Source organism: Drosophila kikkawai, chromosome 3R, assembly GCF_030179895.1.
Source record: "Drosophila kikkawai strain 14028-0561.14 chromosome 3R, DkikHiC1v2, whole genome shotgun sequence".
Taxonomy (NCBI): Eukaryota; Metazoa; Arthropoda; class Insecta; order Diptera; family Drosophilidae; genus Drosophila; species Drosophila kikkawai.
This window is the reverse complement of record NC_091731.1, coordinates 22,283,008-22,404,903: the sequence shown is the minus strand read 5'-3', so window position 1 is coordinate 22,404,903 and position 121,896 is coordinate 22,283,008. Positions and strand designations below refer to the sequence as shown.

The following is a 121,896-nucleotide window of genomic DNA, read 5'->3' as shown; positions in this document are numbered from 1 at the left end:
AAAACAAAAGTGGGAGAAAACACAGAAGCACACAGGCATACTCATAGATAGGATAGGAGAGGGAGAAAAATACTTTATTCGCCAATCATTGATATTGATTATATCCCGGTCTCTCCCACATTCATGCTCAAGGATCCACAGATCGTTATTTTCTACTAGACTTGATTAATAAAAGTATAAATTTGAAGTAATTTACTAACTACTGCTTGGTTGGTTGCTTCATTCCTTTTCGTTTTCTTTTTTTATATAAATATAAATTACAGGTTTAATTACAGTGCTTTACATTGGAAATTTAGTTAGAGTTGCTAGATAATATCGTGCCAGCATTAGCATTACAATATATGGCTATGTTATGGAATCGAAATGGAGGCTCGAGACACTGTGATTGCATTTAATGCAAACTGGTACCCAAAAAATACACGGGGAAAGGAGGAAAACGGGGGACATGGTGGATTAGGGACACACACGGAAATATACAAATACACTTTTGGGACTTAGATATACGTAGATGCAAATAACAGGCTGCATAACAGGCGCACACACTAGGCACTGTTATCGGCTGATTACTTTTAAAGCTTTTTGGCGCCCAACTTCATAGGGCCAGTCGCCCGCTGGGCCCGGCGCGCCTCTAGTTCCCGCTGTCGCTGCAGCTTTTTCTCCTCGCGCTTACGCCGCGCCTCATCCAGTTTGGCATTTCCTACAAATATATGATATTATCCATTAGTATTGATCATGAATTAAATAGGGACTAAACTCACCCAATCCCGACTCCTCCAGCGGCTCAAATTCACCATCGGCCCACGAATCGCTATTCCAATTGGCATTATGCGTCGAATTATTTAAATGCGACGAAGGCGGGCTTATGTTATTGCAATTGGCAGTGGCCGTGGACGTGGGCGAGGTGTTGCTACTGGAGAGATTGGGCAACTCCTTTGGCCTAAGCATGGCATGCGAGTTGAGCTTGGCCAGGGGCTCGATCAGGTCGTTCAGTTCATGCTGCTGCAGCAGCTGCTGATGCGGATGCTGTTGCGGCAGCGGCGGACGCTGGTGATGGTGACTGGATGACGTGGTGGATGATATCGATTGTCTAGCCAGTTGCTGCTGCTGCTGCTCCTGCTCCGCCTGCTCCTCCTCCTCGCACTATATTTAAGAACTCTTTTGATTCGAATAATTCATCATTTTAAGTAGTCTATTTCGTACCGGATCCTCTTCAAGACTGCCCCACTCCTCGTTGTCCCAACCATCCCGCACTTCATTCAAGGCATTGGCCGCCATCGAGGTGCCATTGTTAGAGCTAGCTGCCAGTGGACTGCTGGGATCTTGAGAGGTCTGAAATGATATAAATTAAATCTTTGAAATATTTAGGTAAACTCATCAAAACTTACATCCATTTCGCCCCAGTTTTCGTTGTCCCAATCGTTATTGCCGTAATCCGAGGCCGAAGCGGAGGTGTCATTGCTTTCATGCTCCAGCGACGTCATAGAGGTAACACTGCTCGTGGTGGTCGATAAGCTGCTGCTCGATGGTTGCTCTGAACAAGGGAAACATTAAAAATCCAATTATTCGCATAGAAAATCGCATTAGCCAGAGGCAGACTCACCAAGCGATGCCGGCTTGGACAGATTGCGGCCAGTTAAAGGCGGTCTGGGTCGAGACGAATCACTTTGGCTGCGATAGAACTTGGCTGTAACGGCCGTCACCGCCCAGCCCGCCCAGGTGGCAGCCGCATTGCCAATTGATGGCGTGGCCGTGTGGACATCGGCCTCTGTAAATGAAATGTTGTTCGATTAATAATTATTATTATTATTAATTATCCTTGTTAAGGTTTTTCCTCACTCACCCATGGTCTCACGCAAACTAGGATCTTCCGACACCTTCTCCAGCTTGCCTAGAAAACCGCGTATAGTTTTGAACGCCGGATCCCGCACCGTCTTCTCTGGATCCACGCTCAAGGAACACAGCGAAGGAAGCACCCGATTGGCCACTTCGCTGAGTAAAAAGTACTGCTGGGTGGCGGCCAGCGCCAGGACGCCAGCCACTCGGGCTGGCGGAAAGGGATCACGCATGGCGCGAACAAAGGCAGAGACCAGCACTCGCTGACGAACCTGCGGATGCAGATGCGGCGCTATCTTGCCCAGGCACACGGTCGTATTGGTGCGGATGCCACCTTGATCGTCACGCGCCTGCAGCCGCGCAAAGTGACGCAGCACCTCCACATTGAGATTGTTGTAGTTGAGCTTGGGCGCCAGATGGATAATAGATTTGACCGTCTGCTCGCGTATGGTGGCATTGGTATCCAGGAAACCGTGCGCCACTTGGGGGAATATCTGATCGTTGACCACCTGTGGCTGCAAGTGCGCAATAAACAGGTCCAGCTGCTGCAGCAGGCGCGATCTAGTCACACGATCCGTGGAAGCGAACAGCTTGACAACACAGGGCACAATGCGTTTCTGGTACTCCACTTCGTCGAGCAGTTTGCCCAGCTGCAAGAGAGTGCAAGTTCTCCGCGTTAAATACATGCCAGATAAGGGGTATAAAATCTAATTACAACCTTAAACATGGGTGCCAGCACGGCTGAGCCCGCATCTCCGTACTCATACGCTGTTATCAGCTGTGGAAGTATCTTGTGCTTGCACACATTGTCCGGGAAGTTGTCCAGATGTGTGGTCAGTCCGCTGAAGAAGCGATTTTTCTCCGCCTTGTCCTTAATTTGAATTTCCTCGAGAAAGAGCAGTGTGTCCACCAGATCGTTTTTGAAAAAGCCTCCCGGCTTGCGGCAACGTGTGATTATATCGGCTGGATTCGGTCGGTTCGAAGGCGAGGCTCCCACCAGTTCGCAATACAGGGATTGCAGAGACTTGGGTATGTGCTCGATGTCCTTGAGGTTGGATCGTTGCTTGAGCACTCCATTAAAGGCCTCCCACACTAGGCAACCCAGGCCCCACATGTCAACGGAACTGCAAGAGAAATTTGGATTGTTTTTAATGAATCAAAAAGGTTATAGAAAGATTAAAGATCTACCATTTGGTGGCCGCCTTGAGCTTGCTCTGGTCATTTTTCTCCGGCGAGTCATAGACCTCCAGGGTCACAGGTATTTTCACCGGAGGCATGGGATTGCCATCCGCCGCCGAGACATACTCCAAGCTGCCCAGCTTCCATTCACCGGAGGCATTGACGAACACTGACCAGGCCGAGACATTGTTGTGCCGCAGATTGCCATCGTTGTTGAGGAAGGACAAGGCGCGCTGTAAGGGAAGGGGGATTAATTTAAATTAATCCAGGATACATTCCTCAGCGGAGTACATACTGTGATCTGGAAGATGCCCCAGGCAAGGTAAAGGCCCTTTTGTACATTATCCGTGGCCAGTTTGGTAAAGTAACTACCCAAGGGATCCACTGCCTCCGTGGCCACGTACAGCATCTTGTCCGTCTCCAAAGAGTCCAAGTACTGCAGGATGCTGGGGTGACGCAACGTCTTCAGACGCTTCAGCGACGCCTTAGCCAAGTCACATTTGGTATCAGAGCCGCTGCGAATGTCGTAGACAAAGACGGACACCTCCTCCAGCGTGGTCTTGCGCTTGGCCTTGTGCAGTGTCCATATGGAGTAGGCATCGAAGCCGCCCACCGGTTCGCCGATGTCGTAGGGGAAGTCTTTCGAGGAGTCGCGCGAGAAGAACGACCACATCATGTGTCTTAGATATTGCTTGGCCAGTTGTTACTGTTGTGTCACGACTCAGCTGCAGCAACAACAAACGAACACAACAAACACAATCGCTCTGCGCAGGCACACACACACTGTTGCTGTCGAGGATTGCGGATGCGGATGCGGAGCGGATGAAAGGCACTGACTGCTGTTCTTGTGTGTTGATTTCTTCTCACTTTTGCCGTTTGCACTGTCCGTCTATCTTTATCCTTATCTCCGTCATGCCCCCCTTCTGCAGTGCACTCTCACACACACACGCACACGTCTATATCTCTCCAATTCGCGCAGCAACAATTTTCCAGCTATCGCACACAAACATACACACACACGTGCGTCGTCCGCTCGTCCGTGGCCTAGAGTTATCCGCTGAGCGATTTCATCGCCGTCTCCACCGGGAATAAGGATGTGATCTGATAGCCGTGGTCCGGGTGTCGTTGTGTGTGGAGCGGAGCGGCGGGGGTGAGCGCTCGAACAAATAAATTATAAATAAATATTGTTCGTATCTTTTTCGCGAGTCGAGTACGTCAGCTTTTTTATCGTGAGTTTCAGCGATGGTCAACCTATCGGCTGGCGTGAGCAGCTGACCGCCGCAGTGCAACCGATAGTTTAATTAACTAATTAATTTTAATTATTACAAACTATTAAAACAAACAGGTATTTTTGGAATAATCTTTAAATATTATATTGTTATTTAGATAAAGAAATATTTCAAAAGTCTGGCTTCTTCCTACGTTAATGCGAAAAAGATGCCACCCCTCGCGAATGTTTTTGTTGCAACGTGAACCAGGTGGCAACTCCGCCCTGTGTTATAACACTCGTTGTGGCGCAGCCAACTTAACGCAGGTGATTTTTCTCCGACCATTTTGCCGAGTTGAAATTTTTGCTAATTTTCGAGGCAGCGATTCTTCGACAGCTCACAGGATGATGATGCAACGCACCCAGCTCTTGCTGCCCCTGGCCGTGGAGGCCACCGTGCTGGCCCAGCAGCAGCGTGGCATGGCCACCCTGAAGGCTATTTCCATCCGCCTGAAGTCCGTGAAGAACATTCAGAAAATTACGCAATCGATGAAGATGGTGTCCGCTGCCAAATACGCTCGTGCCGAGCGCGACTTGAAGGCGGCGCGTCCTTACGGCATCGGGGCCCAGCAGTTCTTCGAGAAGACGGAGATCCAGCCCGACGAGAAGGCCGAGCCCAAGAAGCTGCTCATCGCGGTGACTTCCGATCGTGGTCTGTGCGGCGCTGTGCACACTGGTGTGGCTCGCCAGATCCGCGGCGAGCTGGCCCAGGATGAGGAGAACACCAAGGTGTTCTGCGTTGGCGACAAGTCGCGCTCGATCCTTGCTCGTCTGTACGGCAAGAACATCCTGATGGTGGCCAATGAGGTCGGCCGTCTGCCACCCACTTTCCTCGACGCCTCTAAGATCGCGCACGAGGTGCTCCAGACCGGGTACGACTACACCGAGGGCAAGATCTACTACAATCGCTTCAAGTCCGTGGTGTCCTACCAGTGCACTTCACTGCCAATCTACAGCGGCTCCACCGTTGAGAAGTCCGAGAAGCTGGCCGTGTACGACTCGCTCGATAGCGATGTTGTCAAGAGCTACCTGGAGTTCTCGCTGGCCTCGCTCATCTTCTACTGCATGAAGGAGGGCGCCTGCTCCGAGCAGTCCTCCCGCATGACGGCCATGGACAACGCCTCGAAGAACGCCGGTGAGATGATTGACAAGCTGACCCTCACCTTCAACCGCACCCGACAGGCTGTCATCACTCGCGAGCTGATTGAAATCATCTCTGGTGCCGCCGCCCTCACATAAGCGGTGTGTGCTCCCCGAGATAGCAGTTCGAACGGCTCCAACGATACATGAATGCATATATAAGGTGCCAGGCACCGGAGCGACGCCTGGAACCCTATTAAAGTTACACTTTCAGAATAACTCCAAGAATAAATAGCGTGGAACGAACGAAAATAAACCTTAGCTGTTGGACTTTTCAATTTGTGGAGGAATTTTGCTCGAAAATAACCCAGAGTGCGCGGTGTTTCTCCCAAAATTGTGTAAACTTGCTCTAATCGCGGGGCTAAATGAGGCCCATCAAGGGACTATCCCATTAATAACTCGAAAATATAACCTCTTAAGCTTAAAAAACCAAACAAAAATAACAGGAAATCACGAATCTTATTGGAATATTTACGTATATTTTGACCCACAATCAAATTTCAGAAAGTTTATGTCTACACTTTGTGCTTATCTATGGAATTAAGGCTTGGGTTTGGGATTTCATTGGGTGGCGTCTTCGCTGGCCCAAAAACCTAGCACATATTCTGCAGGACATTCAGTATATAGGCTCCGATATCCTCGTCCTGGTTGGTCCAGGATATGAAAATGGTCTTCTGTTTGGGATCCTTCTCGTCTTCCTCTATTTTCACCTCCACAGACTCTATGGCAATGGAGCCGTTTTCCTGCATCGTAACCGTCCAGCCGGCCAACTTCTCCTCGAGGAGAGTCCTTAGCCGCTCGCTGGTACGGACCATAGGCCCAGGATCGTCCATCTTGACCTTGGACGTGAATCGCATTACATGTCTATTGATGCCGATCTCCTTGAGGGCATCGGTCAGGTTCTGCAGCATTATTCGATTGTCCTTCATCACTAGGACGCCATGGATAAGCCGCCGTCGCTTGGGATCCGGCGGCTGGGCGTTGTAGCTGCGGGCCTCGGCTTTCAGCAGGGAGACAGAGGCATCTACGGGTATTTTAACGGGCGTGGATATTACACAGGTCTCGCCATTGGCCGGCATATATGTTTCCAAATTGAACTCGTCCTTGATCTTGGAGCGCAGGAATTTCATTTTCTCAGCTTCGCCGTGGACTAGCATTACGTTTTTGGGCTCACAGTTCTGGATTAGCTGCATTATGCCTGAAAAGCAGTAGGAGATATTTCGTTATTTTAGGGAAAGCAAAGGATTGGATAATGCTACCTTTGGCATCGGCATGCGCCGAGAAGCTCATGTACTCCACAGCCATTTTGACTTCCACCACTTGGCGGTTTTCGAACTCCACCTTTTTGGCGCCGCCCAGGATCTTGTTGCCGACGGTGCCTTGGACACAATAGCCGGGCATAATCACCATGTTGTTCTCGTTCGGCGCCCATTTCTTGAAGATCTGCAGGGACAGGCCGGCGTGCAGCATGCCGGGAGTGGCGAATACCACCATGGCACCAGGATTGTCGATGTAGGCCTTGTCAAAGGGTTTGATGTGCTTGAAATCGAACATGTTGCGGTGGACAAAGGTTTTGCGGATCTTCTGGTTTGTCCAGGTGATGAACATTTTGTAATAGGTGTTGGCCTTCTCCGTGAGACCCAGAGCAAAGTAGATGGGATACTTAAGGTTCATGCGCTCCCAGTAGGTCTCTAGTAGGATGCACAGCTCTTGGGCGCGGCCTAAGGCGAAGACGGGAATCAACACCTTGCCGCCCTTCGCCACGCACTCGTGAACCTTCTTGAGAAAGTCACGTTCCCGACAACGCTTCGAATCCCTAATGGTCGTAGCGTAGGTGCTCTCAGAGATCAGCAGGTCCGGTCGACATTTGTCGATCCAGGCGGCCCCAAGATGCCTGTCCGGCGTCATGTTGTAGTCGCCCGTATAGACGACGCTTTGCGAGCCAACCTTTATCCAGAACATGGCGGCACCGAGAACGTGGCCCGCATAGTATGCCTTGATCTCTAGATCCGTGTCGACCATCATGCTCTGGTGGAGCGTCACCGGTATCACCTTCTTCATGCAGTCCTTGATCATCTGTGTGGTGAAAAAGTTCGACTCGCCCTTTCGCTCCACGGCCACTTTTCGCATGTCTTCCAGCAGGATCGGAGCTATGGCCTTGGTCGGGTGCGTCATGTAGATGGGCCCTGTGTAGCCCACAATCTCCGACATGTAGGGCAAGGCGCCGCAATGATCTGAATGCAGGCAATTGATAAAGAAGCGATTAGACCCCGTCGCCGGTTCACCAGATAAGGAGCACCGCCCCAAGAGACCAAAGACTTACCCAGGTGGAAGTGGGAGATGATCACACAGTCGATATGGCTGGTTATTGGACCCTCTGGCACAATGTACGAGAAGTCTGGAAATCGGCGCTCGTCATTGTAGCCCATATGCATGCCGCAGTCGAGCATTATGTTCTTGCCGCCCATCGAGAGCAGCAGGCAGCTGCGGCCCACATCCTGGCCGGCGCCCAGCGGCGTTATCTTGATGTCCGGCATGACGAGAGCGGCTCCAGTTTCCTAGTTGCAGGTTCAACTTGTTGCGCTGAAAGATGAAATTGCCGAAAAAATCGCAACAGTGATTTTTGTAAACAGCAAGGGCGAAGGAGTGGCGTTGCCACACTGCTTGTGCCCGGTAGATTGTAGCAGTGTGGCAGCATTGCCACTGGGGAGTTCTGAAAATCTCATTAAATATTATTAATTATTACTATTAATTGTTTTTATACTGTCGTAAAGAGGGACTGTAAATCAAATGTAGAATATTTATAAAATATATATTTTAAGATATATAAAAATATATTTTTTTTTAATACTTTGATTTTAATTGTTTAAATTATTTTTAAATGAAAATATCGCTCATTTAATTTATACAATATTGAAGTGAATTTAAAAATGTTTGTCCCCTAAATTAAAAAAAAAAATATAAATTATAACATTTTCTCTTTGAAATCGCCCGAAAATCGCTTAAACCGAGTCTTTTCCAGAACGTCTTTTGCATTACGGTGCCGCGCAGTAACGGTCATACTGAACAGAAAGAAAAACAACATTACAGCGTATCCTTATCAAATCGCGGTTTTGGCACTGTGTTTGCTCTCCTTGGGGAATAATTGCAACTGCTGGCAGGATGCCCGACTCCCTGGAGGACACCTCCACCATCTCGCTGCGCATCTGCCTGGAGGGACATGCGAATGCCTTGGCGCTGAACAAGGATAATACACAGATAGCGGTGGCCGGAAGGAGCTGTAAGAATGGAGAATTCAAACTGATCATAAGTAATCCCATATCTCCTTCCAAACAGTACTCAAGGTCTACTCCATCAGCAATCATGGCTTCACAGAATCGTGCAATATGCGCGGCGGCAAGAACCAGAATCTTAGCTACTCGTCCAACGACGTGGCCTGGTCCACTCTGGATAGCAATCTACTGGCCACAGCTGCCACGAATGGCGTGGTTTCCGTGTGGGATCTGTCCAAGTTTGGCAGGCAGAAGCAGCTGCTCGTCTACAACGAACACGAACGCACCGCGCACACCGTGACCTTTCACAGTAGCGAGCCCAACATCCTAATCTCCGGCTCGCAGGACGGCACCATTAAGTGCTTTGATATTCGGTCGGACAAGTCCGTGAATACCTACTTCAGCAATTCGGAATCCGTGCGCGACGTCAAGTTCAGCCCGCACACGCAGAACATATTTTCCGCCGTCTCTGAGAACGGAACCGTCCAACTGTGGGACATGCGCAAGTGGGACAAGTGCATGGTGCAGTTTACGGCGCACTACGGGCCCGTTTACACCTGCGATTGGCATCCCACGAGAAACTGGCTGGCCACTGGCAGTCGGGACAAACAGATCAAGGTGTGGAACATGGACGGGCGACCGGGACTGGAACACACCATCCACACGATTGCAGTGGTGGGACGGGTGAAGTGGCGACCAGAGAGAACGTATGTTTACTACCGTACATCCATATTTCGCACTGCAGTAAAGCTGGAATCCTGTTCTCAATCCTCTGTAGCTATCACATTGCCAGCTGCGCCTTAGTGGTGGATTATAGCGTCCACGTGTGGGACATCCGAAGACCCTACATACCCTTTGCTTCCTTCAACGAGCACACCAACGTGACCACTGGCATTGCGTGGCAGGGTAGCGACTCGCACTGCCTGCTCTCAACCAGCAAGGATTCCACCATCTACAAGCATGCCTTCAAGGATGCCACGAGGCCAGCTTTAAAGGCGAATGCCCAGGGAGCCAGTCAGGGGAGATTCGGAGACATCTCCTTTGCCAACAAGATCAAGGAGTATGCTCCCAAGGCCAGTGGCGCCTCCAATACCAAAACCACTAGCTTTATGTAAGTTCTGACAAATATTTTATATTATATTTTACTTAATATTTTATTATAAATTAGAAGTCGTCGGAAAGCAAATGTGGCAGGAAGTATTCAGTTCCATTTGGACCATTCCAAGATGTACAAATTCATGCTCAACGATACGGTGGGATTTTTACTGTTAGATTCTGCTAAAACTCTTTGTAAATTAACTCTCTATTTCCCTCAGATTTCTGGCTATCCCCTGAGTGAGTCCGAATCGCGACCCACGCAGGAACACGAGAGCTTCATAGGCTGCGCCAGGGAACTGATTATCAGCGGCAGGAACCTGTCCGAGCTCTGCGAGCACAATGCCGAGGTAGCCAAGAAATATGGCAAGCATAATGTGAGTTCTTTAAACTATTAGAAAAATCTTTAGAATGCTAACTCAAAGTTACCCCACAGGCCACCACATTGTGGAACTTTATCAAGCTCTTCTACGGCAGCAATCACTTTGAGCCGCCCTTCGAGCACCGCTCCTCCTTCTCGAACCAAAAGAATCCCATGAACTCCCGGCGCGCCACTCAAGTGGCTAGCGATAGGCCGCAGCAGCGCAATGATCTTGGCCAGGATCTCAATGGAAACACGCCGGAGACGGCACACGAAACTGCTGTGGCAAATGTGGACGATGATGCGCTGGGCGACAGCGGTGTGGAGCATCCACCAACTAGTTCTGTGATTCTCTCCGAGACGCAAATCATCAGCGAGATAACGTTCGACAACTTTGAGCTGTTGCGCAATGGTTTCATCTATGTGGGACCCACGGAAAGTGCCAAGGCATTGGCATTTCCAGCCCTCCATCACGATGTCCAGGCAGCGCGACCCCAACTGGATCTCAAGGCCTCTGATCATGAGAAGTCTCCTGTAAGTTTTGACTACATTTTGTTTAGTAATTAATAATAATTGATGATTTTTTGATGATTTTTAGCCACCCCATGTTCCCACTGTGCTGAAGGTCAGCCATGTCCCACCTATTCCCATGTGGGAGCCACACAAGTTTGTGACCGATGCCCTGATGCTGATGAACGATGTGGGCGATGTTCAAACGGCTTTGACAGTGCTCATATCCTTGGGAGAAGCTCGCAAACTCCTGCCCATTGAGGATACATTGGTGGTGAGTAAATAAAATTGAAAAGAAATCAGTCTCATTAATAACTTTGATTTCTTTCCTTAAGGAACACTGGTTCCACACCTATGTGGACCAGCTGCATCGTTATGAGTTGTGGAACGAGGCCTGCGAGGTGATCAATCGCTCCTGGCTGCGCTCCGTGCAGCAGCTCAACCAGCACTCCACGGCAATGCACACCAACTGCGGCGAATGCGGACGCCCCATGGGCGGCAAGGTGGGTTGGTATTGCGACAAGTGCAAGTCCATGCAGTCGGCCAAGTGCTGTGTGTGCGGTCTGATTGTCCGTGGGGTGTACGCCTGGTGCCAGGGCTGCTCCCATGGCGGTCACATCGAGCATCTGCAAAAGTACTTTGCCAAGCACTCGAAGTGCCCCAAGTGCGGACACCTGTGCGCGTACTCATGAGACGCGGAGGAGGCTGAGTTTCCTCAGCTCCTGCATCCCAATTGAGTTACCTGTACATAGCTCTATGAGTACCTAAACAGAAATCCTAAAGAACTATAAATTTTTCGATGCAAATACTGATCACCGGAATGCAACCCGGAAATGCAACGTCAGTTATACACTATGTTTATACGCTTACTATTTTTGAAATACAGTACTTTACAGATATTTAGATTTATAAAAATTCTAGTTTTTTCACTAACACACTCTAGTTATTTAAATGTTTTAGTATTTACAAAATCAATAGATTTTCATAACTTAATTTTTGTAAAAATAATAATGTTTAATAAAAGTTGTCTGTTGAAAAAAGGAGCTTAACAAATTTTAAATTTCTTCCCAGATAAAAATCTTCATCCGTTTATTTATTTATTTATGTGTTATTTATTTATCAAAGTTAAGGCTACTTGATGAAGGTGCTTTTGAAAGGTAAAATTACAACTACCTTTGAGTTGAGAGTTTTGAGGCCGCACAATCAATCAGTAGCAGAAAGGGGAGAAAAAGTTATAAAATTGAGTGTTCTGTAAGGATTATAAAAAAAACAGAGAAAGAGCAACATGGGTTGCGGTTGCCTTTTAACTAAATAACTAATTGTATGTCCTTGCAGGCGTATTGGAGTTGCCCTGCAAGGACACCACCGCCGGCCAGCGCTATCCAAAAAATCCATTTTTGCCCTCAGCGCAATGGTATTTTGGCTATGCAAAGTAGTTTTCATTATTTTTGTTATCCAATTTTCTCGTGTCCTGCATTGCGCTTCGCGCATTTGTAACTTTGAGTTGGGCTTGGGACCCACTCAAAGCTTGGACTTTGGAGCAGCGTTGGCGGCTAATTGTCAAGAGGCAAAATCGAGGCTCACAGTTTGGCAGGAGTCGCCCACTGTTCCACTGTTGCTGGTGCCAGCTGAGGTGGCATTGCGCTTAAGGGTTGGTCCCTCATCGTAGCGAATCGTCATGGAGTTGGAGTTGCCCGGGATGAGCACATAGCCCAGCGATTCGTAGAACTTGATCAGCTTGTCCTTGCAGTCTAGGGACATCTTGTAGCAGCCCAGTTCCTCGGCCAGCAGTGAAACGGTGACCACGATCCTGGTTAATATTATGAATTAAGATTTTTTCTCGGATATTTAAAAATATATAGAGCTTACAGCTTGCCCAGTTGCTTGCCGCGATAGGTGTCATTGACCACCACATCCTCCAGGCGTCCACGCTAGGGAATTTATGCTCTCTTAGTTATACATATTTTGGGAAATATATTTATATCTTAACTTACCACCGAACAATTGTGTATGAACTTGCGCTCGATCACCAAGGATGCAGCTCCAATAATCTCGTTCTTGCGCGTATCCTCGATGACGGTGACAAAGTAGTCCCCGCTGGCTTTCATCTGAGAGAAGCGGGCTGGAAAAACATAATGATTAAAATAAAGTGCTTAGATGTAAGCAGGATTATGAAATTACTTAAAAACTGTGTGCGATTGACATTGCCCACATGCGTGAGTTGGGAGAGCAGCTGCAGGAATCCACGGTCATAGTCCGTATCCTTTAAGGGGCGCACCTTCATCCATGGTTCGCCTGGATTAGCAGCCGATATGAAGGGCTTGAACTTGGCGGGGCTTCGATGAAAGTCAAGCTTTATCAGCAGACTGGGATCGTACAGATACGTTTCCTCCTGTAAGAGATAATGGGATTAGTGAGATTAGAGCAAGTTAAAAGGGGAAATATTAAATATTATAAAAGATTACAGACTAAAGCATGGGAAAAAATCTTGAATACTTTATGGATTTATAAATAACTAAAGAAGTTTTTAGCTAGCTTTCTTATGAGTATCTATAAGATACTAGTATAATTATATTATTTTATTATTATTATAAGAATTCTATGGCATGTTTCTCTTATAGAGAAACCAAGATAATCTAAAATTGATCTATATTTAAAATCCAACAATTAGGAAATCTTTGCAAATTGAATATATTATTTTATGCTGTGCCAATTCCGATTTGGGCTAGTTTTAGGCCTTGCTCCATCATACCGTATATTGCACCATTTTCGCAGTGGACTAAACACGTCAGCAATGGAGGTAAAACTGAAGCGCAACTCAATCAACAGGCAAAAAGGTGGAGCCGGAGTTGTCGCGGTATCAGGAATGGTACTAGAACTGGTTTCTTGCAACCGAACACTTTCGATTCGATGGCCACCGCCGCCGACCGACTGGTTTTGTTTCTTTTAAATTATCTTATTTTTGTTTTATGTTTTTCAAGCATAAATTAAGCGGACCCAGCAAACCGGTAAGGTGCGTAAATAATTATAGTAGACGTAGACCAGGTATTGATTTTAGTTTGTTGTGGTTTATAGCCAGGATTTAAAACGGGCGAAAACGTGAGCCCCAAGGTCGGTTGACTGAACTGCCACATGGTCACGTTACGTTGCTTTCTTGATTCTTTTCATGTATTTACGCCGGTTGTGTCTTGTTGGCAGTGTTTATTTTGGTTTTCATAACTTGGAAACACACTCACCATGATTTTATCTAATGCCTGATAATGGTAATGAAGCACCTAACAGCTAGCTCTGTATCTTTCTCCCGCGACGGAAGTTTTTCCGGCGTCTTTTATCGGTCGAAGTTGCGGAGCAGACTGAGAGCTGAAGGCGCACAAGCCGAGTTCCACAGAAAGCCGAGTGCTAATTGGCAGACGTGGAGAGGCGAAAATACCTCTGGAAAAGGTATAAAATGTGCAATTTCAACGCAAAAGTGACCCTGAAGGCTTGTCCGAAGTGAATGTAAACATTTTAACAGCTGATTTTCAAGAGAAAGGCTCGCTAAGACAGAGAGAGGGATAGTGGGAGGAGAGAGAGAGAGAGCTAACTAAAAAAGAGAGAACTAAGCCAACCAGCTGTTAAATACAGTGAGCAATGGCTATGGGAAACTTGGCCAACTCTATATATTTTAAAGTTAAACTATATAAAAAGAGTTATGGAACGAATAATTATATTACTTTCACTGCTAATTAAAAGTGTTACTTAGGCATTCTTTTTAAAGGCATTCCTTAAAATGGATTTCATAAGAAAATAAGAAACTTTGTACCCCTTATTAAGGATTTTAACATTTACCAAAAGTTCCACTGTAAAATTGCATCAAAAAGAAAAAATGTCTTTGTAAAACCAATCTTTACTGTTATTCTCACATTCTCTAACAATTAAATAACACTGCCGCCGCAACGTAAGGCACTACGTAACGCTACGTAGCCACAATGTACTTGGGCGTCTGGTACATCTCATAGGCGAACTCCTCGCGATGACTAGGATCGTACTGCAGTCCCACATAGTCTATTTCCAAGCCAAATGGTCCATCCATGCCCTTTTTGGCAGCCACCGAGAAACCAAAGTGTGTCACCCTATTCAAAGGAATAGCGCTCTGGCGATCCTGGACGCGTCCTTTGGAGGACATAAAGAACTTGGAGAAGGGTATTTTCGCTATCTGCCAATGGGGACCCCCACGCGTGTACAACACATAGTGGTAAATGTCGTTCCACATCAGGTCGAAGTAGCCCTCGGTGTGCAGGTTAATCAGGTAGCTGCGTCCATCGCCTCGCACCTTCATTATCAGCATGTTGTACTGCGTCCAGTCGTAGGTAGATTCTCGCTTAAAGGATTTCTACAAAACAGATACAAGTTCATAAAGGGAAACACTCTAATCTCAAGTCAACGCACCCGCACTCTCTTTGTACGAATATTTGCATAGCCCGTCCTCTTGATGATGCCATCCTTGGTGTGATCCGAGTTCACTTCGCCGTGGAAGAGACCCGCTCCCGCTGAACTTAACTCGAGCGATGCAGTGCTCTTGCCCTCGCCGTGATCCGCATCCGTAGTTACCGTCCAGTTGTCCAGAACATTGGGCGCCTTGAAGTCAAAGACAACATCCGTTTCACCCGGCCGAAACACCAATATCGGGTCACTTTCAAACTGCTCCTTGACCTCCTTGCGCCACAGCTTGATCTCCTCCTTGAGATCCTTCAATCCGTCCATAATGAGCTGCTTCTTTGAGGGCTCCGGCAGCTTGGTCTTGTAGCCGGATTTCTTTTCACGCTCCCAGAAGGTCCGTTGCACGGCAGTGGTGTGGATTTGTTGCTGGGCAGCAGCCGGTAGCCAGCAGGCCAGGCGTTGTCCTTGCCTCAGGAGGTTGTTCATCTCGGCATTTGTTTAGTTTTCTTTCGAGGGTTTTTAATTAAACACTAAACTTGGCCGCAAATAACGTAACAATCAACAGCTGATTGAGATTGTCATTCACAGAGAAGCGGCCACACAGCTGTGCAGTACAGTATATACTGGATAAGGAGAAGGAAATATGGAGATACAGGTATAATAATAGTAATTATTTTTATGTTTTACCGGTTTTTTGATTTATGGATATTATTATGTTCTTTATAACATATCCTAAGATTTATTATTAAAGTGTATGCAATTATAATTGTTATCTAAAAGTTTATGTTCATTAGTTCCAAAGATCACTGTACTTTATTCCGTGTGAATGTCACTTCCGATTTGTTTTTCCTTCACTAATCATTTTGTATTCGCGGAAAGAGTTCAAAGTTCCTGCTCGCTTCGTGAAAATGAAAGTTCAAGAGCTGGAAAAATGTGCTCCCAGCAGCGACTGGAATGTTCTCTACTGGGTGCTGGGCACCATCCTGATGCCGGTGGTCCTGCCGCTGGCCCTTTTCAATATCTGGCAGCGATTCCGCGCCCACAAATATCGCAATCAATTGCCAGGAAAGGTAACTTCAGATTGAACTTTAATCAGTGATGGAAACCAATTAATTATGTAAACCCATTTACAGGTGGTGGTCATCACCGGCGCCAGTTCAGGATTGGGTGAATCTCTAGCTCATGTCTTCTACCGTGCTGGCTGTAAGGTAATATTGGCGGCACGCCGCACTCAGGAATTGGAGCGGGTTAAGAAGGATCTGTTGGCACTGGATGTGGTAAAGCATATACTAAATTAATTTTGAATTCAATTTCAAAACCATCTCCTCTCTTAGGACCCTGCTTATCCACCCACTGTGCTGGCTCTTGACCTGGCTGAGCTGAATTCCATTCCAGAGTTTGTCACCCGGGTGCTGGCCGTGTACAATCAGGTGGACATACTCATAAACAATGGCGGTATTAGTGTGCGAGCGGATGTGGCTTCCACAGCTGTGGATGTGGACCTCAAGGTGATGGTGGTCAACTATTTTGGCAGTGTGGCTTTGACTAAGGGTAAGCAATAGCTTTTATTTTGAGTTATATTTAATTCTTTGTACTCCCCAGCTCTCCTTCCTTCCATGGTGAAACGTGGCAGTGGCCACATCTGCTTCATAAGCTCCGTTCAGGGAAAGTTTGCCATTCCCCAGAGAGCCGCTTACTCGGCCTCGAAGCATGCCATGCAGGCCTTTGCCGATTCCCTGCGTGCCGAGGTGGCCAGCCAGAATATCAACGTGTCCTGCGTGAGTCCTGGCTACATACGCACGCAGCTCTCGCTGAATGCCTTGACGGGATCGGGCAGCAGTTATGGAAGTGCGTAAATATAAAAGAAATACTCTGAGAGCCTTTTTAATTAACCATTCAAATTTCCCTTAAAGAAATGGATGAAACCACTGCCAAGGGCATGTCTCCCGATAAACTGGCAGAGCGCATTCTTCAGTGTATTCTCCGCAAGGAACCGGATATTATAGTGAGCGATGTTCAGGCCAAGATTGCCTATTACCTGCGGCATCTCTGTCCTAGTCTGTACTTTTGGATCATGGCCAAGAGAGCCCTGAAGCTGGAGAAGGCTGAACGGAAAGCCAATTAGGTTTATAAGTAACTTATAACAAAAGTCAAAACGTCCTTAAGTATTAGTTTCGTTTTTATTGTTAATTGAATTTTGCTTAAAATGAGGAAATTATAAAGTATCGCATGTGTGTGTGTTCTGGTTAAAAATTAGATACATTCGTGTTAATGCCTAACGATAAGATTAATAAATAAAATATTGTAGTAATCGTAACAGAAAGTACAACTGAAGTGTCACACATGTGCTTGTCTTGTTCGCTAATCATAATACATACGTTAATTAATTAATTATTGTTTTGAATTATCGTTTAATAATAATATGAATCGTAAAATGCTAATATTCACTTCTTTGCTCTTCGGTTTTTGTTTTTGTTCGTTTCATTTCGTTTTCGTTTAAAGACATTTACGCTTTCTTAATTGACAAAATTACACATGTTGTATTTTATGTGGGGGGGGGGCTCTCGGCTGGGTGAGGGACATTTAAAACTGGCCATTAACTAGGGATCGTGTTCATATATAATTCATTTAGCTAAATTATAAAAATAGCGTTAATCCATCTTGTGAAAAGTACGTAAAAAAAATAATTACAATTGAGGTACACAATACACATACAGATTTAAAAATCGTTTGCAGTTTTACAATTACATTTATAATTATGTATATATATTTAGATTAAAATCAATCGGTTTCTTTTATGTACACATTACACAAAAATTGTTCATTTCGCGCTAAATAGTCTTTTTGTCACGCTCAAAATACTCGCATCCATCTGCTTAGACAATAATCATTTGCATTTAATTATATACAGTACACAAACATTGGCATTTATTATATCCTTTGTCATTTTATCATTTTTATTTTTATTATATTTTTTTGTTTTGTTTTTGGTAAGTTTCAACTCACTTTCCTGCCTGTCTCTCTGCCCTTACCAAAGACCTTATAATAAGAAGATGCATAAGGCTCATACACTTGCGTTACTCATCTTGTTATTATAAGGCATTTGCCATTTTCCTTTGACTCTCTGCCTTGTATAATTTCATAATTAAATAACTAGAAACTAAACTTTAATTTCTTCGGGTTTATCATTATTTCTTTTAAGCATTTCAAAGCGATTGTCGCGTACTCGTAACTATTCCGTTTCTGTTTCTTTACTGGCCTACGCGTTAACTGTCTTTTCTGTCTCGTTTTCGATCTTTAGGGTTCGTTCGTCGGTTTCTTGAGCTGAGCTTACTATACATATATGTTATGGATCTCTTATCAATATGTATATTCCACAAAAATATACCCAAATGCTCGTATGTATATATAATTATGATACGCCTTTGATTTCCTACACATTCATATAGCTACAAATATCAATTGTTTGTTAACTTATCCTACGGATCGTTATTGCTGCTGCTGGGGGTGTTGTGGATTAGTGTGTGTGTTACTCGAAAGCCGCTTGCTCTGTGATTCGATACGGAATGTGACTCTATATATGTATATCCTAGGCGCGTTATCAATATCGTAGGTTTGTTCTCATTGCTCTATATCTCGGTATTGCATATAAAAACTATGTCCTGTCGATATCATATTTACACTACAGCTACGGAATTGCATTGGCCAGCAGGGATGCCCCTGCTCGCTCTATGGGACCTATGGGAGGCGTGGTCAACAGGTGGGGTGATTGGGAGTTCTATGTGGCATTCTCTAAAACCTACTTTCGATGCATGACGCTTTTGATTTATTGACAGTTATCGTTGGTTATCTCTGAATCTATTCCGTACACTTATTTGCAACTTCCCCGGCTCCACATCTTATCTATAGGCTACTCCAACCTCATTCTTCCTATATGCGTTCCTAATCTTAGTTTTGATCTTGAGAAAATATGCAAAGGATTTTTCGAAATGTTCTCGGCTAATATTTTACGTTTTAGTTCGTTACTAAAAATAGCACCTTGTATTGATCTGTGTGTCGTCTAAGTTCAGATGAATCGTAGTGATCGTTGTTTGAAACTTGTAGGTAAAGAGCAGGCCAAACTAATGTATAAATTGATCGATGATAGTAGTAGGTACATAACATTTTCAGTAATACTGTTCTAAAATTAATTGAAATTAGGATGCCAAGTGTGAATAGGGTTATCCATTTCAATAGAGTGTTTATAAAAATGAGAAAGGTTTATATTGATGGCGTAAAGTAAAGCTCATTCATTGCTCAGAAAAACACACATCGAAATGGTTTAACTTAATATATATGGATGCATGTTACCAACTGCAAATTTTAAATAAAATAAAATAAGACATACTAATTTATCAATCTTGCTTCAATATGTCTTTTTAACTCTAATACATTGACTTTTGGTGTCAGAGAAAAGGAAATATTAGAAAGATTCCACTAAATTCGAAGAATTCAAGAACTCTAAATCGAATTGTAACTAAAATTTGCTTTCCAAACTAAATACAACTTGCGAAAACTCACGAAATTTGCAGCTGGTAACAAGATACTTTTAGCCAAAAGGAAATTTACACAATACTCAGTACAACAGTAAACAGTTTGAAAGGTACAAAGTGCGGTGAGTGCGGCTGGCGGTTGGGATTGCGGTGGCGTTCAGTGGGCGGGTTGGGCGCTTGGGTGAATTGGTTCCGTGGGCGCTGCTGTGCTGCAGCCTTGGTCGGGGGATTTATATGGGCGTGGCAATATGCGTGGAATGCGGTTCAGTTTCGTGTCTGTGTGTCCGAGTGTCGGGTGAGTGGGCGTGGTATTCACATATTCAGCAGAAACGGCAAGTTTAAGGCAGTGTAAAGTACACATATATATAATGCAATGTCTGTACAAATATATATATATGTATGCAAGTAAACCTATGCGACAATTTGTATAACTAACATTAAGACTTATCACTTTCACTTGGTTGGCTTGGGGAACTGGTATCGGAATCGGAATGGGAACCGGACCCGGACCGGCTGCCCTTAGCTAACCAGATTCTCCACATCGGAGACGACCACCTCTAGATCGGAGGGCAGCTCGTTGTTCTCCGTTGATGTGGCAGCAGTTGCTCCAGCTGCTGTACCTGGCTTCCCAGCAACTTGCGGCGGCGGCGGACCAGTTGCAGTGGAACGCGACCGAAAGTTGTGGAGGCTTCTCCTCGTGGGCTGCGTGGGTGGCTGGCGCTGCATGGCGCTTGTGGAGGCGGATTGTTGCAAGGCTGCTCCGGGTGGAGCAATAGAAGAGCTGCTGGTTGCTGTGCTGCTGGAAGATTGGCGAGAGAAACTGGGCGGAGGCCCTGAAGTGGCATTGGAGTTACCATTACCACCTCCTCCTAGGCTTGCCCTGGGAATGTTGCTGAAGCTGTTCCGGGAGTTTCTGGTCGGGGGAATAGGCACAGCTTTTGAAGAGGAGACACTGCTATCCCGGCGTAGATTCGCATTGGAGGAGGAACGCCTCTGGGGCGAGGCAACTGCCATTGTTGGCGGATCTTTAGGACCCCTAGCTGCTCCACTGTTTCCTCCACTGCTGGCCTTGAGGTTCAGGCTGCTGCGCTTTTTGGTTTTGGCCAGATTCTGACTGAGATTTATCAGATTCTGTGTGCTGCCAAAGTTACGAGTCAGATTAACTGATCCGCTGGCCTTGCTGCTGCTACGACGAGGAGCTGCCGCAAAGGGATTGTGGTTGGACAGCGAGTTGGATCTGCGATAGGAGCTCCTTTGAACAGGCGCAGGCGCCGGCTGTGGAGCTCCGTCCAGGAGGCTCGCTCTATTCTGCGAGCTAGGAGCCACTTTGCTGCTGCTGCTGGGCTTCGAAGATGAGGCCTCGACCTGCATATCCACGTTCTCGTAGCAGTGCTCCATTGAACGGGGTGGCGTTGGCGGCTTTAAGGTCTCGTAATTGGGCTCGTTGAGGGTGAGGATTTGGTTGTCGTCCTCAGCCTCGTTGCAGAGCAGCAATGCACTCCTTTTGGCGCGCGTTGTGGCTTCCTTTGAACCCGAGGATGATGGTCCAGCAGCCCGGCCACCACTGGTCTTTTGTCCTCGCTTTGGTCGAGCCCCAGCACCCACTACATGGGTCTTTACCTTGGGCTTCTTGGACAGCCGCAGGGAGAACTTAAAGGGCGGCTTGTACACCACCTGCAGCTTGACCTTCTCGTTGGACAGATTACCCATGGACTTTGTCTTCTGTGGTGTCTTCTGCACCAGCCTCTCGGGAGTGGATTGCGATTTGCTCATCACCTTGCGAACCCTAGAACTGTGCTCGATGTGGGACAAAGGTTGCGCCACAATGGGCGATTCCAGCAGCCATTTCTGCACCTTGCCAAAGGTGTTGGTGTGGTTGTTGGTAGTCGACAGATTGGAGGCATCATCCGCACCATTGTTGTTGCGGTGCGAGTAGTCAATAATCTCCTTCATGTGTTTGCCCAGCTTTTTGTTCAATTTCTTGGGATCTTCTTCGAGGGATTTCTTCTTGTTCATAGCCTGGGGTCGAGTCGTCTTCTTGGGCTCTGCAGTGGCAATGTTTTTGGCAGCTCCTCGGGATGTCACACCAGCGGCTCCAGTTACACCAGCTGCTCCTGCCACCGCCCCCGTTGTCGTCGGTCCTGGTTTCTTGCTTCGCTCGCCACGCACTTTCTTCTTAAATGGAACCTTTGTCCGCACGGCGGTGTGTACTATCACTCCGTTGTTGTTCTCCGGCAGTCGGACTGTCTCCGTGGTGGCACTGTGTATAATGGTGACGGATTTAAGCTTCAGATTCGAGCGTTTCGCCAGCAGTTTTGTGCTCAGCGCCTGTGGAAAATAAGATTTAGATTAGTTTACATGTTAAATTAGATACAGAAGAGGGTAGTTTTAGCCCATAAATTGTGTTAAGAACAGTATTTATCATTTAAAACTATAAATATATACTTTGAAACACTACATAATATAAGGATATTCAATTAAAACTATGATAAATGTTCAAGTGACTTCTAGCCTTAAGAATTTTACCTAAATTAGCCTTATAATTAACTGCTAAATGAGTGATTTCTCAATTAATTTTACAGGATTTTACTGGGCACTGGAAATCGAAGTGCGCTCACCCAAGGTCTCAGCCTCAGCTTGCGCTTTGGCCTCGACCTGATCCCTTAACATTTGCGTTATCAGTTTCATTAACTTTTTTTTTCAAAACCAAACAATAAGTTAAGTTATGTACAATGTTATATAGTTGGTTCACTTACCAGGAGCAGGATAACACCAATGGCAGCCAGAGCCACAGTGTACCAGTTGTGCTGCATCCACTTCTTGAATGTGGCAATGCTCTCCTCCGAAAGCAAGAGCTTACGCAAAGTGGCCAAAGGACCAGAGGGATCCACCTCTCGGCACTTCTGAAAGACGTCACAGTATCTGAAAAATAACATTATTATTATAATAATAATACAATTAAAGCTCTTTAGATATTCTCACCCATTATAATCGTTGCAGGGCGTTCCCGGCTTCGAGTACATATCGGGCACATCGAAGGGCGCCTCATTCCATTCAAAGGAACTGCGGCAGGGATTATCCTCGCCGGGTAGCTTACAGCACAGCTCACAGGACTTGATCCTATCGTCCTGGGGCCCCGGAATGCACTGACACGATTCAAGGCCATAGGCCAGGCAAATGCTACCAGTGCAGTCGCCCATGTAGCACACAAACTCCTTGTTGCAGATGGTCTTGTTCGGCTTGTTCACCGATGGCGGACACTGTGGCACACGCCCGTCGCAGAACGATGGATCCCGACAGCCGTTGTCATCGCGACACTTATCGCCAAACTTCAGCTTGCAGTCGGTGGTGCAGCAGGGTCCTTGCGAGGGACTACAGCGGGCGTGTGGTGTCAGGGTACAGGGAGTCTCATCGATGCGCGGCTGACGCGACATGGGGAAGCAGCACGAGTCCTTGCAATCCTCCTCCCAGCCGCAGTCGCACTGCTCGCCCGGCTCCACCACGCCGTTGCCGCAAATCGAGGACTGCGGCTCCGTAAAGCAACCTTTCATGGAACGTGCCTTGGCATTCAGCACAGGCTCTATCGATTTCAAAGAGCAAGTGCTGAACTTGTTGTTGTTCTTCTTGTCGCCCGATGTGGCGCGAGCAAACATGATAAAGTTGCCGTCCTCGCCACCAGGCGTACACTGCTCCGGATCATGCTATTTGTGGGAAATAAATTACGAATTATTGTGTATTTGAGAAATATTTAGGATGGACCTTACCGGAGAGCCAAAGTTGTGGCCGATTTCGTGGGCCAAAGTCACATGGGACACGGCGGGCGGCACATGCTTTCCATAATTTAAAAGAGTCACAATGCCCGTGTTCAGAGACTTGAGGGAACCTCTATAGTGACCATTCTTTTCGCACACTCCACCTGCGTTTTTTAGATCCCCTGTCCAGGCCAAACCCAAGGTTCCCATTTCGAAATCCCGATAGGTGAACATGTAGGCCAAGCAAAAGGCATCGTAGTCTTCCTCTGCAAAGAAAAAAAAAAAAATAATAATAATATAAATAATAAAATAATCGTGTCATTGGTTAGAAACCGAAATAAATAATATATTTACGGGTCGATGGCCATCTTATAATTAAGGTGTCATCATTTTTGCACACTTCTTAAATAAACAAAGTCATTAACCTTGAAGTGTTGGCAATAAATTAATGGATCTGACACCTCTGACATTGATGACGATAATAATACTTAATGAAAACAAAGCTAACAAATCATTCAATCAAAGATTCCACAACTGAAACTGACTGTGATTACTGCCAGATCTTACCTGAAAATAGTTCCAGAAACTTTTCAACGCCATAGTTTCCTGGAAATCTATAGCTGGGATCCTTCATCGCATTCATGTTGTGCACCTTGATACGCTTGATCATGAATGTAATGTTATCCGGCTTGCCATCATTGTTGAAATCGGTATTTCGGTATATTGTATTGGCTCGCTGCACATGCCGCGTTATGGCCTCAATGGAGGCCTCATCCGAGCCCATTTTCTGGAAGAAGGTGTGATCCGCCTGCAGGTACAGCATGCAGGTGGTCTTGCGATCGTAGAGCAGACGCGGGGAACTATGGATATCCTCGCCCCGGCCGCTTAGGAGATTCGTCATCAGCATGCTGTTGAAGCTTGGATTGTGTGGATTGGGAGCGAATATAATCTCTGGATTGTAGTTGTTCACAATTATATTTGGCTTCTTGGTGGCTCCATTCTTGGTAATAATCTCCACGTGCGTCTTGTGGCTAGGCCGGTCATTGCCATTGTTCTGGTTACCCAGAAACAGCGTCGTCCAGTTGGCATTGAAGAAGTTGCTGGGCAGGTCGCCCCGGCTGCCATTGTTGCTGGGTTCTTCGTAGGGCGTACCGAATTCCGGTTCAATGGGTCGATTGTACGTGCTCACAATGATGTTCTTGTGCTTCGTGTACAACTTCCGGAGATTGTTTCCGCTATTGTTATTATTATTGTTATTATTACTATTACTGTTGCTGTTACTGTAGCTGCGACTGCCCTCGCCGACATTGGAGGGATTGTAGTTATTTACAAGTATGTTGCGATTCGACGTTGGTTTCGTCAGCGTGGCCAGGAAGCTCTCCGTGCTGCGCACTGTGCTCCTGGTCGTGGATGTGGTTGGGTACTTCCTGGGTGACTCGTCGCTCTTGTCCTCCTCGGAGGCCAGCACACGAAAGTCGTCGTTGTAGGGCACCTCCAGATCAAGCGGCAGGGGCGGATTGCGATTATATGTGGGCGCAGGAGCATCCGACATGGCCAGCTGTAGGAATATTACAAAATATATATAGTAGAGTCTCTGGTCTGGAATTCAATAAAATCTCACCTCCTCTGGCAGCCAGCGTTTCTTTCTCAGCTTCTCGCTGGCACAGTGCGTCTTGACGGGCGCCGCAGAGTTGAGTCCTCCTCCCGTAAACTGTTCCTTCTGCATATTTACATCACTTAACTTATAGACTATGCTGTGGACACCGCTCTCGGCCAGCTGCTGGGAGTAGCGTTGCGCCGGCTCTATGTAATAGTGCTCCGCTTGCGTCTCTATCGTTCCATCCAGCAGGTTGTCACTGGTCAGGATGGCCTGTACATGGGCCGCCTCGTCATCCTCCAGACTGCCCGTGTAGATGCGCGATACATCGTAGTCGATGGGACCCAGAGTATTCTCGATCTCCACGTCGTGGGCGAACACCGAATGCGGCTGTTGACGCAGCACCAGACGAAAATCTCTGCGGGAGGCAGCAAGCAGTTGGTGATTAAATGATTTTGCATCGCTTTTAAGTGCACTCACCTGTCGTGGGCGGAGAAATTTAAGCGAATGGTGTGCGCCAGGCCACTTGGCGTGGTGCTGGCCTCCTCCTCCACATGTCGCTTCTGCCGGAAGCGAGCCTGCTCGAGGTGCCTGACTTGGGCTGCCTGCAGTACACCGCGATCGAAGTTCGCCGCCTCCCAGTGCTTGATGTAGGGAGTCAACCTGTGGGTGTAGCCTGAAAACAAAGGGAGGAGTTTGTTAGTGGATTATGAAGAGAGCCAACAGAAGGGTGAGAATTGTAATAAATCTTAAAAGCTTAAAATGAAAATCAATTGTGAACATTTAATAAATTAAAGCTGCCTTAAATGGAAATGTAAGCTTCTTTAAATGGAATTTAATAAACGAATTTAAGGTCATTCTTATTAAATTTACCATTTTTACTTATCGAGAGGTTTTAAACCTTTGTGTTAAATATCAATGATTAATTTAATGCTTTTGTTTGAATTGAAAGGAATACTTTTCTTTAAAAAGTAATCAAGGTAATTAAAAAGACCTTGAACATATAACATCAAACCTTTATAATTCCAAAATACACTTGTGATTCAACTAATTCTTTTCTTTCTCGTTTGATAGTTAATATTTAAAGAAATTTACCTTAATATATTGATATAATATTTGTACGAAACACGTTTTAGTGGAGAAATCTACTGAATGCTAATATTAAGTCATATATTTGTCTGCTTAAGTATGCCAAATAATACTTGTTTTAAAAGGTAACGATAAGATATACATACTTTCTATAAAATAATATTTTCGTTTTTTTTTAGAACAATAGGAATTATTTTTAAGAAAAATAAAACAAATTTATTGGCTATATTTAATAGAAAAGAAATATGTACGTCTACGTTTTGTGTCAACAATTTAACACATTTATAGTTATTCAATAAATTTAAAAATGTAATAAAAACTTTAAATTAATGCCTAAAAAGATACGAAATTTCATTCAATCTGAATAAATTAATTTAAAAAAAATTAAAGTACTACAGAAATAAGGAAAATTAGGTGAAATCTAAGTGTTAAGTAAAATCCATTAGGATGCATTGTTTAATTTTTAGTTAATTTCGGATCCACAGGAATTCTTGCAAGTGTCCCTCCCCCATAGTATGTAAATGCTTTCCAATGGTAATCCACATTAAACTCACCTGGCAACTTAAGAGGCGTGGGAATGGCCTGCAGCTCGCCGGGCAGCCGCAGGAGCCACAGGAACTGCAGCAGGAGCTGCAGCCCCAGGAGCCCCGGCAGCCAGCTCATCTGGCGGCTGTCGCGTGGATTATCGTTCCGCGTCCGGGGATCTGCGTGCCTGTGTGTGGTGCGGGGGTTGTGTGTGGTTGACCTAGCTACTTGTAGGCTGCGTGTTCCGACCTCTCGACCTCCGCTGCTGCATCACATGGTTTGTGGCTTCTTATTCGTGGCGTTTCTGCGAGGAACTGGCTCTGGCAGTCTGCATCGTCTCACGGAGAGCTGGGAACGGAGAATGCAGAATGGAGAACGGAACGTTTATGAGCGGGCGATGATGATTGCATTAACGGTCTCGCGCGGCGCACAAAGAAACTGCACGGCATTGCGTATACGGCGGGAGCAACGTGAGTGGCTTTCACCTTTTGCGCGAAATCTTTTGTTCAACTTTTGTTAGCATTTTTACGCTTGCTTTTTTGTGTTGTTTTTTGCGTTTCTTTGCATAAATGGCAAAAGCAACAAATAAGAAGAAGAGCGTCACAGCATCTTATTAGCACTTCACACACACACACACAGAGAGCTACAGACTCACACACAGTCACTTGTATTGGATGCCCGTGAAAATTACTGTTAGTTGCTCGCTCTCATTACCACTTTTTGCCTCCCTCTCTCGCTCACCCATTGACCAATGAAATTAAATGCATTCTTTGACAACCGTTTAATTGGATAATTATTGTTTTAGCTTTGCGTGCTAGCCATTTGTATAGATACGTCTCTCTCTCTCCGTCTCTGTGTGTGCGTGTGTGTATTCTGACTACCTGAGCTTTGGTTTAAGCCAAGAAAAAAAAAAACAAAAAAGAAGAAACACTCTCTTCGCTCTCTCTTCTACTCGCTGCTCGCTGTTGTTGTTGCGCTGGTCTAAAACCAAAATAAAATACACGTAAAATTCAATTAGCCAGAAATTGTTGCACTTTTTCCCCGTTCAGCCGTTAATTGTTAATTGGATTTGGGAAATATAGCCAAATATTGAACAGACAACAAAACAAAACGCCCGCAAGCCCATACACACACACAAAACAATCGACGGCGACCTCAGCTAATGGCGTAAATGGTATAAGCCAGTCCCAAGTTTTTTTCTCTTTCGTTGTTGCCACGGCCTAAAACCTGTTCTTCTGCCTAATCATCCAGGCTTAAATGCAGCGAATTTCCCGAGCCATAAACGGGGCACTATTGATTTACGGTTTTCAACTGGATTTATCCCGCATACTTTTCACAGTCACTGAAACACTGGCATTCCAATTGGTTTTGTTCGCCAGAAACAACTTTTATTTTTTTTTCTTCGTGTTTTCGCCCACCATCCACCAAATTCGCTGACGGTTTGTCAGGGTTGCCGCTTGTCGAGTAGTCAGTTTGGTGGGGCTGCCACTGTTTGTGACCGTTGCTATTTGGGGCTGCCACCTGTTTGATAGGGCTGTCGCCTTTGGCAAAAACAGCAATATGTATCGGTATTTTGCTTTCAAAAATTAATTTATTCAACTTTAAATGTTGTGAAATTCTTAAATATAAAACGACATTGCAATCCATTAGGATTATTAATCATTTAATTTGCAAGCATTTAAAAAACGCAGCGCGGGAAAAATATCGTTTACAGAATCTATCGATACATGTAAACATAACAAAGTGTGCCCGGATTTCGGATCATAGAGATGGTGGTTCCAAACGATTAATATCGTCGCATATCTCACATCTCTATTGGACATTTCATAACCAGTCAGCCGGCCACCCATTTCTTCGAACGAAAACATTAGCTAAATCCTAACTGAAATGCGGCTGACCAACACGTTGTGTGCCCAGCACATTGGCTGGCACTTCAAGAAGCACTGGCTGGTCCAGGGCAAACGGGTGCCCAAGGAGACGGGCGCTGCCGCTGAGCTCCTGAAACTGGCAGTGGCTGTGAAGAGTCCCGAGGACATTCTAAATCCCAGGAAGGAAAGGAGGAGGTGAGTATAACAGGCTAACAATTAGCTTAATTGGTAAATAACATATCATCCACAGGGTGGAGGTAGTGGGCGACCGCCAGCAAGCGATACCCGAGGACAGCAGTCACCCCAACTGGCACTCCACCGTGTGCCATTCTTACTCGGATAGCAGTGTCTTGGTAGGCGGATTGCCGCAGGCCCAGGTGCTCACCAACGCCATCGAGATCCAGACGTTTCCCAAGCAGATTGAGGATGCCCTGGCCAGCCAGCAGCTGCCCAATTCCATTGACAAGAATGTAAGGCATGCTGTTGCAGCTGCCCACGTGCTCGATGCGGAGCAAGTGAAGCTGCCCAAGGTGCGGTTGCCGGAGCGACCGAATTTTAACCTTCCACGCCCCTACGGAATTTCCCACGATAGAGTCAAGTAAGAGAAGTCTCCAAGTAGTTTTTTGGCGGTGTAAGTAATGCTTAATTTCATTTCAGTCGCCTTCTGGTAAACAAACTCCTGCAAGAGGTGGAAAAACTGGCCGGTCGTTCAGTTTCCGTTAAACGCAAGCTTATAGATAATGCCTCCTTTAAGACCTCCCTGACCAAAGATGGAGACTTGCTTGGCTTTTCTGTGAATGCCGAAAAAGTCATATTCGCCAATCGTGGCATTGAGGGCATCAAGGGAAAATTTAAAGGAAACCTGCCCGATCTTTACCCCATGAAGAGCACCATCTCGATACCGAAAAACCATATTTATCTGACAGACAATTTCTACCGTGAGTTGTGAAAATTACTTTATATTATGCTTTCAAATTAAAGCATTATATCTTACAGCCCTGAGGACGGATGTCAACTGCTCGCATCCCCACACGATATTCACGGTCTTCAACAAGCAGCTAGTTGGCAATGCTCACGGGTCGGAGGTCACAACGTCTCAGCTGCAAGCAAGGACTTTGGTTAAGGCATTCGTTGTGGCGGCGGCACGAGCCAGGCAATTGCACGGTCAGTCAGTGCAGGGGGCTTTGCCCAAGCCCATTGTTGTGCAGAGTGTCCAGACCGACGGACAGACGTTTCACTTTGGAGTCCTGCAGCTAAATACACTGGATGTTGGCGCTGATAGTTCTACGAGGAACTACTGGTTCCACAGGCAGACCTATGATCTATTTACCGAATGCAAATACGAGGCGGGAAGAACTCATTTGGAGAATTATAATGGAGATGTCTTCCGTATACTGAATGCCTTTTATAACAATTGTTAAAATATAAACGTAATTATTTACAAGGTAGTTTTTGTTTGCATTTTAAATTATAAATATAAGAACTTGGAATTAACATAAAACCGCTAGAAGTTCAACTCTGTTGACTAGTACAGGTTGTAAATCTATGAATTACCTTTCGCCTTGCCATTCCTTGTTATCCGTACGTCGATATCACTGCTCCTCATTCCCCAAAGAAACAATCGACTCCATAGCAACGCGGCTGCACTAAATTGTTTATGCATCGATGTATTGACTGCTGATAGAGACGTTCGCAAAGTTTTTCCACCCACACACATTTAAAGTTTTAAAGGGTAAAAAAAGAAGAAATCGGTACCATGAACAGGCTTAAGCAAAGCACCAGCTCCAACAACAGCGGCACATCCTCGGAAACCAGCGAGACGCAAAGTGCGGATGACCAGCAGAGCGCTTCGCAGGCGAACGTTCGTGTAGGCAGTGCATCATTGAGTAGGTAAGTGTTCGCATATTATTTTTAAATACACTTAAGATATTAAAGAAAAGTTGTATTTTTTAATTTAGAGCCAAAAACAGTTGGAAACGCATGAAAGATCTGGCTGCCGACAAGGAAAAGGAAAAGGATAATGAGGCTAAGCGTCCGCCATGGCGAGCGGTTAGCGTTTCGACGCTCACCAAGCCGGATAAAAGTGCCCTGCTTCGGGCCAAGCTACTGGATGCTTCAAGGTTATATTTCTGTCTTACTCTGAAGGCGTAAAATAATATCTTTTACTTGATAAAGGCGGCTAAGAGCTGGCAAGGCCAATGTGGCCCTGCAAACGGACTTTGTCCCTACAAAGCTTATGAAGGAGGCGAGTTTTGGAGTGCAAAAAGATCTAATCCTGCACAGGGACATAGGCATTCTCACCGATGGGCAACTATCAAAAAAGAAGGATGGCGAAAAGTGTGAGCTTTGTTAGAGATTATTCTCTTAATTTAAACTAAAGTATTTACTTGTAGATGTCCTTACCTATTCCATGTCCCAAATGACCGACACTGTGCCTACGACTTCGCGTCAAACCCAGACTCTGCTGCCCAAGGCATACAACAAGGAACTGATCAACTCGTATCTGACATCCGATGAAGATGGCAATGCCATTATTTCCGATGTGGAAAAACGGCTGGGCGATCAGATTGCCAAGATACGGAAACTAAACCTCAACGAATCAGACCCTCAGCAGCCGCCGAAAATAAAAAACAATACTAACCTGGCTCCCACACTGGCCTCCTGGCACTTTGATGACGATGCGGTGGAAATGGAATCGGATCGACACTTTATACCCTACATTATCGAGCCATACAAGCCGTGGCGCAGCTTTGTCCCGTTTCCCTTCCGGCTGAGAGGTAAAACACTAATTGGTGCCCAGAAGATAGACTGGTATGCCCTGCTGCAGTCCATCGATGATCTGATCAAGGAGTCCAACAACCTGGTGGATAAGCTGGAGCAGATAATGCTGGAGAACCGAGTGCATCGCAAGTCGGTGCTGGATAATCTTGGAAAAATGTCAAATTTTATGCCGTCTAGCTTTACATCTCCCGCGGAGCAATGGTTGCCACTGATTGAGCAGCAGGAAAAGCAATTACAAATTATGTTGACCACCAATGAGGCGAGTTACGAGGCTTTCGAAAAGGAAAATTAAGCTATTTCAAGGAAAATACCTACTTCAGAGAGCAAGGTCTTGCTGATCTAGAGAAATAAGTAGGGGCTCTTAGTGATTTATTTTAATTTCAAAGTCAGATGAATAGCAAGGTTAATGGCCTTAGGCCTTGAAAATCGTTATTTCACGCATTAAATCACGCATTTTAATAGCTCAAGCGATGCTAAGAAACACAGTTTAATAAAGGTAACACACTTGAGTTTATTTAAATGTTGAATAATATTTGGTTGTAAGGGTATTTAACTTGTAACAAATTGGCATTTTCTATGCCTTCTTTTCTCGGGGAATGCCAGAAGACTTTCCCTTGCCTTGGGCGTTTTTCTTTGGCATAAGTTTCATCAGAATTTCCGTGGCCGATTTACTATCCAAAGGACAGTTGGAGTAAACATCCTCACAAGGTCTGTCATTGGCTCGCTTGCCATGCTCCAATGCCTCCTTAATGGCCGTTCCATCTAGCAGGTAATCCACGAGGGCATTTCTGGAAATAATCATAATATATAATTTATAATCTTTACAATATAATTACTTTACTTACTCCGATAGCATATGAATGAACTCATCCATCTGATCGGAGGAACCAATCTTCATATTATACTCCGTGGAGCGAACATAACCGCAGACTGCTCGCTGCATGCAACTCGTTGAGTCTATGTTGTTCTGGCCCAGGACATCATCGATCTTGTTTATCATGCTGCTTAGGGGTGTCAGGTCATTATCCTCACCTATGAATATTCAAGTACAAAATAAATTCTGCTTGACTAGCTGGAAAAACACCACCTACTTCGACCATATCCGCCATAGCCACCATGGAAGGCCGACAGAATTTTGGGTATTAGTATGATGGCTCCTATGCCCACCAGAGTGCCCAGGACCACGCCGCCAAGGTCGAGTTTAATGGGATTATAAGCGGAGAGGCCAGTTCCGCCGGGATAGCCCTGGGCATAGATTACATTTTGTAAATTATTACGATATATTTCAGAACCATACACCCACATTTAAAGATCCATAGCCGGTGGTGTATCCCAGTCGTTCCAGTCTATCTTTGGTTGAAGCTGTCTGCGGTTCACTGGGCTGTGTCTTGTTTTCGTTATAGTACGACGACCGATCTCGCTGCCCTTTGTCCGCATAGAACCTGAAAAGATCCGCCAAGTAAGTATTATTTTTGGATGGACAAGTTTTTCCTACTTATGGCTCTCTTCGTATTTGGGAATGGCATTGGCGTAGGTCAGCAGCACCATAACTCCCAGAAATTGCAATATGACAAGGTAATTTATATTCATCCTGATTGTTGGTAGTATCCTTTGGTTTTTGAAGGGTTTTTCTGTAGTCCTCGATCTTGTTTACCGTCGCGTTTCCAGCGTCAAACTAATATTTCAAATGGCACAAACTCCACTATTTATAGGAGTTAACCGACAAAAATTCAAGCAATTTGTTCAAATTACAAAATGTCAAGCCAACGTGCAGATTTGAATGCCGTTTATGCTGGGTATTTGGGAAAAGTGAGGAAAGAAACCCATTCTACCACGACGACTGAGCAGGTGTTTGTAACCATATAGGCACTTACTATATGTGCCCGCCGCGGAGCAGAAGCATCATTGTATTTATGTCGCTGTAATGCGCAATTTTCATTGCATACTCAATTATTTAACGAAATTATCGCAGCCACGAAATGCCGAAAAACCACGCTTTGTGGGCGGAAAAATTGAGCAGCCATGCAGTGGAAAATATATACCTATATAAATATATGTATGTACTATATATTTGTATTGAAATCGCGACTCAAACGCGGAGACACATGGAAGTGTTTGCACCTGCGAGACTTGCATCATTATAAGGGGCACTCGAGCAAAAGATTTCTGGTATTAAGTCACTGACTTTTCGTAGCTCCTTTTTTGGTAAAAAGAAGCCGAATATATATGAGTTTTCATTTTTCCAAAACCAAAGACGTTTGATAAAATCTTTAGCTTATTTTAGCTTATTTATTAGGATCACAGATCTATGTATATGTGGAATAAACATACATTTTTAATTGATAGTCCCTAAAACGTGAAAGAAAACTTGACAAATAATGCTTTTATACTAATTGTAAATGCAATCTTGCCTTGACCTTCAAAAATTCATTACAAACAAATATTACTTAAGAATCAATTTTATTTTTTAAACAAATCTTTTTGTATAAAAATGTATTCTTAATAAAGATAAATTTACTCAAAATATATTTAATTTGGCCTTATTCTTGACTGTACCAATTTATTTGAATTGCATTTCTTACATATATTTAGGTATATTCATTTATACTGTAATTAAATATTTTTTTAATTGCAAATTATAGATGATATATATTCTACATTTCGACGCCATTTAAAAATGCAAATCATTTTGGCAATAAATCAAATATTCGAAGACATATATTTACATACGGTAATGATAAATAGAAAACAGGTAATAAATTTAATGATCCGGTTCAAGAGCTACATATTGGATATATATTTATGTACTTAAATATAAAAGCTTTGTATTGTTGTTATAAAAGTCTCAAGAATATCTGCTTAAGATATATCCCATATCTATTGAGAAAACTTACCAATCTATTCAATCCTTATAAACATATACATAATTGTTTTCTTCTTTCATTAATTTTCAACGCAATCTGACACTCTACATGTTTTTTTTTTTTGTTTTGTCCTATTTTAATATTTCTGATTGATTTTTAAGACCTTAGTGTTGTTGACATTTTCAAGAACTTGTTCTGAAGACTTAATTTGTAAAAGTTAACTTTCAGATTTGCAAAGTTCTTTCATGTTTATGAAAAGAATACACTGTGAAGTTTAATCATTACTTGAAATACCTTTGAAGATGTTAGTTAATTTTAGATAATAAATACAGCATTTTTAAAAACCTAAATTAGTAAGAAAATTACGTTAGATTTGTAGTAAATTCCATAACACCTATTCTTCCAAGATAAATACTTGATGAAATTTTAAAATAAGTGTGTTTATTCTTAATTGACAGAGAGAAATGATTAAAATTCGAAGACAGCACTCAATGGCATATTTGTTCTCCGATTAGTGTGATTTTGGCAGCCTTGAAATTACGAGTCATTCATTGCCTCTCGTTAAGGTTAATGTCATAAAGAATTTGCTTTTCTGACTTTCTGCCATGGTTTCTATAATTTTTTTTTGTTTTTGTTTGTTTATGTACAAGAGCCAGACACCTACACAGGCGATTTAATATGTGGCTATGCGATGATGTGCAGTTTATTTATATGCCAACAAATACATGTGAGCCTAGTCGCCTTTTTGTAAGCGTATGAGTAATCTCTGGCCTCAAATCTGTTGGAAAACAGCATTTATTTTTATCTTATTTTGTTTAATTATTATTTTCCAGATATATTATATATCTGTGGGAAGAGCACTGTGTCCGGTCCGCTTCACAGGTGATACTCACTGGCATAAATTGCTGGCCAGGATTTTAATCTTATTTATTTATTTTTTAGTGCCAAAATCTGCAGAATATATTGAAGTTAGCTTGAATGTTTATTAAACAAAAGTTTAGTTGCTAATGATGACGTCTTAAATGATGTGAAACCCCTTTTTTATCACTCCTAAAATACCCTGTGAGGCTCGGGTAGCCCACAAAACTATTTTTAGCATTTTTAATGTTTACAATAAATTGTTGAACCATATTTATGTTTTTGTTTATTATTGAATTTTCAACTGGGGAAAAATATTTCTCATTCTTGGCAAAAATGTTGCCAAGAATTGGAATATATCTATGTACATATTTTGGTATTCTGATACCTACAACAAAATGAAAAAGGGTCTGTATTTATAATTGAATATGTAGGCACTTTTAAAATGTACCATAATTATTCAAGGTATTCAAAAGTGTTGCCAAAAATTTGCAAATTAATACATCATTTTTATGAGAGCGAAAAACGAAACCAAAGGGCTTGTGTAAATGTTAATCACTGATCATCTAAAATGATTTTACTTTGTATTTATAATGTCTTTGATATTTCTATTTTATTAAGTATTAATAAGTAAATAAAAGGCCTATCTGTCCGGAAACCACTTTTTACCAAGCAAACAAAATACAAACAAGTGTATCCCAAGTTGCGAAAATAGAAAATGCTGGAAAACAAATACCTGAAATGAATCACTTTCTAAAAGGGCTACTTTATTCCGTGATCAAAGATCGATCTACATATGTATATAGGCCTTTCCCCCAACACAAACATACATACTGACGTATGAAAAGTTCTGGCTTTATGTAAACAGAAATTGCTCGCTCTTTTTTTCGCCGAGAGATGTCAATGTTTCTTAATTCCAAAAATAAGTTTATTTGGGAGATGGTCAGAAAAAGAGGTGCCGTCAAGAGAGAGTGAGAGAGAGTGAGTGAAGGCTGTGTGAAAATTTTGAAAATCAAAAAATTATAAGCAAGTGCTCCGGACGATTCTCGGGCAGATCAACTCGAACGGGCGTCAAGTGAACAACACGCAACGACGACAAAGCCGAACCAAATCCAACGAACAATTCAAATTCAAATTCTAATTCCACAAAAAGGCATCGCTTAAAAAATCGCAAAAATGGTTTACGAAAGTGGATTTACAACTCGCAGAACGTACTCCTCGAGGCCGGTGACGACTTCTTACGCCGTTACGGTAAGCCCTTCCATCGCCAATAAACTTAATAACTTGACATACGGTAGTGTGGTTTTCCTTGATAAATCCTTTTTAAATCTGTGAAATATATCTGTGCGTACAATATGGAAATTCAAAATTGTTTTTACTGAGTGGAAAACTGTACGGAAACGCTGCGGATAAATTTGACAAATTTAAAGGCAGTTAGCTAATCGAATATGTAGTAAAAAATTATTAAAAATAAATTTAAATAAAAATGAATTCAGTTTTAAGCGCTTGTGTCCCACTTGCTGTACTCAATGGTTTCATATTTGGCAAGCAAACAGATGAATATTGAAGAAATTGAAACACGTTTGAATGCAAAGTGTCTACCAAACTATGAATATCGTATCCAACTTGAAGTATATAACTTAGAATTATTACACTCTAGAGAATTATCTGAGGATCTGGCGACTGTGTATATATAAACGGGCCACCAAGGACATGAACATAAAATATATTCTGCGGGGTTCTCTGTGTGAAACATTTGTGTGTAGTTAATCATAAACATAAACTTATTTCTAACAATTTAATCGCTCTCATAATGGTCTACTGTATTATAAATGTGATATATGTGCAGCTTAACCGTAATACTCTTCAAGGCAGACCCCAATTAAATAAATATGTATATATATGTTTCTAAATATGACAAAATATGCGAGTGTGAAAAAGAAGGCATTGCAATTCTCGGGAGGTCGTGGGAATTATAATTTTTCCTAAAATTTATGGCAGTCCCACGATGATGATCTTCATATCTCTTTTCGGATATTCGTGTTTACTCATCTCCCCAGAAATATATATCTATCGCGCGAATACATTTTCAGAATTTCAGAATTCAGCAGAGGCCGAAACATTTCTCTATCTTAATTTATTATTATTTACAAAAAGCTGAGGTTCGTCCGGCCCGTTCGCTGGTGCCCAAAAATGTTTAGCATATAGCATATATAGAGGAGTGGAATTCCAAACACATGCGAATTCCCAATGAAACCCATACAGGCGCATCGCTCTCGAACAGTCCGTAGTAGTGGTTCTGGTTCCGCCGATTTGTATATGTGTAATACTAGATGCGCGCGCATTTCGCTCTTCGCTAGTCCTAAAAATATCTTTCCGATTTCCATAATATATTCAAATAAACCGAAGATTCTATGGGGAAGCTATGGGAGGGAACCAGCAGCAATAAAATAACGCCAGCAAAAACTCAGGCGTTTTTCAAAAAAATATAACAACTAGAAGATAAATGCTGAAAAAACAAAAGACCGATTTTTCAGTCGGTATTAATGAGTGTGATGATAATCCAAGGCGAGAATAAATATGTACATCAAGTGCCTAATAATCGCCATTGTCTGTGGACACTTTATGTCTACACAAAATAGCTTTTTTCTGTTAATGACGAAAGGGGATCATGCCATGATGTCATTGAAGTCTTAGAATGTTGCTTGTTTTTTTCAGGGATTAGTGTACAGGATAAAGTGCTTATTTATATATATTAACTTGCCTTTGTATTATTGTACATAAATAAATGTTTGCTGTTTGTGTTCGAAACTAAATGCTGCGAGTGTATCCATAATGCTCCCATTGCACATAATACTTACAACCACACTACGTCGTATCAATATGCATATTTACATTAGTATGTGTATGTAGACCTGGGGTGGACCTCTGAGGGTTGTATAAGTAAAAATTAAAATTTTTTTAAATTAATAAAGCAAAAGAAATCAATGTAATTCCATTTCTAGAGCAAAGACAACATTGCGTATGAGTGATATTGTGTAAAATATGGCTTTGATTATATTTTCTTCTCTTAAAACTGTTTTAAACTTGAATATAAAACTGTATACATATTTTACAAAATTAATAAAGCAACAGAAATCAATGTAATTCAATTTTTGAGCAGAGACAACACTGCGTATGAGTTATATGCAGTAAAATATGCCTCTGATTGTACTTTCATCTCTTCTCTTCTTCTCTTTTAAACTTGAATATACAACTTCCAAAGTATTTTAAAGATATTTTAATTATATAACAGATTAAAATTATATTTCTTTAATTAAAATCACAATCATCAAATTATTAAGTTGTATTTGTCATTTATAAAGGGTCCACCCTCCTTTTCACTTACATATGTAAATAAGCAACTTGTGTCATAATGTAAGGTTTCTCTGTATATATTGGATATCGCTTGACCCAACCAGCACAAGGATAACTATAAATCTCAACCAATGCGAAGCTGTATATATAAATGCCCGCCTCAGCCCCCAGCCCGAACCCAAGAGTGTATATATATGAGCCCCACCGCCACCGCTACATCACGTTGAATCCCGCCGCACCGCCGCCAGATCTGGCCAAGATCTCCTCCTTAACCGCGTTTAACCCTGTCCCAGAAATTAAATCGAAATTTGTGGAATTTTGGGCTTTGCAGAGAACGAACCAGAGAACACCAATTGACTGGGAGAAAGTTCCGTTCGTGCCGCGTCCGTCGCTCATCTCAGACCCGGTGACCGCCTTCGGTGTCCGGCGTCCCGATGCTGAGCGTCGCAAGCACTCAATCCTCGATCCGATCAACCGGGCGGCCATCAAGCCCAACTACCGGCTGGCCTATGAGCCCATCGAGCCCTATGTGTCCACGCGGGACAAGAACCGCACACGCATCCTGGGCATGGTGCGCCAGCACATCGACACCGTGGAGGCGGGTGGCAACACTGCGGCCCGTACCTTCCGGGATAGCCTGGACTCGCAGCTACCACGGCTGCACCGGGCTGTGTCCGAGAGCCTGCCGGTGCGGAGGGAGACCTACCGCAATGAGAAATCGGGCGCGATGGTCACCAAGTACAGCTACTAGGATCAGAATCTACTTTCAATCTCCATGTTACAATTAGTTATGCCTTAATACCGAACTCAATCGAACGAACCTAAATTGCAGCTAAGAACACAAAACATAATTAAAACCGACAAACAAATAAAAAAAAAAAAATGAAAAATTACACAAAAACATTGATAGGACTACGTTTAGTTTTAGCCATAAAACCCTGTGTGTTAACCCACTTTAACCCGTTTAAATACGTTTTTAGACTACGCAGAGAAAAAAGCAGCCGAGTTGGGTTTATAATACTCGATAAATTCAAGTAGAAATTAACAGAAATGGTTTTTAATCAAACTAACAATGGTTTTTCCTATGTGTAGTTATTTAAAATGTATCTAACGTTTCACAACTCCATAGAATCATAGAATCATAGCATTGTGTGTGCCTGGATAAACTCTAAAGTTAAACATTCGAACATGTTTCAATTTCCCTGTTTCGAGAGTCGCCTTGCGTTCTTTTTTATATATTTTTTTTTATATAGAAGTCCGCGAAGAAGAAGCTTTAACGTACCTTTAAAAATGATTGATGCTTGTGTTGCCAATGCCCCCCAAAATGCCAATGCCAATGCCAAACATTTTCAATATATCAATATCAAATCGGAATTTATAGACTCCACGCTTAGACCTGTGCACGGACAGACCTGGCTCGCACCGCAGCCGCGCTTCCTCGGACTACTCGTACACCTCGAAGTCGTCTGTGGAGAAGAGCAGCTACGACTCGAGCAACCCGCACTCGTACCGCCCGGAGCGTTCCACATACACCTCGACCGTTGAGAAAACCTCGCGCAGCGGCCCCGGCGGCTCGTACAACTATAGCACCGAGCGGACCAGCACCACTGGCGCCGGACCCGGCGGCTACAGCTACTCGTCGACCACCTCCGGCAACCTGCCGGGCGGCACCAAGTACCGTCACTTCTCCTACCACGTTTAGGATTAGGATGCTGCTGATGTTCTCCAGTGCTCCGGTGCTTTGAATGTTTTCGGTGCCCACTAACACGTCATTGTTTCGAATATATATATATATAAATCTATTATATCCTTCGAATAATCCACTTAACCACCGCTAACCTTGAGTGCCTATATATGTATACGATGCTCGAATTCAGATGATGTAAATGTTTTGACTTGGACTAATCACCACTAATGACCACACATTGATCCGCATATAGACTAGAGTCACCTTTTCTATGTATTTGCCAGCCTTCAAGCAGTCATGTTAAAACATATTTGTGATACAATAAAATAAACACGGTCTTATCTCAAATAAACCTAGCGTTACTTTACTTGAGTCGCGATCAGGAGATACGATATTCATACGATATTCATGTGGAAGACACACACACTCAAACATAAACATAGGGAAGCAAACAATATGGACAATCCATTCAAGCCGTTTTGTCAAGGAATATGAGAGAGTTGTCATATTATTTGGGATTAAAACAACAATTGCTTTATTTTGTATTACTTTCAGTACCCAACGGTCTCGAAAGTAACTCGTGTAAGTATTTGCATTTCATTGCGTTCGCCTACAACGCCTGTCATCCGTATCTATATCTATGGTCTCACAACTTGTTCTTTTCCATTGACTATAATCACACTGTTCCATCACATCCATCACATCATCGTCACTGGAAGTCGACTCGGTTAGTAGTTAAGCCCATAGTCTTACTTTGTTAACTATAAAGTCCAAGATGATCCCCAAAAACTAAACCTCAAAGAGGTTAAAACCAAATTTATGGATTTAAAATACATGAATATCTTAATTTTTGGTTACAAAATATTTAAGGGTTGACTTTTCAATTTAAAAGGGCAAAACTAAGTCTTTAAGATACCAAAATATTAGTGTTTTTATTCTTATCAGTCATGTTAACTGGCATAAATTTATCTAGATTTATATTGGTTTTTATCGCGTAAATACTTGGAATAGTCTAGATTAAATTAAAACGTTTTCATCATATATCATCACAAAAAACTCACCTTCTGAGTGAATCATCATCTAAATAATTCTGTTTCTGTTTCTGTTAATTGTTAAACTTTTTTACTTTCATTACTGGCTTCCTCATTGCTATAACGATAAAGAGATTTCTCGTCTTCATTAAATCCTTATCATTCGATGTTGTGTTAATTTTTTGAAACCCTTGACAAATATATAGGTATACAAGTCGAGTTACCCCATCTACTCGAGCTACTCGGTGCCCAGGCGCGTGGTCACCGGCAGCACCCGTGTGGTGACCTCGCCCATCCGTGTGGTTACCTCGCCCGCCCGTGTGGTGTCCCGGGTTATCCACTCACCGTCGCCAGTTCGCGTTGTCCGCACGACGACCCGAGTGATTTCATCGCCGGAGCGCACCACCTACTCGTACACTTCGCCATCGACCTACTACAGCCCCACCTACTTGCCATCGACCTACACTTCGACCTACATCCCGACCTCGTACACCACTTACACGCCGTCCTACTACTACAGCCCGACCACGGTCACTCGGGTGTACGCCCCCGCCCGTTCGCTATCCCCGCTGAGGATCACCTCCTCGCCGTTGAGGATCACGACCTCCCCGGTTCGCCAGGTGCCCTCCTACCTGAAGAGGCTGCCGCCAGGATACGGTGCTCGGGCCCTTACCAATTACCTCAATACCGAACCCTTCACCGTAAGTTGGTCTGCCTGAGAAAAGCTATATCTGAGCTAGAGCAAGCTTCCGTAGTCGTAGCTGAAGTAGAGTTCCCTACGCCACCTTTGACATGATTGCGGATCCTTCTAACTCAGAGTCCCCATTTGCAGACCTTCTCTGAGGAAACAAGCCGGATTCGCAACCGCGCGCAATCTCTGATTCGTGACTTGCATACTCCCGTTGTGCGCCGTGCTCGCAGCTGCACACCCTTCCCAGTCACCGGGTGAGTAGATATCAGAGGGAGTTAATGGTGTATGACCTTTTACTTGTTTTATCATATTACCCTTGATTTTGTGTATAGTAGTCTGTCAAGGTTAAATGTAGACAATTTTATATCTTACCATAAATATATTTATTATTACGAGGCGAAGAATGCTATTTGGCTTGTCACACATGGCGGATGAGTGATATTTACAGGCAATTATCACTCATACGACATGTGGGCACAATTAAAAGTGAAGCATACCGTCTGCCTCTTAATAGATGTTTAGAATTAAAAAAAGAAAATGAATTTCTTACAGCTATACATAGTTTTATATATAATTCATTTTACAAAATACATATATTACTTATAGTTATACCTATGAACCGACTTCGCAACTTGCCCTGGACGCCTATGTGGCCCGTGTCACAAATCCTGTGCGTCATATTGCCAAGGAAGTTCACAATATCTCGCACTATCCCCGGCCAGCTATAAAATATGTTGGTGAGTTATCCCCTCCGACATAGTCCGCGATTATGGCACTATGTATTCAGTTGAAAAAAAACTGTGGTTAGACACACCCTTACCTTATACTGTACAGTGAAATAGCTATTAAATTCCGTATTTTTTAAATAATCAAATAACAACAAGGTAAAAGTCATCTTGCATCAGTAAGGATTTGCGGTGACAAGGCCTATAATATTAGGAGTCCCATGTACGATTCGGACAAAGTTCGAACTGATATTAACCTCTTGTCCTGGTACCTTAGACATCCGACTTGGAAGAGTGATAAGAAATCCCATGTTCCTGAGAAGGAAGGTAAGTACTGTTCTTTTCTGTTTTCGACGCTTGAATATGACACCTGTATATATATCACTCAAGCATATATGTAATTGATGTTGCCGCCAAAACGAGTACCATTCATTGAGAGATGCAAATAAGGACAAGGATTTGCGCGTTAATTATTTTTTGTTGGTAATTTAAAAACCAGGATATATATTTTCATAAATAAAATAAAACATTAATTCAACGAATTATATTTATTAAACATACATGGACCAGAGTTAAGGCCACACTGTTCATCCATATATCCATACCATTTTAATAATTTTTGACTTCTCCGATTTATACTCAAAATCTTCACATACATGACAAACTCTATAATATGTTATAAAAAGAACAGAAAGCACCCAAGGCTTTAATTAAAAAAAACATGGTATGATATTCGTTTTGAGATTTTTCGGTATATAATTATTTTCGACTTGTCCAAATTATATTCTTCCAACTTGGAAGCCCAGAATTTCCCCGAATATTAATACATATAATCGTATAAGCCGGTGCCATATTAGTTGACTTTATTCATTTGTAACTAACTTACATATTTGGTTGCTGCATCCTGAATTGTTCAGTTCATTGTATTTCACTAACGTTATACGTTTTATGATTGATTGATTCTTTCCAGTTGAAGCTGTTGAAGTTGAGGCCTAAATGATAACATGCCTGATTTTTGTATGGACATACACTTCTCTTTCTTAAATAAACCAATCTAAAAGACTTTCTTTTGCGTGTGGTAGACACTTAGCCGATATCTACAAGATGAACACTTGATATCGACACACTCTGGCGCTTTCACTACTCAGACTAATACCTACACAAAGTCAGATCAGATCAGATCAGATCAGAACAGCTAAAAAGATCGAATAAAATATAATAATAATGATAATAATGAAGAAATTCAGCGCATCACTTGTGATACTAACCCTTTTTCATGTGACTTACCAAAATGTAGATACTTCTTCATTCTCTTTCAATTTGTTGTAACTTAGGTGCCGATATATAGTAGCTGACTATTAAATGTTTTCCTTTCACGTTCATTGATTTAAACAAATATATATATAAATACTTCATGTGCATAATATTTTGGCATTTAAGATATATTTAGATGTCGGCGCCAATTTGGTTAACCAATTATGTTATGTTCATGCATATGTAAACACATTTTTAGGGACATTTACTTACATATATCTATCAATATATTAATTTGTAAATACTGATCCAAAACGAAACTTCTTTTTAATGGGTTTTTATTTTAAGGGTGTTTCAGGTTCACAAGGGACCTTTCTTTTTTGGGTTATAAATTAAATAAAAGAAACGCCAGAGAATATTTCATGTATATAACATTTTTTTGCTGCTGTATTTTTAAATGAATTTAAATTACATTAAATTCACCATCCACAAAAAAACCTCGAGACCTCAGCTTGATTTATGTACTCTAGTTTTTGAATTTTGAGATGTATATATGTATGTATGCTTAACCCATTAACCACATTTTGGTTTCGAAATCTTCATGCCCAAAACTACCGAAAAACTCCCATTAATGCCACACAAAACTCTAAACCATTGGCGTCTCTACTGTATCTGCAATTTTACCTTGCCTCGTCTATAAGAAAACCACCGCCCATCGCCCTTCCGAAGAGTAAGTATTACTATATGTAAGAAGGATAAACTGAAAAGCAAAGTTAAGGATCAATAATAAATAGAATGAGGAGAAAAGCTAAGATACATCCAAGCTGTGGTTGGGCCCTTTATGACAAGCTTTCAATTTCAGATGCCGAGTTGGATCCTAACCGTCCAACTAGAAAGTTTTCTGCCCCTAGGCCCTTGGAGGATCCCGTCGACTTGGAGAACAAGGAGAAGCAGCGCCTCCGACAGGAGCGTCTTCTGACGGTGAACGAGGAGGCCCTGGACGAGGTGGATCAGGAGAAGAAGCGCGCCCAGAAGGCTGATGAGGCCAAGCGTCGGGAGGAGAGGTAAGAAATTCTCTTTCCTGCAATCTAGAAAGGTTAACTAAATTTATATATTTTTTTCAGGGCTCTGAAGGAGGAGCGCGAACGCCTGGCTGCTGAGGCCGAGGCTAAGGCTGCTGCCAAGGCCAAGAAGGCTGCCGAAGAAGCTGCGGCCGAAGAGGCTCGTCAAGCGGAAGTTGCTGCCCAAAAGGCGGCAGCAGATGCTGCCCAGAAGGCTGCTGATGAAGCTGCCGCCCAGAAGGCTGCCGATGAAGCTGCCGCTGCTAAAGCTGCCGAAGAGGCTCGCGCCGCCGAGGAAGCTGCCGCCCTTAAAGCTGCCGAAGAAGCTCGTCTCGCCGAGGAGGCTGCTGCTCTTAAAGCTGCCGAGGAAGCAGCCGCTCTTAAGGCTGCCGAGGAAGCTGCCGCCCTTAAAGCTGCCGAAGAAGCCCGTATTGCCGAGGAAGCTGCTGCCGAAGAGGCTCGCCTTGCTGAGGAGGCACGCTTAGCCGAGGAAGCTGCCGCTGCCAAGGCTGCCGAGGAGGCTCGCGCCGCCGAGGAAGCCCGCCTGGAGGAGGAGCAGCGCCAGCGCGAGCAGGAGTTGGCACGTCTGGCGGAGATCGAGAAGGAGGATGACGCTGAGCTGGCCCGCCAGGCCGCCGAGCTGGCCGAAATCGCCCGCCAAGAGAACGAACTTGCGGCCCAGGAGCTGCAGGCCATCCAGAAGGGTGAGAATGATGTCGATGCCACCGAGCCTCTGGTTGAGGAGCCTGTGACGCCTATCGACGAACAGGAACCCGCCATCGAGCTGAGCTCCAACGTTGAGGATGCCCCTGCCGGTGGCGACAGCTACGAGGAGCCAGAGGAGGATGATGGAGAGGAGGAAGAGGAGGAGGAATAGATTCTAGACAATCATGAAGCTGTCATTAAAATTAAAAAAAGAAACAATAAAAATAATATAAAATTGAATTTATAAAATTATTAAAAAAGGTGTGCAGAAGAGTGTTGAACTCTCCTTTAACTGGTAAGAGAGAGCTTTCCGTTTTGATCACCTTTCGTTTAGAGTTCTGGTCCTTGTTTTTACATAGATCTCTACTTAAGCAGAGTTTTTAATAGGAAGATAGCGAACGATTACAATGCAGACTGAAATTATACAAAATAAACATTAAAATTAATTCTCTGTTAGTTTTAAATTACTTACCAATAAGCGTCGAAGTAAATATGGCGAATGTTGTATTGCAATAGGGTGTCAGCATAACTCCTATCAGGTTTGTGGATGCAATGACTCCCAGTCTACCCATAGACATGCAAAAGCTAACTGCCTTAGATCTGATTATAAAATTATACTATTAATTAACAGGAACTTAAGAAAAAAATAAAATTAGATGTACCTTAAATGTGTGGGCACCAGATCAACGATGGCTCCTATCATAATAGAAATACAGAGTCCTGGCAGCAATATGTAGAGGCAAAACACGACGAGAACCCCTGTGGGATTTCCTATAAAATGCAGAAAAATGCCGCTCAAAACGGCTCCTGCAAGAGCAGCGAATAGGACATTCTTTCGACCCAAAGGATTCAATAGAAAGCCCTGAATGGAAAATGCTAACAAGAAGGCAAAGCCCACAATCAAATTGTCTATATAGGTTTTGCTTGAGATGTGAACTGTGCAGTCCTAAAATAGAAAGAATTATTTATTAAGTTATTGTTGGAAAATTAAACAACTTTTAACCTCTTGTGTAACATTTTGCGGGGCTCCAAGGGGAAGGCTTAATATTTTGCACACTGTTGATGAGTTGTTCACGTCACCAGATAATTTGTTAACAATGTCTGGAAGCCAAACTTGCACGCCACAAGAGCTGAAAAGAAATATTTTCATTTACAAGTCAATCTTTAGAGTTTTCAAGATGTTTGCTTACGCAAAAAACAATCCAAATACTGCCAGATTGCAAAGGATAAAATTTAATCTGTGAGGCTTGTGAAAAAGTGGCATATTTGCTTGAACAATTTTGGTTACAATACCCTGACTGTTGGCTAACAATCTTTCGCCATCTGGATCCTCTGATTTTAGGGTGAATTCTTCATATTCCATGACCTGCTGAATGGACTTTCCCTTGTTGAATTTACTTATCCAAGTGACGACTTCTATTGCCTCTTGGGTCTTATCTTGAGACAGTAAAAACTTGGGGCTTTCGGGGTAATATAATAGCACTAAGCCCCCGATTAAACCAGGCAGAAGATTGATTAGCAACATTAAACGCCATGGTCGGAAGACAAAATCGCCTAGGGTTATGGCCCAATCATATGAAAGTATAAGCCAAGCAGCCGCTGAAATGAAATAGATGAGTTAAGAAGCTATAGTTAAGTAATTAAATAACTTATTACCTGGCACAATTATCGCAGAAACAGTGACGAACATCGTCGAATAATTAATCGTCACAGCTCGATGACGGGGTATATTGAATTCACCCAAATATGGATAAAGTGCTGCTGGAACGCTACCCACGCTGTGTTTGCGGGAGAGGTAAATAAAGAATTTGCATAAATTAGCTTTTTTAAGCCGGTCTTTATAAACTATCTGTATTATATTATCAGTTTAAACATTTTCAAAAAGCATAAAGCCACATAAATTTACTCACCTAATTCCAGCGAAAAAATTAATTATGTTAAACAGCCAAAGATCTGAGACGAACATGAGACTAAACTGCAGGGCATTGCTGGCAAAAGTGCCGTAGATCAAAACCTTGCGTCGCCCTACATCATCGCTTATGTATCCCCATACAATGGTCGATAGGACTAAACCTGTGTCACAAAACCTTCAATATAAATCATTATTCTTCGATGAGACTTAGAGCAAGACTCACCTGCCGTTCTTGTGGCCATCATTACACCTTTTTCAGCCTGCGTGGTGTGGAAGTCACATTGCGAGGCGATCACTATGATGCCCATCGCCTGTTGGGCGGCCACTGTTGTTATTGTCAAGAGTCCACTGACCAGCAATAGAATCCACTGGGTTTTACCATAACCTGGTGGCAAGTACACTTGTTAACACCTGGTTCATGTAAGAGATTTGTATAAATTACCTATTTTTTCTAAAACAGTTTCATAGTCCCAGACTTTGGGACGATTCTCCAGGGAGCCGGGCATCTTGTGACTTCTCCGATAGACAGACAACTGATCACTGGGATAGTGAAACACCAGTTTTAGGCTTTTGATTTTAATTTTAATAATGGAGAGTTTAAACTAGTTTTGAGATCTGAGCATAATAAGGTTTTGTTCTTCTGGTTTATAAAGTTTATACGTGGAAATAAAAATTTGGATAGAAACACGCAATTCATGAAAATTAAAATTTGATTAAACTTTGCTTACTTGTCCTTACTCCTGTAAGGAATACATATTAACGAAAACAAATCAGCATTAAGGATTCCCCCGTAAAAAGTTTATTTTAAAGCTACCCATATAATCATTTAAATAATGTAATCAACAACTTTAAAATTTATTTGAACATTAAAGATGCAGTAATATAGAATGAGAAAGAGTTTAAAGTGCAACTTAAGCAGAGTTTTTAATCGGAAGGTAATGAACAATTACAATGCACACTGAAATTAAACAAATAAAATATAAATAAAATATATAAAAATTAAAATTATTAAGTTACTTACCAATAAGTGTACACGTGAATATGGCGAATGTTGTATTGCAATACGGTTGCAACATAACTCCCATGAGGTTTGTGGCAGCAATAATTCCAAGTCGACCCATAGACATGCAGAAGCTAACTGCCTTAGATCTGGTTAAAATATTATTTATTAATTAACAGTCTAATGAAACATCTAAATATGTTAAAATGTAATAAATACCTTAAATTTGTGGGCACAAGATCTACAATGGCTCCTATCATAATGGATATAGAGAGTCCTGGCAGCAGTATGTAAAGGCAAAACAGTATAAGAACTCCTGTGGGATTTTCCATAAGGTGTAGAAGAATTCCACTCAATGCAGCCACTGCCAGAGCAGTTAAAAGGACATTCTTTCGGCCCAAGGGATTCAGTAGGGTGCCCTGAATGGAAAAGCCAATCAAGAAGGCAAAGCCCACAACCAAGTTGTCTATATAGGTTTTGCTTGAAATGGGATCGGTGCAGTCCTAAAATACAAATAAAATGTTATAATATTTTAGCAGCAAAATTAAATAACTCACCAGGGTTTCTGTGACATTTTGGGGGGTTTCCACGGGCACGCTTAATATTTCGCACACTGTAGAAGAGTTATTTTCGGCACCAGAAGATCGGTTGACAATTTCGGGAAACCAAAGCTGCATGCCATTCGAGCTGGAAATTTTTAATATATATATTACAAATTCCAGCTTTCATCTTAGTTTTGTTCATACCTGAAGAACATCCCAAACAGTGCCAGATTGCAAAGGATAACATTGAATCCGTGTGGCTTGTGGAATAGCGGAATAGTTGCTCGAACAATTTTGGATACAATACCACAACCCTGACTGTCCGATAACAAGTTTTCGCCAGCTGGATCCTCTGATTTCAATGTGAATTCGTCACAATCCAGAACCTGCTCAATGGACTTTCCCCGGTTGAATTTACTGATCCAAGCGACGGCTTCTTTGGCTTCTTGTGTCTTATCTTGGGACAGCAACAGCTTTGGGCTTTCAGGGTAATATAATAACACCAGGCCACCGATTAAGCCGGGCAATAGACTGACTAGCAACATTAAACGCCATGGTCTAAACACAAAATCTCCCAAAGTTAGGGCCCAATCAGATGAAAGTACTAGCCAGGCCGTCGCTGAAAGATTTAAAAGTTAGATAATTAATTAAGTATATGATATTACTCATTGTTACCTGGAACATATATCGCTGTAACGCTAACAAACATAGTAGAATAATTAATTGCCACAGCTCGATGTCGGGGTATGTTGAATTCACTTAGATATGCATAAAGTGCTGCCGATACTCCACCCACACTGTGAGAATTAAAAAAAGAATTGCACAATTAAATCATTAATTTAACTTTACCATATTCTCTCCTCCACCTCCTCACCTGATTCCAACCAGGAGGTTAATAATGTTAAACAGCGAAACGCTAGTGACAAACATGAGAACAAACTGCAGGGCGTTGCTGGCGAAATTGCCGTAGAGCAGAACCTTGCGTCGACCTATATCATCGCTGATATAACCCCATATGTAGGTCGATAGGAAGATGCCTGTGACATGAAACATGGAAATGTATATTGCCATTGTTCTCCACGTGAGACCTCACCTGTAACACTAGCCGCCATCATGACGCCCTTTTCGGCCTGTGTTGTGTGGAATTCACAGTGCGAGGCAATCACAATGATGCTCATCGCCTGCTGGGCAGCCACAGATGTGATTGTCAGAAGACCACTGACCAGCAATAAGATCCACTGGGTTTTGCCATAACCTAAGGGAAAAGGATACTCCTTTTACTACCCCTCTAGACTTGAATTATTTTTATATACTACCTATTTTCTCCAATACCATGTCGTAGTCCCACACATTTCTACTGAGGGTGTTGCTCTCCCGTGAGCCGTGCATCTTGACATTCCTCGGATATACAGTAAACTGGCCAGTACACTGGTGCAGCACCTGCTTTTAAGCCTTTGCATTGTATTCTAATAACCCAGTGTAGAACATTGAGCGACATGTGAACCGCAAAACCAGTTTTGAGCTTAAGTCACTCGGGATTTTGTTTCAATTTAAGCAATTTGCGAGAGATCTTAAGCACATCAATGAATTCGATTTTATATGCAAAACTGGTTGAGAGAGAATCGGACTATGCTGTGTTTGTTTTTGATGTACTTTGAGGGTTGTTTACTCAGTCTTAGCATCTTGATTTAAGCAATTAGGGAAACTAATAGCAATTTATGCAAAAATTTGGGGAATAGGCTTGGAAAAATGGAAGTATTTTCCCAGATGAGAACAAAACCTGAACGTAAACTGAACTAGAATTTACAAAATAACGACGAACGTTGTATTTGGTTCGAGTTTTAAGTTTCATTGTAAAATCTGGTTTTATTGAGGGAGTGTCAGCAATCTGCCCCACTTGCCTGTGGCTTAATTAACCAGAAGTACTTAAGCTGAAGCCGCTTAAAGTTAATTAAAGTTTGGGTAATAATATAAAATCTAATCTAATAAAAACTAAAACACAAAAGCTTTTAATTGCGAACTGCAAGAGTATACAAAGATCGGCTTCCCAAAGTAAGCTTCATTGCTAGTATCCAAACATTATATATAATTATATATATATTTATTTAAAAGGCACATATGTAAATTAAACTAAATTAATTAACTACTTAGAAATAATCTTAAATTGGTAACAGCAACGTCAGGCCAGCGCAAACTATAATCAAGAAAAATACAAATAATTAATAATAGATTCTTCCTGACCCAAATCCCATCTTACTCACCCAAAACGAATCCAGAAAATACCCCAAATGTCACTGAGCAATACGAGTCTAAGAGGACTCCTATAATATTGCTGCCAAAAACGCTTCCTGTCCTTCCCAGCATCAGGCAAATGCACACCGCCTTTCCGCGCAGGTGAGTGGGAACGAGATCCACGACAGCACCACTCACTATTGAAACGCAGAGTCCTGGCAGGACCAAGTACAGGCAAAAGCAGACAACAATAGCCACTTCGTCCTTGATGAATATCAAAATGACTGCACAAGCGCCAGCCAAAGCCAGGCCAATGGAAATGGAGGCCTTGCGACCGATGGCTTTGAGAACTAGACCCATCAGAATATAGCCAACAATTAGCGCCGATCCGTAGGTAATTGTGTCTACGTAGCTCTTGGTGTTTATCGTATCAACACAGGTCTGAGAATAAAAAAGAAATCAATACCTATAGTAGTTGAAATAAATAATAATACTGTCTAACCATGAAAAATAAGAACTACTAAAGATTGTAATAAGTAAAACCAAAGTAATAAGAAAGGTCAAAGGGCCACTTAAGGGATTATTCATATTTTGTACACTAATACTAATTTATAATTGTACTGGTTGAACTTTGGCTAATTTGACTTACCTTATTAGATGCATTCGCTTCCATTTGATCTATTGATGCGTCTATAACTTCACAAACGGTCATTGAATCTTCGGCTTGATTCATACCCAATCGGTTTTGTATTTCCGGATACCAAAGACCCATGCCCGAAGAGCTGTTCAAAATATATTACATTAATAAAAAAAATGTATCAAATCAAAAATTTCTTGTTTAAATACTTGCCTAAAAAACAAACCACACATAATCGTGCAGCTAATAACAAAGTTAACCAGATGCGGTCTCTTCAGCAGCGGCAAAGTTTCCTTCCACATTTTCTTAATAGTGGCAAGGCTAAAAGAAAATATTTTATTATTAATCACATAAAATGAATTGGTAATTAAAACTTACGCAGACTTTGAAACGAGTAATATATTCTCCCCCTCAGCAGATGATTCTGTTTTCAATTTTTGCACTTTGAATTCATGCAAATGTTTGCCGGAATTTGTAACTGCAATCCAGTCGACAGCTGCAAAGGCCTCTTCAGTCTTGTGCAAGGACATCAGGATCTTGGGGCTCTCGGGAAGAGTCCAAAGCATTATGGTACCAATAATGCCCGGAAGCATATAGCAAATAGTCAGTAAACGCCAAGGACGAAAAGAGAAGTCGTCCGTAATGTTCACGTTCCAATTCATGGACAATATCAGCCAGGCAGTGGCTGTAATTAAGGATTAAGTATATTGCAAATGTTTACGGATACTAAAATCTAAGTAAATAATTACCAGGCACATAAACAGTGGAAATTCCCACAAATAAACTGGCATAATTAATGGCAATGGGCCGATGTTTTGGTGTAAAAAATTCGCCAAGATAAGCATAAGTAGTTGAAGAAGCTCCAGCAATGCTATTTTAAATTGAAAATAATTATTACAAAAATTAATTAATTAAAGTTGAAAGTTTGTATATTGGTTATAAGCGGTTCTGGTTGGTTATGATTAAATTCTCAACCGACTAAATTGCTTACTATATATAATAATAAAGTAGTTTACACTGATAACACTTTATTTCCTTTGCAAACCTAATTAAAATCTTTTTGTTTAATTAAATCTTAAGTCACGTGGCTTTACTTACAAAAATCCCACACCAAAACGTAGAAAGACATACAGCCAGTAATTGGGAATAACGGTAGAGCATAATGATAATACATTTCCGGCAATTGTGGTGTATATTAATACCGGCCTTCGGCCAACAGTATCACTCAGGTAGCCCCAAAAATAAGATGAACAGAATATTCCTGCAAAAAAGCACGCGTGAAATTTATAAGCATGAAAACGTGAAACGTGAAAGATAAAGACTAATGATGATGAAACTGCTAACTCACCTATAAAACTAGCAGCACTCATGATGGCTTTATCCATTGAATTCATTGCGAAATCGCACTGGGACACGATGGTGATATAGGACATGCCCATGGTCTCATTGATGACCATCATGAGAAGTAGTCCGGCAGCCAAAAGGACAATCCACTGAACTCGACCGAATCCTTAATTTGATTTATAAAATATACACTTGTTAATTATTAAGGATAATTAATGTAGGCCTTTAAACTACCAATTAATTGCAGCACTTCCTCGTATTCATGGCCAGCATTTTGGTCACTATTTTCACAACTTTTTGCCTTTGATGTCGATCTCTCAACATCGTCTGGTTGGCCTAATTCCGCACTCATTTTGATCTCTTTTAAGATTTTAGTTTTAGACTTTCAATTTTTCCGGCATTCCCGAACCTGCGACAAACTAAAACTGAAGAGGAACCCGAGTTGTAGTGGGTATAAAAGCAGTGGCTGTGACAGCATTTGATTCGGATGCCAGAGGACGCCCCTAGAGGTTGGGTTATCAGATGGAACAATAAAGATAATTGAGGGTCTAGATGATATTCTGTTTATTTATCAAAGTGTATCACTCATTTGCTGCGACTGAGAATCTTAAAAAGCGAAGAGCCTACCCCTCTCACCCATCGCGCCTGTCTCGTTTATTCCGTTTTTTCAATTCATTAGAGCAAATAATGCAAAGGTTGTGGTGGTCTCGTCGTCAGCCAGGTATGCGACCAGGCGCTGTCATAAATTTGCGTGTAATGACACTATTTAACACATTTTATCTTACTTAATAATTACTTAAAAAATATAAACATTAAATAGTTCCTTAATATTTTAAATTAAATAGGAATAGTAGCAAGAGATCAAGGTAATTATTCTTATTTGGCCTTGCCTCTTTGACTATCTTCTCTTAGGGGGCCAGCAGATAACTATCATAGAAGCATACAAAAATGTTATCAGACATTTTGAAATAAATTTATTGGTCATACAAATTATAAAAGTAATTTTAGAAAATTGTTCGCACATCCCAAAGTAAACACTTTTTGTGTTAAACAGTGATACTCCCTCAGGGCAGTAATTGTTGATGAATGCAATTAAGCGTGGGCGGCTTACTAACGGTAGCAGCAATTCTTTCACAAAAATTATTATGTTTAATTGTTTACCCTCTAATGTTTATGGTAATTAAGAGTGTGAAAACGGAATGCCACTTGGGGCTTACGGATATAAATCCGGGGGCCACATGTCGACATATCTGTTCGTTTGCGAGGAAGTTGACGTACGAAGAGACAGCACCTTCAAGCGACCCTATTGACATTTACATAGAACTTGCTACATGTAAGCAACAAGTTGAGTCATTTTTGAGATGAAGAATTGTTAAATTAGTTTGAATTTTATTTACATTATATATTGGTTAAATAAAAACACCAAGAAGTTCATTTGGAATTTTTAAAATTATTTTGATGGTTTTATTTTTGCTTAAATTTTATATTGTGATGTAGGTTATACTTAGAGGGCTATTTTATATAAACAAGCTTGTGAAAACTTAAAAAAAATTAACATTATTAAACATCTTTAATATATTTTTACAAAAAAATCAATTTCTTTGGCAAAAGGACTTCAGTTTCCAGCACCATTTTCATCGGCATTTTTTGAATTTTGTATGCTTTTTTATTTTAAACTGTAAAAATAAAAAATTAGGTATAAATAAGTAATTAAATAAAACTTAAAGTGTACTGTTTTCAGATAAAAATTTTAATTATCTAGATTTTAAAATCACTGCACCTAGAAATCAAATATTCCACATTTATTTATAATATATTATATTATATCATTAATATTATTTACTATTAAAACGTGTACACTATTATTTTCATTTAAAAAATAAATAAATGAATATTATAAAGTTAACAGAAAATATTGTTGTAGCTAAAACGTTTTTCTTATTATTATAACATAATAAAACAAAAGAAAGAATACCTTGCATACATTCCAAAAATATCGATAGCTGACAATATCGCCTTTTAAATACAGTGAACGCTCAGAGAAAGAAATGTTCTAATATGCAATTTATTGTAGAAATTCAATAAATATTTGTGAAAGTATGTACAATTATTTTTAAATAATTAAATATATTTTATAATTTTTAAATAAATATTAACTAAAATTTTGTAAATTTTCTATGTCAAATTTAAAAAACTTTAATTTGTTAATTCGAAATATATATTTACAACCGATTTTTAATATTAATTATTTGCTCAAAATAAATAATATAAATAACATTTTAATTGTTAAAGTGAATTTAAGATATAAATTAATTTCATCCCCTCTGATTTGTTCACTGAAAAGTGTGTTCCCTGTACTACATATCGATACCTAACAGCTGAACGAGCACTAGCTTTATCGATATGCTGTTGACACGTCTAGTTTAGTTTATTTATTTATTGTCCAGAAATTGTTTTAGTAGAAATTTATGGCTGACTTTCAAGAGCAGCTGCGACAATATCGCCTTAAGAAGCGAAGGAAGGAGACCGTTGACAATTTCAAAACCAAACTGCGCCGCTTCTGGATGTTGGGCACGGGGGCCAACAAAGATACCACCATTGAGGTACAACAGGTGAGTAAAAAACAAGACATATGCCAGGTATTATTACTAATATTTGTGTGTTTTAGGATCCACCCACAACCAAGGCCCACGATCCAGCTGAAGAGTCTCCTGATGAGTCTGCTTTCTCCAGCGAAAATGAACTGATTCCAGAGGAAAGCTTGTCCAGATCCACAGAGCACCATCACAAGGAAAACAATACCCTAAAGTACACCCTCTGGGGTGTTTACTTCCTATTCTGGGTTACCCTCTATGTGATAGCCATTGAGCTGAAGTTCGGACTGGTCTTTCTTATGTTTTCCGCTCTGTTTGGAATATATTTCAATACCAGGACGGGTCCCAGGAATCGCAAAGAGATGAGCGCCTATAGTGTGTTTAACAAGAATTGCGAGAGCATCGATGGCACCCTTAAAGCGGAGCAGTTTGAGAGAGAAATCCGCTATGGATCAGGGAGTGTTCGATAAGGAAGATATATATAATATATGTAATATAGACAAATTAATATAAACTAACAAAAATAATATAAAAACCTCTTTAAACGAGAAAGAGCGTAGAACAGAAGGTTCTTGAAGTTATAAACGCTTTCGTATCTCAAAGTTTAATGTATTTCCCTTAAATGTTCCTCAAATCCCCTCTTGATAAACAACAAAACAAACTCTCTTTTTAAACAGTAAGACAATCGAAACATTTATGTTTTTTATTGGTAAAGTATAAATTCATGAATTTATTCTAAACCTTTTTCCACAACGAAAAATAAATTGAAGTCTTGAGCTGTCACTTCAATCACCTCAATGGGAATATCAATACATTGATTCTGTTTAAATTAGTGCAGATGGTATTGTTATATTACGTTCTATTTATTAACTAGTCTTATGGTCTGCGATTTATCTAACAACAAGTACCTAATAGGTACTACCTATGTACATCTTCGGTTATGCGATACACATTTCCATGCGTGCGTTTCATTAAATTTAGTAAGGCTGTTGAAATAGTTTACTCCATAGATCATAAATCATATTGATAGCTTCATGTGGCTGAGGATGGGTAAACAAACATAGTAACGATCAAGTATCTGTATCCAAATAGTCCTTCGTGCATCCTTCATAGTGTTGTAGTGAACTTTCAGTGCTCCATTGATCTCATGTCCTACTTTATCTACGAGTATTTATTACGTACTGTACAAACTAGAATAGGCTTTATCTCTACGGGGCTAGGGCTAGTCTAGATCCTGTAATGGGTTTGCAAAAGCCAAGGGTCCTTCTCCTCTCACATGTGGAACTCCTGATCGGCCAGCAGGAGCTCCCTGGTCTGGGAACTGTTCTCCGCGTGCTAGCACTTCGGCAGGAAAGTCTTCCTCGAGGGCAGCAGGCACAGGATGCTCAAAGCCATGACCATGTGCCAGATGGAGTGCACGATGTGGTAGTTCTGCTTTGTCTGCAGGAACGCATAGCAGACTAGGCCGGCCACCACCAGGGTTAACCCAAAAGGCAGCCACACGGATAGGTAACGACGCGAGGGGAACAGCTTCCGGGACTTGGCACAGCGCAGACCCCAGCTGGTGGAGATCAGGCAGATACCCGTCAGCGCCGGCGCCAGGAACACCCACAAACTCTGTTTATTCAGCTCGGTGCCAAAGGCCAGGAGAATTGCCCCAAACATGTGCAGCAGCGAGACAAAGTCTGAGCGGACATGGGCCATAGCCACCAGGGTCACCCAGATGCTCAGCAGACCACAGTAAAAGTCGCAGAATTGCAGGACCCCGATCTTCACCAGACAAAAGCTGTACTCATCTTCGCCAGCGTCGCAGGCGTGGTAGAAGATCGAGAAGAACATGGCAAAGAAGTAGATGACGCCCTCGGTGTAGTAGCGTCGCTTGACCGCCATATAGATGCTGGGGAAAAAGAGCAGGTTGCTCAGCGTGAGCAGCAGAGTGGCCAGCAGGATGGACATGCTGGTGGGCACCTGTGTATCCTCAGTGCAGTCCCAGCCCCGGTAGCCCTTCGAGCAGACGCACGTGGAGAAGACGAATCCGCCGGACATGTAGTGGTAGCAGCGTCCAAAGCGGCCACATCTTCCAGCCACGCAAGGACTGGAGGACACTGTAAACACCACCGAGGTGTTGCAATTGTCTGTGCCCACATGCTGCTCCATCGCCGCCTTGTGGTGCTCCTCGAATAGCCTTGTCATCTGGCTAGATTCAGTGGTGCATTTAGAGTCCATCATGCACTCCTTTACCTTTAGCGTCTCGGTTTCGTTCATGGCCGCCAGGCAGTCCAAGTCCTTGAGGCAGGCCGAGAAGCGGGGAATACCTGCAGCGCAGTCGCAAGGCGGCCGCATGTCCTCCAGCATGTCCTGGTGCTTCCGTATGAACTCCTTGACACTCTCCATGATGGTCACTCGAGCGGTTTCGGCTCCGTGACAGAACAGGCCCATGGTCACGTACCTTTTAATGGGAAAATTTCTATAAATATAAATATTTATAAGTAGACAAACTCACCATCGTCCGCTCTCGGGAAAGGGGACGTGGATGACGCCCATGCTCTCGGTGTGGTTGACAATGATGGAGGCCTGCTTTAATCTCTGCCCGTAGAGGCACTTGTCCGGCCAAGTGGGCTCCCCGGGCTCGCCCAGCTGCATGCACACCACAATCTGCATGCTCTGGTTGCCAGTGGCCGCGAGGGTCTTACCCACTGGGACCACTGCCTCCTTGGGATCTCCGATTAGCCGTTCAGCTAGGATGCCACCCAGATCCGGGGGCTGAGTTGGCGGTGCCATCTTGAGGCTGGCGCGGTGCTCCTCTTGCATGGAAAGGGCAAAGGTGAGTGTGCCGCCGATGTCGTAGACCTCGCCTACGTCGAAGGCAAAGCCTGAATGAGTCTGGGCAGTGAGATTAAATGTGGCCGGCACAGTGCCATTGACATCTGGCCGGAGATCATAGTCGAACATAAAGAACTCGCGGTAGGTTTGCCGCAACAGCGAGTAGAAGTTCATGCCGCGGAAGGGAGTGGGTGCCCAGGCATGAGGAACAGAATTGAACCTGGAACTACTGTTGGAACTAGTGCTACTGTTAGAAGAGCCATCAACGAATTCTCTGGGTTTCCTGGACACTATCTTCGAGGCGATGTAGTCAATTTGCAGGGTGTAGGCTACACTGAAATTGGCCACGCTTTCGTTGGTGGCAAAGCCCAGAGCTGCATAGTGCCAGGTGTTGGGTTGGACGCCGAAGGGTATGGAGATCTCGTCGGTTTGGTTTGCTCGAATTAAGGTCCCGTGTCCATGGCCCTGATCTGTGCCACCCAGTGGATATCCATTCGCCCGGACATGGAAGCCCACCTCCGGACACTCATCGCAGATTTGATTGAAAGCAATCCGCGCCGCTGCATCACCTATATCGTCGGGAACATAGAATCGATAGATGATCTCATTGTTTGCGGTGTGTGTTATGGTGCCATTGTGGTTTTCCGTGGAATTCTGGATGAGAGCAGCTCTACTCGGATCCGTGTTATCAGTAAAATTATTCAATTCCGGTTGTTTTAGCTTCTGCTGCTTGGGCGGCAGTGAACGTAGCGGCCTGGAGGTGTTGTCGCCGGCGGTTCCTTTTATATTTCTATCCACTTTTTTGGTTTTATTCACGGGCAGGACATGGCTCGTTAGATTGGCCTGATGCTCCTGGTCGCTATTTAAGATTATAGGACGGAAACGGCTAACGGACATTTCGGCAAACAGCAACGTATCGCACGAGGCGGCGAGTCCTGTGAATAAAAATATGTTCCATAAATATTCAAGAGCAAATAAGTCTTTTAATCTGTGTTTATGTATGTGAAATAAAGATCTGGGGTTTAAAAAATATTTATTAGGTACTTAAATGTTTTCTAAGAAAAATATTAATCTATTTTCAAGTTCTGGGGAATTTCTTATAAACAAACATTAAAAAAACAAATAGAAATAAATTATTTTCAGTATAAGCTGCCTGAACTTTGAGAATTATGATGTATGTTATCTGAAGTCGACTGAAATGAATTCGAAATAAATTAGAATTGTAACTTATGAATATTTTTATATTTCCTATATCAATATGTTCAAAAACTATCTAATTTGTTGGCTACATTACCTTGTTGTTCAATTCGATCATTATTAGGATCTGACCAACTCACAAAGGCCACTGCAAACCAGTTGCCTATGTGAGGGGCCTCAATGGTAATGTTTTGCTGTTGCTCATCGGATAAGAACTGCAGGTCATACACCTTGAATCTGGAAGAAAATCAATTTAAATAACTTTTTCTATAAGCAGTTTTTAACTCTACACTTACCTCTGATCTGAACTAAAAAAGTTCTTCGGAAATGTTATATTTTCCGGACTTATTACTGGGTAACTGCTGGCCTTCAGATGCAGCGTAACATCCTTGGGCTTGCACTTGCGTTCTACAAAAATATAATAAATAAATTATATAAATCATATAAAATTTGTTTTATACTAACGAAAGGCACTTTTGGGATCCTCATACGCTTTGAAGGTGAAGTAGGCAGTCCTTGTGTCCTGTAGCACATTAAAGTGTAGTATAGACACATCCTTGTAGGACGTATATTTAAGCAGTGAGTTTGACGGCAATCGAACGACCACTTCCCGATCCTCTGGCAGCTTCAGATCCTCAACTTTTCCCTGCATCGGTTCATAGTTTGAGTATTTGTCGAATGGACTTTGCAGCACTTGAAAACTTGAACCCACAATGATCAGTCGATGGTCAATGAGCAGGAGCATAAACACCACAAGGGGACTATAGTTGGGTCGATGTGTCAGTATCTGAATCATCGTTAAGTCGGGGTTTCAGTCCGGGTTAACTTGTCGTACGTAAGTAATAGGTAATTGTGGGTCCTGGAAAGAAAGACAGATAGAGAATTGGTTTAAAATAAAGGTTAAATTTGGTATAAATAAATTAATTTCATAAGTTTATAAATCAATGGTATTTTCAACCCTAATATAAAGGAGTCCAGACTTAATATAAATCGTTTTAAACACCCTTTCAAATGTTTTAAGAACTCCTTGTGATATCTAGAGCACCTTAGTTATAATATTCTAATTTAAACCCGACAGATTGCTGAATTTTATCCCTCTATCAGCTTTCCTTATTTCCAATTCAGTTCTAGAAGACTTCATAAATAAAAAAAGGTGAACAAAACCCAACTAAAGCTATGCTGTACGTTCAAGTATGCAGAAATTTGTATTTATTTCAGCGGCGTTTGCTATGAGTGAATAAAAGGCGGGCTTCATTTTACAAGGGCCATGGTTTTGAATCCACGGAGAAGCACTCACTCCAGGGCTAGGCCTAGGGTAATATTGCAGGGCCTATATATACATATATACCGATTTCCACACTCGACGTTTTTTGTACACAAGCACAGACGGCCCTTCTGTATGCTGGTGCAAGTAAATTGCACCGTTGCAAAAATGCCAAATTCCCATTGCCCATTTATGTGGCGCGACCAAAACCAATGTGCAGACCGAACGAACTATGAAAGTTGTCCTACAAAAACGAAAATAAAAATAGAAAATAGAAAACTTCTGCACTCGATGCTGTGATGCTGCTGCTGGCTACTGCTGGGCCTGAACTGTGCATTGTTGGCCCCAACACCTTCTGTAATTTATGGCAGAATCTTGTGGCCCGAACCACTTGAGAGCTATCTCGACCAGACTGTGTAGACAGTGGGTCTTCTGCATTTATTACCTGCAAGTGATATTCAGATTTTCCACAGCATAAATTTGAATATGAGGCCTTAAAATAAACAGAGTCCCTTAACTGAATATATCCCTTCTGCTTGATTTATTCGCACCTGTTGCTCACTGTTTCAAGCACAGCTTCACTTTGTTTACATCCAATTTTAAGTGTGTGCAAGGCGGTCAAATTTATTTCTGCTTACTCGAGTACATAATATAGTACAGATTGATATTGTATATGTGGCGTTGAGCAAGCTTTTAATTAGCAAAAAAAAACCCCGGGAATCACATCGAGTTATCTGGGTGAGAGACGCGAGCCGACTGGCTCTTGGTGTTGTTTTGGTTTGTAGAATTCGTGTTTGACCCATAGCCTTATCAGTGCCATTCAGTTCCAATGAATATAGCAGACCTTATCAACTTCTATGTGGCTTATCAGCGCACTTATCAGTACTTTTAGAGCTGTATTGTCTATGATTAAAGTATGACGATGTCTTGGGGATTTTAGAGCATCTTTTGGGGGGGGTTGATGTGTTCAAAATTGAGTAATTCTAAAGAACAAATCAAATCATCGCAAATATTTTCTTTTTATTTTAATATTATGTTTCATTTAGCGCTAAACACTTCCGTTTATTTCAGTGTAAATTAAATATGTCCATGGATTTATGGGACACCCGCGGCTAGACACGAACTTAGCAACTAAAACACAAAAGCAGTGTTCGCTCTTCACTCTGCGCTTTTCACTTTTCCGGTGTGGGGGAAACACAATTGATATGTGCTGAAATCAGAGCTTACACACTATCACACACACTCTTGGCTATTCTGGGGGAAAACAAAGAGCAATTGCGGAAACACGAATGCAACACGAGTCTCAATCATTGAGTAATTGATGCAATAGGAATCTCTTTTTCATACCTTGCAACTCCGCGATGTCTTAACTAGGTTTATCATAAGCTTTAACAATATTTCAATAGAAAATTATTATGTTTATCCAAGAGAGTTGTCATCCAGTTCAGCCGGTCAGTAATCCACGACTGGCATTATGAGCTCAGCTTGCCTGGTTTGGGTTTTTGTTTTTTGTATTATTTTATTTCTCGCATTTGGTGGCGACTTTTGGCAGGTTTTGAAATGGCCAAAACTTGTGAATGGGTTTTCAGGGATTTTGCTTTTTGGGAAATCCACGTGACGCGGCGTTGCATTTGGGCAAATAAATAAATATGCTGCACTTGGGTAAATAAGGTGCTTTGGCAAAGCTTTTTGGATTTGTTTTGGAACTTGCAATGGCGTTGTCGTGGGCGACGCTGCTACTGCAATCGACCGCGATGATATTTTGTGGTCGTAAAACAGATTAACGCTTTGATTAGTGAATCAGACTTTGGACAAAGCTCTATTGTTCAATGGAAATGGGGGGAAAACCAAAGACAAAAGACATAAAAAAAGCTTGGAGTTGAGTTACTAAAGTGGTTTGCTTAGTATTATTTAATTAGGAATTTATATACTACTACAAATTTTACCTTAAATTGATTTTTAAATAAAATTGCAAGATAAGCATCTTATTAATAATATTTTTATTTGTATAAATTATAATATTTTATTAAAACCAAAGACAAAAGAAAATAAATAAGCTTGGAGTTAAGAGAATTTATTTAAATTAATCTTTAATATGTAAATCGAATACTTAAATAAAATTGCAATATTAAGTATCTTGGTAAGCTTATTTTTATATACATCAAATAGGAAATTAATCAAATGAAAATAATATTATTATATTTTTATAATTTATTAACCTAGAACCCTTCACTTCAACAAAATTTTCGTTTAAAATGTGCAACAACGAATTTACTCTCACTTTTAGACTTCTTTTCTTATCAGTAATCGTATTTCAATATAAATCAAATAAGAAATTAATAAATATTTTAATTTGTAATGAATAATATTATTATATTACTATATTTTAGTTAAGTATAACCCCTTCACTTCAGCAAATTCTTCTTAAAAATAAACAACTTCAGCTTTTAACTCTCACTTTTAGACTTTCTCTCTTATCAGACATGGTTTTACTGATAGTAATGTTGACAAACAATGAATGAACATATGTTTGCTTGCCACTGATAATTCAATTAATAATAATTTAAAGTTCCAGAAACATTAGTAAAACAAGAGAGCCAAAGAGAGCATACGAATCATAAGAGAGCAAGTTCAAGTTCGTTGCTTCTGGCAGCCAAACAAGTTTTTCGTTATGCCAAAAGAGAGACTCCAAGAGAGAGAGAGAGAGAGAGAGAGAGAGAGTATCCCGGAGATCTTGTGGTCTGGGCGATCCCATCTATAGCTTTGGCTATAACTATAGCCTCAGTTGTCACTGCGCCGAGTGGTTAAACGCAACGACCGAGCCAAGTACCGCTTGGGGAACGCCGCCCCGAAACGCAACCCGTGAAAGTTTTTGGATACCAGTTTCCGTGGCTTTGTGTACAATCTATATATACATATATATGTGTGTGAACATTGGCGCAAAAATCCCACCCTAAAATAAAAGTAATAATAATTATATTCATAATAATGGTGGGAAAGTCAGCAGCTTATTAAGCGTTTCAAATGTGCGTAGTGATGACTCATGTGGCTACCAAATAAAAGCTGACCTCTTTAAGCAGCCTTAATTTAAATAATTTATATAATCTAAGTGCTGAAATTAACACCTGTTTTTGTTCCTAACTTGAGGTTTATTTACCAAACAAATTATTAAAATACACAAAACGCAGAGTGTTCCCTGCTATATCTAGCCATGTGAGAGTGTACATATTTGTGGATATATACGGGTATATTGGTCCCAGTTTTTGTTTTGCTATTGCGCCATGCACCCGACGGATCGCCGTAAACGTCAAAAAGAGAAATCGCCGATGCCGACCCGCTTCATGACGCGCACCGTCTCAAGTTATATTTTCTTTTGTACGATGTCTGTGCCCTTCACTCAAATATTTCCACGGACATATCCTGGTTCACTGGCATATACACAATATAAATAATATTTTTTAAATATATATATTTCCGGTATCCAAACTAGAGATGAAAAATGCTCTTCGCCGCTTTAATTACGTGTCTGTCATTAATACCAATTAAAATACATGTCGCGGAACTCGTAGGACAGCTGAAAACTCAGCCACAATATACACATAAATATCAGTTATTTGATTTCATTTCACCACGATGCGCAGCCATTTTTAATTAAAATTTCATCACCTTGTCTCAGTCCTCGGACATCTGGCAGGCTGCCGTTTAGGCGGTTGATTGCGCAATGGTTTATCACCATCACAACCACGAAAGTCGGATAATACACTGCGGCAAACCGGGAGGAAGGAGCCTACTGCTCGCCATCATTGTGGTGGCAGCCACAGTGGGTTCCCTGATTTTACAAGAAGGTAAAAATATATATAATATATAAATTAAAAGGGTTTCTCTACTCGAACATATCTTAATTAAAATCTATGATTTACACTGATTGCGAAAAGAACCCTTGAAAAAGAATAAACCTATATGAGGGACATCTCGATTAGCTTCTAATGGGAAAAGTGCATTAGGTGAAATGGGAACTGTATGCCGGGTCAACAGTCTAAGCCTATCTTGATGACAAAACCACGTTAATGACCACAACACACAAATGCGTAATTGCTGCCCGAATAATAACAAAACAATGCGAATCGCTCTTGAAGTCCCACAACGGTCTGTTGATCCCCGTGGGCGAGAAAAACAAATGGAGCTCTCCGAGCCTCAGTACATTCAGTTCATACCATACAGCCTTGACCGTGAATGTTTCCCTAAGACACACCATATATAGTGTCATTTAACCGAAGGCGTATGAACTCTTTAAGCGACTAATTGCCAGGAAATTGATTCAATAATTATGACTTATTCATCAAAATTGCGGTTTATTTGTGGCCAAAATAAAAGCGATTATTGAACTCTTGGTTTGATATATTTATAGGAAGTTGATCTTTGGTTTTGGTTTAGAAAAACGGTCATTAGTTCATATTTCTTGTAGTTGATCTTATCTTTCTTGAAATTTTAAAACCATTTTTTAATTATTTGTTTTTATAACACACCTTCAAGAAATTTAGAGAAGTATTCAAGACAAAAAATGCTCAGTGGACTCCAGAAATATAATAATATTCCTCTCAGAGGATCTGGTATATAAACAATACTTATTACAATCTTTATTTAGCCCGCCATCAGGCTGAAGTTCACGCACATGCCTCGTAAGCCAGCATATTGTGCAATATTTAAATGAAACGAAACATCTTCTCGGGCAGTCATAATGTATCTTGGCCATGTTGCCGAATCCGTGTATATCTCTGGATGAGCTTACACACGCGGACCCAGTTAAGTCCGCCCCGAAAGCGTGTCTCAAACCTGTTTGCGGAGCAAAAACATTCTCGCATTCGCAGTTAAGCCGCGCCGACGGCATCGCTCTTGGCTCTTGTGTGGCTTGTGTCTTTGGGAAAATACGAGTGAGTGCCGCCACCACCGTTGCCGTCGCTCCTGTGGCAGAACACATCACGTATACGTACGTATTCGTTACATGTGTGCGCTCCGCATTCGCATCTGAAGGTCGTCAGCGATACAGAGAGACAAAGATACAAAGATACAGAGATACAAGTGCAAACACAGCCAGCAACCGGTTATCACGTCACGTCGCTTAGGTCCATTGAATGATGCTTGACTTATGAGGCGCTGAGAAATAAACTGAATATGCGAATATTTCACGGACATCTCCGTGTACAATGAACCGATTGATATTTCTTGGTAAAAGAAGCAAAAAAAAAAAAAAAACAACACAGTTTTTCCTATGCTGCAATCTGGCCGCCACCCAAATGTATCTTTTGTGTGTGCCTTTGGCATTGGTTCAAACGCCAGCCAGAAGCTACCAAGTGGCAGACATCCGGGTCAATAGCTGGCACTCGGCGGCAGCATACATATCTCTGAATGAACTTGGCTGCCAACTAATGTTGGCCCATCGCAATGCATGCAAAGTCGCTGTCGTCGTCTTAACCAATTAATCGCTCTATCGCTGGCGTAGGTTGGATTTAATAAGCGGTTACTGGGGGATTACAAAACGAGTTACGATCTAAATACTCGGCATTCGGTATTTTCTTAGTGATGTCACGTTTTTTGTGGGTGGATTTCCCAGGGAAAATCAGAACAATATTTTAGCTGGAGGCTTAACTATGTTAATTTATTTTCTATATTTAATTGTGGGTGTAAAATAAGAGGTTTTTTAAGTATGTTCATGTCTTTCAAAAAAGTTAAGAGTCAGAATAATAGAATACGGTTTGGTTTCAAATATAAAAGCTTAAGAAAATGATAGTGTAAACATTGTTAGTGAACCGTGAATAGAGAATAGTGAATATTATTCTAATACCTTATTTCTCAAATTTATTTTGTGAGAGAAGGAATGCTGATAATTATCAATATTATACATTTAAATATTCAGTTCTTCAATCATTAATAATACTTCTGACTGATCAAGGTCCTTATAGTAAATATATCCGTAAAAAATATGTTATTTTACAGTGCTTTTAAAAGCTTTTTATAACCGGTATTGCGCATCAGATAATCTTTTGTATGAACAACAACCAGTTGTTATGTTTTATATGCATTAAAAATGCATAATAAATACTTGGCTTTTAACTATTTTTGTGAATATACTTTCAGTCGAAGCCAACGAACAAAATGCACCACCGATTCTGTATCTTCGTGACCGCAACTGGCGGATATCGGAGACGGAGAGAGTCGGCCAGGTAATCGAGCAAGTCCGGGCGGAGGATGCCGATGGCGATGATCTGATATTCGGTCTTGAGCCCCGCTTCATTCCACCCCCAGGGAGTGGGGGTGCTGCCAGTACACCCGAAAAAATACCCTTTCACATTGATCCGAAAAAGGGAATTGTCTATCTCAACGAAAGTCTGGCGGGAAGGGTAAGAATACGTATATAACAAGAAAGGAAGCTATCTTTGGCAAGCCAAGATAACCTTGCAGGCTATCCGGGAACTTGAAATCTATCATAACTAAGCTAAAAATTTATTCATTTTAATTCGCAAATGAGTCCTTCACTACGTTTCCAACTACCGACTGAAATTATAATTATGTAGTAGCAATTTAATAGTCTTGGAGGTATTTATTGTTAAAATTTTAACTATAAAGAATTTACAAAAATAAGTAACAATTAATTACGTTTTTCATGTGTATCCCAAAAAGAAAACAAAGGTATACAAATATGGATACAACTCCAAAGGTATTTGGAAAGTCATAATGTATACGTGACCTTTTTTGAGTTGAATTTTATTTTTGCTTATAGAAATCAGTCATTCGATTCTTAATGGCGAAATTAAAGAGAAGTATTGATAAAATATATAATTAAATAATACAAAAAACAGTTCAAAAGTTATAAATTTTTGGTTTCAATAGCTTTATAAAATATGCCTTTAAAGACAACTCCATGATTACAAAAATACCACCCCTGCAAGGTCATAAAAATGCTGAGGATGCTCTCCATACTTTTTTATGCTTAACTTTTCCTGAACTTTTAACCTGAATTCTTTTGTTTTTTTTTGCAGGCTGGCCAGAATTTTCTCATCTACATAACTGTCACCGATGGCCGGTATACGGCCAAGAACGAGGTTTTCATCAATATCCTGGGCGAGAGGGACAACAGCTACGGCTATCGACCGCAGACCTCCATTTCGAACGTGGTGCACAACATATCGCAGTTCCTGCCCCGCTTTGACCAGCTGCCTGGTGTCCAGTCCATTCGGAATGGACGGCCCAACAGTCGCTTTCCCCCAGTGCCCCCACCGAGTGGCGGTGGTATATTCGGGCCACCACAGTTCGGTAACTACTACCCACCGCCACCACCGTCACTACCCTCTGGTCCTGATCAGAGCAACAATGAACCGGCGGCAGCGGCAGAGGTGCCACCCGAGACGAGCTCCAGCAGCACGCCAAAGAGCCGCACCAAGTTGACGCCAATAACTGGCAATAATTCGACGAGGGTCGAGCAAGTCCCCACAGAGCCACCCACTCCACCCAGTGGCGTTGGCAGTAATAACAACACCATCACCGTCTTCTCCATCAAGTCCGGAACGATACCCATTGTGGTGACTATTGGCGGCTTCATAGCCGCCACTGCGGTCCTGTTCGCGTATCTCTGCCGTCGACGGCTGTGCGCCATCAGCAGGACCCTCAAGAAGTCCAAGGAGAAGGAGGAGCTGGCCAAAAAGTCCAATCCCAGTCAGCTGAGCAGTACACTCACCGACGACAGCCGCAACTCGATGGTCATGCAGCAGTGGCAGGGACCGGTGGCCTTTGCCAATCGTTATGTACCCTGGGAGCGGGATCAGCAGCTGGGCATTGTAAGTTCATTATTAGGTACAAATTCCTTGAAAAGATGTAGCTTTTAAATAGGAAAGAAACAACTATATCCTTTCTATATATTTTTTGCCATACAAAATATGTCTCCTAAAATAAGCAAAGCCTTCGCAGACTCCCTGCAACTCCTGTACAGAAATATATATTTACCTTTTACCTTTGGGAGCAATAGCCAGCTTAGAGCCAATGGAGTCCCTAATCGACAGCTACTCAAGCTCAGATTTCCACCTTGGTTCTTCAGGTCTCAGGTTGGCGCACTCAACGCCTGCACAGAGCTATTCCTGGCGTCCTTGTCACCCTGTCACCCAGATTGGCCAACATCGGCAGTGTAATTGACAGGAAAAAGTAGCTCAATGCAGGCGGAATTCTGCACGGAATGGGAAAATTCACAGGATGAATGTCGGGAATGCGAGTTACATTGGCATCCTATCATTCCAATTCCATTTTCATTTCCATTTCCATTCATTCATTGACAGCGGATGCAAAAACTTGCTGAATTTTCCACTCGCTCTGTGCGTCACAAACAGTGGCAACAAATCCGCGGGGGATTTAACCCGATAAAGGTTGTGATTATGAAATCGTTTATGGCAGTTATTTTAGTGAGAAAAACGTAATGAAAACCCATTTTGCAGCTTTGTTTATTGTTTTTTGAAATGTTAACACATGAAATCAGTTGTTTTTTAGAGCTGGAATAGCTTATAAATTTTACCTTAAATTCCATACCATAAATTCCCAAACTGGAACCAAGACTTTTGCTATATTTTTTCATAACTAGAAATACCATTTTAAACCCTTAATCACCTTTATGTAGTTGTGACATTCATCACATTTTCATAAAAGAAACTTTTATACAAAGTCGAGATTCTGTCAAGCAAACTTTTCTTCAGGATTAAGTGTCATGTGAGCCATGTTTGTCAGAATAAAGCCCAATCAAAGGGTTTTATGTTTTACCTGTGATATTTTTACCTGACAAGCAGTCACTTTTCCCGGCTTAAGTGTCACTTGATCTGCAGTCTGTCTATTATAACTTAATGACAACCTAAACAAAAAGGGATCGAAGCTAATCAAAGCGTTTTATCTTGTATTTCTTATATTCCCTTCACAAAACATCAACATTGCTGGCATTTCCGTTCGCCTTCGATTTCTACATCGATGTGGATGTCGCGCTGTCGGATACCTACGTCGTTGCCCATGTTGACAGGCAACGTCCCAGTTATCAACAGGTGTCACCAGCGGCGGAGATGCCAACGCAGGAGTGCCCATGGCCGGGACAGGTGAGATCCCAGGCTCCGCCACGGGCCCAGGATGCGTGGCAGGTGCTGGCACTTCCGGCGCCCTGGAAAATGGCGCCCCCGGCAACGAGGGCAACTGCGACCGCTGGGAATTCCCCAGATACCGTTTGAAGTTCTTCAATATTCTGGGCGAAGGAGCCTTTGGGCAGGTTTGGCGCTGCGAGGCCACCAACATAAATGGTAAGTTTAAAGGGAAATGAATAGTAAATAATATTTTAGGGAAAACTATGGAGTGTATAAAATCAAAGTAATATTATTCAGCCTTTCCCAGCTTAATTGGCCCTCCAATGTGCCCTAGCAAAATTCAAAAACCCCGTTAGGATCCTTCCATTCCACGAATTCCATCATTTTAGCAAAGCTATTTAATATTCCCCTATTTTGATATGACCGAGAATGGAATTTTAAATGGAGCAGATTGTGCATTCAATCAGCGGGGATTCACAAAGCCACTGGCTCGTGATATGCAGCAGCAGTTGTTGCCCCACATTTAAGTACTCAGGTGGTGAAAATTGTGCAATCAGGGGGTGGTGGGACATATGCCACCCATCTCCCTTTCGAGAGTACCACTATACGAGCCCTTTTTTATGAGCACGTAGAATGGACATACAAAACGAGAGACAAGTGAATTCTGGATTTATGCATATACAGGAGGAGAGAGTGTAGGTAGGGGGAACAGAGAAAAACAGAGCACAGGATTTTATGTAAGCACTTTGAATATTGAAAACTAAAAATATCTCAAGGACCACTGGACAATTGATGGAGGAGTACTTAAAGCCTGTTTGTTTTTTGCATGCTAATTGGGAAGAGCTTGCTGCAAGGACCTCAGCTACTTGTACATTTATAAATTATAATTGTTTAAATCAACGTTTTCGATTGATTTATTTTACATTAATAATTATGTTTACTTTTTACAGACACTGAAGGCATCACCACAGTGGCCGTTAAGACCCTCAAGGAAAGCGCCACCGAAGTGGATCGCAAGGACCTGCTTTCCGAGTTAGAGGTAAGTAGCATAACAAAAAAAAAGAAAGCAAACCTACACAATTCTTGTAAATTAGCATTTACAATTTCTTAAGTCATCCGTTAAGGGTATGCAAAATACCGGCAAAATCGTTACATCAAAAAGTTGGCAAAGTGACGACGACTTGCGAGTTGGCTCTGGCGAGCGCAATTTCTCGGTTGCCTTTCACTCTGTCACTTTTCATTCAATTGGTTGCCATTCCCAGTCCCATTCTGGGGGAGATTCTGCCCCCTTCCGAGAAAGTCTTCCAAGTCGAGTAGGACTTGCTCCTCTCTCTCTTGGCTGCTGGCGGGCAAATCTTGTGAGTTGGTTTTTCTGGTTAGATGAAAAAGTTTTGTAAATTGAAAATTAACGATGCTGAAAACTTTTGAAAGAATTTCTTTTTCCTACTCCATGCGATTGCGACTTGCGGACTTTCAGCACGACGGTGACGGCCCTCGTTTGGCCCTTGAGTTTGGGATTTAATGTTTACCTTTTTAATGAAAACGTAAAAGAGTCTACTTATGTGTCTGTCCTACAAGTTCAAGCAAAATGTTTCATCAGTGAGTGTTTCATTAAGGAAATGTTCACAGAAAATTGGTAGTGTTTGTGGCAAAAAGTGGAGTCTAAAGGATGCAGTTTTAGTGGAATTTTTACCTATAACTTGTCAGTATTTTTGGGAAATTTATAAACACAATTTGGAAAATTCTTTCATGTATCTTTTTTAGTTTTCTGTAAGCTCATTACATTTATTACTATTTTTATATTTTAGGAATTTCTTAAACTTTTCAGTCATACACTCTTCAAGTGTCCACTGTAAGTGCCCGCCGCCCTCGAAAATTGTCAAGAGTTTTCTAATTTAAAGTTTGCACTTGCCCATTCTTCCCTTCCATTTGCGCTTCCTTCGCGTTTCTTGCCCCATAGTTTATTATATTTGTTGTTCGCTAATTAGCTTTGTTTCCTTCCCTTTAAAAATTTCAAAAGGAACCTGTAATCGCATTAGGTAAAATGTCCTTCGCAATAAAATTAAATAAAACCTGACCCGAGAGCAATATCTGAAATGCAGGCAGCCTCCGACATGGGGGTCGTCGATGTGGGTTAAATGCCAATTCGAATAATGTCGGGGACTTATTGCATATTTATGGTCGCCAAAAATACTGCGACAAAATTATTCATTTATGCCCTTGTAAGTATTCCGGTGTCAGACGTGCATATTTAATGCCCCGAGTCCTTACACATATGCCAAACTCCGAAAAACTAAAAATCCGGCCTGGCTTTAAAGAGTGTGTGATTTCTTTACATGATTTCTGTGCGGGATTTAGCCCGAGGAGCACAAAGGCTACTCTTTGTTTTCATTTCAGGCGGCGAATCAATAAATATGACTGTGTGAGTGAAGCCAGGTCCTTGAATGGCCTTTAATTTGCATACTTTTCTGGGCAGGCAAAGCCAATGGAGTGCTGTTGCATTCATTTGGCCCAAGGACACCAGCACTCAGGATTTCACCGCATCCCCCGAAAGTAATCCCGTAATGATACGACCATTTGCCGTATCGATTAGCATTTTCCCTTGCCCTGTCTCGGCCTCTGTTTCTGTTTCTGCCCCGAATGTTGGTATTTATTACCTCCTCTGGCTAGTCGCTGGCTGGCTAATAAGTTCAGCATTTGGCTGCACTGAATCGCATTTATGGGAGACACATGCACAGCACTTGGGAGCAGGATTTTCCGTTTGTAAACACTACGAACTAAACCGTGCAAATCGCCTTTCGACCGTAGAAACAAGGGTCCTTTCAGTGAGGATTTTCGACCGCGCACTCCGACGCCTTGAAGCAAACTGATTCCTGTTGCTGTTCTTGCCTCCAAAAAAAAAAAAAGTGACAAGCCGCAGCATCCTCTCGCAGGGTCATCTATTCACTATATCTCTCTCTCGCCCCACTCTCGACCTGCGCACTGGTCTTTTCGGAGTTCACAAAACCTCCAACCTTGCCCCCTGGCCCCGGCTATCTCTGGGAATGAATCTGACTCTGACTCTGACTCTGAAGGGCCACTCTAGGGTTGCCGTGCGGGTCGCGTCCCTCATCATTAAAGTCGCATTTGGTTCGGAGCTGTCCGTAGTCCTTGGGTCCTTGGACCGGAAAACACCGGCAGCAATGTGCGGCTGCAGTATATCATGTTCTGCGGATTACCCCAGAAACGAGAATAATTGCCCTTTAATTTTGGAACAATGCAAAATTATGGATGGCCCATGGCTACTGCCTCGCATTCCAGACTCATTCCTCAAGTCATAGTCCTTTTTTCCGGAGGCCTGCCAAGTGACCGGGTCCTTGTTGCTCCTCCGAAAGGAGTTAAAAGTTTTCGAATTGAATTAGGAGTGGAGGAGGCGCTGCTACATTCGAAAGGACCAAGTTATTAACTGAAATGAATTGCAGCTACTTTGGCTAACTAGTTGATGTCGCAGTAAATAAAATCAGTATCCGAAAAGATAAATAGGGACCGTAAATAATGGATTACTTAAGGAAATTGCCCAGGCGGGGGATGTGTATTAATAGGGGTAATTAGACATTTTTAAGGTGGTTTAAAAATACCCATAATTTTACCTGCGCCAAAAATATCTGGAATTAGTACAGTAATATATAAGTATCCTTTACTTCTTTCAAGTCAATTGCTTTACCTTTGTTCTTAAATAACCAAATATCTAATTACAGGTAATGAAGTCTTTAGAGCCACACGTCAATGTGGTTCGTCTGTTGGGCTGTTGCACGGATAAAGATCCCACATTTGTGATTCTGGAGTATGTGAATCGAGGAAAGTTACAAACATATTTACGCAGTTCACGTGCCGAGAGGTAAGAAATTATATTAAATTAAATTGAACTGAATACAAAATAAAGTAATATTAAAAATATCGATTCTTGGGTCTTAAGAGAAATCGGAGAAGTTCTATTCAGATTTCCAAAAGATGTACCTTAAACTTGTCACTATAATTTCCATAAAGGGTTTTAAAACTAGTTTTGTAATGGTTTCAAAATATTCGAAACTCGTTAAATTTTAATTAAAACGTAATGATATCTATTTATATTATATTTTTATATTTATATTATACAATTTGTCTTATATTAATATTTAATAAAATCATTTTGTTTATAGACACTATGGCAATACCCATGGAAAGTCAAATGTTTTGACTTCCTGCGACTTGACATCCTTTATGTACCAAGTAGCCAAGGGAATGGACTACCTTACATCGCGTGGAGTAAGTTAAAATACAGAAAAATTATTATTATTTAAAACCTACAAACAATAATAATTTCCTTATATTATTTCAGATAATCCATCGGGATCTAGCGGCTAGAAATATTCTAATCACAGAGGATCATACCTGCAAGGTGGCTGACTTTGGCTTTGCCCGAGATGTGATCACCTCGAAGATCTACGAGAGAAAGAGCGAAGGCAAGCTGCCCATAAGGTAAGGCCGATTTCTATATCTATTTATTATCACAATTTTAATGGATTCTTTAACAATTTCCAGATGGATGGCCACCGAATCGCTGTATGACAATATATTCTCCGTAAAATCGGATATCTGGAGCTTTGGCATACTCATGTGGGAGATTGTGACTCTGGGCTCCACGCCATATCCAGGGATATCAGCAGCTGATGTTATGCGAAAGGTTGGTTTCATTTTTTTCACAAAACTTTTTTCACTTTTCATACTATTCTTCATAGGTTAGAGATGGTTATCGCCTGGAGAAACCGGAGCACTGCCGTCGGGAGCTGTACAACATTATGTATTACTGTTGGTCACACGATCCCCAGGAGCGGCCACTTTTCGCGGAAATAATCCAGATGCTGGACAAGCTGCTGCACACCGAAATGGACTATATTGAACTAGAGCGGTTCCCCGATCACAATTACTATAATATCGTTAGTCTAAGCGGTGAGAAGCTGTAGACGAACAGACCTTCTGAGCACTGAACCCCCCAAGAGCTTTATTACCTCCAAAAGACTACCGAGAGTCTTGGTTCCATACTTGAATTTGAATAGCTGGGTCTTGCTGGGTCTTGACTGCCATTGTATTTTTGTGGGTACCAAATTATAATATACCTGGGAATATCAGCAACCCTTCAAATACTCCAGTTTCGAATGCATTTTGAATTCCTGTTTACTTGTAAGATAATGGAGCCTGCATGTTTGAAATGTGTTCAAGTTTTATTTATTCGATTCGTATTATGTACTTTAATTTATCAATCGCGTGTATAAAGTTGTAATTTATAATGTATTATTGTTAAAAATATATATATCTTATACCCTACAAACAACTTTTCTTAGTGTTTCCCCCATAATGTTATGCTTATTCACAAGTCAAACTAAAGACTTAAAAATTGTTTGGCCGTATTTCTACATTAACCGCGATGGAAGACAGTGACAGGGACTTGGGGCCGTGGCGAAACCAAAGTTAGCAGCCCAAGGAAACAGAGTACGTGCATAAATGATGCCAGCAAGGCTGGCGAGGCTGATACCTAAAAGACTTTCTACGTGATGTGCATCACAAAAAGATATTGCATGCTCGCATTGAACATGTATCGATTCTCTCAAGCTAAACTTATTCAAGGCAAAAACTTTTTTATTAACGTTTCTAACATGAGATTTCTTTGGGAAACTTAAATACCTTTGCTTCGGCGACCTCAAAAGCAGGCAAAATGCAACAAGTGGTCTTAGCATCGAAAACTAGTTAACCCGGTTTAATCCTGAGCTGGTAAAAAAGGTTGAACCCTTGGCAATATCTACGCAAAACTGTTCTTAGATTTAAGCTCTAAGAAGGTATTTTCTAGGGGAATTTTTGAAATATTACCGACAGAGAACAGCAACAGACTAATTGCCCGTTTAAAGGAACACGGCTTTTATACCGTCTTCCAGGAGCTCAAGCAGGTACCACATGGCGCATGAGTGTGCTCTGGCGGAGCACGTGCTTATGTTGTTCGGAAACAGATATAAAATGTTGCGAAACCATATGTCTGCCCATGGCAGAGATGATTTTGTTGTCAAGCTGCAAGGGAGGAAGGACCCCAAGGAGAGCAGGAAGCTTAACAATCAGCTGATTTACATAATCGAAAGCAGTTTTGTTTAAAATCAATTTTTAGATTAGAGCTAGTTTGTTTTTAATGTATTATAATTTATATAAGCTAATTTTAGTTGTTTTAATAAGAGTGAAAAATAATAAGAAAATTGTTTAAAAACTTCTCTCATGGAAAGCTTTTTGTCTGGTAAAGGACATGCGCAGAATGGTAAATATTAAAAGCTTGAAAGTCTGTTAGAAAGTTAATAAATTCGAAAATAATTAGGACTCCGAATTTATAAAGAAAAAAGAATGTAATGTAATTTAAATTTAAAAGAATTAGTTGGATAAGTAAATACTTTTTTAAATTTTTATTTGAAATAAGAGAAAACGCATTTTTTTCTTTACATTTTAAACCTTCATATTTTCAGTTTGTTTATTAACTCATTTTAATTTTTGCAAAAAAATCACTTAATCTAAATAATAACTATAATAAATACTCATATAAAATATGGTTTGATCTGGCATAAATAACTACTTTAAACTTTAAACTAAAGACAAGTCCAATGCCAGCATATGAACCCCTATTGCACAGCCCCTCTATCTTCCTCTCTCTCTAAGTATTACTTGCAGACAATTCCTTGATTTAATTTAAATGAAATCATTATTGTCCGAGCCGTGCAATTTGGTTTCTTCGTTCTCGCGCTCCCACTCGTTCATCTTGGCCTGCATAATAAGGTCCTGGAAGGAGCCGTACTCTGCATTCTGTCGGGTCTTGGCCGTGAGACCCACATCACCCTCGTCGTCGTACAGGATCTCCGAGGCATAATCATTGTCCTCATTATTGCCCTCAAAGTCCGTCTCCGAGTCAGAGGAAAAGCCAGCGCCATTCTTGGGCATGTCCAAATCAGAGTAATCGCTCTCGTCGTCCCGCGGCAGACCGTGTTTCAAATAAAACGAGTTGAGCAGGCTCTCGATCTTCCAGGAGGGCATATCGGAGACCATCTTGACGGCAATCTTGCGGCGCGGCCTCTTCAGGGGCTTGTGGTGGGGCCTGTCGGCTAGCTCGAAGTTCAGGGAGGTCTTCAGCATCCGCTTGGAGGCGGTGAGTTTCTTGAGTATGGATCGATAGAGACCCAGGAACTGATCGGGCTGGTGCTTGGCCTGAGGCAGGGCCTTGGGATTTTCCAGGATAAAGCGATTGAGCAGCTCTTTGGTGCCCTGCTGATCCTTTTGCGACTTCAGGAGCTCAACTATAAGGAAAAACAAATTTTGAAAGTTAATAAAGGCTCAAAGGGGTGTTGGGTTTTGATTTATATTTAAAAGAAATATAAGTCAAGGATAACCCACCTTTTTCCTGTGTTAGTCCCAGTGTGTTCTTGAAGACTCCCCAGTCGTCCTTGGTGGCGGCTTTCTTGACCTGATTCTTCTCCACGCTCTTGATGTACAAAGCCAGGCAGCTCTGCTGAATGGTGAGCAGTAGAATGACAATCTTTTCCAACTGCATTTCGAATTTGTTCGTGTCCGTGCGATGTGCTTCGTGTGGAATGTGCGGTGAATGTGATGTCCTGGCTGTTGGCACCGCTACCTTTTATACCTACTGCTTGGGCCGCGGCACTGATCCGCGTTAATTGACATAACCACACATAACCGATAATCAGACAAAGGCCGCAAAGCAATAGCGCTTGACACTCGAGACATCCGGGGCGCCTCGTCCTGCGACCAGGAGTCAACACAGGACGACATGTGCTTGATTGAGCGGCGATGCCGATGCTCCTGGCTGCTCATTGTTTTTCTAGGGAACACTTAGCGCGAGCCGCGGCAATTAAACGGCCAACCGAGCGCAGGACATCGGGGAAATCAGACGCCGACAGGTAGCCAGCGAGTCGAGTCGCAGGACGACGACACTCGGCACTCGACGGCGACGAATGTGGGAATCCAAAATGCATTAATTGAGTCGCTTAAAAGCGATGAGGAGCTGGATGATGCGCCAAATGGCTTCTACATCGGCTTCGTCTTCGGGTTTCGTTTCGTTTTTGGGTTTCATGAATGTAGAATATGCACACAGGACTCGCAGGACTCTGCCTTGGCCAGCAGCAGGTAGACGCTCGCCTTTCAAATGCGAAAGGAAGTACAAATAAATCCTAGCGCCAGCCATAAACGGATCAACTGCGCCGATCTCAATCCGCTGCTGGTCGCTGTCGACAAGTTTTTCGCTAATTATTCCTGAATGCGGGTTTTATTGATGCAATATAAATAATGCAAATGCCATTTGAGGTGCCAGCGCAGACAAGGGCTGATCCCTAAAAAATTAGCCATCACTGCCCGACAGCTGACGGATGCATAATTATGCAAATTGCATATATAATCTAATGGAAGTTAGCTATTATTTATAAGAAACACTTATTGGAGCATAAAACGATTTAATTTTTATTCTGTAATACATAATTTAATCTTATTTTATGTTAAACTAACAGAGTTTATTTTTGTATTTTATAAAATTTATTTTATTCAACGGAGAAGACCCATTAAGTTGAAGGATAAGGAAGCTGCTGATCTTGCTCTCATGGTCGCCGAGCAAGCAGGGAATAAGTAAATAAAATTATATTAATACAATTTACATTAAAATAAACCGAACAGTGTAATTAAATAAATTTGTCCATCATATCTTCAGTATTTTGTATACTCTTCTAAAATCAGAATCAAAATAATACTTTTAGTATTTATAATATAATCAGCTGAACTTATACTTGTGTTTCAGCTTTTACCTCGCCACATTATAGCATGACTCAAATATTTAACACGTTTATAATATTATTTAATTTAATTTAAAGAACAACTTTCCTGGTAAATAATTTCCAACAAAATAGAACACAAACTGCATTCAGTCAAGCTGCTTAGTGAAACTTGTACCAATTGAGGAAAATGTCTTAAAACTGTTTCTGTTCTTTTGTAAAGCAGAAGCCTGTTTCAAGATCTACTTTATATATCTAAGCAGCCTCAGTAGAAGATACTTTTCCCATAAGTTACGATGCCAATAAGTTACGTTGCCAGAGTTATATGGTATTGCCAAACTACATGTACTGAGGGTGCATTAAGCGCTACATATAATTTAATAATATATTAATATCCTAATATTCCAGGTCTTTTTGAGGGCATAAGAAGGTCCCAAAGTCACTAATCGGAATGGTCACTACAATTTTAATTAAATATTAATTAAACAGTAAGACTTTTTTTTAAATAAATTTAACCCAATTTATGAAAGTTTTAAGGAAACTGCATTGTCAAAAATGTACCAATTCTTGAATGTTAAAAATATGAAAAATAAATATAACAAAAATAATAGTTAAATTAAGTGTATAATAAATCATTTAACAAAAAATGCATGAAAAATAAGAAAAACTTATGTGGTTGTTAAAATGTTAATGGTTTTTGGTGTTGTAGGCAAAACCAAGGCCATCATATTGACATTTTTAGTACAAATTTCTCAACTGCTCAGGAATCCAGGCAAACAGAGGGCAGATTAACTATGGTGCAAATTCTTTCAATGACGTCAAAGTACAGATCAGCGCGTTTTTGTTCAACTGCCTGAACGTATTCTTTGTATTTTTTTAAATAGTTTGTGAAGGTAGAGAAATCGGGTGCTTTTCTAGTTTCCATACCAGGGTTCGCGTCTGCGAATTTAGGAACCACAACACAGACGCGAACCACGGCTTGGATGCTATCCACAGCATGGATTGGAACCAGAATGTGGAAGCTAGGTGCCGCTTACTCAAGTTTTTTACTAATTTTTAAATCTTGCATTATAAACAAAAAAAAAAAAAAAAACCAACCAAAGCAGAGGAAAATAAATTTTAAGAAATTAAGCCATTAATTATTGCTCTTCGATATCTAACTGCATGTGAGTCATACGAGTTTTATGGTGATACTCGCCAATACTGACGACAGTTACCGACAGTTGGTATTGCGGCTGAGATAGTTTCGGCACATCCGCAAGATCGTCGTCAATTTCCATGGGTTCGGAGCCAAGTGGAGGAGGATCACCCGCACCCACAGCCACATCGACATCAACGTCCATTGGCTCCGATTGATCTTGGTTGAGTTTTTGTAGCTATATGCCGAAGGAGGCCATGATTTGTATATTAATGCCCGAGGGGAACAAGTGTAAATGTATCTATTATATTGCACTCTGGTGGCGCTTAATTGATATGATTCTGGGCAACAGACAATATAGTTGCTTGTAGTTTAATGCTTGTGTAATTCTCTTTCTATATTCTCTGTTTGACGTATGAGCTTTGTGGGGGGCTATCACTTTTAAGAAACAAACTGGCTTGGGCATCGAGTCGCTTTGCAATGGTTCATCTGGTTAAAGCGTCTCCCTATCGCAAAATATACATATGTGCGAAATATGAGAAGCTCAATTCCCACAAAGAAATATTTCTAAATAATTAAATAAAAATATACAATATATAACAAGAAAGAAAGCTAACTTTGGCCAGCCAAAGTTTGTATACCCTTGCAGGTAACATTTAAAATATATCATAACTAAGCCAAAAATACATTAATTTCGATTCGGAAAGCAGTTTTGTGTTAGTTTTTATTAATTTAAAAAAACTGCATACCAAATTTAAAATTTTAAGAAATCAATATGTTTGCTAATTTTAATGATGTAACCCCTAATAAAATTTTGCAAAAATGGCCAAAAAATCGATTTCTTTCGGAAATGTCTAGAAAGATTCGCATGTTAATGCTGATCAAGAATATATATGGTTTATGGGGTCGGAAATGATTCCTTGACTTAGAAAAATATTATTTTGTATAATAAAATCGGATTTTTTATATTAAAAAATTCTTAATTTTTTTAAAATTAAAAATATCATAACTCGGCGAAAAGAGCATTACTTTTAAATCGGAAAGCTGTTCTGTGCAAGATTTTTTACAGTTAATAAATCTGCATACTTCATTTAAAAATTTTGAAAATTCAATTTTTTATCAAAATCAAAAATTTTAATTATGTAACCCCTTATTAACTTTTGCAAAAAGGCCAAAAAATCGATTTCTTCCTGATATATCTAGAAAAATTCCCCTGTTGATGCAGATCAAGAATATATATACTTTATAGGGTCGAAAACGTCTCCTTCACTGCGTTGCAAACTTCTGACTGAAATTATAATACCCTGCAAGGGTATAAAAATCAGGAATGCACTTTGATGCGGTATGTGGCGGAGATAATGTTAGATTTTAGCTTCCACATCGAGATAGCACTCAGGGTTCGCTTTCTATTAATGCCTCTATGAAGTCTTATTGTTGGCATTAAAATAAGTGTTATTATTAATACTAATATTATGATTCTCTGTACGAGTACTAAGATAAATTTTTAAGGGTTTTAGAAGCTAGAAAAATAAGAAAAAAATCGTTTAAATAATTTTCTAGGTGGCAAATCACCTTAGGTTTTTAATCAGAGTTCAGTTTTAACTTATAAACTTTGATTCCAGTTTTTGTGGCATATATAGTTTATTTTCTTTTACATTTGATTGTTTTATCTAATTACTCGATTAAGTTATTGTTTCTCTTAGTATATTACAAAAGATAGACCTCCTTTCTCAAGTAATATTTATCACTTTCAAAGAAAAAAGCTTACCCAAAGCGGAGGGAAAAGAAAATTGGGTTATAAAAGGTCTCAATTACGTCTCACTACCATTGTATTAATCAAGCTTAAATGTTTTACCTTTTTTAGATGCAAGTTCAACTCCCGCAAACAATTTTCTTATTAAGAAAACTAAAGGAATTAAACAAAAAATAATTATTTTAATCCTCTAGGCGACCTTTACTCTTACTTAATAATTACCCTAATTATTTGATTGCTTTCGCCTTTTAATACTTATGATCCTCAGGTGTTTAATATGCATAAAAGATTAATTGCGCATATTTCTGCATAGTTAGGTGTGGCTGAGTTATAGGAGTCATTAAAAATATATATTTAGATACTCTTAGCTCTGTGCTCTAACTGGAATTTATGATAATAATAATTTCTGTTTTTGTTAAACTGTTCAAGTATAAATATGAGAAGAGTATATTTACCTGGCAACACTTACATTTGAATTTCTGTCACACCTGCCTGTATATTTTCCATGCACACCGCTGTTATAGCAACATAATTTCTTGTTTATTATTGTAACCATCAATAGACAACAGCCGCCAAGATGCCGAAAATATTGTTCAATAAGTACAAGAAGGTGGAAAGCACCATAGACCCGTCCCGTCACTTGGCCAAGTTCAAGGAAATCGACGAGGCGAAGCGCCATACCGAGTCTGATATCTATGATGATGAAGAGGAGGGATATTACGAGGAGGAAATGGGTGAATACACAGAAGGCGACTTTAGTCTATCTGAGGGTGAGCCGGCATTGAATATCGGCAAGATCGACTTGTCGTTTCCGGAAACAATCGAAGAGTTTGAAAACAGTCCGCAATGCTATCCTCCGTCGTACTACACGCTCTCCCCCAAGGAGCGGCTGCTCCTGCTCTACGCCGAGAATTTCCGCAAGCAATTGGTTCTCTCGTATCCTAAAAAACGAGCCATGGTCCTGGCATTGCCCAATGAGTGCAGAGTTCAGGTGGGTTTATTCCTGGATCTATTTTGTATAGTTATTTGAGGAGATTTTCTGTTGATTTGCAGAAATTTGTGTGTACTACTATAAGACCAACAGCATTTATTTACCCGGAACTTATATCGAGTGTGGAGAAAATAGCCACATTTGTGGCCGATTTCATTGAATATGAGCCATTGGAGGATCAAATTAACCTGGTAAGTGTGCTTGTAGTTTATTTATTCTAATTTATAGTTTACAAATTATGTTTGTAAAATGGTTTAACTACGAATTCATGTTTTTCTGTAACACTAGAGGTAATTTCTACCCACAAACAAAACAATATTATTTTTAAATTGCATATATCTTGTGAGTTGTTTATAATAACATTTATTTCGCTGTTTGGAACCAGTGTATTGTGTATATATAGTCGATTATTTCATACTTTCCTTACTCGTTTTCCTATTAAATATAGATAGATGAGGTTCCGCTTCAAATTCTTCCAAAATTTGTTAGTGTTGTCTTGGAAACGGTGAAGCTAGTTTTTAGTAAATTGCACAAAGGAACACAGGGGGATGCAAAACAAAAAGTTTATAAACAATTAAGGCAGATATGCTCACTCCACTTATAAAGCTAACAAGTGTGATTGTTTCATATTTTGATAAGTTAGAGTTGGAAGTTTTAACTTTGAAATGTTATTTTAAATAAAACAAGAAAGGAAGTACTTCCAATTTGTATTTAGAACAAAGGACCAAATTTTAATCTATTATAACTAAGCCAAAAATAAATTAATTTCAAGGGTATAAATATCTCTTATGAAAATATTAATAATTTCATATAAAAGGTTCTTTTAGTTCAGATTTATATACCATATATAATTTTATGAGCATTTTTAAAGGTAAAATTTCAAATGTACCTACCTCAGTATTTGTTTTTAAAATGTTTACCTTTCAATAATACTTACTTTACCTATAATTTCCAGCTTCCCCCAACTATAAATAAAAACAAAGTCGTGTGCAATTTTAAGAGTTTCATAAAAATTATCTAATTATTTGTTTATTGAACATGTATTTAAAATTACATTTAAATTTGTAAATGTCTTTATTTAAATATCGCATTAATTTCGAATTAAGAAAATTCTTTTGAGCACATTCTTATTACATTTGCATTTATCATAATACGAAATTTAAAAACGCTTGATATCAAATGCACTTTGCCAGCGCCTTGTTGCAGGTTCAAAGGTCGAAATGGGGCGTAACAAATAAAATAAAGGCTATAACATTTCTCTAGAATGCATGGGGACAGAACACAGGAATCGGGGGCGAACTGACAATGTTAATGCACAATAGCTACAAGGAGAGATTCTTCGATATATACACTTATGTTAACCCGTACGATTAATTAATATTAATACAATGGAATTGAATCGAAAAAGACTGAAAGTAGTTAAGCGCCCGAATCCAACTCTGGCTCGATAGGTTCACAGCTGGGAGGAGGAGGAAGAGGAGATACGCGTAAATTCGGAGGAGCAGTCCGAGTCCAGGTCCTAGTCTAGCTGGAGCTGGAGCTCAGTTCGTCGTACTGCTGGTACTCGCCCGTGATCTGGCAGTCGTCGTCAGTCGGGTCGTCGTCGAGGTCACAATGTACAAATTCGTAGGGGGGGAAGAACAGGGAGCTTAGTAACGTGGCCGACGATTGGTAGACGGCTGGCGCATACACATGGCACCGGGATGCGGGGTCCAGCACCTGGCTAGATCCTCCAGCCGGGCCCCCCAGGAGCGCCGGCTGGCTCGAGTCATTCGTATTTGTATTCGTATCCGTGGCTGGCTCCGTGGGCGCCAACTTTGGCTTTTCCTATTTCCGGCGGCGGCTTTTGCCCCGGCTGCTGCTCTCCTCCAGCTCACCGGTGGTGTCCTCGGCATTGTCCGGTTCGCAGGACACGGCCACAGCGTTGGGTGTGGGAACAGGAACGGGAGCCATCTCGTTTCCCGACTTTATGGCGGCGATCAGGAATCGTAACTGCATCAGTTGCACTGCAGTCACCCGGGGATTGCTGCAATTCTCCAGCCACTGCAGGAACTTTTCGCCGTGCCGTATGGCCTCCACATCTTCGTCGTCATCTCCGCTGCACTCCTGCAGATATCTGGCCTTCTCCTCCTCGTCCGTCTTGTTGGAATTGTTATTGTTGTTGTTATTGCTGGCGCTGACATCGTTATTGTTCGTGTGCGTGTCATTGAAGCTGCCCTCGGACTCGCAACCCGCTTCCGGTTCCGGGTTCAGCGGTGCTCCTATCTTAAACAGCATATTATCTAGAATCTTCTTGCAGTCACTCTGTGGATCATTTTGTGGTTCTTCTAGGTTGTTGGTCCTTGGACTACTGTTGCCTTGCGGAGAGTTGGCCACGGGACTTTGCGAGGGCGTCATCACTTTGCCGGCCGCCGATAGATCCTCTGGCTTTCCCGCGCCCTCCGTCTCCGCCTCGGTCTCCACTTCGCCTTCGAGATCGGTTTCTGTGGCCTCATCGGCCTCGGCATTCGGCTCGTTGGAGGACAGGCTGCGCACCGATGGCGTCTCAGTCTCTTTGGTGAGATGGGAGTATAGGATGTTGGACGGGTCGCCGCTGCCTCCTGCTTCGGCGGCTGCCGCATTGGCCGCCTGCTGTTGCAGGGAGTTGGCCTGGAGGGCGGCCAGGGTCGCGGCATTGGGATTCAGGGTGTGCAGGCTGGCTCCGAAGGCTTTGCACCAGTTGTACCACGCCGCATTCTTCTCATCCAGGCTGCCCGATGGCGTGGACGATGGTGTCAGCGGAGCAGAGGGTATAGGCGGCGTCTGGCCTGGCTGCTGCTGGCTCATGTGCTGGGGCGTGGAAGAGCGGATCGGGGGACTGGTCACGCCCAGAGGAATCGTGGGCGGATACAGATGGTTCAGGCCCAGCATCGTCTGCTGCGACTTGAGCCAGTAGAGCAAGGGATCCTCGGCCAGGTTGGAGAGCGTCATCATCTGCGGGGGTGCAATCGGTCCGCTGGGACTCTTGATGTCGCCCGTCTTCACCTCCTTCTTGATGCTCAGATTGAGACTGCCCGCATCCCCGGGTGGCTTCTGCTTGGCCCAGTTCTTCACCGATAAACCCGATGGAGCTCGATCTCCACTATCGCTTCTGGGACTCTGCACCTGCAGGGGCGTCTTGGGATTGGCATTGGGGTTTTGATTGGCATTGGGATTGGGATTGGAGTTTCGGGGTGGGAAACTGCTCAGCCCCGACATGGCCGCCAGCCCGGGATTGAGCTGTGCCAGCAGGTTGAGGTTGTTGGTCAGTTCATTGAAGCTGATCGCCAGGGGACTCTGCTGGATGCCCGTCAGCCCCGAGAGATGCGTCAGGCTCGAGAGCGGACTGATGGCGTTCAGGGAGGGATCGGCGGCAGCGCCGGGTCGGTTGATATCAGCCCCGAACACCTTGTTCTTGACCCCATTGAAGGCCACATAGTCCACGGGCAGACCGTTGTAGCTCAGCTCCGTCAGGTTCTTGTTTGTACTGTAGTCCAGGCCATTGAGAGGCGATCGCTTGAAGCCAGCCAGCTCGTCAAACTTCAGCTTGTTGGAGAAGTTCAGGGGCAAAGCGCCCGCGTCCAGGCGCTGGCGCTTCTCGGGCGGGCCCAGAGGTCCCATGGGTCCCAGCGGACCCCCACCGGACACGTCCAGCTTGTCCGCCATGGAGTCGGCGCAGAGTTTGTCGGCACTGGACTGGCGGGACATGAAGCGCAGCTTATCCTCGTTCTTGCACCACCCGCGCAGCGTGGACTCCGGCACACCGATATCCCGGGCCACCGAGGCCTTGGACTCGCCATCGTGGATGCGCTGGATGGCATGGATCTTGTCGCGGGGCGTCAGGCTCCGCAGGGGCCGCTTGCCCTTGGTGCCCATGCGGATGTTCATGTGGGGGTAGCTGGAAATATCCAACTTGAGGCCGTTGTCGAACAGCTTGGCGCCTGAAAGGATAGCGGGGAGAGCAGAGGAGAGAAGTCTTAATTAATTACCGTGACACACTTGGCATATCGCCTATCGCCTATCGCATACAGTGCGTTCCCATTCGCCGTTCGGCCAGCACATATATATCGCTATGTGCTCGTCGCCTGGCGAATGCGCGTCCATGTACTTGTCTGCCCCCGGTGTTTCGGGGTTGGGTGTTGTCAGGGGGTGCTACGGGTGCCAGGGGTGTTAACGGGGTGCTGTTTCGCATTTTCGCACGGGGCTCCAATAAAATCGCAGCGCGCGCTTTAAAGTTTTACAGACAAGTCGCGGGCGGTGTAAATAAACCGCACACCCGTACGTATGCGCTATATTGCGTATACGTATGAGTGTAGGTGTACGCTGTCCTGAATATATACGTATATATATAGGTACACAGCAGCTTCTCCTGCCTGCTGAGATGACAATTTCATCCGCTCCGCTCTCTGCAGGCAAATGAGCTGCGGCACGCCCCCTTTCGCCTCTTTGCGCACGAAGGACATGCCAAAAATATCGCTGTGTCGGTGTGTGTATACACGGGGAGACAATGGAATATGCTAATTGGTGCGTTGACTTCGCGCCGCGACGCGCCTGCTCCAAAATGCAGCGCGCAACGCGAGCCACGAATAAGCAACAGGACGAGCAGGACATTCGGCAGGAGTCTCCCGAAGTGCTCCCGAGCACTCCCCACAGAATTTATAACTTGTTTACCTGTTTCACTGCAGCTCAGAGCGAACATCCCTCAATCGCAACGGCCATCGCCTGTTGCGCCTTGGCCTCACTCCAATCCCTGGCCCTCCTTCCTTCCTGCCACTTCCCAAAAACTGTAGCAACAACCGGAGCAGGTGCAGCGTCTTTTTGGCCAAACTCAAGTCTTCTTCTGGCCCGGCCAAGTGCGTTGCCAAGATAGAACCTGAGCGAACAACAATATGCTCCGCCTCCATCTCGCCAGAAAGTGAGACATGCAAAAGAGCTCGCCCCGTGGTGCAATTTTAAAATGAAAAACACGTTTTGCGCATGACTGACACATGATTTCTTTCCTCCTCTATATGTACAGATATACATATATATATATATTCGTATATATATGTGGCATTCAAATATACAAGGAGACTGACTATATGAGAGAATAGACTAAGACTGAGGAAGAGAGGCCCCTTTCGGTGCGCTAAGAGAGTTTTGAGGGGAATCAAGAGAGAGAGAGCAGCAGGTAGCCAAACTGGTGGAGTCTTTCGTTTGGACATCCATCGAAATGCCGTCTTGGCAGGTTTCGCAGCCACTTGAACTGGACTTTACACGTTGCCAGCTATTAATTGGGGGATTCTGGTCTTGGGACTTAGCTTCCTGGGTTGGATTTTGGTATAAACTTAAGCAGGGGAATCGGTATAAGCCATTGGCAAGGGGCCAAAATCATCTTATGCATTGTTGTGCGGTTAAGATTATTTAAAATATTCGAGTTGGGTTCAAGATAATATCACTTATGTTTGAGAATGGGTGAATATTTGTACTTAAGTCATGAGGTTTAAAGGTTTTATAAGGGGAGATAATTTATAAATTAACTAAAAAGAAATTTAAGATTTAAGGTATCATTAATTGAAGATATTATTCTCTAACTTGAAGATTAAAGTCTTTTAATGTTATAATATAAATATTTTTAAATTAAAATGATAACTCTACAACCTTTCGATAATCATTTTTCTCTATTTTATATTAAAATTATTTAATTTAAAGAATAATATTTGCATTTTTAATTTTTGATTGTTAAAAATTCATAATATAAATTAAGTGAAATTTTAGCATCAAACTGAAATAAAACAGAAATTCGTTAACTATCAGTTTAAGAAATGTTTAAGAATCAGTAATAAGATTACTAAACACCTTAAAATATCACAATTAAATTATAAAAACCAAGGAAATATGTAATTAAGAACAATTAATAAACAGTAAATAAATATAAACACTCAACACGTTAGCATTGGAAAACATAATAATCGAAAAACAAGAACGAGAAGAGAAAATCAAGCACACAATTGATTAGCCCCATTAATACCTAGTTGAATGATTAGGCCCATTGATTGGCCGAACTATTATTATTGACCTGGCCCGACACCTAATTCTACTTGTGGTTTAATGCACACTTCTGCAGGTGCTGGCCTCCTACCCACTCACACCCACTATCACACCCAAAACACACACAACACCTAAGTCCCCCCAGAATAACAGGGATGCTCATAACCAATAGAGCAGCAAATAACTGTGTCGACGATGGTGCATGGGATTGCGCCCACTCCTCAGACTGGCCAGCACTGCCCTGGCCCTACCCAGGACTCTCGCAGGACCCTAAACACCCCCCTTAACCTGCACCCAAACACATATCGAATAAAACTTTTACAGCTGTATAAAAATTACAAGGTCTTTGGCCATTCAGCAGCAGTCGGAAAAGAATTTGTACTTTCGCTTTCGCCGGCACAGGGAAGGTCCTTTCCGTCCTGCCGTGCTGCCTGCCGTCCTTGTCCTGGCCGGCTCGCCATTAAACTTTTCACGAACCGAACTGGGACAGTGAGAAGTGTGTAAAAAAATCTAGTAACAACAGAAAAAGATGAAAGAAATAAATATAAAAGAATTACACCAAGTTTGTCAGTGTGTGTGTGTGTGAAAGGGGGGTCTGGGTCTGGCTCTGTCTGTGTCTGCTGTGCACAAACACACACATGTATACTCGCAGGACACTCACTCACAGGACAAACGTATGTACGGCTGTAATGGAATGGCCAACCGTCTGGCCATCTCCTAGTGTGTGAGTGCTGGTGAGCCTGTGTGCTAAGAGCTTCTGATTTTCCTATATACAATTATAATTTTATTGTATTTACTATTTTTTCGTTTCTTTGGCTTCGTATTGAACTCGCTCACAGACACACAGGAGCAGGGGCAGGGGCAGGGGCAGGGACATGCTGCATGCGGCAAGGACATCCGGAGGGGAGCTGAAAGCTGGGAAGTCTGGCGAATGGAGGTCAACGACTGAAACTAGCACTAATATGTGCAAGCGTTTGATAGCTCCATTCGCTTGTGTTAATGTAAAAAGAAATAAAACACAATAAGAGGCAACAAATAAAAATAAGAATTCCGTAGATAAAAGAAAAAGTTGCCTCGGCTTGAGAGTGTTTCTCTATGTGTCTGACTGTCTGGGACGATTCTCACACCCAAGATAAGTATGTACATTTATATATATAGTACATGTGTCTGCTGTAAGTTTGGACCTGTTGGAACCAATGATATATGTGGCCTTAAGCGGCGGCATTGCACCTTTTTATTGTGTGTTTGTTTTGGATTAACTCGATTAATGTTATGCCAGATTATCGCACTGGAACGAGCTTTACTGTTTAGCTATTCGTTTAAGGACTCCTAGCTTGCTATTGAGTGGCCGTGTATGTGATTCCAATTTAATATATATTTTATTGACATTTTATATAGTTAAATTACAGTTTTTAAATGTGTTTTCTATACGCAGTGCATTTAAAAAAAAAGAAGTTGTTTTTAAACTAAATCTGTAGACTTCTCATAATTCTTTAGGATAATACTAATTTTTCTCCCTATGGTTTCTTAAACTTTTGTGGAATTCAATTATTTATCTCATAAGAAATTGTATTAAAAGCCTAAATTCTCGAAATATTTAAGCATGATTTAAAAAATTAATTTATATAACTTTTTGAATCAAACTGTTTCAAGTTTTAAATTAATAATTCATCATTTAGGGTTTAAATATTTTGAACAAAATAAAGTGCCTAAATCGTTGCCTACTTCAAGGCGCTTAGGAAACCATTTGTGTTTCTTGTGATTTATTTTCTTTGCGAAAAATCTTTAACAATACTAATTAATATCAGTTTAATCCTGTTTTCTAAATGCATATATTCTTTCTAATTTATATTTTGTTTTTTGGTTTTACTGGAACACCTCAATAATAATATTTTAGTTCCTTAAGACGTGCAAAGTATCCTACGATATACGGCAAAGCAGCTTCTAAACGAGTATTTATTAAGTAACTGAACTTTACATCTGTTGAATCTTTTTAAATATACTTTAGGAATAAATTTATAAAAAATTCATACATTTTTTGATGGGTATATAAAAAAAAAACTAAAAGATGTGGCTAATAATTTCGATTTGTAGATATAAGTCAAACATATCACGATAAATAAAGAGCTTAGAACAAGATTTAAATATTGGTAATAGATTTCAATGCAAGGAGGTTTAACTATTATCGACTATAAACTCTGATCATGATGTGAATGCTTTTCTTGAATATTTATGTATTGAAATTCGGCTAATTTTTTAATACATTTTAAATTATAGTTTTACATTTATAAAAATTTACAAAAGCAATATAGCCATTACGATCGGCTTTGCAATTCGATGTGTTTTATGTATCTTATTTCATCACAGTTTACGGAATCTTTTTTTTATTTTTTGTTTAGAACAATTAAGGATCTAAAAACAAACATTCTGGGCATAAATTTACACACCATTAGAACTCCTTTCGAGGGATAAAACCGAGAAGGGAATCATAAATTTGTCTATTATGATTCCCATCTCGGTTTTAATCAACCGATAAATGGCACTAAAACTTTTTATTTCAATAATCAATTTTATGAATATTCATTTCCGCATAAGACTAATTTTCGTCATAGAAAACACAATTATCCTTTAAGAATATGTTACTGACTTCACAAATTTATGACAATATTAACAGCGGGCACTTTTCAAATTCAAATTAAAAAAAAAAACTTCCAATAAATTGCGCAATAAAACACTTTTATGGCGATTTCCTTCACTATACTAACCTTTTTTTGGAACTTCCGGGGAGAAATGTGATATGAGCCCTCCAACGAAGGCGGGAGATTTGAAGATTGTTTATCTTTTTGTTTTGGTTAGAAAGCACAGCTTTTAACGTTTATTCAGCGTTTTCGTCCTGCGATGATTAATTTACTTTATCAAGTTCACATGGAAGGCGGTTATTGTTATTGTTTGGGGGGGTGACAAGGACAATCAAACACTTTGTGCGCGAATGTTTACCGCTGCGGCGTGCGAATTTCAGCGAAAGGACATGCGGCATACGGTGCGGTGCGGTGCGTTCGCTGATGCGACCTCTCTCTCGCGCTCGTCGAAGGATATTGTGACGTGAACGAACCTGAGCGGCTAAAGTGCGGCGACAAACTACCGCGGCGGACTTGAGTGAATTTTGATTTTAGCGCGGCGAATTTCCGCACGGCGACGAATTTAAAGTCGCACGTCCACGAAAAGCGGCGTTTCGTCTCTCGGTCTCACTCACACGCGTGCGGCTGAGTGGTGGTTCAACGTGTGTGTGTGCGCTGGTCAGTCCGTAAGTGTAGTTGTAGTTGTCGTTTTTGTTTCTTTTTCGCTTCGATTTACGTGGCCGTAGGTGTGTGTGCGTGACGACTCGCTCTCTCACTTGCTCCTTGGCTATTCCTTATTCCCTCTCTCGTGCTCTCTGTCTCTCTCTCGCTCGCTCTCTCGCAACGGCTGTTGCTGCCGAATTCGCGGCCTTTTTCGGTGACAGCCAAATGTACAATGATTAATAACGGCCAAGACGTCCGAGGCGGCGAAGAAGTCCTCTCGCTTTGCCTTCGCTTGGGCCTCTGCTTCTGGCTTTGGCATTTTCGCATTTTCGCATTTTGGCCCAACCACAGGCCAGTGTCCACTCACACACGGCCATTACATACACCGACGCACACACTGGCACACAGAGGAGCGCGGTGGTGTGCAACGAAGACGACGCAATTCTCGTGTAGGCTTTTTGCCTTCGAGAGACGCACAACATCCTTTTCGGCCTCCTTTCGCGCGCCCACGTGTGTGTGTGAGCACACTGACAAAAAATTTAATGTGAATTAGAGGTAAAGGTGAAAGGTTTGAGCGCATTTTTTGATTAAAAATTACTTTTAGTTAGTTTATTTCATAAATGAAGACGAAACATATTAGAGTCATTACTATTTTAAAGATAATAAGATTTTTTTAAAATCAATAAAGGTAATAATATTTGAAAAACATTCCACAAAATCTCTCATTTTGTTATTAACTTTTAAAATTTTAGTTGTGGCAGTATATTCTTTAATATTTTGCTCAGTGTACCCGTCTTACTGTAACCTCAGCCCTCATTTGTGTGCATTTAGCCAAGATATTCACGTTTTTCGAGTGCAAAATAGTGCCAAAGGAGGTCCTGAAATAGGTATCTCCGGGTAACGAAATCCTTGGGACCCAGGCTCAGAAAACCTTGGCTAATTTTCCCTGCAGGGGGTTTTCTTTATCGGCGCTGATAATTCTGTTAGTTTTCCCGCTGTCATGTGCTGCAGTTGTTGCTGCTTTTATTGCGGCCAGAGTTTTTCTCGCTTTGTTTTGATACACGCCTTCATCACTGTTTACGTCCGCTCGCCTCTCTTTCGCACCCGTTCGCAGAGAACAGCTGCGAAAACCAAAGAGTGGCAAAGAGAGCAAAAATCGTGTTCGGGTTTCGGACCCGAAGCCAGGATTCGTGGGAAAGGGGGAGGCATTTTCTCTCCCACACCCCACGCTCTCATCTTCTCAAAATGAGGCGAATCCGTCGTCCCACAGAGCGGATTTTGCATTTCGCCTTCGCTCTTTTCGCTGGAGCGTGACAGGCGATCGCCGAAGGAAACTGGAATTCCACAACGGGCTCTCGATCGGAACAGAAAATAATAATTAAAGTGGTTGTTTTTCTTTGTTATAAGTGAATTTTTCTGCTGTGGTTTGTTAACCTATTTAAAATTGTGGATTTGCGTTGAACATTTTTTCAAGAAGCTAAGAAATTGCTTAAAATTTGAACAGCTTACATTATTAGAGTTTTTGGATGTATTAAGCTTTCGAAATATATTGAATACTTTTCAATACATTACTATATTTTTCATTACACAAAAATTCCTAGGTTGAGTAAAAAATTAAGTTCCTAATAATAAGAGATTTTTCAAGATAATCGAAAACATTTTTTTCTGAAGACTTTTATTATTACTTATTATTCTGCAACCTTAATATAAAATTTTGTCGTACAGTCTTTCCCAGTGAATTATTTATTATTATTTTTCACAAATAAATTTAGGAAAATATTGCGATATAACAAAACCTCAAAAATTATTTTCACCTTGTATCTCCTCAAAGATATTCTCCCAAATTGTTGCTACAAAATTATATTTGAATAATTTCTCAAGAGTCCATATGGAGAGAGTACCAAATACTGGCAAGTATTTGCACCATCGCAGGATATCGCAGAGATTATGATCTTATATAATATGTACACGCATAGGCATTTGAGGTCGTAGACATTGTAGTTGCTATGCAAAATATTTGCGCAGAGGCCGCACATATTCACAGAGCCATTGTGTCCTGCCAAAGGAGGCGGCGGCCACTGACCATAACAGCAACAACAACAGCAAGGACAACGAAAAAGACAGCAGCAGTGTCGCCAGTGCTGCTGCCTTTCGGGAAATCGCTAAGAAAGGTTTTTGAAGCCATGTCCAAAACGCACACGCACAGAGGCACATGGTTATGTGTGTGCGTGTGTGGCATAGTATTGGTGTAGCAGAGGCGTATACACAACAAGGAGCAACAATAACACAGGACTACGGCCAGGACGACCACGACGACTACAGATGGCCGGCATGGGGCCGCATTGGCAAGAAACATATCCTTGCCACTAAAAAGCCAAGCAGCCTGCCCGGGTCGCTTCATTTCACCGCACACACACATACACGGACACACACAGGACATACACGATGTCCTGGCATCACACACTCACGCACTTTGGCAACACGCTACCCACACAGACGCACATTCTTCTTAGCATCCGCAGGCACATCAGCATCTTTAGCGTAAATTTTGCTGCTGCGAAAATTTAGAGTTGTTGCTTTATGATACTGTATGTGTGTGCGGGTATATATACTTCAGATTTTCATCGGCTAACCAAACCAACCCCCCTCTCCGCCTCGTCCTTGCGTCCTGCGAACCCAACCCGTCCGACCGACAACCGACCGATTGTCCATTGTCCAAGCAAGGCAACATTTTCCATTTTCGTTCGTTCTCTCTTTGGCCGCCGGACTTTCTCTCATATCTGCAGCGGCTCCTTGCCAGCATCCTTCTGGATCCTGTCCACTGCCCACTACACACTACACACCACCACCCTACGCCACCCCATCCGTTGCCTTAATGTCGCTGCGTGTGTGTGTACAATTACGAATTCGTCGTCCTCGACTAAACTCAATTCACTTTCTCCAACCCGCGTCGTCGTTGTCACCGTCGTCGTCGTCGTGGTCCTGCCATGTCCTGCCAACCTTCTCTCCCTTCATATCCACACCACCACCCACCCATCCACCCACAACCCTCCGTGTCACACCTCTGGGTGGCGAAGGAAATTTTCGCGTGAATTGAAAGATGAAGGCGCACTGGGCTGGCTGGCCAGTGGACCACTGGTCACCCCCGATTGTTGCCCGAATGTGTGTGTATCGTCCGTCCTTTCCCTAAGCAAGTGTATGTGTGTGCGCTAGTAGCTGTGTGTGTACATATGCTCGAAGACGTGTGCGTTTGATTTTCAGCACCCACCGACTGGCCACCCACCGCCCACTGGCCACCAATCTGCATCCTCTCACATTGTCTTTGTCTAACTGTTCCTAAAACAAAATTTTCAGTTTGCCTTCAAAAAGATAAATGTGTGTACACGAGTTTTCTATATGGTGTATATGCCTGTGTGTGTGTGTGAGTTATCCTTGCCACATATACACTGGGATCTACTCGGAACACATCCTTGGATACGCACTTGCGCTTGCAGCTAGCCCCCGTCGCCTAGAATTATCCCTATATCAATCAATCCATCGATCATTTATTAACGCTTAGAATTCTATCTGTTAAGTTGCTTGTTGTCTGCAATGCGATTTCAGATTGTTATCTGAATTGACATTTAAGGATGGTCTTTCAGAGATAATTGACAATTTTTAGAGTTAAATTAATTAGATTATTAGATTATATAGAACAAAAAATCAACCCAAACTAGAAGCAATTGTATTCCAAAGATTTCTAAAAAATATGCAAACTAATTTTAAATAGATGCCCATTTGTAATAATTAAGGCCACATGGTCCTGAAAAATCATCGACTAATTTAAAATCAACTATTAAAATGTACTTACTATGAAATTACAGTTTTAAACAATTCGCTTTTACCTTAGGTTCTACCATTTTTAATATTATTTTTAATTAAAAAAACAAATGAAATTATGTATATACAAAAATCTTGATAAAATCTTGTCGGACTTTGTGTTAAAGAATAATAACAGAAAGGCTAATTCCCTTCCCCTTCTATGATGATGATATGAATATTATATACAAAATATATTATTTTATTCCCAATCAAATTTACCAAAAACCAACCGTCTTAAGGTAACTTTCAGCTTGCAATTTATAGATAAAACTGCAGGCTCACCTGCAGTATAGAAAACCATCCATTACCATATGGAATATAGAATATAGAATATACTGTTCCATTGCAAACAAAATCCTTCAGATAACATACAAGTTCGAATCCACCTGATTTCACATTTTCCAGATACATTTGGGATGGCATTTCGGACCAGGGGCATCATAGCATGGAGACAACCTAATCCGTTGTCCGCAACTCGTGCTGACCTGGGCGGTCCTGCCAGATACTTGTACTCTCCTACACATGCTCACACTCTGGCTCGGAGTCGGACTCGGACTCGGACTAGCAGTTCTTTGGTTGCTACCTAGAGTCCGCCTGCCTCCTTATCCATTATCTGCAGTTTTGTCTAAGCTAAGGCGATTTGAGCAGACAAAACCGCAGCTCTCGCAAGTTGTTTGGACCTAGTTCGTCCTAGTGCTCGCCTCACCCTCATCCTCTGCGGCACCCTTGTCCCTACGCCCTGCTGTCCTTCGTCCTGGGCCTGCAGTGGTCTTCTATTTTGTGCCATTGCTGTCGCTGCTATGTTCCTATGATTTGCATATTCGAGCTCGTAGCTCCTTTGTTTTAATGCGCCTCCACCCCTTTCGTCCGGGCTCTTTTGTCAGCAGGACTCTGCTCTAGCTATGGCTGTACCTGGTCCAGTGTGAGTGTCTGTGTGTGTGTGTGGCAGGATGCCGCGTAAGAAGAAGGCAAACGGCCAGGCTGGAATTTGTCCTTCCAATCTAAGCCAAATGCAGGCCGCTGGCCGATGGCCGCCTTGGTCTCCTTCGTATCCTTCGCCTGGTCGGTCTCCTTGGTCTCTGGATTTTCCAGCAAGCAGGGAAATTGAAACAATTGAAGAGGCAAGAGGAGCCGGGACGACCAGGACAGGACGACCAGACGCAGCATTTTCGACCATCAACTACTGGCCACTTACGGACTATCGGCCATGTCCAGCTGAGGAAGCGAGAGAAGAGAGTCCCCAGGAGCCGGCTCGGCAAGTGCGAGCGGGATGTCCTTTTTGGCCAGTGCCACAGCCAGAGCTCTAGCAGCGGCAGACGAATCCTTTTCAAAATTAAACTATATGCTGCAAGCAAGTGGAGGAGCAAGAAATTCACACACACACACGCTCAGAGCACCTCCTTTCGTTTCGTATCCTTTCGTATCCTGGCAAGAGAATCAGTCGAGTGCGAGCCACATGCAAATAACGCAGACACATGCACTTTTTCCCGTATCCTTGGACCATCTTATGTATTGGCTGGGCCCGAGCAGCAGAGCTTTGTTAAGATATTCTTTGCACCTAAGATGGACGACGTTAGATACGGGCTTATGTACGGGTTCAATCAGTTGCTAATTGCTATAGGTCCGAAAGCAGTCATGTACACTTGCATCGCACTTGCACTACACACACACACACACACACACACCACCGGCCATATTTGTTTATACTCATACGGCAGCATATATAAATGCCGATATATATACATATATATGGATGTATATGTATATATGCTTATGCGGCGAAAATATGTAAGTGTGGAGCAGCTGGACACACAAAAGCAACGGATTTTTGGTTGCCGCTACAACAGGGTTTGCAAATTTTAAGATGCCAAGAGGTCCTGCATCCCAAACAACCACATCCTGAAGGCAAGGCTCTCAGCCGTAGCTGCCATGATTATGAAATCTATAGAGTTTCTTTACCAAGAGTTTTTTGAATAGGTTTCAAAATATATAAATAATTAGATTTTATTGAAAAGAATAGATTTAAATACTAAAGTATTTATTTTAAAGATGTTTTAAATAACATAAATATAATATATATATTTCCTAAAAGGTTTATAGACTTCTCTATTGAATACTCTACCCAATTTTGACCTTAAAATGACAAGCCCCTCAACTTCGATTTCACTTTAGCACTCTTACAAAAAAAATAATCACACAATTTGTTTGGCACAGTTTTTTCTCTTTGCCTTTCTTCTGCATTCTTTTACTTTTTCTTGTTTTAAAACCAAAAAGGGTTCACAAGAGTCAAGGAAAAAGTTTGTCTGGCTTTTGCGCTTTCTGTTATTTTCTCAGTTCGTACAAGTAATTATTTTTATTTTATTTTTATACCACGTGTCAGTGTCTAGCCAGTTAAATTTTCGTCGTATCAATGGAAAACGAGGTAGCTACTTTTTAAAAACTTGACTTTTCTGCTAAAAAAAGTTTAGGAAATAAAAAATGGATCTTATTTCTCAGGCATCTAATTAGGAAAACTAATGTTGGGGAAGCATAAATTAAGTATTAAATAGATTGGTTCTAGATTTTTGCATAAGTGATGATTTTAAGGGATCTGAGGCATATTTAATGAGGTTTTTACATGTAAAATCCTTAAAAAGAATTATAAAAGGTTTTAAAAATGTTTTAATATTTCCATTTTGAATAAAAATTCTCCTAAAAAATAGGAAGCCACAAAGCTTTTATTATAACCGGAAAACTGCACAAATATTTGCCTTGGAAACTTGAGGTCCTGTGAACCGTTAAGAATGCTACTTTACTGCCAAATTGACGGCGGAGCAGGGGCAAACAAATCAATTGAAATGTTACATGTTAACTAGCATTTCCTCGCCGCGTTTATTCATTCGTGTGAACTCACGCCACCACTTCAAGTAGGCTTTCTTTTGCGTCTTTTCTCAAAACGTGTTCGACATTCCCTGCACTGCAGCATAAAAAGTGAAAAAATAATCTCTCAAAGGTATAAACTCGACTAGGAAGTACCCAAAGTTAACATTTCAACTATACAAATATTTACTTTAAATTTTATTCTTTCAGAAATTATTAGTTTGGTTATAGTGGCAAGAATTAGTAGGACTAAAAAGTATAAATTGTTTATTTAAGTCTTACCTAGCTAGTAAACTTTTTGTAAATTATATAAACCCTTTCTCAACAAGTACCACGAGGTATAGACGTCACAATGCGGTTAAATGATGGCGATATGCGCTGACGCTGTAAACTCAAGAGTGATGTCCTTTGCCGTTCACTCGTCTCGCTGAGCAATGCGAGGACCTAGAGAAAAGGAAAAGGATGTGACGGCGACGAAAAGCGATAAAACGCGATTTTATGCACGTGTTGAGTGGCTGCCCAAAAAGGGTCCACGTCTAATGAATGCTCCAAATAGGCCAGAACACATTTATTGACAGGATAATATGGGCTACTGCTAAGTAAATGAATCTTAAAGTACCTAAATTATTTGTATTTATTAAATTCATTTGAATTTGTAGTTAAAAAAGTTTTATACTTAGAAATTAAGAGATATTCCATTAACCAATTTCCCCAATATTTGGAAATCTAAATTACATTATAGCTTAAGGAAGTAGGTATATTTCAGTAAATGTAGCAAATATAAAAAAAAATCAGAAAAATAATTGACCCATCAAACTAGATTCTGAATGCCAGATGTCCAGAGCATAATCTTCTGGGAATATAATAGTCAGAATCGAAAGGCGTAACTATCTATGTGACTTACATATGTCACCAAATTTCGCACATCTTTTCAGCTCAAAAGATATAACTTGCTCTAGTAATAAAAAAGAGTCCTTTGATCCTTTAATATTTTCTTATTTAACAACAGCTAAAACAAGCTTTCATCTTTCGGTGATTTTAGCAAGAGTTTACAGTTTTGGGGAGAGGTGAGGTCGGAGTGTCGTCGCATATAGGGAAAGGAAACCAAATACGATACCGAAACGGCGGCTATGTTCAGTTCCTTTTCTCGGGGGGATGAAAACGCTGTCGCTTCCGGTTGAGTGCACAGAGTCGCGGAGTTGCAACGATATAGAATATAGCGTGTCGTGTTGCTTGGTCAGTTTTGCAATTGCGGACGTTGTCGTCTTTCGACTTCGATGACAAAAGGCAGAACGGACAGACTGACGGTGTTTTTAGCGAAAATAAAATGGGAAAGGGATTTGCTACTTTACTGCGCCAATTGAATGCCCTTAAAAAATATTGAGTTTTATATGGTAATATGGATGTCTAGGAAACTGTAGGATACTCTAGGATACTCTGAAATACATATACGATTTAGGATTATAATTTAAAGAATATACAAGAAAGCCGAAGTTTGCATACCCTTGAAGTTTGCCACAGGATCATAGCCTTGAATCTAAAATCGACTCTAACTTAGCAAAAAAAGCATCAAATTTAAATCGGATTTTCTACATTTATATTAATAATACCCTAAATCTTAATTTCGTTCAATATTTTGCTTAGCAACAAAGTACAAAATCAATTTGACACCCGGTGGATTGGGAAAAAAAGTGTCGCTGCGACAAGATTTCTTCCAGATACTCGTCTTTCGCCATTCCCCGCCGACTATGCGCATATCGATTTCCTTCGGCTGGAGAGCAATTCACTCGAGATCGGGCCAAGTGCCACTGGCACAGGCACAGGCAGAGGCACAGGGACTCGAACTGGCACTGGCAATGCCCAGCCAAGGGGCCCCCAAACTGTGCTCCTCCTGGTTGCAACCCTTTCACAAAGAAAAGCGTCTCCCTGACGGAAAACTGGCGGCGAGTCTTCACGTCCGCGTCCACGTCCAGACGCAGGACTTGGCCATATATGGTCAAACAGGCGAACACTGATGACGTTGGGGCTGCCCTTCTGCACCTCCTCATACACCTCCGGCTGCCCGCGGCTGCTGTTTACCATGCCATGCTCGGTTTAAGTCGCAGAACATCCGCATCCTCCAATCTCCATCTCTCCTGGCTATACCCAAACCATCGCCCACCATGTCTACATCCTGGCATCCTGCGTCCTACCGTCCCACCCACCGCCAAAGGTGCTCCAACGATGGCCAACAGCCTTCGTGGCTACAATAAACTAGACGCCAATTTCGCTGTCGCTGACACGGCCATTGCCGCGGACATCGAGCGACGGCCATCTGCACACAAAGAAAATATTTCACTTAAGAAAATAAAACCATTTAGTAACAGAAATTTATATTTATATATTTATTTACTTAAGTTTTATTTGAATTTTAATCAGAAATAAGAAATTAAAGGAGATTCTGCCTTAGTTTCACCGTTTATTAACTCATAACACGAGTTTCGTTTAGGTTCCAAAGGTTTCTCTTGTCAAGATTCTCATAAATTTCGCTCAGTGCCCCATCTAGCTTCTATCCACGACCATTGTCGACTGCAGGACTCGTCGTCGTCGGCTCCACTTACTCGCCTTGTCCGCGATGGAGTGGCGTTTTCCTTTGCTCAAAAGCAGACCAAAACCAAACACACATCGACTTTGTGTCCGAGTCCTCGCATCAGTGTCCGCATCTGTCTGGATTCGCGACCCCCGTCACATCACTCGATACCCGCGGCCCCCCCTCTCATCACCCTGCCCAGACCCCTGTCCGTCCGCCGCCTCGCATCTCATCCCATTCCGCGTCCGTTCTTAGCGACGTCGTGTGTCCGTCGCATTTATCCTCGCTGTGGGCAACGCCATGTGACTTGGATCGAATCTGTGATTGTAAGTTGTGCGCCGTCGTTAGGATGCCGCATTCAGGCGGTGGGTGCTCCAGCCCCAGCTCCTGGTTATGTGTTTCCCCCACCCACTTGGCTGGCCTGTGTCCACCGGCTGTACGGGTCTGTATCCTAAAGACAACGGCGGAGTTTAAAACCATCATCATCGTCATCGAATACATACTCGTTTTAGCTCAGACGGCGCGATATTGAATAAGAATGGCCCACAACAGCAGGACTCGAAATTTAATGCCTCGGGAGAAGATATGTGTGAGGATATGTTATTTAAGGGAGGATGTTAAAGGAATTTTTACAAGTCTTGGAATGGAAAATGCTAATATTTTAATAAGGACATCAAGTAAAGTAACAAATAAGAGATATTAGTAATTAATATTCTGTGGGGGATACGGGAGGTTATTAAAAATTCCAAGGTTAAAAAGAAACATGTACATATAAGAGAAATATTACATTATTGTATTTATAGGTGTATGTCTTCAGAATACTCTTCATTAACAAATTTAATTTCTTAACCTCCTTATATAATCGCTAACTTTTTGACCCATTAACTTATTGAAGAACAGTCTGGCAATATATCCAATATTTAGAAATATATATTTTCTTATATTTGAACTTCTCAACGAAAGAGGAAATGATTTAATTTCCTGCTCAGAAATTCCACAACCAGGACACTTTAAGTTTTCAGTTGCCTAGTTTTCACGGGGCTTTAAACCGCCAAATAAACTGGGCTAATATGGCGTGGCCTATATTCCTAACTACTAAGCATAACTCCTGCTGGGATGTGTAGTTGAAGTCATGATGATGATGGTCTTCCGTCCCAACTATACAGCGACCCAAACCATTAGGCTCCAGCATGGGCACGGGCCACGAGCCACGGGCTTTGACTGACTGTTCTGGGGGAATCAAATGTCTTAATTTCGCGTGTTTATATCTTAATCTTGGCCGTTTTTAAGAGCGTCTATTGGCCGGGACTTTTATGTGCCCGGGGACCCGGGTCGCGGAAGCCCAGCAAATAATAAAATCCCGGCATGGTGAATGGCGCTATAGACACATCCACGTACGTACAACCACCGCGCAAATAGTGAGCGGGTTTCATCTTGGCCTCGGTGGGGTTGGGTTTGGGTCTTGCTTTGGCCAAGATTAGTCCAAGGAGGAGGTGTGGATGATGCTGAAGGCAATGGCAATGGCGATGGGGAAAAGATGATGGGGGCGCGTATTACGGCCGCTAGTGTGTCGACGCCGCCGTGTGTCCTTTTGTCCCCAGGACAATAACACTTCCGTGCAGTACATTATCATAAAGGGGTTAAGTCGCTGATTTTCATCGTGTGTGCTCATTTAAAAACTTACACATGCGGCGGCCCCAGCAAAAGGCCCGGCCTGGGACTTCCTCTCCAGGAAGACGGCAACGCGCTGGATGACGCAGGACGCCCATCGACCGCAAAGGTCTTAGCTTGGCTCAAGGAACCGCGCTGAATTTCACCGCTTTGTTTCAGCGCTCTCATGAAAAGACGGCAGCGGTGGCTCATTATGCATCCCGATAAGCGATGTGGCTGTGCCGCTGCCGCTGCCGCCTCCCCAGCGAGTCGTCCTTTGCCCCAGGTTAGTCTAACGAAGGGATGCGGGAGTGGGTGGTGCCATGTGTGTGTGTGTGTGCGTGTGTGTGGCACTGCATTGTCGTGTCCTGTGTCCCGTGTCCTGTCTGCCAACCCCGTCTTGAGCCGCATTGTTTTGAGTTGTGACCCGCGAGCGGTGGCAGCCATTCAGCAGGGTGGCAACTGAAAGTGATTCTGTCTCGGCAGACGACTCTGTTACGCGCCACCCTTTTTCGCAATTTTTCGCCGCTTTTGGCGCAGTTTTTTTTCTCGCTTTTTTTGTGTGCTTCTTCCCTTCGGACGGACGTTGTCGTTTTTGTACCCTGTAAGTCTTTCAGGTTGGGAGGGTATATATGCACTCAAGGATATTGATTAGCTGAATTTAAAATGAATAATGTATTGAAAAGTATTAGAAAGGTTTAAGGTAATGATTTCTTTAAGAAGATTTTCCTGTAGCTAGATCTTAATACCACGAAAAGATCATAATATTCTGCATATAATGTATAAATCCGGCTTAGAATATAGAAAATATATTATAGAAATATAATATAATATAATAAAAATTTAAATATATTTATAATTTGGGTTTTTTAGAATATATTTCATATAACCAATAATTATGAATAATATCCGAAGACTTCTTAGTTTTAAAAATTAAATATATTATATTTAAGGAGGCATTTATAACTTTTTCCCATTTTTTTATTATATTTTTTAAAGATTTCCTAAACACTTTCATCTTCTCTTTATAAAACTCAACTACTAGGTATTTCTCAAGTCCATCATCTCAACTGATTCTGCCTCACAGCAGTGGCTGTAATTCGAGCTTAAGGCCCCTGTTCGAGCAACCGGGCGCCCGTTGCTGCTCCATTCTCGCTGTGCATTCGTCCCTTTGTTTCGTCATGTTCGCTCCTCCATTGTTGCGACTACTGGGCCTGCCATCCATGCCATCCATTCCCGATCCCGATCCCAATTTAACACGTTCGAATAACCTTGAAGCGTTTCTTATTACGCGCGACCGCAGTGATAGCGGGCCAGGAAAGCGGGCATAGCTGCCGGGCTCAGAGCTGGAAGAGAGCTGGAACAGTGAGGAGTCCTCTCGACTGCAGTGCCTGGGCCAGGTACTGCCGTTTGCATCGAATTCAATTAGACGCCGCTTGCTGACTGACTGACTGACTGGTTTTTCGCTGACTAATCGATGTGTGTGCCTTGTTTGACCTCGAACTCCACCGATGACTGCGCCTCGCCTCGTACCCATTGTGATTCTTATGGCTTCACACGGCGATTTTGCATTTTAATGGCCTTCTTGGAAGCAACGGGGCGTATGTCATGCCCAGGGTGGAAAAGGAAAGGTGCAGGACCCGGGGGGACCCTCCACGAAAAATCGCTAAAATCCTGTTTAGTTATAGGTTGCTGGGTTGCTCAAAACTCTTTGATTTGGCGGGATTTTCCATTCACTAAATTGCACTTTTCAAAACTATATTGACTTTTAATTAAGTAAAATTCTCAAACCTCGGTTTTTGAAAAATATATTAACTTGTAATCGATTTTGCCATGGATGACTGTGCTATTTTGGTGGCAAAAATGAGGGGTTATCTGATGGTTTTCAAGGTGGCTTTGTAAGGAAAAACATTAGAATGTATAGGACAGAATTCATTCAGAGTGTTCTTAAAACTCTTAACAAATTAAATGTGAGCTTAAATATAATACAAAAGCATTACAAATTTGAATATATATCTACTGTTTTCGCTTCCTGTGTTGCAATCACAGAGTGCAGAAGGCTGTGCCAAGCAAACGTAAGAAGTAAACCATACATTTTGGGGGTAGGGGACGATGGCCTACAAAAATTGCTAGCGTTTCCCGCGTTAATGGCCGCTTAGTTACGCTTCACAGTTTCGGATGCAGCTCATCCCGGGCACAGCGCACATGCACAGAATTCCAGGATACCGTTTGGCAGGATTGTCTCCTAAGTCTTCGCGGAACGGAGGGAAGATGAATGGCACGGGGTCACGCAGCCACCTACGGGGCAGTTGCAGATGTGCAGGTAAACAATCGGGACAAAGGATACCCGAGGCGGATTAAATGGGAGTGGGCCTGTCCTGGCCTCGGCCGAAGGATGCAACGAAAACAGACCGCTGATTGTTCGGGGACTCACTCTCTGAATGACATCCGCAAATCGAAGAGCGTTCAAAAACAAACGAGAATAAATAAAGGCATATCGTTAATACCTTAGAAGAGGTCCTTGCAATCAAAGATCTTTGACATAGTTTTTTTTTTCAGATTTTAGATTATGGATTTCTGGTACATTCTTACATTTACATTACATTTCTTAGTTTTCAGTACTTTTATTTGTAGTTAAGTTAAAGTTTTAAAATATTGTCTTAACAGTTTTGCGAAGTTTATATTTAAGAAATGAAGATTTATTTTGGTGTTTAAATCCTCCGCTTCTTAAGACTCTTAAGAAACCTAATCTCTAATCAATAATTTATTCGACATTCTTTCCTAAAAGTTACTGTTTATCTTTTAATAAATTATCTCAAAGATTCTTCACTTCTATTAATTTCAAGGCCCTATCAATGACCGCGAAACCCAAATCCCAACTGATCGACAGGTTTATTTCCCTTTTTTTTTACACATTCCCGCTGTTCCCAAACGGATATAACTTTTCTAAGGTTGTAAAATATATAACCTACACGATTTTTGACTCCTGCTGTGTTTACAGGGCCATATACATGCACACATACTTACATATATAATTTCCACGGGCAGGTAAACGGTTCTAAAGGTAGTTAAAGATTTCCTTTTTGTCTCGTGCTGCGCAATAGTTTGTGCCAAATTTCCTGGAAACTGCCTTGCTGGTTCCTGAGTCCGGCTTATACATATATATATTTATCTCTACATACTTGTTGTATATAAAAGCAGTAATATTGCTATATTTATCTTACTATGAAAGGATTATACTAACAAACTAATAAAGCAACTTAGGCCTTAGAAAAAATGAATACTTTATGTCCATATATTTATTTCGTTGAAATTAAATAAATAATATAATAAATATATGCATTTTGCTTGTGATTTTCCAGCCCACTCGCCTCATTTCCCCCGACACCTTGTTGCGGCGCCGGAAGGGCAACTCCTATGAAATGGCCACCCTGCTGGTCAGCATGCTGATTGGAGCTGGCCATCCCGCCATGGTTGTGTCCGGAGTAGCCCGCGAGGAGGTCGTGATCAACGACCAACTGGCCATACCCTATCCATATCCCATCGTCGAGGTGGAGGCGGAGGAGGTGTCGAAGCCGGTCGAGAAGCCAGGACAAAAGTACAAGCTACGCGGATTACCAGACTTGCAGAGTCATCTCGATGAGGATATCGCCGAGGTTCACAGGGTAAAGGAGGCCGAAGAGAAGCGGATTCAGGATGAAATTATTCGAAAGAAAATGGAGGTAAGTGAGCAAAATAAACATAATGTGCACTTGTGCATGTGAACCGGGGATTAACCATCCATTTGGATTTCCCGAAAGGATCTCGAGCTGCTGGCCGTGGACCGACACCATTATCGGCGCAGTCATGCCTGGGTGGTGATCATAAACAATGCCCCCTGGAGCATCAAGCCGAAGACTACCTACGTGGACGTGAACGGGGACGTAGTGGAGGCTCCACCCTCGGCCACCTTCATAGAGCCCTCGACAGGATTTATCTGCGAGTCGGGCTGCAAGCAGTACATCCTGATAGACAGCGTCTGGAACCAGTATAACTACTATGTCAACAAGCAGAAGTACCAGAGGGTGGGCGATCTCCGCTGGGATCTCCGGGAGACCGCCGACTGGGAGCACATGCTGCCCGGGGAGCCACCCGAGATGCGCACCTATAAGATGGCTTCTGACGAGAATATTGCCGAGGAGGATCGCGACATTGGCGAGGAGAAGCACCTGGACTGCATTTGCGAGTGGGTGGAAAGACTCCACATCGGGCTGTCCGACTTTGAGCAGCGTTTTCCCAAAAGCGAAAAGAAGATCCAATACAAGGGGGCAATCGAGGAGCGCTTTGCTCCTTACTCCCAGCGGGATGGCAAGGTGAAGCAACTGACCATCTACAACAACGACGAGTGCACGGATCCCAAGATCCGGTACGAGTACTATGAGAACCGATCCGACCTCATGCGCCATGTCAAGTACACGTACGCCAAGGATCAGTTCGAGGAGATATTCGGCAAGGGCCGCAACGACAGTTTGAAATGTAAGCCCTTGAGATTTAAAGCATATATACCCGATATTAATATATATATTTTCCAGCTATGGAGTACTTTTCGGACTCCTCACAGCAGCGTAAAGTGTATTTCTATTCGGGCTCCAGGATAGATTCCTTGGACCTAATGGTGGTCGAGACCCAGTCACTCGTTCTCCACTACAAGGGTCGCATGGACAAGTGTTGGTACAAGGAATTCCATTTTACAACTGGAAATAAAATAAAAGTAATAATAGCAACAAATATTTGGATATACATTTTAATTAAATAATAAATTCCTACAGAAAGTCATTGAAAAATTCCACAAAGGCAATGCCGATGATATAGGAGCCACAGATATAGCCACGCGCACGTTTCTCTTCCAACAGAATAAAATTATCCTAAAGTTCCATTATACCTTTGGGGCCCTCACCGCCACCACGGTGGAGTTCACTAAGCCACCAAGACCGGATTATGGTCAGGAGCTGGTTTATGATGAGAAACTAACCAAGATATACAAGGTATAGGAATTCTTTTCGATTTTTTCACACCTGTTCTTATAGATAAATCTACCCTAAGGCGAATCCCTTAGATCCCACTCGCAGTAATCTCGAGCTCTACCGACTCTTACGCGATCAACTTAGCTACGAGGATCAACTGAGAAAGAACTTTGAGAAAATCGTTGACGACATCAACAATATCTTTGATGTGCGTAGGTCTGAAAAGAGTGAGCCCAAGTTGAAGTTCACTATATTTGATCCGCTGCGAAATGGGGCAGCCAGGGCCATAAGGATGAAACAGGTAAGGATTTACTCTGTTATATATTTACTTACTAATATGTAATATTAACAGTTCGAAGAGGAAGAGGAACTCAAGAAAGAAATTGCTAGTAAGCCTGCCGATTTCCTGGCTCCCTATCTGGTGCCCTACCAGGACGAACTAACCCCTGAACAATCTCTGTATGCCTACAATGCCTGCCTGAATGACCTCAAGTCGCGATTCGTCAGCCTTTTGAATAACCTGCAGCGTCACTACGAAGATGTAAGTTTCAGAATCTTTTGAATCTTAATTTAAACTCACTTTCACATTTGTTTAACAGCTCACCTCGGAGTCAAAGTCCCTGAATCGTTTCCTCAACAAATTCGAAAATCAATTCAACAACTATGACTACAAGCGGCTGGTGCAACAGTCAAAGGACCTGGAGCTCAATAAAAGAATGGTTCAACAGCGCCTGACCCTGACTCATGAGGAGTCCCAGAAGAAATATGAGCTTGTCAAGAGTTCGCTGCTCAAGGATACTCGCCTCAATCTGAAAAAGGAGGATATGATCAAGCAGACCACTGAGGGATAAAAATAAGATATATTTGAAAAATAAATTAGTCTGGCAAGGGAAATAAAATTTAAGAAAGTTAATTGCAAGTTTGCGTAATAGAAAAGTTATTTTAATATTATTTATATTTATGTTTCAATGGAAATAAAAAGTGATTTATGCTTTGTCAGTATTTATGTTTTAATAATATAATAAATATTTTCCCTGAGTTTCTTCATTATTTTAAATCATAAATTCATTTACCTCCATTAAATTAAGATACTAATCAAGAACACTTGAGGAAATAAGTACATTTTTGTGGTGACAAACCACTAAATCAATTATCCCATTAATTGTCCAGGTGATTGTAGTCTAAGTACTGCCATTCAAATGGTATCCACTGATTAAATCAAAATCAAAGCCTGGCCTTTAAGATGCAGATACCGACTGAGAGTTTCTTCCCCCGGCGCTTGAGTGGATTCTAAAATGCGGATGTCGATTTCATGGCCTAGAATCATTGCCGCCGCGCGAACAACGTCGCTAAGGGCGGTTCAGCAGGGGTTTGGGATGCGAGTTCCGAGAGGTTCGGGGTTACGGCGAGGAAAATTCGTTTCCAAAAAGTGACCGTTTGAAAATTGGACAAAGTGGCTGATGCTGCTCCTGCTGATGCTGCTGCCGTGTTCAGACCGGACCCGCGCCCAAGGCACACAAGCCGCACAGCCGTAGAGCTGCACACACCCATACACACACCGAACCCACATCCCGTACGCCACACACTCACATACTCATTGATTTACAGAGAGAAAATCAAAAAAAACCAAAAACTTTATCTAAATTTGACTTTATACCTCAAAGAGTATTCAAATCTTAACAAAAATTTATCTTTTAAATTAAAATATAATTTTCTTATAAATTTAGGGCTTGATAAAATTTAAAATACATTACCTACATTTTTATTTCAGTGTTTTAACACACACGAATGTCTAAGCTGGGCGGCTGTCCATTTAACGCGATACTCACACCACTGAAAGGCGCGCTCACACAATCGTTCAGGACCCACGCACACACACACACACACAGCGAACATATATGATGTCCGTGACCCTCCTTCCCTTCTATATTGCCACCCCCAAAAAAACCACCCACTTCACCCCCACCCCGCCATTGGGTCGGCGAAATTGGGTTCGTCCCTTGAAAGAATCGTCCTAAGATGAAAGTGCTGTCCCTTGTCCGCCTACCGTACGTTAGCTTCGCTGAAAATTTGCTCGTGGCATGAACACATGTGGCGTAATTTCGTCGCAGATTTTTGTTCGCTAACTGGACAAGGAGATTTCGTGCACTCAGCGAAAAGAGGGGGTGATAAGGGGTCCTTCTGATTGGTGGGTTTACATTTGTTAAGAAGAAAAGAAAGAAATAACTCGGAGGAACTTAAAACCTCTTTGTAATTAGAAAATTAGGTATTTAAGATGTTTACAATTTCTTATTGTAATATTTAATTATTTTTAAATATTATTTATCTAAGAAAATGTTATAATAAATGTATTTAAAATTAAAATTCATGAGTTTGTAGTGGAACATTCGTTTTTTACCTTCAATACCTTCTCAACCTCAGATATCTCAATAACAATAACTAAAACGTGTCCCAAACCATTTGAGCTTAAATTCCTTTATTAAGCACTTATTAAATATTAATTTCAAGCGCTTGCAAATTTTTCACAGTGTCCCTTTTTGGACTTCCGAGTCGCGGGACCCTGTAATAGCGGCTAGTCAATGTTGTGCGCCAAGGCGTGGGCCGTGGGTCGTTGGTCGTCGGTCGTGGGCCGTGTCGTCGTCCCCCGCGGTGGTTGGACTTGCTCAGGAGCTCCCCCCGCTCCTCCCCCAGGACATCGCATCCTCGCCTCGCCTCGGACTTGGACGCCGCCAGTGACCGGCTGGGCATAAGTACAGTTGTGTAAATACACTAGCGGCCAACGCCGCGGCCCAAGAATTTGTATTTTATCAGCATCATTCACATCGCGTAGTCAAGGACTCCCAATATTTACGCGAAGTATACACACACATGCAGGCGTGTGTGTGTGTGCGGCCCGGCGAGTGTGTGAGTGTGTAAGTGGGTTCTTGCCGAAGCAAACAGGACATGCTACAGCGGTGGGGGAAGCGCGAGGGTTTTGCACACGGGCTGCTGTCGACTCTGTCCGCTTGTGTGTTTGAGTTTTTACGTGCACACAAAATAAAAATGGGAGTAATTTTAGACATTTTTTACATACTTTTAAGCTGGATTTGATTATACATAATTTTAAGCAAAATTAAATACATTTCAATATATTCTGCAGGACAATTTAAAGAAATATAAAATAAACTTAGAGGTGAAGGTTTCATAAATGATATTCCTTCTAAATAAATAATAATTACCTTATTGCCGCCTAGTTGCTTGGTCATACTGCGTATAATTATGGCACTAGACTAGATTATATATATATAATAATTTTTTAAATGAATCTTCCAGGTATTGCTGGATTCCTTAAAGTATGTCTGTCTCTATCTTTTCGCTGAATAAACATCCTAGTTATATTAGTTATATTCAAACAACTGAATACCTGCCCCTAGACTGGTCATACTTTAAGCATTAAAAATGAAAAATCACCCGCTCTTTTTTTCCATGTGTTCATATGTGTGCGAGGACACACGTTTGCCGAAGGGGTGGGCGCTTTAGGGTGCGATCCTTTCATTTTATTCCTAAATGTCCTTCCTTCAATATTTCAAACGTGCTTCGTGACGCGTCCGTTTTGCAAAGGCCCGGCGACTTGCAAGTGGGCCTTCTGCTCCTGCTCCTGATGCCACCGCTGCCTTTGGCTTTGCCTTTGCTTTTGTCGCGCTCCGTTCTTCAGCTTGTTGTTATTGTTCGCCGCTGACATGTTGCTGCTGCGCCGCGGTGAATTGAGCGGGGAGTGGGTGGAATGGGATGCTTCTGGGATGGACTGGCCCAGCCTGGCTCATGGGTGAATGGGTGGACGATTGGACGAGTGGGAGAGTGGAAGAGGAAGGTCCTGCGGACACGCAGACCGTCGTCGTTGGCATCGCTGGCGTCGGGGGGGTAGAAAACTTTTATCTCGGCGCATTTATTTTTCTATTCCACTTATAATATATGCCAGAAACAGGATACACACCCACATGGGCATATATTGGATATTTATTTTGTATTCGAACGCCCGGCGACGGACAGCGAACGTGTCAGCATCAGCATCAGCATCAGGAGCAGAATCAGCGGCCTCGCCGGGTCGCCGGACGGTTAAGTGGGGTAGCCCGTTATGGGACTGGACTCGCAAGGGGGGATGTACAGAGCGTAGATGGGGTCCGTAGTCCTTGTGAGTACGGTATGTGTGTGTGTGTTTGGGCCTTTGCCCGGACGGCGGACAAAGCGACGGACGCTGAAAAATGGCGTGAATTCACTTGGGTGATTTGCGCGACGTCCTGCACGATACACACATTCGAGGATGATGGAAAAAATGTTCCTTCACCTTTTCATTTTCTCCGCTTAGAAGTTCGTCTTGGCGAATACAAAAAAAAAAAAAAAGAAAAGTGGGAGAAAAACCTATTCTTGGGGATGGGAGGATGGCCTGTGACCACATGGCAAAGTTTCCTTTCAGACCTGGTCTTATATTTTTGCGACATTCTTTATCCTTGAATATGCAGTATATACATTTTAAATTATTTAATTAGCTTACTGTAAAATATTATAAAAAAATGTATGAGAAAAAGCTCATTTTCACCTGTTAAACAGTATCTTTGGATTAGGAAAATAGCTCTGAACTTTAAAGTAAAGCTTTGCAACAATGTCTTAGCTATATTTTTGAATTCATATCTGAAGACATTCGATTTAAATTAAGCTTATTATTATTTAAATATATTCTATTTGTGTTTATATTAAATAAAACATTTTTATAAATACCTTCAGGCTTCTAAAAATTATATTGCTAATCCGAAAATACTACAAGAAATATCTTTATGAACTGGATTAACGATGTTATACCAGAAATGCATATCCCCGTTTGACTTAATACGACTAGATTTTATGCGAACATTACACGGAGCAGTTACAGTTACTCGGTGGCGGTCAGTAAGCATCCTTATGATCCTTGGAATGGCCGTGATGAACCGCTGAAAAGCGGACTATACACCTGCCGCTGGTGCTGATTGTTATGGCCTCGGCCATTTCCATCAAGTGCTAATATACCGACGTGCCCGTCGACGCCTCTTCCGCGTTCAGAGCCCAGTTTATGACTCTAATTGCCCAAGACTCGGCAGAAGTTGATACTGGTAACTGCTTATCTCTGCCCAGTTGATATGTTGATGACGTGTTTACTGCAGCATAAAGTCCCTTTTACGACCCATTTTATTTATATCCAAGCTCCGCTCCGCACTGCCCGTGAGCCTGTCCTGGCGCCAATAAATTTTTATTAGCCATGATGTGGCCGCTCTTGTTCCTTAAGACGGCGAGCAAACTGATTCCGATGTTTTATTGCCCATATTGTGGCCATTCGCATGTAATTCGCGTTTTATTCCCCACACGGTGGGCGTGTGAGGAAATTAGTTTTCAATTAGGTTTTCGCTTATTTGCTAAAGATAAGCGGGGATTTGAGGATTTTTGAGTTTGTCTTGTGTTTTAGGTTAATAATTATGGGACTACGGGATAATTCCCCCTAATCCCATGTTTATTAACTTAAAATTAAAGCCAATTAAAATGTCTTAATTGAGTTATATTGTTTTTTAATATAGTTAAAAGCATTATTAACGACTTGCATATTTTATATAATTTACTTTTCAACTTTTAGCCGAAAAGGACAGCAATGGTAATCCTTTATATGGCCTTAAAAAGTATTTATATATATCATAAATCATTTTCAGATGCTTATTTAATGTTTTACAATGTATTTCATATTTTTAAATAAATAATTCTTGCAGTTTCAACTAATGGAATTATAATAGTAATACTTAGATGGTATTTCTAATAATTTGTGAAGAATTTTAAAAGCTCTCTTTAGAATGTTACATTTGAATTTAGAAACAGTAATGTTACCATTATTATTTTATTTTTATATTTTTATGCTAGATATTTCTTAATCATCTCTAACTCTCATTGAAATTTCTCCAAGGAATCAAAGAATATATGAAACGCCTTTTAAATGCAATTCTTTTCTTATTAATTATTAAGTTAAGTATACATTTCAAGCCTATTAACTATCCATTTAAATTAATTCGTAAGTGTTTACTCAAAGTAAACATAAAATAACTTTAGAAACAACTTTCCCTTGGAGCCTATGTACTGGTATGTTGATAATGAGCCACTGAGTACGCTCTAATTGAGGGATTAGTTAGCCTGATTATCGGGTTCATTAAACTTTCACCAGACAATGCGATGCGGCTATAATATACAGTTGGCCCAGCAGGATGGCGCCAGTACATAATGTATTTCATTATGGCATTATTGGGCAAGGCCATGTACTATACATAGGCAGGTGCACTCCGCTCACACTCAGGTGCAAGTGAGTTGCATTGACATTGACTTTCATCTCATTATAATGGCAACAAATGTTTATTTATGATTGTACTTGCCGACACATACCACACACTCACACACACACACACATCCATGAGTGTTGTGTTGTGCCTGTGTGTTAATGGAGCAAATTCCAGCCAAAGTGCCACAAGCATTGGGTTAAACAACTTGTTTTCCTAATTTAATGATAATGAGCTATTTATGGCTGGATACATGCCATCGGTTGTGTGTGAGCCCATCTACTTATGAGCCTGTGAGCGAAAGTGTTCTGTACAGTGTGTGTGTGTGTGTCTGATGTGATGCGATGTGTGTGCTTGTGTCCGAGGTGTGTGTGCCATTCTGATTATGAATGTAATGCAAATGCACATTGCATTATTTATAATATCGGTCGTACATCAATTAGAAGAACTGTTCAAAATTGTTTGTAAGCATTTAATTAGGATAGTTACTTGAGGTGGCTTAACCGGTTGACCTTTCTGTAACTCTCTCTCTCTCTCTGTTTGCACTTTTGACAACTTAATTGATTGTTGTAAGCCCTCACCTATAAGTGAGGATTCCCGGTAATTATTGTAATTTTAATTGCCAGGAAAAAGCGGGGGTGCTGACTGGAAAATGTTTTATACTAAAAAGGATATGCACAGATTTTCCAAGAATTTATTAAAAACAGTTTTAAAGCAAACTAAAGGAGTGAAGGATTTATCAGTTTGATGAAATAAATTTTGACATTTTATGGTAATTTTAAACCTTTATTTGAAATGGTTTCATTTTTCCAAGCATTTCTCTTTCTAAAACGACTACTATATATTGCTTAGAAAATGTATATCCACCTAAAACAAACATATAAAAATATTTCATTAAAGCTTTATATTGAGTTGAAGCTCATTATTAAATTTCAAATTAAAAATTTAAAAGGACTTTGAGTTTTAAGTTTTGTAAGAGTTATCAGTTTCATGATATAATATTCGACATTTTATGGATATTTTAAAATTTTATTTGACAGTTTTTCCCTTTTTCAAGGATTTATCGACCTAAAAAAACGATAAAGTAATTAAATTTCATAATAAAATGAATACTTAAAATCTACTTTAATTATTTGAATTAGATATTCATATAAAAGAATAAGGTCTTTATTAATTATTTATATTCACCTTAAAAGTCATATAAAAATATTTAATTAATGATTTATAATGACATGGAGCTTATAAATTTCCAATTAAAAATTTTAATGAATTTTTTATACTTAAAAAGAGTTTGAAACAATAGCAACTAAAAACATAGTTAACCATGGTCTGTTTTACTCCCTGTTAAAGTTTTTCATACGATATTAATTTAAGAAAATGTGTAAACTCCATGTAACTCCATAATTAAGCATTTATTTCAGTATCCTCGAGGTATGTGCACCAATTAGTACTTTAAAACACCGAAAACCAATTAAGATAAACACTCCAAAATAATATTTTATGCCCGAGATAAGCCATGTATATTTTTGCCTAAAAAATATTCCTATGTCTGCGGCAATGGTATAAATAATTTATACCCAAAATTATCGATGGCGCATATCTCGACGAAAAAGGCGAGATGCCAATTGGCAAAAACAAACACGCGCACAGATGCGTGTGCGCTCGTCCTTATTCGAGCCTGAGTATTTATGTCTTCGTGGCGAGCAGTACAATATACGCAGCAAGCAATGCATTTATGCAAATGCAGCATACACACTATACACACACACCATACACACACACACACACATGCACTTGTAATTGCAGGCACGCGCAATTTCTTCAACTTAGGCGTATTCTCGGTATATGGCAAATGAAAGTTATATACTCGTTTAATATGCATATTCCCGAGGAAACAAGGATGCTGGCAAGGAGGCAAGGAAACGGGGCGAGGCCTGCGCTAGTGTGCGTCTCGTTCTAATTCTAATGTCCAGCGTTTGAAAGTCTTCAGGATGCGAGCACACGGACACATGGACATACGAACGCACAAACACACGCACCTTGCCATAGCGCCCGATACATAGTCCTGGCCGGGCAGTCTGTATGTCAGAGAGTCCTGGCATGGTCGTCAGATGGCTAGGATGCAGTCTTGATACATGAGCAGCCTGGCCATCCAGTCGGGCATCCGTTCAGGCGCAAAATCTGATGTGGCTGCTCCTACGTAGTCCTTATTGCAGCAGCTCCACATCGCCCCACTCTCTGCATATCCTTTCGTATCCTTGCCTTGCCTTAGCTCAGCTCGAAACTTTCTGCCCAGGAAGAAGTTAGCACGTATATGGATGTGGCTGTGGCTGCTGATGTGGATGTGTACATGCGAGCACACGGCGGTCGGCATATATACGTATATATCATATCGGGTAGGTGTGCTTTGCATCATTGGCCGTCCACCTCCACGGATGACCAGCAGTAACCGAAATGCACGATAAGATTTGGCACAGTGGTTAAGGGAGCAGGTTCTTTGAGGAGAGTCTTAAAAGGGTTTGCTTGACCAAAAAGATCGGTTGAATTTTTATAGCAAAGAATTAAATATTTACAAGTCTGAGTTAAGTAAATTTTAAATAGGACATATTTATATTATAAAGCTTATAGATTTTTATATTATATACGAGTCACAACTGAGTAGATTTTAAATAGAAAATTCGTGGTTAATTGTTAACCAGAGTTGATATTGATATTGAAGCGACAAGAAACACTCTTCTCGTAAATATATAATAGAAATATTTATTAAAAACCTTTTCAAAAGTTTAGGTACTATATGACCCAGTTATTTTCATCAATCATTTAAATAGAGATGATGCCCAACATACTTCAAGTTAAATTACAATTAAAATTTAAAAAAAACACTTAGTCAGTCTTAAATCTAGATAGTCCTGTCTTGGTTTGATTAAATTTCCTTAGACCCATCATAGTTTCCATAATTTGCAACTTTTGTTTTTAGCCAAAAAACAAATATGTATAGTTTCGAGTTTAAAATGTGCAATATACATGGGTCCATAGGTTGGTAATTTTATTATCTATTCTCGAGCGGAGTTCTAGCACAGCGCTCCTTGGGCGAGTGTATATACCAAACAAATGTATATGCAAATGCCAGCTCCCGAGACCGAGACCGAGGACCGAGACTCAAGTGGCCGAATGGGAAGTGGGATCCGGTGGGTGTCCGGTGGAGAATCGAGGACTGAAGAAGGATGAGATGGTGGCGCTCACTCTCACGCCCTTTTCTACGGCAACGGCAACGGTCTTGGTCAATTGCGACGTCGGCGGCATTCGTGAAATAGCCAACTTTCGTACATACTGCGATGGAGCCGTAGCCGTTGCCGTAGCTGGATTTTTGCTCCGCCGTCTCCGTCTTTCGTTTCTAGCTCTTTCGCTCTGCAGATGCACATGTGTGTTTGTGTATTAATTTACCCTCCCACGGCCCACTGCCCACAAGTCCACCCTTCTGAGACCGAGCCGGACTATATGCAAGCAAGCAAGCTGGCCAGGCCAGGCCAGGCCAGGCCAGGCCAGGCCACAGCAACTTGAAAAGTCGAATTTTCGCCATCTCGTTCCGACGTCTCGCGCAGCCACTACCTCAGCCAGCCAGAGTTTGCTGCTTCCACTTGGACTTCGCATCAGCATCAGCATCCTACTCAGCCTCAACCCCTTCTACTCTTGATTCCAGTGCTGGCCATGGCAATGCGATGCGATGCGAGGCGAGGCGATGACGATGGCGACGCAGCAAAACGTGACCTAGCCCGGTTAGAGCATACCCCATATAGACTCCATCGCCAGTGGACCAGAGAAAATCTCCACCCCCAAAAAGGCCCATCCTTGTGCCAACCCTTCCTGCCATCTGTCCCCCACTAACTCCAACCCCTGGTAAAAGCAGCAGCATCGGCAGCACTGGACCACCGGACACGGAGCCATCATCCTCATCAGCTTTAGCCGCCGATGTAGCAAGCAATCGCAAGCCGTATGCAAACAATATTTTACATAGCTACTGTCTGGAGGTTCTTGCTGCCCGACTTCGTTGGCCTTCCTTCGTGCCGAGGCCTTCTGGCTCCTTACTCCTTGCAGCCCGCTCGGACATCGAGCAATCGCACTCATACACGAGCACATAGATGCAGGGGGAGAAATTATTGTGTTAGTTTTGAGGGTTTTAGGTGGATATTTTGTTTGTTATTTTAAGTTATTATATGAACTATTTTTAGTATGTAAATAGTAATTCATGTTTTTAGGTTAGTTTAGTTCAAGAACTTTGTCTATGGAAAGTACTACCTATTTCTAGATAATACAAAGAAATATCTATTAAGTAACTAGACCGTTCCTTGGCTGTCTGTACACAATCTAGAGAGAATTACATACTTATTCAGAATATATAAAAAGTCTCATTATATTTATATAAATATTCTAATAGATAAAGAAAGAACATTTCCCTCAGTGTATTTTGGATACGGGGGATACGGATGCTGAAGGGCCACGGAGTGCTACGTATGCTGCGATGTTTGTGTTTGTGTAAATGTCCGCATCTAAATTCGCATATACAGCAGCGGTCAACTATGGAAATTATCGATCGACTTGTTTTTGGTGTCAGGTGGTCGGGCGATGGATGCGGTGGCAGCAAGGAAAGGCAAGGCAAGGCAGCATGATGGACACGCGGCTGGCCGGGAGTTTGGGCCATGTTGGGGTCCTGGGTGCCAACGAACTGGATTTCGGGGGCGGCCGATATGCCAAGGCGCGTAGATTGAGATGGCAGAGAGGAGGAGCTGGGGCGGTGAAGAGTGGCGTGGCTGATGCTGGAAGGAGCTTGTCACACTCGGGGCCCGGTTGCCCAGAAGTTGCCTGCGAATTACCACTGCTTGTTCGTCGTCGTCATCGTCGTCGTCGACGTCGTGGTAGAAGTCCTTTCGTCCTGCTGGGTCCTCGCTCCCCGCACACCCCCTTCTAGAGCTGCTTGTGTGCAACGGCCACTGGGCCTCCACGACAACGGACAACGACAGCGGCCATGGCGATGACCAAAGGAATGGGTGAATGCTCTGCATTTGCGAAGCATTCAGCGGAAATATTCATCCTAGCTCGTCTTTTCAGCCAAGGACTCCCCAGTCCCCGCCCTACACAGGCAGGCAGGCAAAGGCAAAGGCAGGCACACATCAAAAGGTTGGGCTGCCATGTCCTTTTGGACCGAACGGCCGCGGCCAACTCGAATGGCTGGAATTCGGAGGCACTGCGGCGCGGGGCATCGAAAGGAAGGAGGCCAGAAATTGCTTATGCGACATCCACAACCAAGTCCACATCCACGTCCTTAGCTTAGCCGCTCCTGCTCCTGCTTCCGCTCCTGCCATCCACATCGCCTGCAGTATTAGTTATGGCAGAACGGCCAGCGCAAAGACGGGGCTCGCTGGACGCATTGGCCGAAGTCAGAGTTGGCGTCGGAGTTGGAGTTGGAGTCGGAGTCGGAGCCGGAGTCCCTTGAGCCAAGTCCGAGACCAGAGACCAGAGACCCGAGAACTGAGCACTGAGTACTGAAATATGTATTCGAAAGTTTGTGTATGTGTTTATTTAAATGGGGTTGGGGTTAGAGAGAGAGTGGACCCGGTATAAGGGGGATTAGCAAATGTTCGTTAGCCGGGCTGCGGTCCTGGAGTCCAGGCCCCAGATAGTCGCTTTTTCCGACAACTTGATCTGGACATGTTCTCAAGTTTGGAAAAACACAACCGCGCTGGAATCTCGGCCCTGCTGCTCCGTCGGACTTTTGAAGGTGGCACTACCCAGAGCCTGCGAATCAGCGAACCATTAACCTGACCGTCAGATGCTGATGGTTTTCACCCCTTTCCTAGTTTTCATTTACTCATTTTTACTCTCTTTTTAGCGGGCAGGACGCGAATTCCTTTTGCGCCCTCGGTTTTTATTGAATTGCGCTTTGCGTTTAGCTACCTGTACACCTGAACCTTCACCTGTACTACCTGTATATTTGTGCATTTGCAGGAGGATATCAAACGATTCACTAATCCAAGTGCAGGTGGCACCAACTCAAGGTCCACTGGGCACAGAATTAAATTTTAGACTCCGTTAGGGGAATGAAATTATTCACGCTTTTCACAATACGAGAAAATGGGTAGTGAAAGGAAATCCACTCTGATGTATTTTAAGGATCTTTCATAAATGGAAACTTTTTGAAAAAATGTTATATAAACCAACAAGCTCAATATTACAAATTTAAAAGAGGAATTATTCACGCGTTTTACAATATGAGAAAATGTGAGTTAAAGGAAATTTACTGTGATATATCTCCCACAAATGGAAACTCTCTTAAAAATGTATAAATAAAACAGTATTACAAATTTAAAAGAGGCTTTCACTTTGTTACATCTTCATCTTTCAGTGAGAAATAAATAAAATCAATCCTGGCTGAGGGACACTTTAAAAACTGACCTCCTTCAGGCCAAATTGTTTGTTTTATTTGAATGGCATAAGTGTGCATAAGCGATATCCTTCGGCAGGGGAGACGGTTATCAGTCGGTCAAAGGGTACGTTTTTAAAGCCAAAAGCAACAGATATCTGTTTGTATTCACCCATTCAAATTTTTATTCATGAACTTTTATTATTTCTGCTCGCTCATGAGCTTGCTCATGCCGGGGAATCCCCGTCCGGATAGACGGGACGGGCAAGGACTATGGCTATGGTGCTAAAGCTTTTTTATGTTTGTGTTTGTATATTTTTTCTCTCCATTTCGTTTCGTTTCTCCACTTCTTCTGCTTTCTATGTCAACGGTGCAAGTGCTGATGCGGTCCTTTTTATTTTGTGCCCCACTCAAAGTTACAACTTAACTGTTATTTTATTACAACATTTAATAAAAATCAACAAGTGCATGAGTCGGCGAGAAAGGAGTTGGGGTCGGAGTTGGAGCTGGAGCTGGCGCCGGAGCTGTAGCTGTATCCTGAAGGTCCTGGAGCTTCTCGTGCTCTGCACTCGCCTCGCCGAACAAATGGAGCGTGATTTTGTGGCTCCATGAGGTTTATATTAAGTGTCGGTATTAAAATAAAAATGCTTGTTATTTGTCTTGGCCTTTTTATTTAGTCGGAGTTGCCGCTGCCTCTGTTCCAGTCGTTGTTTCTTCTTTTTTTATGGCTCTTCCTGAAGGATAGCCCTCGCTGGCATAAGTATATATATATATAAATCAGCTGCGCGGAGCATGAAGGAGTCCCAGGTCTGGAGCTGGGAGCACACACGGGAGCGCCGGCGGCAAATCAAGCGTGGGCTAATTACCCTACGGCCTCAGGAAGCGACAGAATATCGGGTTTCGATTAAAGCCAGCATGTCTCTAAATTGTGTGCTTAATTTGGCGCCGCTGACCGTAACGGTATCTCCTGGATGCCTGAATCCACGGGTAACGTCTGCACTATCCCGAGCCCCGAGATGTCCTTCGGTAGTATTTAATTACGAGACGGGGAGCCACCGCCGCTGGTGCGCGACTCAAG

General features: G+C 41.9%; 21 protein-coding genes across 33 annotated transcripts; 9 read left to right on the top strand and 12 right to left on the bottom strand.

Annotated features, from left to right (window-relative positions):
* Positions 1-210: 210 nt before the first annotated feature.
* yata (N-terminal kinase-like protein yata) lies at positions 211-4,257 on the bottom strand. The gene is made up of 9 exons (XM_017165148.3): positions 3,308-4,257; positions 3,022-3,245; positions 2,552-2,957; positions 1,841-2,483; positions 1,601-1,765; positions 1,386-1,531; positions 1,201-1,329; positions 759-1,140; positions 211-697 (listed from the first exon to the last, which is right to left on the bottom strand). Exons 1-9 carry the CDS (start codon positions 3,686-3,688, stop codon positions 570-572), a joined length of 2,604 nt encoding a protein of 867 aa, XP_017020637.1. The 5' UTR covers positions 3,689-4,257; the 3' UTR covers positions 211-569.
* Positions 4,258-4,394: 137 nt separating this feature from the next.
* ATPsyngamma (ATP synthase, gamma subunit) lies at positions 4,395-5,680 on the top strand. 2 transcript variants are annotated; one of them, XM_017165146.3, is made up of 2 exons: positions 4,395-4,546; positions 4,603-5,680. In XM_017165146.3, exon 2 carries the CDS (start codon positions 4,625-4,627, stop codon positions 5,516-5,518), a length of 894 nt encoding a protein of 297 aa, XP_017020635.1. In that variant the 5' UTR covers positions 4,395-4,546; positions 4,603-4,624; the 3' UTR covers positions 5,519-5,680. The 2 variants fall into 2 exon arrangements, with proteins under 2 accessions (XP_017020635.1, XP_017020636.1); XM_017165147.3 differs by having other exon boundaries at positions 4,510-4,546; positions 4,617-5,680.
* Positions 5,681-5,876: 196 nt separating this feature from the next.
* IntS11 (integrator complex subunit 11) lies at positions 5,877-8,079 on the bottom strand. Its single transcript, XM_017165145.2, has 3 exons — positions 7,743-8,079; positions 6,679-7,653; positions 5,877-6,617 (listed from the first exon to the last, which is right to left on the bottom strand). Exons 1-3 carry the CDS (start codon positions 7,954-7,956, stop codon positions 6,013-6,015), a joined length of 1,794 nt encoding a protein of 597 aa, XP_017020634.1. The 5' UTR covers positions 7,957-8,079; the 3' UTR covers positions 5,877-6,012.
* Positions 8,080-8,486: 407 nt separating this feature from the next.
* Wdr24 (WD repeat domain 24) lies at positions 8,487-11,700 on the top strand. Of its 2 annotated transcripts, none has more exons than XM_017165202.3 (8): positions 8,487-8,699; positions 8,756-9,398; positions 9,470-9,802; positions 9,863-9,944; positions 10,008-10,163; positions 10,223-10,681; positions 10,746-10,931; positions 10,993-11,700. In XM_017165202.3, exons 1-8 carry the CDS (start codon positions 8,582-8,584, stop codon positions 11,347-11,349), a joined length of 2,334 nt encoding a protein of 777 aa, XP_017020691.1. In that variant the 5' UTR covers positions 8,487-8,581; the 3' UTR covers positions 11,350-11,700. The 2 variants fall into 2 exon arrangements, with proteins under 2 accessions (XP_017020691.1, XP_017020690.1); XM_017165201.3 differs by having other exon boundaries at positions 9,860-9,944.
* A 57-nt stretch (positions 11,701-11,757) lies between these two features.
* Positions 11,758-14,161, bottom strand: Gnpnat (glucosamine 6-phosphate N-acetyltransferase). Of its 2 annotated transcripts, none has more exons than XM_070287349.1 (6): positions 13,410-13,546; positions 12,839-13,049; positions 12,652-12,779; positions 12,527-12,588; positions 12,242-12,467; positions 11,758-11,906 (listed from the first exon to the last, which is right to left on the bottom strand). In XM_070287349.1, exons 1-6 carry the CDS (start codon positions 13,422-13,424, stop codon positions 11,865-11,867), a joined length of 684 nt encoding a protein of 227 aa, XP_070143450.1. In that variant the 5' UTR covers positions 13,425-13,546; the 3' UTR covers positions 11,758-11,864. The 2 variants fall into 2 exon arrangements, with proteins under 2 accessions (XP_070143450.1, XP_070143451.1); XM_070287350.1 differs by lacking the exon at positions 13,410-13,546 and adding an exon at positions 13,894-14,161 and having other exon boundaries at positions 11,761-11,906.
* Positions 14,162-14,523: 362 nt separating this feature from the next.
* CIA30 (complex I intermediate-associated protein 30) lies at positions 14,524-15,645 on the bottom strand. Its single transcript, XM_017164887.3, has 2 exons — positions 15,086-15,645; positions 14,524-15,029 (listed from the first exon to the last, which is right to left on the bottom strand). The coding sequence occupies exons 1-2, from the start codon at positions 15,560-15,562 to the stop codon at positions 14,613-14,615; spliced, it is 894 nt and encodes a 297-aa protein (XP_017020376.1). The 5' UTR covers positions 15,563-15,645; the 3' UTR covers positions 14,524-14,612.
* Positions 15,646-15,911: 266 nt separating this feature from the next.
* On the top strand, positions 15,912-17,517 carry LOC108073440 (dehydrogenase/reductase SDR family protein 7-like). Its single transcript, XM_017165063.2, has 5 exons — positions 15,912-16,146; positions 16,210-16,353; positions 16,411-16,627; positions 16,679-16,924; positions 16,990-17,517. The coding sequence occupies exons 1-5, from the start codon at positions 15,985-15,987 to the stop codon at positions 17,199-17,201; spliced, it is 981 nt and encodes a 326-aa protein (XP_017020552.1). The 5' UTR covers positions 15,912-15,984; the 3' UTR covers positions 17,202-17,517.
* On the bottom strand, positions 17,238-28,015 carry Kul (Kuzbanian-like). Of its 4 annotated transcripts, none has more exons than XM_017165059.3 (9): positions 27,902-28,015; positions 26,601-26,919; positions 25,438-25,633; positions 24,982-25,375; positions 23,928-24,918; positions 23,373-23,626; positions 22,591-23,309; positions 22,365-22,530; positions 17,238-21,936 (listed from the first exon to the last, which is right to left on the bottom strand). In XM_017165059.3, the coding sequence occupies exons 2-9, from the start codon at positions 26,707-26,709 to the stop codon at positions 20,128-20,130; spliced, it is 4,638 nt and encodes a 1,545-aa protein (XP_017020548.1). In that variant the 5' UTR covers positions 26,710-26,919; positions 27,902-28,015; the 3' UTR covers positions 17,238-20,127. The 4 variants fall into 4 exon arrangements, with proteins under 4 accessions (XP_017020548.1, XP_070143448.1, XP_017020549.1 ...); XM_070287347.1 differs by having other exon boundaries at positions 27,874-28,014; XM_017165060.3 differs by lacking the exon at positions 27,902-28,015 and adding an exon at positions 27,313-27,478.
* Positions 28,016-28,371: 356 nt separating this feature from the next.
* Positions 28,372-29,887, top strand: mRpL37 (mitochondrial ribosomal protein L37). The gene is made up of 4 exons (XM_017164873.3): positions 28,372-28,634; positions 28,690-29,037; positions 29,097-29,377; positions 29,436-29,887. The coding sequence occupies exons 1-4, from the start codon at positions 28,459-28,461 to the stop codon at positions 29,858-29,860; spliced, it is 1,230 nt and encodes a 409-aa protein (XP_017020362.1). The 5' UTR covers positions 28,372-28,458; the 3' UTR covers positions 29,861-29,887.
* A 308-nt stretch (positions 29,888-30,195) lies between these two features.
* LOC108073275 (uncharacterized) lies at positions 30,196-31,512 on the top strand. The gene is made up of 4 exons (XM_017164832.1): positions 30,196-30,329; positions 30,398-30,559; positions 30,615-30,778; positions 30,833-31,512. Exons 1-4 carry the CDS (start codon positions 30,196-30,198, stop codon positions 31,510-31,512), a joined length of 1,140 nt encoding a protein of 379 aa, XP_017020321.1.
* A 194-nt stretch (positions 31,513-31,706) lies between these two features.
* Desi (DM4/DM12 domain-containing protein Desiccate) lies at positions 31,707-32,845 on the bottom strand. Its single transcript, XM_017164932.3, has 5 exons — positions 32,716-32,845; positions 32,524-32,662; positions 32,312-32,465; positions 32,066-32,252; positions 31,707-32,008 (listed from the first exon to the last, which is right to left on the bottom strand). Exons 1-5 carry the CDS (start codon positions 32,808-32,810, stop codon positions 31,795-31,797), a joined length of 789 nt encoding a protein of 262 aa, XP_017020421.1. The 5' UTR covers positions 32,811-32,845; the 3' UTR covers positions 31,707-31,794.
* Positions 32,846-35,979: 3,134 nt separating this feature from the next.
* Positions 35,980-45,693, top strand: LOC108073505 (protein anoxia up-regulated). Of its 5 annotated transcripts, XR_011445130.1 has the most exons (8): positions 35,982-36,193; positions 40,542-40,568; positions 41,224-41,718; positions 41,850-41,962; positions 42,315-42,445; positions 42,593-42,760; positions 42,824-42,916; positions 43,404-43,496. XR_011445130.1 is itself a non-coding variant. In XM_017165174.3 (7 exons), exons 1-7 carry the CDS (start codon positions 36,119-36,121, stop codon positions 45,623-45,625), a joined length of 1,857 nt encoding a protein of 618 aa, XP_017020663.1. In that variant the 5' UTR covers positions 35,980-36,118; the 3' UTR covers positions 45,626-45,693. The 5 variants fall into 5 exon arrangements, 4 of the variants coding, with proteins under 4 accessions (XP_017020663.1, XP_017020664.1, XP_017020666.1 ...); XM_017165174.3 differs by lacking the exons at positions 42,593-42,760; positions 42,824-42,916; positions 43,404-43,496 and adding exons at positions 44,550-44,751; positions 44,812-45,693 and having other exon boundaries at positions 35,980-36,193; XM_017165175.3 differs by lacking the exon at positions 42,824-42,916.
* Positions 45,694-45,820: 127 nt separating this feature from the next.
* Positions 45,821-47,871, bottom strand: LOC108073370 (synaptic vesicle glycoprotein 2C-like). The gene is made up of 9 exons (XM_017164934.1): positions 47,808-47,871; positions 47,589-47,750; positions 47,364-47,526; positions 47,110-47,231; positions 46,644-47,052; positions 46,457-46,583; positions 46,116-46,399; positions 45,926-46,053; positions 45,821-45,867 (listed from the first exon to the last, which is right to left on the bottom strand). The coding sequence occupies exons 1-9, from the start codon at positions 47,869-47,871 to the stop codon at positions 45,821-45,823; spliced, it is 1,506 nt and encodes a 501-aa protein (XP_017020423.1).
* A 328-nt stretch (positions 47,872-48,199) lies between these two features.
* On the bottom strand, positions 48,200-50,303 carry LOC108073351 (synaptic vesicle glycoprotein 2C). Its single transcript, XM_017164915.3, has 9 exons — positions 50,224-50,303; positions 50,001-50,162; positions 49,782-49,944; positions 49,583-49,704; positions 49,112-49,526; positions 48,923-49,052; positions 48,585-48,868; positions 48,387-48,514; positions 48,200-48,323 (listed from the first exon to the last, which is right to left on the bottom strand). The coding sequence occupies exons 1-9, from the start codon at positions 50,294-50,296 to the stop codon at positions 48,277-48,279; spliced, it is 1,524 nt and encodes a 507-aa protein (XP_017020404.1). The 5' UTR covers positions 50,297-50,303; the 3' UTR covers positions 48,200-48,276.
* A 690-nt stretch (positions 50,304-50,993) lies between these two features.
* LOC108073342 (synaptic vesicle glycoprotein 2C) lies at positions 50,994-53,553 on the bottom strand. The gene is made up of 9 exons (XM_017164906.3): positions 53,355-53,553; positions 53,125-53,286; positions 52,875-53,037; positions 52,526-52,647; positions 52,155-52,461; positions 51,990-52,097; positions 51,789-51,921; positions 51,169-51,580; positions 50,994-51,101 (listed from the first exon to the last, which is right to left on the bottom strand). The coding sequence occupies exons 1-9, from the start codon at positions 53,470-53,472 to the stop codon at positions 51,067-51,069; spliced, it is 1,560 nt and encodes a 519-aa protein (XP_017020395.1). The 5' UTR covers positions 53,473-53,553; the 3' UTR covers positions 50,994-51,066.
* Positions 53,554-55,509: 1,956 nt separating this feature from the next.
* Saysd1 (SAYSVFN motif domain containing 1) lies at positions 55,510-56,266 on the top strand. Its single transcript, XM_017165200.3, has 2 exons — positions 55,510-55,732; positions 55,789-56,266. The coding sequence occupies exons 1-2, from the start codon at positions 55,589-55,591 to the stop codon at positions 56,182-56,184; spliced, it is 540 nt and encodes a 179-aa protein (XP_017020689.1). The 5' UTR covers positions 55,510-55,588; the 3' UTR covers positions 56,185-56,266.
* A 112-nt stretch (positions 56,267-56,378) lies between these two features.
* On the bottom strand, positions 56,379-62,486 carry LOC108073519 (uncharacterized). Of its 2 annotated transcripts, none has more exons than XM_017165195.3 (6): positions 62,346-62,486; positions 60,200-60,593; positions 60,031-60,142; positions 59,832-59,971; positions 58,218-59,472; positions 56,379-58,163 (listed from the first exon to the last, which is right to left on the bottom strand). In XM_017165195.3, the coding sequence occupies exons 2-6, from the start codon at positions 60,528-60,530 to the stop codon at positions 57,050-57,052; spliced, it is 2,952 nt and encodes a 983-aa protein (XP_017020684.1). In that variant the 5' UTR covers positions 60,531-60,593; positions 62,346-62,486; the 3' UTR covers positions 56,379-57,049. The 2 variants fall into 2 exon arrangements, with proteins under 2 accessions (XP_017020684.1, XP_017020683.1); XM_017165194.3 differs by lacking the exon at positions 62,346-62,486 and adding an exon at positions 61,550-61,732.
* A 1,320-nt stretch (positions 62,487-63,806) lies between these two features.
* On the top strand, positions 63,807-75,426 carry Cad96Ca (tyrosine kinase receptor Cad96Ca). Of its 2 annotated transcripts, none has more exons than XM_017164860.3 (11): positions 63,807-63,962; positions 64,675-64,843; positions 67,134-67,396; positions 68,036-68,830; positions 70,048-70,318; positions 71,053-71,141; positions 73,840-73,979; positions 74,281-74,386; positions 74,460-74,599; positions 74,663-74,804; positions 74,860-75,426. In XM_017164860.3, the coding sequence occupies exons 2-11, from the start codon at positions 64,720-64,722 to the stop codon at positions 75,082-75,084; spliced, it is 2,295 nt and encodes a 764-aa protein (XP_017020349.1). In that variant the 5' UTR covers positions 63,807-63,962; positions 64,675-64,719; the 3' UTR covers positions 75,085-75,426. The 2 variants fall into 2 exon arrangements, with proteins under 2 accessions (XP_017020349.1, XP_070143479.1); XM_070287378.1 differs by lacking the exon at positions 63,807-63,962 and adding an exon at positions 64,010-64,024.
* A 1,268-nt stretch (positions 75,427-76,694) lies between these two features.
* Positions 76,695-77,484, bottom strand: LOC108073361 (uncharacterized). Its single transcript, XM_017164925.2, has one exon. The coding sequence runs from the start codon at positions 77,279-77,281 to the stop codon at positions 76,841-76,843; it is 441 nt and encodes a 146-aa protein (XP_017020414.2). The 5' UTR covers positions 77,282-77,484; the 3' UTR covers positions 76,695-76,840.
* Positions 77,485-82,275: 4,791 nt separating this feature from the next.
* Positions 82,276-108,990, top strand: lobo (lost boys). Its single transcript, XM_017165207.2, has 9 exons — positions 82,276-82,806; positions 82,869-82,997; positions 106,437-106,796; positions 106,875-107,589; positions 107,646-107,824; positions 107,883-108,098; positions 108,157-108,378; positions 108,430-108,618; positions 108,677-108,990. The coding sequence occupies exons 1-9, from the start codon at positions 82,393-82,395 to the stop codon at positions 108,926-108,928; spliced, it is 2,676 nt and encodes an 891-aa protein (XP_017020696.1). The 5' UTR covers positions 82,276-82,392; the 3' UTR covers positions 108,929-108,990.
* Positions 84,002-91,762, bottom strand: dan (protein distal antenna). The gene is made up of 2 exons (XM_017165209.2): positions 91,620-91,762; positions 84,002-86,765 (listed from the first exon to the last, which is right to left on the bottom strand). Exon 2 carries the CDS (start codon positions 86,710-86,712, stop codon positions 84,634-84,636), a length of 2,079 nt encoding a protein of 692 aa, XP_017020698.2. The 5' UTR covers positions 86,713-86,765; positions 91,620-91,762; the 3' UTR covers positions 84,002-84,633.
* Positions 108,991-121,896: the final 12,906 nt, after the last annotated feature.

What these genes read in the sequence shown, in the direction of transcription:
- yata (XM_017165148.3), bottom strand. Translation starts at nt 3,688, where the DNA reads ATGATGTGGTCGTTCTTCTCGCGCGACTCCTCGAAAGACTTCCCCTAC. An exon ending in CTCAAGGCGGCCACCAAATG is followed by an intron (nt 2,958 to 3,021) that starts GTAGATCTTTAA and finishes TTTCTCTTGCAG; the next exon opens with TTCCGTTGACATGTGGGGCC. An exon ending in AAAACTGGGGCGAAATGGAT is followed by an intron (nt 1,330 to 1,385) that starts GTAAGTTTTGAT and finishes ATATCATTTCAG; the next exon opens with ACCTCTCAAGATCCCAGCAG.
- ATPsyngamma (XM_017165146.3), top strand. Translation starts at nt 4,625, where the DNA reads ATGATGATGCAACGCACCCAGCTCTTGCTGCCCCTGGCCGTGGAGGCC.
- IntS11 (XM_017165145.2), bottom strand. Translation starts at nt 7,956, where the DNA reads ATGCCGGACATCAAGATAACGCCGCTGGGCGCCGGCCAGGATGTGGGC. An exon ending in CATCTCCCACTTCCACCTGG is followed by an intron (nt 7,654 to 7,742) that starts GTAAGTCTTTGG and finishes GCCTGCATTCAG; the next exon opens with ATCATTGCGGCGCCTTGCCC. An exon ending in GGCGCATGCCGATGCCAAAG is followed by an intron (nt 6,618 to 6,678) that starts GTAGCATTATCC and finishes ACTGCTTTTCAG; the next exon opens with GCATAATGCAGCTAATCCAG.
- Wdr24 (XM_017165201.3), top strand. Translation starts at nt 8,582, where the DNA reads ATGCCCGACTCCCTGGAGGACACCTCCACCATCTCGCTGCGCATCTGC. An exon ending in AGCGGTGGCCGGAAGGAGCT is followed by an intron (nt 8,700 to 8,755) that starts GTAAGAATGGAG and finishes CCTTCCAAACAG; the next exon opens with TACTCAAGGTCTACTCCATC. An exon ending in CCATTGAGGATACATTGGTG is followed by an intron (nt 10,932 to 10,992) that starts GTGAGTAAATAA and finishes TCTTTCCTTAAG; the next exon opens with GAACACTGGTTCCACACCTA.
- Gnpnat (XM_070287349.1), bottom strand. An exon ending in CAATCGCACACAGTTTTTAA is followed by an intron (nt 12,780 to 12,838) that starts GTAATTTCATAA and finishes ATGTTTTTCCAG; the next exon opens with CCCGCTTCTCTCAGATGAAA. An exon ending in TCATACACAATTGTTCGGTG is followed by an intron (nt 12,589 to 12,651) that starts GTAAGTTAAGAT and finishes TAAATTCCCTAG; the next exon opens with CGTGGACGCCTGGAGGATGT.
- CIA30 (XM_017164887.3), bottom strand. Translation starts at nt 15,562, where the DNA reads ATGAACAACCTCCTGAGGCAAGGACAACGCCTGGCCTGCTGGCTACCG. An exon ending in TTCGTACAAAGAGAGTGCGG is followed by an intron (nt 15,030 to 15,085) that starts GTGCGTTGACTT and finishes TCTGTTTTGTAG; the next exon opens with AAATCCTTTAAGCGAGAATC.
- LOC108073440 (XM_017165063.2), top strand. Translation starts at nt 15,985, where the DNA reads ATGAAAGTTCAAGAGCTGGAAAAATGTGCTCCCAGCAGCGACTGGAAT. An exon ending in ATCTGTTGGCACTGGATGTG is followed by an intron (nt 16,354 to 16,410) that starts GTAAAGCATATA and finishes CTCCTCTCTTAG; the next exon opens with GACCCTGCTTATCCACCCAC. An exon ending in ATCGGGCAGCAGTTATGGAA is followed by an intron (nt 16,925 to 16,989) that starts GTGCGTAAATAT and finishes TTTCCCTTAAAG; the next exon opens with AAATGGATGAAACCACTGCC.
- Kul (XM_017165059.3), bottom strand. Translation starts at nt 26,709, where the DNA reads ATGAGCTGGCTGCCGGGGCTCCTGGGGCTGCAGCTCCTGCTGCAGTTC. An exon ending in CACGCCTCTTAAGTTGCCAG is followed by an intron (nt 25,634 to 26,600) that starts GTGAGTTTAATG and finishes CTTTGTTTTCAG; the next exon opens with GCTACACCCACAGGTTGACT. An exon ending in GCCACAACTTTGGCTCTCCG is followed by an intron (nt 23,310 to 23,372) that starts GTAAGGTCCATC and finishes TCCCACAAATAG; the next exon opens with CATGATCCGGAGCAGTGTAC.
- mRpL37 (XM_017164873.3), top strand. Translation starts at nt 28,459, where the DNA reads ATGCGGCTGACCAACACGTTGTGTGCCCAGCACATTGGCTGGCACTTC. An exon ending in ATTTCCCACGATAGAGTCAA is followed by an intron (nt 29,038 to 29,096) that starts GTAAGAGAAGTC and finishes ATTTCATTTCAG; the next exon opens with TCGCCTTCTGGTAAACAAAC. An exon ending in TCTGACAGACAATTTCTACC is followed by an intron (nt 29,378 to 29,435) that starts GTGAGTTGTGAA and finishes TATATCTTACAG; the next exon opens with CCCTGAGGACGGATGTCAAC.
- LOC108073275 (XM_017164832.1), top strand. Translation starts at nt 30,196, where the DNA reads ATGAACAGGCTTAAGCAAAGCACCAGCTCCAACAACAGCGGCACATCC. An exon ending in GGCAGTGCATCATTGAGTAG is followed by an intron (nt 30,330 to 30,397) that starts GTAAGTGTTCGC and finishes TTTTTAATTTAG; the next exon opens with AGCCAAAAACAGTTGGAAAC. An exon ending in AAAGAAGGATGGCGAAAAGT is followed by an intron (nt 30,779 to 30,832) that starts GTGAGCTTTGTT and finishes ATTTACTTGTAG; the next exon opens with ATGTCCTTACCTATTCCATG.
- Desi (XM_017164932.3), bottom strand. Translation starts at nt 32,810, where the DNA reads ATGAATATAAATTACCTTGTCATATTGCAATTTCTGGGAGTTATGGTG. An exon ending in CCGGCTATGGATCTTTAAAT is followed by an intron (nt 32,466 to 32,523) that starts GTGGGTGTATGG and finishes ATCTATGCCCAG; the next exon opens with GGCTATCCCGGCGGAACTGG. An exon ending in CTATGGCGGATATGGTCGAA is followed by an intron (nt 32,253 to 32,311) that starts GTAGGTGGTGTT and finishes GAATATTCATAG; the next exon opens with GTGAGGATAATGACCTGACA.
- LOC108073505 (XM_017165174.3), top strand. Translation starts at nt 36,119, where the DNA reads ATGGTTTACGAAAGTGGATTTACAACTCGCAGAACGTACTCCTCGAGG. An exon ending in CGACTTCTTACGCCGTTACG is followed by an intron (nt 36,194 to 40,541) that starts GTAAGCCCTTCC and finishes TATTACTTTCAG; the next exon opens with TACCCAACGGTCTCGAAAGT. An exon ending in CGGTCTCGAAAGTAACTCGT is followed by an intron (nt 40,569 to 41,223) that starts GTAAGTATTTGC and finishes ACAAATATATAG; the next exon opens with GTATACAAGTCGAGTTACCC.
- LOC108073370 (XM_017164934.1), bottom strand. Translation starts at nt 47,871, where the DNA reads ATGCCCGGCTCCCTGGAGAATCGTCCCAAAGTCTGGGACTATGAAACT. An exon ending in TTCTGCGATAATTGTGCCAG is followed by an intron (nt 47,053 to 47,109) that starts GTAATAAGTTAT and finishes ATTTCATTTCAG; the next exon opens with CGGCTGCTTGGCTTATACTT. An exon ending in CTGGTGCCCACACATTTAAG is followed by an intron (nt 46,054 to 46,115) that starts GTACATCTAATT and finishes TTTTATAATCAG; the next exon opens with ATCTAAGGCAGTTAGCTTTT.
- LOC108073351 (XM_017164915.3), bottom strand. Translation starts at nt 50,296, where the DNA reads ATGCACGGCTCACGGGAGAGCAACACCCTCAGTAGAAATGTGTGGGAC. An exon ending in TACAGCGATATATGTTCCAG is followed by an intron (nt 49,527 to 49,582) that starts GTAACAATGAGT and finishes TAAATCTTTCAG; the next exon opens with CGACGGCCTGGCTAGTACTT. An exon ending in CTTGTGCCCACAAATTTAAG is followed by an intron (nt 48,515 to 48,584) that starts GTATTTATTACA and finishes TATTTTAACCAG; the next exon opens with ATCTAAGGCAGTTAGCTTCT.
- LOC108073342 (XM_017164906.3), bottom strand. Translation starts at nt 53,472, where the DNA reads ATGAGTGCGGAATTAGGCCAACCAGACGATGTTGAGAGATCGACATCA. An exon ending in AAGCGAATGCATCTAATAAG is followed by an intron (nt 51,581 to 51,788) that starts GTAAGTCAAATT and finishes TTTTATTCTCAG; the next exon opens with ACCTGTGTTGATACGATAAA. An exon ending in ATTTTCTGGATTCGTTTTGG is followed by an intron (nt 51,102 to 51,168) that starts GTGAGTAAGATG and finishes TCTTGATTATAG; the next exon opens with TTTGCGCTGGCCTGACGTTG.
- Saysd1 (XM_017165200.3), top strand. Translation starts at nt 55,589, where the DNA reads ATGGCTGACTTTCAAGAGCAGCTGCGACAATATCGCCTTAAGAAGCGA. An exon ending in CCACCATTGAGGTACAACAG is followed by an intron (nt 55,733 to 55,788) that starts GTGAGTAAAAAA and finishes TGTGTGTTTTAG; the next exon opens with GATCCACCCACAACCAAGGC.
- LOC108073519 (XM_017165195.3), bottom strand. Translation starts at nt 60,530, where the DNA reads ATGATTCAGATACTGACACATCGACCCAACTATAGTCCCCTTGTGGTG. An exon ending in GGATCCCAAAAGTGCCTTTC is followed by an intron (nt 60,143 to 60,199) that starts GTTAGTATAAAA and finishes ATATTTTTGTAG; the next exon opens with AACGCAAGTGCAAGCCCAAG. An exon ending in TTTTTTAGTTCAGATCAGAG is followed by an intron (nt 59,972 to 60,030) that starts GTAAGTGTAGAG and finishes ATTTTCTTCCAG; the next exon opens with ATTCAAGGTGTATGACCTGC.
- Cad96Ca (XM_017164860.3), top strand. Translation starts at nt 64,720, where the DNA reads ATGGTTTATCACCATCACAACCACGAAAGTCGGATAATACACTGCGGC. An exon ending in ACGAAAGTCTGGCGGGAAGG is followed by an intron (nt 67,397 to 68,035) that starts GTAAGAATACGT and finishes TTTTTTTTGCAG; the next exon opens with GCTGGCCAGAATTTTCTCAT. An exon ending in ACCTGCTTTCCGAGTTAGAG is followed by an intron (nt 71,142 to 73,839) that starts GTAAGTAGCATA and finishes ATCTAATTACAG; the next exon opens with GTAATGAAGTCTTTAGAGCC.
- LOC108073361 (XM_017164925.2), bottom strand. Translation starts at nt 77,281, where the DNA reads ATGCTGAAGACCTCCCTGAACTTCGAGCTAGCCGACAGGCCCCACCAC.
- lobo (XM_017165207.2), top strand. Translation starts at nt 82,393, where the DNA reads ATGCCGAAAATATTGTTCAATAAGTACAAGAAGGTGGAAAGCACCATA. An exon ending in TTATTCGAAAGAAAATGGAG is followed by an intron (nt 106,797 to 106,874) that starts GTAAGTGAGCAA and finishes ATTTCCCGAAAG; the next exon opens with GATCTCGAGCTGCTGGCCGT. An exon ending in GGGCCATAAGGATGAAACAG is followed by an intron (nt 108,379 to 108,429) that starts GTAAGGATTTAC and finishes TAATATTAACAG; the next exon opens with TTCGAAGAGGAAGAGGAACT.
- dan (XM_017165209.2), bottom strand. Translation starts at nt 86,712, where the DNA reads ATGAACATCCGCATGGGCACCAAGGGCAAGCGGCCCCTGCGGAGCCTG.